Raw genomic sequence first — 121,896 nt, forward strand, 5'->3', positions numbered from 1 at the left:
GTTAACATCGTTTGGCACTGTACGCTGTTCAACAAAAGCCGGTTTTTCCTTTTGAGTATATTTCTAAACACAGTATGTGTATTATAAAATATTATTGTGTGCACTGTTGGGTTTCATCAGTAAACAATGGACATGTCAAATCAAGCTTTATCACATCTTTAAAGCTACAGGCCTTGATATCATCAAACGGAAAAAGACAGATCTTCAGTTTTTTCAATTGATGACAATTCTATTGCTTTTCTACAAGTTTAGGTACACAGGTATGTGTAAATGCACATATGTGGGTGTGTGTTTGTCTACCCTGCGTCTTTCCCTCACTCATATTCCTCAAACGATGGAGTGCAAAGCAAACACACACACACATACACAGCAGCAGACATGGGATGAAGAGTGTGAGGTACCTACTGTGTGTGGAGAAAGCTTGTGTTAATTTCCTGTGGCCACAGAAAGAAGCGTCTGTATGCACTGCATTTAACAATGAGTTAAAGGGTAACTCGGGTCATGTGACTCAGATGAAGGAAGAAATGCCCTCAGTTGTTTTCTTCATTCACTGTAGTTGTGCTATTCATTCGGCATTGCTGATGACATATTTTGCTCAAGGAAATAGTTGATTGATTTGTTGGAGGCTTAACAAAGTATGACTGATTTGATGGTGTGCCAGACGTGATACACGCTACTGGTAAATCTGAGATGAAACAGTGAGCTTCTTGTCCCGATCGCTATTTAGGCGGATCTAATTGCAGCGATTTAATATACAAAAACAAGACCATAATCAAACAAGAAGATAATCCACAAAAGCAAAATCACTCGCAACAGTGTGCTAACACCACCGGACAAAGAACTGAAAGAACTTATTCGCCAATATATACACAAGGTAATGGACTAAAAGGAAACAGGTGTGAGCAACTAATGAAAAACCATGGTAACCAATGATTAGCGGGAAAATGGAACAAAGGAAACAGGAAAAAATGTATTCATGAGTCCATGAAAATGAAACAAGAACAGACCGAGACAATAAGTAAATAATATTTAAATTAGTAATATTAAATTAAAACAACATGTACTTCTATAGGGTTAGGAATAGGGTTAGTTTCTTGTACTTATGTATAATTTACTGTTATTGCTATAGGAAGTAGGCCTACATGTAGTGTCTAACAAGGACAACACAAAAGTCAAAACACAAGGTTTACTAACAAAATGACTAGCAAAAGGTAAACTAAAATAAAAACTAAATAAACTAAAAACTAGCAAAAGGTTTACTAACAAGGTAATCTTTTGTTGTGCTTATTGTACACTTATTGTTGTTATAGTGTACACTTATAGTGTTGACTAACATATTAATCCACATGTAAGTACTTGATTTTCATTTTAAGCAGCATTTGACATTATTTTTTAAAGTTAATACATTTGAAATGTACTAAATTGCAACTTTATAATCATTATAAATGTGTAATTACAAATATATTTAAATATATGACATTAAAGTTTCAATAGAAATTACACTATAAAAGTGTTTTACATTGCTTTAACTTATCAAAATAAGAAGCAATTTTCAACCTTTTTATGTTATACAAGAATAAACAATTTTTTAAAGTCAGTTTAATGTAATTTAAGTTGAAATGACTTAAACATCCAAGTTGATTGTACTTAAAAATTTAAGGCAGCAACTATTTTACAGTGTATATTGTAGTTTACTGTAAATGCTTGTCAGTACATTCGTCAGTACACTGTAAAAATATTTCAACGACAACAGAAGTAATTATGTATAAAGATGTACTAAATTCCTACTTAAGTGGGTTCAGAAAAAGCACTTTAAGCATTTAATATAAATCTAAACTATAATACATTTTAATTTAATAGCAAATGGCATGCAATTCAAAGTTTAGGTATATTAAGTATATTCTTTTTTCCCCAAGTGTTTTATTTCTGCAATAAGAACTCTTTTTAAAAGTACTCTAAAGTGTATTTCTCTTTCACAAGGGTAATCCAGTGACCCACGCAGTCTCGAGATCAAGAATGGAAGATGAACGAAGGAATGAAGTTATCAAACGAAATAAGTAATGTAAAGTTCATTTAACCCCGCCGGCTGCTTCCACTGCTTTTTAAAACACAATGTATAGGTCACTGAAGAGGTGTGCCATAAGAGATGCAATGTGTACGTTCCCATCTTTCATCAAAAGATTTATTTGAAGGAGCTGTTAAGTCTGTACCCTAGCAAGTCCGGGGTAGAAGCTTTTCAGTGTGCTATCAAAACACAAGTCACGTTCTTCCCATTAACAGAGAACCTAGTTTTATGAGTTCAACACAACAGCATATCCTAATGTAGCTGTTTATGACTCTTCTAGCCTTCAACTATAGGCTTTGTGTACATAGAAATTGTCTGAGGGTTCGGTTGGATGGTAAATTTCATATGGCAAATAGCGTTTGTTAATGCAAAAATATGAACGTACAGTTTAATATCAAAACCAGAGTGTGTCTCAGCTGTGGAATAGACCTTGATCAGTTTTTGAAGCGGTTGTATGGGCTGGCAGAGGAGAGATATAACCCAAACAGCTGTCTCAAATCTGCATTATGATATATGCCTCCCAGCATCCCATAAAAACCAAACCATCTGCACAAGGATGACTTTCTGAACATCTCAGGCCAAGGCCTCCAATTCACCATTCGATCAATACTAACAGTATTAGTCAATTAGTGCTCTGCTCCAACACCTAGAGCTGCCTTCCCAGACAGTATTTTAAGGCGTTATAGACTTGCTCCTGAAGCGAAACAGTAGGAAGTGTATAATTATGCTGTCTTCTTGGATACCGCTCTGCACTATATGAGTCCTTCACACATAAAGCAATCCCACAATACATTGCGACAAGCTCTGTGAAAAAAACCCCAGACAATTCATCAATTTTAAATATATTCAGTGAATAATGTGAGGCGCAATCCCACAATGCACTGCAATAATCTCAGTGGGAAAAGATTCTAATGTAACCCGAGTCACATCTTTCATGCACTTTGTGTGTGAAACGAGATTCGTCGGGAGTCTCGACCATAAAAAGAATAAGGTTGTGATAGATAGTCACGACTTGGGATGTAACATATCCAATGAACCGGATGACCTGCAAAGCTTTTCTGTATACCATTACTGTGAACATTTGCCTCAAACATTATCTCTCTGAACTATAGTGAACCACTTCACTAACCACCTTTGAGATCCAGACTGGAGCTGTTCTGACAGGGCCTTCTGATTTATTCACTCTTTTGGCCAGATTCACCACTGCTGTTGTGCTGTTTGTCGGGATGATTTCGGGTTCATGTCTACCTCTTGCTTGTCATCGTTCATGACATGCTGTGTTCCAATGGTTATGATTATTGTATGATTCTGGAACACCGCCCATTTCTGGCTTGCAGACGCCGCTGAGTTACCTGCAGGCAATCCTGAATCGACAAGATCTTGTGGTCCAGCGTTCCAGCCTAACTTCATCTGACACTCTGTCCACTGGGTAGACAGTAACAGGTTGATACACACAATGTATCTTGAGGAAAAGTAAACTTCTAAAGGATTTAAAAAATAAAATAAAAAAACTCTTCAAATGTATTCTCATTATTTGTATTTTAATAATGAGTTGTATTTGGCAAGGGAAGCATCGCTACAGTATTATTGCCCACACTTAGGGTAGGTGTTTTAACAGCCGGTTTATTGGAAATACCAATATTATTGGAGTGGAGCATAAGCTTGATTTGAGAACAGATTAATATTAAATATTTCTGTATTGCCATACTCTTTCAGCAATTGCTATCCTATGCTAATGCTATCAAAGCTTTGTGTTAGCACTTAACAAGTTAGCATTTACTGATTTAGCTAGTTAAATAGCCAAGTTTTGACTTACTAAAAATATTTAAGTTGAGATTACATGAAATTTTACCAGGGTGCTTTTTGACTTGAATAAACTACTAATCAAGGCCTTATAGCAACCAACTGGAACACTGTAGCAATCTTATAGCAATGTGCTAACAACCACTCAGAACTCCTTAGCCATTCATCTACCACCCAATACACACAGACTAGCAGACAGTGAGTTTTGCATGGGAAAGTACCTCACATTTTCTTCAGAATATAGATTTGTATTATTAGAGAACAACATTCATCTCTAAATAGACTATAAAAGGGAAATGTGGTAGCTCATGTTGAACTGAGAACAGTGAAATATGAGCCTAGCAGAAATCTGGAAGTGTCTGTCTTCAAATGAATGTGGAATCACACCCAGTTAAACCTCTCAAACAAAAATCCAGCCAGCCAGTTTTGCCACTACACTGCACTCCCAGTTTACACTCTGTATTACCCAAGCACAGATGGAAAGAATATTGCATAAGAAACAACAAGGCAATGATCCATTAAAACTGTACCAAACCATGCAAGTCATTCGGTTTCACTTCTCTGTTGTTTCACACCAGTTACAAACATTAGCTAGACATTTATTCCACGGTAAATGGTTAAAGCTTATACTTCGTACATGTGGCATAACCACTCATGGCGAAAAACTGCTCAAAAGTGACTTGATTCCATCTTATTTTAGTCTTTTAGAACCTTTTAGGTTGTTCTAATCTTTTCAAATATCTGTTAAGATTAGCAAACTAAATGTGATGCAGTTATTTTCAGGAAGTTCCCTTAAATGTAACAGATAGGCCTCAGGTAGTGGTCTTCTGACACATATCTGAACCTCCTTTTGTTGTTCACATCAAACATAGCACAAAAGCAGGCAATGACTCAGTTGGGGGCAGGTCTCAGAGGCTGGCTTTCTGTCGCTGCCTCGTGGGCTCTGGTAATTGTTTTCCTGTCGCCTGTAACCTTCAGCTGGCTAAAAATCCCAAGAGGGCAGTGGCTTCATGGCATTTGTCATATTAATGACACAAATGTGTGCATCAGATGTCAGGACACACTGTAAGTCGCGCTTTAGGGCCTACTTCACAGTCATGACAAACATGCAGTGGTTAGTGGCTGATGTAGATTAGTGTGTAACAATTATCCTCAGGTTAGGTGGGGCAGAATAATTTAACGGAGCATATCTAGAACACATACAAATGTATATGTCTCATAATATAGCATGTCTTTTTAGTTACACACCGCTTGGAGCCAAGCTTTTTAATGTTTTTGAAAGAAGACATGCTCACCAAGGCTGCATTTATTTGATCGAAAAATACAGTAAAAACAGTAATATTGTGAAATACTGTTACAATTTAAAAGAACTGTTTTCTATTTTAATATATTTAAAAATTGTAATTTATTCCTGCGATCAAAGCTGAATTTTCAGATTCATTACTCCAGTCTTCAGTGTCACATGATCCTTCAGATATCATTCTAATATGATGATTTTCTGCTCAGTAAACTTTTCTTATTATTAATGTTGAAAACAGATTAAAAAAATAAAAAATTCTTACTAACACCCATCTTTTGAACAGTAGTGTACACCGAACACTCAAACTAAAACTTGAGGTTTAAGTTAATATGAAATGACATCCACATTACATTTATATAATGTGGCGTAATTCCAAATTAAACATGATATTCAGTGAGAAAAAAAATGTAGATTTGATTTTATCCATTGAGAATTGATGGATTAAAGGAATAGTTCACCCAAAAATGAAAATTATCCCATAATTCACTCACCCTCAAGCCATCCTACGTGTATATGATTTTCTTCTTTCAGCCGAACACAATCAGAGTTATATTAAAGAAAAATCCTGGCTCTTCCAAGCTTTATAATGGGAGTGAATAGTAACTGAGATTTTGAATCATCCATCCATCATAAAAAAGTAATCCATACAACTCCAGGGGGTTAATAAATGCCCTTTTTAATAAATGTTTTTTGTAAGAAAAATATCCATATTTATAACTTTATAAACTATAATCACTGGCTTCCGGCAAATGGCTTCCGGAATTCTGGCGGAAGGGTGACCTCTGACCCAATGCATGACGTATAACGTAGCTTGTCTTCCCTTATATCGAAATACTCCAACATTTTTCTTTAAAATTCTCGTTTTAGACTTCTGAGTGTCATTGGGCCCCAAGTTATGGCATCTTGACAGAAGATTACGTAGACAAATCTTTTTTTTGTTCTTTTTTTTTTTGATGGGGATAATAAAGAATCATGCACCATAGGCCAAAAACATATATTTAGAAAGTAAGAGTATAGGTAGGATCAATTTTGATTTCCCGTTGGCTTTCTACACTTTTTAGATGAATTCAAAAAGTTTATAAATAATAATTAAAAAAAATCTCAGTTTGCTATCCATATTTAAAGCCATGTTTTGCTAACTACTCTTTGCCTTTAGGGAGTCAGAGCAATAAAGATTTACTCTGCTGTATTGAAAGGCCTAACCAGGCAAAACCCAGATTGAGTAAACCCTTTAAAAGGTTATTGAGCCAAACATATCAATACATTATCTCCTTCTTGCAAACGCATTTATTGCAAGTGCTGTATATAGCAAGACGCCACATTAATGGAAGATAAAAACATAGGATTTACAGTCTGATTAAGAGCAACAAAGATACATTTGCTTTCTCTGTATGTCTAATAATGCCACTCATCATGCCTCATGATGCCACTCACCTTGATCAATATCCATTCAAGCAAGACAATAACTATTCACAAGAGTCTTTACTTAGTTATCTTTGTCTAATCTAAATCAAGAGAGACCATTACTTAATTTCTAAAGTCTTCTCTTACCACCATCATCAGCATCATCCTCATCTCGAGCACCTGTACCACCATAACATCCATGAACTCCACTCACTTTTCTCCTGAAGCTAGAATAACACACGCTGCTCTTTTGCTCCATCCTCCCTAAATCATGTAATAGACTGTCAAATACTCATTTATCAGCCAGTCATCCTGTCTGCTCCTCTGCCACCCCCGACGGGCTCACCTTTATGCTGATGATGGAGATGGCACAGGTTTAGGTTTAGGTTTAGGGTGGGGGTGGGGGTTGTCAAAGGTGGGTGAAGGAGAGAAAGAAAGAGAGAGAGAGATAGAGCATCTCCATCAGGCTGCCAGCCAGAGCCAGTGATTAATTCCAGCAGATGCCTGGTATTTGCCTCTGAACGTGGGGGTGTGAATCTCTCTCTCTCTCTCTCTCTCTCTCTCTCTCTCTCTCTCTCTCTCTCTCTCTCTCTCTCTCTCTGTACCCAGGCTGGCTGGCAGATTTTAATGAAATATTAACCAGCAGGAGATAGACCGAGCGAGCGAGGACAGACACAGGCGTGGGCCTCGGCGTAGGTGCGAGGAGAGCCGGTCTTTCATAACAAGGAAAAGGAGAAACCCCCTCTATTCGAGTATATATATACACACACACAAGGCAATAACACATCAGGTTATACAAGCTACCCAGGCTGTCCTGGATGTCCCATATCTTCCACCCCCATTCCCTGGGAAGGGAACACCCTCCCACTACTCCTGTTAAACTTATAAGTGAGTCACCAACTGCCACCCCGTTTTCTTATCTGAGGTATAAAGATGTTGATCATTAGAAGGATGACATTCGCCTGCATCTCTCTTCGAGACACCGGTGCAATACTAGCCTACATCAACAATTAGTTGTCTATCTGTGATGTTTTCTTTATCTTTCATTATATTCAAGTTGTAATAATGTGTTGTTGTTTTTTTGTGTGGCTTTTTAGAAGATTTCTCATTTGACATAGGTCTGTCTTTGTAATCTTTCATCGCAATGTAAAAACCTGCTTCACCTGTGAAACTACTTTTCTTTTTGGCTGACGTCACAAAACCTTCTTAATAAACTGCTTTTGTGTGGAAACAGCTCCTAAATTAATATCATACACTGACTGCCTGTTCACTATAATCTTATGTCCTTCATGTCATTTTCAGTTGGGCCAACTTTAAAAAGCTGTGTTATTTGCGAAGTCACAAACAGGTAAAACTCTGATTCACTGGCATTATATGATTTATGAAAGTATCCCATTTAATAGGCCTATGCTGTACAGTCTCAAGGTTTATTTCTGTGCAATTTGTGTAATTTTAGACAACAGTAGCCAACTACAACCCACCAAGTTAACTGTTCGTCCGTCCCTAACAGCCTCGTTTACGTTCGCGTTAAATTAAAATGGCGTCTGCTCTGACTAAGTCTATTGAGTCAGCAAAGTTACATCGATCTCCCTGCCAAAGCCACGGCGCACTCCCTGCTCTTCTCCTCAATGTACAGAGCATCGGTACACCACCGGCGTCCGGAGAGCAAACTGCAGCGCTTATTTGCATGGGTGTCGGGAGTTGAGTGACAGAGAGGATCCCTGTGTATCGAGTCCGGGACATCCCCCAATTAAACAGATCTCTCCTCTGTCAGCACCCTCCATCCATCAGTGCCAACGCGCTGGCCGTGCACCGAATAGCCAAGTGTGATTTCCTCATCAAAACAAGCAATCGAGTTTAATTCTAAATAAATAAAACTAGAGATTTGTAGATAATACATAGGGATATACTTAATCGGGTATCACCATAATATACTCCTATATTTTGATATTTAATAGGCTACGTCATGCAAAAAAAAAAAAGAAAAAAAAAAGTTGAGTTTCGGCACTTTAGCTGGTTAGTAGATCAGCAGTGTAACACCAGTCTTTCAGATAGATAGATAGATAGATAGATAGATAGATAGATAGATAGATAGATAGATAGATAGATAGATAGATAGATAGATAGATAGATAGATAGATAGATAAATAGATGTGTATTGAAACATTATATTAATCATATTACAACGACTTATAATAATAGTTTTGCAACAGTGTCTAATTTTCCAAATTAGCATGTTGCACAAATCAAAACACAAAGTAAAGCTTTCGTTTCGTTTTTGCGTCTATGGAAAACTGCACGTAGGAATAGACTAGGCTATATTCAGCTCGCAATGAGATCAGTTCGTCGGAATAAATAAGCCTTTCTTGCGCGAGTATTTGATTAGAACTAGCGCCGCAATAGAAAAGGCGAGTTTCATAACGCATTAAACTGCCTGTGCTAATGTTGAGATATCGTAATATTTCTGTGCATTTGTGCACTGAAAGCGCACTGTTGTTTAAGTATTGAGGAAAAAGTTCTCCCTCATAAATCTTGGAACGGGCGAGGCAGCATAGTGCTGACATTAGTTATTGTGCGGAGCGCTGGACTTCAATTGCACCCAAGCCTCCCTCTCACTGCCGAGCGCCGATCAGCGCTACATCAGGAAACTCCAAATAAGGGCATGGAAGTGGAAACCCACCGGAATCAAACCTTATGTAGTCACGACCTTATATGGCATGGCGGAGCGGGATCTTCCGGCCAGGGCTCTGCTACAGCAGACGGGAAACCCGAACATTTAGCGAGACTTTTGTGGAGAAAAATTTAGACATGTGCTTCTCTTTCTCTCCGAGAGACACTGCACTTACTACACAATGATTTGCTGTGGAGGAGGAACAGGCATCTCCCCTCCATTTAATGCACAGACTTAATGTTTAAGCTCCCCAATCTGCTTTTTTCCTGTAGCAAACGTCATGTGTCCTCCACTGCAGTGCCTAAATATGGGCTTCCTCCAGTCCAAATATGGACATCTACGTCACGGCAAGAGGATATATAAAGGAGTGGGGATTCTCTGAGCTGAGAAAGAGCCTAGAGAGCCCAAGCGATTCAGCACTAGTGCAGACAGCCGATAGGCAACACTTGCGATATATATATATATATATAGGCTATATATATATATCCAAATACATTTTGACACATTAAATAAATGTGACAAGTCAATTCAAAACAACAACAGAAACAACACAGCGACCTAATTTGCTGAAAAAGTGACATTTTGAAGAAGGGAATGATCAGAAGGGACATTCTGAATCTCAGCTGTTTCATCTGAGACATAGTGGATTTGTTCTGCCTCTTTGGACAAACAACACGGAGAAAAGGGAAGACAAACAAGAGGACAAACTGTGAGAGTGAGGAGATCAACCAGAAAGGAGATTCAGACATCGCAGCATCTTCACATTTGTCGTCCCAGAGGGGTCAGCTGCTGATCTCTCCAGCACACTTCTCTCTTCTCCGAGCACACTCCAGAGAGATGGCTGCAGCCAAGACAGAGATGCTCCTGCCCGCTCTGCAGATCTCCGACCCTTTGAGCTTCCCTCACTCCCCCATGGATAACTACCCCAAGCTGGAGGAGATGATCATGCTGAACTCTGCAGGCACCCCCTTCCTCAATGCCTCAGCACCTGAAGGCACAGGATTTGGCTCTGGGGAGCCCGGGGATCATTTTGATCACCTTACTGGAGGTAAGCAGAAAATCCCTCTTGATTAAATTGCATGCTTGTTTCATACAGAGAATTGTTTGCTTGTGCAAGAAAAGAAAAAAGAAGCACTTGTTTGAATAGTTAATAAATGTGTCTTCATGCTTTATTTGGCTTTGTTTAAATGGAAAGTTATTTGTTTAAGAGTTATTGTAATACAATAATATGCACTGATGTAAAGTTTAAAATAAAATTGTAACAAAAGCTGGCAGCAATTACAGAATAGTCACAGTAAAATCATTTGAATGAATGAGGCATTTAAAATTTGCAGAACAGCTTCATTTTAAACCCAGTTTATAAATCACTGAAAGTGCAGAGTGAATAAATATAAGCTGTGTGTGAGGGGAAGGGAGATCGGGATGACAGTAATGAGAAAGAGAGCACTGACTCTGAGAGAAGCGCACATGCAGATGGTTTAGCTTGCGCTGGCTCTTGTCTCCGAGGGAGATCGGCAAATGTGTGTGTGTTTTGTTGGGGGTGGGGGGGTAGTCCTGCACTCCATCAGCACCTGCTGCTCTGTCTGAGATTGTGGGAAAATGCAGCAGCAGGACCCCCCCATCTAAACCTCTGGGATCATTTATGAGCACTCAAATTAGCTCAAGACAGTTTAGAGTTAACTAGCAGTGCTATGGTTTTTAATCCTCTCTCTCTCTGTTTTGTGATTGCTTTTGCAGACACGCTTTCAGAAATTGCCATCGAGAAATCTATGGCAGATCAGACCTACTCCACCCAGCGGCTGCCCCCCATCTCTTACACGGGCCGTTTCACCCTCGAACCCGCCACCAACTGCAGTAACAGTCTGTGGGCTGAGCCACTGTTCAGCCTGGTCAGTGGGCTGGTCGGCATCAACCCACCCCCCACCTCCATTCCATCCTCGAACTCTCAGGCAACTCTCCCATCTTCATCTTCTTCGTCTTCCATCCCCTCTTCCTCTTCGTCATCCACATCCAGTGCCAGCCTGAGCTGCTCCGTCCACCAGAGCGAGCCCAACCCCATCTACTCAGCGGCTCCCACCTACACCAACTCCAGCCCAGACATCTTCCCTGATGCTGGCACAAACTTCTCCACCACAGTGGGCACCTCACTGCAGTACTCCTCATCTACATACCACAACAGCAAGGCCTGTAGCACCAGCTTCCCTGTGCCAATGATCCCAGACTACCTGTTTCCCCAACAGCAGAGTGAAATCAGTTTGGTGGCCCAAGACCAGAAGCCCTTCCAGACACAAGCTGGACAACAGCCTTCCCTGACGCCGCTGTCCACCATCAAAGCCTTTGCGACCCAAACCGGTTCTCAGGACCTGAAAAGCGTCTACCAGTCTCAGCTAATCAAGCCTAGTCGCATGCGCAAGTACCCTAACCGGCCAAGCAAGACACCTCCCCACGAGCGCCCCTACGCTTGTCCAGTCGAGACCTGCGACCGGCGCTTCTCGCGCTCAGACGAGTTGACACGCCACATTCGCATCCACACCGGTCAGAAGCCCTTCCAGTGTCGGATTTGCATGCGCAACTTCAGCCGCAGCGACCACCTGACAACCCACATCCGCACACACACCGGCGAGAAGCCCTTCGCCTGTGAGATCTGCGGCCGCAAGTTCGCCCGCAGCGACGAGCGCAAGCGCCACACTAAGATCCACCTGCGGCAGAAGGACAAGAAGGCGGAGAAAGGCGGTGCAGTGCAGAGCTCAATTGCCAACGTATCCATCTCAGCTGCCTCGCCAGTGTCCAGCTACCCCTCTCCCATCACTTCGTACCCCTCACCGGTCTCCTCCTTCCCATCCCCAGTGAACTCCTGCTACTCCTCACCGGTCCACAACTCCTACCCCTCCCCTTCCATCGCAACCACTTACCCCTCGGCGACCAGCAGCTTCCAGACGCAGGTGGCCACCACCTTCCCTACCTCAGTGGTCAGCAACATTTATAGTTCTCCTGTCACCACCCCACTGCCCGACATGCAGGCCACGCTTTCCCCTCGGACAGGCGACATCTGCTGAGACTTTTTTTGTCACCCACCCCAGACCTCCAAGGCTCTCTCTTGACTCAAAGGAACAGAAAGCATCAGTGAGTTCTAAGTCCCCTCTGCAAAAAGCACTTTTCTGCCCATGCTCCCAACATGGCTCAGTTACAAAGCAGTCAAGGACTCAGCAAAGACTTTTAAACACAAAAGGGATTTTTGTGTCGTTCTCTCCCTTCGAATCCTATCCTTTCAAAACGAGGCATATAAGACTTTCAAACGGCAAACAAAAGCAACAGGCTTCGGCAAGTTTTCCCTCAGACTGTGCGTGTACAGACGTACTTGCGACACAAAGCGGCTAAAGGACGTTGATGGTGTAATCGAAGCCTGTGGGCTTCAGGCTCAGAAGCTTGACTCGACAGGTGTACAGTTACAAAAGACATTTGAATAATATACATAAGCTACAGTATATTGTACATGTGCCATGTTTCCTTTTTGTTTTTACTTTTTAGTACCATTGTTGTGACAATTGATTTGAATATTTGCATTGTATTCTTCTTGAGCAGGGCCATATTTTATAAGATACATTCTGTATTAAGTAGTAAAAATGCTGTGATAAGTTCTTGACTTTGTTTGACTAGAAGCACTTAAGTATTCTGACGCATGTGGAAGAGTGATGTTAGTTTTCTCTTATTTTGTAAATATCATCCACTGGTACTATATTTCTCTTTCTCAAATGTGACAACAAAAACCTGGTAAATGGAGGGGAAAACATCAGAAAAGAATCAACCACAAATCTTCAATTTTTTTGGTGCCTTTTGTGAAGCCTTGCAGATGTTTTGACAGATATCAGCGTGTGGATGCATTGCATCTAGCCTTAAGGTGTAAGGGATTTTGTTTTCTCGTTTCTTTTTTTTTTTTCTATATTCAGAAAGTCATTTCAAGGAAAGAAGGGAAAGGATACGAGGGCACTGCATTTCTTTGGGATGTAAGCAAAAAAGAAAACTATAAACTATATTTTTGTAATGGAAATGTACATATCTACATCTTGAGGAGTTGGAATGCTGTAGTTACCTACTGAGTAGGCATGGGATTTTTTTGTATGTTATTTACATGCGGTCCATTATTTTGTTGTTATTTTTATTTTGTATTTGTGTTTGTTCTAAAAAGTGACTGTTTATGGCTTCTAAACACATTGAATGCGCTTAACTGCCAATGGGATATTTGGTGTACAAGATATCCTTCAAGAACAGAACTATAAATAAAACATAAATATATAAATATATACGTTGAATCCCTGTCGTGCTTTTCATCGCTTAGCAACAGGTCTCGATGAATTTTGCTTTAGAGAGTGAACACACACACACACACGCACACACACACACACATACACACACGCACACACACACACCATATTAAAAAACAATTTACTGTAATACAGTATGTCATTAAAAGCCTTTAGTTCATGGTCTCAAGTTACAAAATGTAAATTCTTTTAAAAAAAATAGACTCTCATAGACTGACAGCATAAATTCATAATAAAAGGATATGTGATATAGCACATACTGAATCATTTCAGTACCTCAGATTAATAATGACAAAGTTTCACCAACAAAAAGTGTAGGCTATTCCAGATTTATATATATATATATATATATATATATATATATATATATATATATATATATATATATATATATATATATCTCATTTGAACAAGTCACGTCTTTCATAACAAAAAAGATCAAAACTGCAATATAACCTAGAGCAAAAAAAGAAAAAAGAAAATTACAACGAATTAAAATGAATAAATAAAAACTTGACATCAAAAATATATGTACTGATGCGTTCTTTTGTTCAGAAGTTCGGCAAACTGAGAAGCCAATCATGGAGTTGATACGGCAGATCAGATTGTCTCTCTTTATTACTTATCAAAAGAGCTTCTGGGCGTCATGAGAATATGTTATCAAAAGATAGCATGTACGAATGTGACTGGATGCGCTTGGGGCTTAATTATACATAGATAGCAATCTTGTAAAATCAGTCGACACTAATAAGACGCCCTTGTAATGGGCTTCCGTGTCTATTGAGTTTGTCAGGGGGGAAAAAAGTCTCAGTATCGAAGTCGCTTTTAAGAGCAAGGCAGCTTTTGCTCGATTGTATGTTCTACCTTCCCACATCAGTGCCTTTGTAAAAGAAAAATAATAATCTGCTCATACTAATTTCTCTGCCACCAAAAAGATCAAAAAAAAAAAAAAACTATTTTCTTTCCATCCTGGCATCCGAACACACTTTGTTTGCTCGTTACAGCACGGTTAAACTGTCATGTCAAGCAAGATACAAGTTTTATGAGATGCGAGATACAAGAACAGATTTAATGTGACAGAAGTTGTGGGTGTATGTAAATGTGTAGCATGTCTATACATTTCTTTCCTTGTTTATCATAGTGAAAAGCCAAAGACCATAAAGGCTGATTATCTTACTACTGTGGATAAACATAACATAACAACATTAGTGAACAGATTTAAAGAACTTAAATGTTATAATGCCACATTGATAGCTGGGCCAATTGAAGCTTGATATGTTTAAATCTCATACTTTTAGGGTGTGTCAGCTGCTCTGGGATGGAAAACTTGGCTTGTGTTTGTATAGGGGGACTTTCCCAAACTATGAGGCAATATCAGCCCAAAAGATGAAGCCACAGAGCAGCACCAGATTCGAACGCATCTAAAAGAGGGATAACAACCGTGAGACAGAGCGAGTCGAAGGGAAAGAACAACACAAAGGAAAGTAATTAGGGTAATTGGTCTCATAATCCCAAATTGACTCTCTACAAATGTCTTCAGTGAGACAGACGTTGCCTGAATTTGATGTCAATGAACCACAAAAAAGGAAAAGCTGTTCGCTTGTTCATACACACCTATTATTTTACAGGGTCACTTTAATGGACATTCATAGTCTCCTGGGGGTCTCAAACAAGAAACCCTCCCCTGCTAAAAAGACCAGTTTAGACCAGCATAAATTTCCATTCTGGTTCACTGTGGCTAAATCCGAAATTGCCCCCTATACCCTCAAATATAGGGACCGAAACCATAGTGGACATTATTGAGTGCACTCATTCAATTCCAATTCCAACAAGTGTACAACCGATGTATCCTCAACAGCTGTCCGAATTCACACTGTCATTCACTCCTTCAAGTGAACAGTATTAGTGGACTAACGTAGGGAATAGTGAATGAGGGTTTAGGGGGCGATTTCGGATTCAACCTGTGTGTTTCCCGAAAGCATCGTTAGGCAACTATGGTTGCAAGTTCCATTGTTACCAACATAGTTCAACGATTTGTTGTTTCCCAAAACCATAGTTCTAATGAACATTTGCCAAAGGCATCGCAAAGTTGTGTGATAAGAGATACAGCTCTCCACTTGTGGTTAGAAGCACAGTTTCTTGTTAGAATGACATGTGGACTTAAATATTTCATGCTCATGAAATATCATGAAAATTCGCAAGCTAGCATGCAGTAAAATCTACACTTTTCATTTAACATCTTTTAGTTTGTCAAGAGAATGCAAGTGGCATTTTTTGTGCATGTGCAAATGTGCTTTAGTAACCCGGATTATGGCGTAGAGGGAAGCAATGACTAAATGAAGCATCTGAAAATAAAGCAAAACAACAGAGAGCAAAATGTCCTTTATTGCCATGTTCGTTATTTACAGAATTTTAATCAGACATTTATTCGATCCTGAATCTATTAATTTGCAGAAGTTACTACTCAACCACCTGCACGATGTCATTAGCAACAGTCCTATATTGTTGAGCCAGCAGGGTTCAAAATTGGATTTTGAGAAACAGTAATGACTTACCAGTTAATTTCTCCAACAATGCATTGCGTTATTATGGTAGTTAGCAGCAAGTTACACCATTGTACGTGAAACACACCCCGGTGGTAATGCTGGTTTGGTACTGGTCTAGTTATAGTATAGACAAAAAAATGCTGTTCAACCATAATCTTTCCAGTTGACAAAATAAATCTTTCTGGTTAAAGGATTATTTCACACAAAAATGCAAACATGTTTGGTATAGATTAAAAAAAGGTGTATCAACGTCACTGAAGCTAAAATATTGGTTCTTATGTGTGTAATAACTGAACTTGGAAATGTTCTTCTGGCAGGTCTGGAATGATGTGAATACATAATTATGTTTACTTTTGCATAAACTATACTTCCAAGCTAGCTAAATATTAAGAAAATAAAGACCTATGTTTTACATAGTTGCATTCTAGTATTATTTTGCTAGGCCTACCTCTTTTCATTTCATCACTACAGACAAAGGGTCGTTTATATGACACCGTTTTCAAATAAAAAGGTAAAACTTTTAATTTTTTTGGTGGTTCATTTACACGAAAACTGTCTTTTGGGGGCCTGAAAACACTAACTTTTGAAAACCGGTTTTAAAGTGCAAGTTTTTAAAAACGACACCGTTATCGTCTCCATGAAAATTACTACAAAAATGCAAATTTGTGAAAACGATGACGTCATGCACATGTGTATTACATTTTCAGTCTATAGGCACGTAGTGTTCTTTACAAAGTGATATCACCAACTAGCCTAGCAGCACAATACAGCATTTTTAGTTGTTTTCACTGATTCATGTAAACGGGGCTCATTTATGCGAAAAACGCAAAGGAAAAACTTTTCAGTTTTTAGTACATTGTGGTAATGTAAACGAACCCTAACTCAAAGCCAGAACACCCACACGTCAATCTGCTCTGAAGCATCTGTGATAACAAACCCCTATCCCCACATCCGTGGTCATTTCACAACGGTGTGAGTTTCATTTCAACAGGCATCACACAGGGCTGCGCTAGTCGAGCGCTAGCAGCATTTGAAGACTCCGTAGGGGAGCGGGAATTCAAAGCGCTGTCCCACTACAAGTTTAAAAGCCGACTTTGGGACAATGTGTCCCCCACACCCAACTTTAGAGCAGAAACAAGCTCTTTCAAGAGCGCTGGATGTGTTGATAATGCTTTCCCTTTGCTGGCTTTCGTAGAGACTTAGTTGCTTTTGCTTATATCAAAGTCGACCGGCTGACATGGAGGCCTCGCTCAGTTTTGGAGAAAGCGAGAATGACAGCCATGGAGACAGAAAAAGCAAGATGATGCATCGCTCTTTTCCCCACTCGTCGACTCACAATAAAGCCACCTCACCAATTCTCCCATGAGCCTCCACTTCAAGGCCTCTGCCTGTTAAAATAAGTGTTTGTTCTCTTATTCTTTTTGGACCTTTTTTTAGGGGGGTGTAGAGAGGGGAAAAAAAGAAAGAAAAAAAAGAAAGAAAAGGATCTAGTGCTCATTCTCATTGTCTATCCCTCTATCCTCGCATCCTTGTTAAATGGCATATGCTAATAAGCTCCATCCATTTCTGATGCAAGATCCGTATTCAACTCTTTCTCTCTCTCTCGTTCTTTTTCACTCTGTCGTTTTCTCCCTTTCATCCAACTACAAATGCTTTCTTATTGCATTTTTGCCCTCGGGCCTTTTAAGATCCCTTTTTGAAATATGCCGTTTGATAAGCACATCATTGGCTAAGTCCCCACAGTGATTAGGGCTTGACTTTAATGTGCTGGCGACAGAGAGGAAGAGAGAGAGAGAAAGAGAGAATTGAGAGAATTGATGATGTTGAGGCACGGGGCTTTGCACTTCAACTCTCAAATCTGCTCACCTCTTCATAGATGAAATGCAGGAGGATACACTTCCACCCCTTAGATCGTCTCTCACGCTTCTGTGTAACAGCAGTGTTATTAAAATCATTAGGTTTTCTGATTATTTGAGGTATTTTATGGAAATTATTTCCAGGGAATACAGCATTTAAGAACTGGTGATTAAACTAAATTTTTGCATTGTCTGAAGAAAACGTAAGTGGCGCTTGCCAGTGGCAAACAATCCAGTGCGTATCTGTGTTTGCTCTCTGGAGAGCATCAAAGGTTTCTATTTACGATGTGTTTTTGCAGCATTGAGCAGTGTAGCCAATCACAAGCATTTAAAGGCACACTATGTCATTTTTCACCACTAGAGGTTGTTTATTCAAAACAAAGGCGTAGGTTGATGACGCATTGATTTGGCGGAATCATGGGAGTCGTTGTCTTCACCTCCACAGCCGATGGAGAATATGACTGGACAAGGGCAGAAATCATATTCATGGATGACCGGTAATGTAATAAATAATTATTAACGTTATGAAAGCCGTTGGACCTGTTTGAATCTTTGCAACAACGTAACTTAATTACAGTCATCAGATATGTCACTGTTTGCACCAAAAGCACTGAAACACAAATTCCAAAACCCAAAAGTACACCTGCTCCGTGCCTCATCAATAATGCACATCATATCTGCCAATGGACCATGTGCTGTTCAGCGAACATTCCCAGCAGTTTCACGACGAGCTGTCCACACTGGTCATGACTCACACAAAGCAAAAAGTCATTTTCCTCCTGCAGGGTTTGTATTAAAAAGTAAAGCTATCCATCTGTTATATAAAGGTGCTCCACACAGGGCAACATTTTGGGCACTAATGTAGTTTTGGGAAACAGGCATCAACTTCAGCAGGAACATTATTACTCAAGTTTATAACTCTGTGCCCCACCCTGACTCCTATTTCTAGATATGCTGCCTGGTGTTAATGGTCAAAAAGTTGTTTGTACATAATTTGTTCATGCAGTTTGAGAAAAAAAAAAACATGATTTTTTTTTCTATTTTGAACAATTCTATTTAAAAACTACAGGGATACTGATCTTGTAAGAGCTTCTGCAATAATTCATTCTGCTTGCATTGTCAGAACAGATCATTCTTCTCACAAGCAAACGTTCATAAAACATGTGCCTCGCCGTGCACTCATGCAATTTATAAGCTGCTTTAGTAGGAAAGCGTATGCTAGGCACTTAAACGTAAATGTTTTAATTGTTTACACATTTCAAGCAAATTGGATGGGACTTGATGCGCTCTAAGGCCAGTATGTGTCAAATTACCAGAGAACTGAGCTGTGCAGATGTGAAATCGCATCTGTGATCGCGATCGCATGCTCTGGGAAACTGCGGTAGCCAGCAGTGACATCATTCAATCTGCTGCACAGGAGGAGCATCAGTCCGAACGCATCACACATCTGCCGAAGATCCGGGAGTGAAAGGCTGTTTGTAGTGTCACGGCCCCTTTTCCTGCAGAATCCCATGAAAGAGTGGGAAGGATAAAAAGACTTCCATAATGACCTAACAGAATTGTCATTACCAAATCTTCTTAAACATGCAGCTGAAGCCATGAATTCCTTGACTATATTTTGTCCTGCTGGTCTGGGCAGAATGTTCCGGCACTTTTCCGCATGTCCTGTGTCATTTACACCTGCTGCGTTCATGCCAGTGATGTCACTTCACTTCAGCCGTAACACACACCACCTGTCAATTACAGTGAGAGCAGCTTCTCGCCATGGTGCTGACACCTGCCCTGACGCGCACAGATACACACCACGGCCAACTGTCCATCTGTGTTTCACTGCAAATAACCCTCACTAGATGACCAACATTCAGGCATTTCATTTAGATACTGATTTCAATGATTTATCATGCCATTCAAAAGCTAAAAGTCATCCTTACAGCTGCAATGGAAGTGAAAAGAAACGCATTCACACACGAATGTTGGAATGTCACACACAAGTTTCTCACGATCACATTTAACCATGACAACAGAGCGAGCCGTGGTATCACAAATCCATCACGCCACTTGTTAGGTAACGCCATCATGTGTGTGAACTTTAGCTGTGATAAATAATGCAATAAGTGATATGAATGAAACATTCAGTTACGCAACAGAACAATGGCTTTCTTCATGCTAAAGCCACTGACTGATGGCACATGCCAGTAAGGATGATGACCACTTCATCAATGGATGCCAAATGAAGAAAGCTGATGTCAAAATGAGAAATACGCTGCCATGTAATGAAACACATCTCTATCAGCTGTGATGTAAAACAGCCATCAAATTCAATCTCATACATTATGCAAGGACTGTATGAGATATGGTTTATATATATATATATACTATATGTTTTGGGGACACAAAGATGGCAATATCCAAAATCCTTGCCATGTGGGGACATGTTTTGGTCCCCATGAGGAAAACAGCTTATAAATCATGTTAAGTGATGTTTTTTGAAAATGTAAAATTGCACAAGGTTTTCTGTGATGGATATGTTTAGGTTTATAGGATATAATATGCAGTTTGTACAGTATAAAAATCATTATGTCTATGGGAAGTCCCCATAAAACATGAAAACCCAACATGAGGGCAGCCATTAAACACAACCTCATACATTAAACAAAGACTGTATGTTATATGGTTTGTGTTACACACACACACACACACACACACACACACACACACACACACACACACACACGCACACACTCATTATACAACTCAAAACAAAACTAAAGAAAGAGCAGAACATACAGTAGGTGTCTGCAGAAATAACTCATGTTCTCTTGATTGTATTTGTAGTCTAACTAACGTTTTTTTATTTGCATGAATATCTAGGGATTATAATTTGTTGCTGTTGTTGTTGTGTCATGGCCTAGTTGTTTTCTTTGCCACTGTTGCCACAGGCATCCTTGCAGGGACGCGAGACTGGGAATTCAAATACTGCTTGCTGACAGTCTTTGTTAGGCACGGCTACAAGAGAACTGGAATACGGAGTGAATACCGCCGCGGTGTTTGCATAGCTGCAAGGCCACGGATCCACTCAATGCAAGGTGTACAAACTAAAGGCAGCATGGTGCTAAAAAGTTTATCTTTTGAAAAGACAGAAAGCACGAGGACCATCGTGTGCGTACGTGTTTGTTCAAGTCAAAATGCCTGGCACCCTTCACTTTCCTGTGCCCCCTCTATGGTTGTCTTTGATACAGTGAAAGAAGCTGCGGTATTTTTAGGATCCTTGTGATGAGGTGGAACCAATCTCTCTTCTCTATGGAGGCTGATGTCACCAGGGTGCGTGGGCATGAGGCAGGGATGCTGGGTAACCTGCTGTGAAAATGTGTAGTCTCTTACCACCCAGAAATTAGAGCAATACAAATTACATACTGATATAGGCTGTGCAGAACATGCGTGTAATAGATTGGTGAGCTGCGCACTGACCAGTGAAGATATTCTTCAGTTCTGTGGATTGAATGTCGGCTACATGCTCTCACATTTCTATGGATTTTCTAATGTCAAACATTTTTAAATCACATTAACATAAAAGATGGTGCAGCTTTTGTACGGAATTGATTTGGCTTATTGCGTGAGAATGAGGACAATGTTAGACTGGCTTTGTTGTCAACATCCACATTTCATCCATTTTATTAATATACTACATCTTTTAACACAAAATGCATGCTACTTTAAAGAACTGATTCTGTTAGAGCTCTCTCAAATCTGTTTCAGGTTTCGTGGAGTAGTTCTCAATGTCTCAACCGAGGGAACTGCCTCAATGTCTATTGTAAGGTGAGGAGATTTATGAAATGGGAACCGGTTTCCTAGTGGTCAAAATACCACTAAAATCTCACTTGTTATTATATGAATTAAAAATGGGGACAATACAATACAAATTGTTATTAATTATTATTATTATTATTATAGGCTACTATTCTTATAATGAATAATTATCATGAAGCCTCTATTAAAACCCTATCTGGTTTCAATACGATTCATTAAAAAACACACTATGAAAGGCAGTAAACATCACAAATAGCAAACATCAAAGCAGTATTATAACAAAATTATGACTTCACAAAAAAATACATACAAAAATAAAACAAAATAAATGAGAACCTAATAACGTAGTTTTAACATTTTGTAATTGTATTTAATATTTACATTTTCACAAGCTGAATATACTGTTTCCAGTTATTTATTTAAGTTTTATAAATTTTTTTGTGCTTTTGGAAATGGACTTGTAGTATCCCTAATTAGGCTTATTATATTGCATTTGTGCTTCCTGCAAATGTCAAGTTCTGTCATGAAACTCTAGATGCAGCAGGCTGAATCGGGTCCTTAACGCAAGATGATGATATTTACAGCGTTAACTACACGGCACAAGCTGATGGTTCATGTTGCATCTGAAGCCAATCTCAAGCTTGCTGCTCACACACGCTACACTCGGAACGGCATACTAGCATATTATTTCTGCCATAGAAAAATATGGTAATCGTAGTAGTCAAGTCAAGTCATCTTCATTTATATAGCGCTTTTAACAATGTAGATTGTTCCAAAGCGGCTTTACAGTGATAATAGGAAATTAAAGTAACAGAGATTGTTTTGGCTTTGTAGCAGCTCTATAATAAAGTTATTGTCCAGCTAAAGTTAGTTTGGATGATTCACTTCCGTCGCAACGATCATTAGTTATTAACTCAGGAGCCGCTAACGCAACACCGTTTTAACAGAAAACTCTTAAGTTCTCTCTGCGCAAACTTTAAAAACACGAACCCGTGAGAACGCTGATGGCGTGCACATGCGTATTACGAGTTCAGTCTATAGGTATGCGCGTTTGAATGTATATATGCGCGCAGGCGTGTAGTCCTTCCCTACAAACCAACCCTCAACAAACTACTTGTCTGGCCTTAAAATTAATAATACAGAATTTTATCGCTTCCACATAGCCACGCGAACCGGAATTATCCCGACAAAGCTTTATCTGTAGAGAGGTAAAGGGAGGGGAGGGAGGCCTTCACAGGGAAGAGCCTAGTTGACACTTCAGGACTGCGTTGTCGTCGTGTCCAGGCACAGGTCCTTCATCAGATCTGGATACGGCCTGGATCCGGCGGACTGCGGTAAACCTTGGAATAAACAGAGAGACTAATATTAGCTTAGACAGCATTCTTCTTATAATGTAACGGGTACATCAGGATTTATGGGAAGTGTTCCCGGTTCCGGCTGACCTAATCTATGCAGCCTAACATTGAATTATAAAAGTCTATAATGTGTTATGTGTATGCTAGGTCAAAGATATGTGTTTTTAGTCTAGATTTGAACTGACAGAGTGTGTCTGCTTCCCGGACAATGTTAGGAAGACTGTTCCAAAGGTTTGGTGCTAAATAGGAAAAGGATCTACCGCCAGCAGTCGATTTTGATATTCTAGGTATTATCAAATAGTATCCTAGTATGTGATCCAAATTCAGCGCGTGTTTTTTCTCGTATCCTCGTCGCTAAGAGTAGGTTCCTCTTACAAGTGAGTGGGCTGTGGAAAATATACAAAAACCTGGAATGGAGTTCAGTGAAATGATTACAGAACACTTGAGCAGGATGGGAAATTGTCTGCGCGTTGCTTGGCAATATGCAAAAAGCAAATAGCTCTTTTGAAACTATTTTTGTTGATGGAGAAAAATATACACACAAACTGGCCAAAATTTATCTGAAACCCAAGATACTCAAAAAGGAAAAGAGCTGTTGTCTCACAGTTTCAACCACTCTCCAGAAGATCTGTCACTCCTAAGTAATTATTTTTGATCATTTTATATGTATTTTGCTATTATAGGCCATAGACTGTATATCGTCTGGTTCTGACGTATACACCGAGGGCAGTCCACATACAAACTGAGCCACGTAAAGTGCTAATGTAATATATCTCATGTGCTTTTAACATGTTATTGTCCATTACAGTGACACTCATGGGTATTCACAACCCTAACCTGTAGCTATTCCAGGTTAAACACAAAATCACTAGAGGGAAAAAAAGGAAAAAGAAAAACACACTCACTTTCCCTAAAAACCCTGCCGCTCCAACACCCATCCTCATTACAGCGTTAAGCCGTGATTGGATTGCAGACCCGGCCTGTCAAGCAGCCGCAGCGCTATAAATACACAATAACCCCCTCTAACCTCCCCTACTTCTAACCTGCACTATTCTCCGGCTCTAATGTACGTGAAGCCTCAGATAATTGCGTCGGATTACAAAAGAGTACCTCGCAGGTATTTTTTCCCCTCTCCCCCCGCTGGAAATGCGGGCTCTGTTAAGTGTTATTCACACCAGCCGGCTGCGGCTCAGCCGTGGACCCTGATGCGCCCTAATAGAACTCCATTGTGAATAATGACCCTCCGATCCGTGCTGTTATTCCATCTGGTTCAACAGGGTAAAAGCTCGCATAAGAATGGAAATGAGCGCTAAGCTTTTACCCGTCGGCTTCACTTCGCCAACCATTCTCCGCTGCTTGATATTGGCCTTTAAAGCAGATGTAACTTATCGCTCGTTCATAACGTCCTCAGGAATTCGTTGAAAGGCCTGATTTGAAAAGAGTCTCAGTGATGTGTCACAGAGTCCATTGCAGTGACAAAATGTATGTAGCTGAGATGCGTTTGGTTTATAGAAGGTTAGATGTTTGCATGGCACTGAGAAAGAATACGCAAGTGTGAAAGATGCTGAATTACAGCGCACACTTTTGAAAAAATATCAGATCTGAAGCTTGAAATGTGGTTTATATTGTCAGAAGGCAGTTTTCTACGATCGGGCATGGCACTCCTGTACATGAAAATCGAAATTCTGTTTACTTTAATGGGGAAGTGGAGAACTTCCCTCTCAAGCTCTCATCAAAAGCTTACTGACATTAATGGATGTCAGAAAGCAATTATCAGCGTATGTTGAGGTTGAAGAGGTAAGTGATAAATGTATTTTTTAGACACACACACACACACACACACACATATTCTCACACAGTTTTTTCAGTGGACTGTGTAATTTCTGTGCCATTAGCTGCACCAAATGTAATTGCAAGAATAATGACAGTTTCCAGAGGTCCAAACTCCACCTGTCTGTCATTGGTTGGACAAGCAGATAGTCCCAGCTCAACTTACACCATCGGTTGAGCCAATGTCACTGTCAAGCTCGAGGGTCATAAGGGCTGTTTACACAACACCGTTTTTCAACTAAAAACGGAAAAAAATGCATATGTGTTTTGGCTGTTCATATACACGACAACCGAGTTTTAAGGGCCTGAACATGCAAACATTTGAAAACAGGTTTCAAAGACCAAGTTTTTGAAAACGATACGGTTATCATCTCCATGTAAACAATAAAAATGCGAATTTGTGAAAACGGTGCCATCATGCACATGCTTATTACATGTTCAGTCTATTGGTGCATAGTGTTTCTTTACAAAGAGATTACAGGCCTGGCATGAATAATACAGCATTTTTAAGCGTTTTCGCTGATCCGTGTGAACGGGGATAATTTTTTACAACTTTGTCGTCTGTTTGCGAAAAATGCAAAGGAAAAACTTTTCCATTTTTAGGACATTGTCGTCGTGTAAACGTACCCTTAGTAAACACAACCATGATAAAATAACATTTTTGAAAATATAGGCCTATATCATATTCAAACCACATTTATACTGTTATCATATTGGCTGCTTTTAGTGTAGCAGATGTTTTACCAGTTTCTGACACTAAAAGCATGAAATTAAGCTGAAATCAACCTAGATGTTGCTGTATATTGAACTGGAACAGGAGGATACATTTTAAAACAACAGCTTTAAAGCCAATATTTTTCAGCTGTACTTTTCTTACTCACTGACATCTGCCAGGTCCAAAAGCACATCCACTAGTGTCTTGTTCTATAGCTGAACTGCCTCTGCACTTCCACCGGGGAAATCTTATGACAAAATGAATGCAGGGAACACACATTCCTCCAGCCAGAGGAACGCTAGCAATGCCACACATGAATCCCACACTGTAAAGGCTCTTGCCATGACCCTGACAATCTCGCTGAGTGAAGTAACCTCCTATGGGATGCCCATTATTTACTGTCTGACACTGAGCCAAGCCATGTTTGTGTGTGCATGTGCTGGAGTTCGTCAAGGCATGAGTCAGGAAGTCACACGTGCATGGTGGATGGATAAAATTATTTAAAAAAAATACCATGAGAAAAAGACATTTCAACTTTAAGGGTCGTTACACGTTTCAAAGTGCAAGTTTTTGACAATTATACCATTATCATCTCTGTGTATTGTATTGTATTGCCAGCAACCACCTAGAAACACCTAGCAATCACCAACACTCTAACAACAAGCAGCGAGAAACACTCTCACAGGGGCGGCCAACTTTGGTCCTGCCGCTGTCCTGCAGAGTTTTGCCAATTTTTAAACAAATTTTTAAAACCACTAAGAGCACCCTACAAACCACATATAGGAGCATAATAAAAATAACTCAGAACATCCTAGAAATGAAATAGCAACACCCTAGCAACAATCAATCATGCTAAAAACCACTTAAAACATCGTATAAACCACATAGTAACACCTTAGTAATCACCTAGCAACAATGTAATAATGTGGCGGTGACTTTTGCTCAGCAAGCATTTCAGCAAATGTCAAAATCTTGTTGTGCTTACTTTAGATTTTCAATACATTTTCATTTTAGGCAGCTAACAGATTTCCAATGAGATCAAACTGCAAAGTGCAAAAATGTCTAATGGGTCAAGACGAACAGTCTCAAAATAATGACAGCACAGGCCACAGCTGAGAGACAGATGGACTCATCACAGATAGCTGTGACAATACAGCCTCAAACATTGCAACAGCATTGAATCAGCACGTCAGAGACCAAAACTGTACATTCTGAACTCTAGAAAGCTGGAATTAATGGGACATGTGCCACTTAGAAACTGCTTGTTTTTTAAAAGAACAACATACAAATATATATAATCAAATGTGTGATAAATACCAGAACCCAGAGAAAGGTAATATGGTCTCATGAAATATCATTCAACTTATTTGATATGGTGAGGTGACCATCATTTTGCCAAGTTGGACATATTCCTTATCCTTATTGGTGTCACATGTATAGCTTAGTTTCTGTGTTCCAGAAGTGTTCCAGAAGTTAGTCTCCTTGGTTCTTAATTAGTGAACACCTGTTCCATTTTTTCCTTGATTACTCTCCCTGTGTATTTAAGCCCTTAGTGTCCTCAGTTCTTCGTTTGGTCTCGCTAATGTTTTGTTGAAAGTGGTTGTGTTTTTCCATGATTCTCCTGCATGGTCATTATTAGATTGTTAAATAAAGACTTTCTGTTTATTCTCCAATGTCGTGCAGTCATTGCAGCCACCTCAACTGTGACAATTGGTTGATAGCAATAGGGTTATATATATATATATATGAAGGTTCTTTACTGGCTTCAATAGTCCTTTAACATCCATGGAATCTTTCCATTGCACAAAAGGTTCTTTTTTAGATTATTAAAGGCCCACTGAAGTGCCTTGGAACACACAGCTTTGAATGATGCGTTGACGTAATTTCCACTGAAACTAAGCTAAGGAAGCTAAGGTGGGACATATTGAATGGCTCCTCCCCCTTTTCATATAGCCAATAGCATTTAGTTTACCTCACAGACTGCAAGTCGTACTTGACAACACCATGGAAGCGAACCCGAGGGCTGATGATATGTTGGATTCAATAGTACTGGTGTGAATAAATTCTAGCCGTATCATTCTTCACCAACGTACAGTTGGAAAAAAGAATAAAACTTGAGCGTTTGAGCAACCGAACACAGATCTCCAGCCCATATTTCTCCATGACGTGTCAACGGTCGCTTTGGCCAGGTGGTATTTATAGCATAGGGGGCGGAGCTTAAGATTCTAGAGAGCATTTGATTGGACAGAAGATGTGATGAGAAGCTGAAGTCCGCGGTGATGTCATTAAAATCCGTGATCCATTTTAGCAGGATTGAGAGACTGTAAGTTTTGAATGCTTAAATCTCATATATGCAAATTTTGTCATTGTTTTGTAAAACACCAGCTTATTCATAACCTTAAAGGGTTAGTTCATCCAAAAATGAAAATTCTGTCAGTAATTACTCACCCTTATGTTGTTCCAACCGCGTAAGACCTTCGTTCATCTTCGGAACACAAATTGAGATATTTTTTATGAAATCTGAGTGCTGGATTCACTTCTCCATAGGCTGCTAGGTGGCCCAAACTTGCTGGCCCAGAAAAGTTATTAAAGAGATCGTTAATATAGTCCAAGTGACTACAGTGGCTCAATCTTAAGTATATCAAGCGACGAGAATACTTTTTGTGCGCAAAAACAAACAAAAATAACGACTTTATTCCACTATTCATTTCCTTCTCTCTGGGCCTCTAGTTGTTTCACGTAGTGTTTTTGCGCTGCGCGTCACACACATGACCAGCGTCGGCCAATAGTGAGCCTACGTGGTGACGTGTAACACAGACGCGCTGCGCAAAAACACTACGAGGCCCAGAGAGAAGGAAATGAATAGTGGAATAAAGTCGTTATTTTTGTTTGTTTTTGCGCACAAAAAGTATTCTCGTCGCTTGATATACTTAAGATTGAGCCACTGTAGTCACTTGGACTATATTAACGATCTCTTTAATAACTTTTCTGGGCCAGCAAGTTTGGGCCACCTAGCAGTCTATGGAGAAGTGAATCCAGCACTCAGATTTCATCAAAAATATCTTAATTTGTGTTCCGAAGATGAACGAAGGTCTTACGCGGTTGGAACAACATGAGGGTGAGTAATTACTGACAGAATTTTCATTTTTGGGTGAACTAACCCTTTAAGGTTAACATATTCATACTAAAAGCTAAAAAACTTAAATTTTGATTTCAGAGGGCCTTTAGCACTAAGACAATTTGTTCTTTTAAGAACTGTTTTCAACTCATTTAAAAAATGAAGCACTTTCAGGTCTGGCAGCATTCCTGGAGGGACTGAAGGTGAAAGGTGGCCCTGCTGCTCTCAGGTGCCACTAATATTGTTCTGTGTATATTGTCCATCACCTGTGTTTTTATGGGTACTGTTCTGTGAATTCACACAATGCGGGTGTGTTAACGAATCTTATGAATTTACATAAGAATTTACATGTCTGCTTCATTACCCTCACGTCTACAGCCCAACCCTACAAACACACACATACATCCATCCATCATCTTCGCTTTCTATACGCAACTAGATCAGGTGCATGGACTTATACGTGTCACATGCAGGAAAGATTTATGAATAATTCTTTCTTTCTCTGTATTAAAAAGCTCCTGAAGTCCCAGTATGCATCTGAGCCTCTGTAAGTGTTAAAAAGCAATATTTTTATTATTATTCAGAAAACATGCACCTGCTACAGTATGTTTACCTACATATTTTATGTAAATTATCCCAGGAATTATAAAGCTTCTAAACTTTCTTTGAAATTAAACAACGGCTGTTTTAATATATCCACACCAGATTTGTATGCTTTCACAAACACTGACGTGAATTTCCCACAAACATTTATTTTCTCAATCAATGACGATTTGATATGCACCAAGATAAGCAAGTTACAATGAATCCTGGTGATAACTGAATGAGTGTGAATCGATTTCCGCTCATCAACATGTCAATCATCTCGTAGGACTTGCCATCGATACATCGACATGGCTTAAATACTCAGATCTCAGTGATTCTGTTTCTTGTCTTCTCTCCCTCTTTTTCAGATTCTCTCTTTCACGTTCACCGCCACAAAGGCTAGAAAATCGACTACTATGTTCTCAGTGCAGTTTAAAAGGTCAGATGCTGCCCTGCACATGAGCTGATAAGGTAAAACAGCCTCATGTAGAAATCCTGAATTGAAAACCAACACAGTCTGAGCTTTCAGAGGGCTTGCTTTACCAAAGCGTTTTATTGCTTAACAAATAAAAAGCCAGATTGTGTTTAAATTGTAAAGTGCTCAATTAACAGTCCACTTGTGTGTTGATTCATTTGATGTCAGAATTCGGTTTGTGTGCTTTTTCTTTTATTTCAACTCTGTTGCGGTCCACAATTTGCATGAAAGCAATCTGTCCTTATTCATAAAAGTAAACTGTTATGTATGGCATATAGTTTTGATCTTGTCATGCTCCTTGTTACAGTATTATAGTAACATGCATTTCTCATAGCTTCTCGTCTCTGAATAAATAAGACATTTAAAGCGGTGGTATAATGGCCTTTTCACAAGATGTAAAATAAGTCTTTGATGTCCCCAGAGTGTGTATGTGAAGTTTTAGCTCAAAATACCCCACAGATATTTTTATATAGCATGTTAAAATTGTCACTTTTTGAGTGTGAGCTAAAACGCACCGTTTTTGTGTCTGTCCCTTTAAATGCAAATGAGCTGCTGCTCCTGGCAATGGGGGAGGAGCTTCAATTACCTCCTCACACAGACATGCACTGAAAATCTCTAAAACTTTTAGCCTTTTAACTGGAGTCAGACAAAGATGGAGAGACTCAAGAAGAAGTGACAACATGTAGAATGCAACAGGACATTTCTGAATGTTCAACTGATGAATTTATGTAGCTTATGTGTAGTTATCTTCTAGTCATTGATTAGCATATTCTGTCTTGATAATCTATAAATCATGTTCACAGGGGCGGGGTTTATGCAAAATTTTAGGGTTAGTGATGTCACTAACTGAGGAATGTACTGTAGTCCCTACCAGCCGTTTGTTGTGGTCCTTAAAAAGCAATTTCTTTAAAGGAAAATATCTCCCTTTGCTTTGAACTTTGAGCGTTGTAACTTTGCAGATGTTGTTTATGCTTAAACAGCAATATTACACACAGACTAAAGTTAGAAAAGTGAAATCATAATCAACCACCCCTTTAAGTAGCCTTTTATAAACTTGCTTTACAATCAAACATTACTGGTGTGCATCTTTAGACAAAACAATGACACTAATATATTTTAAGAAATGTCAGTACAAGTTGCTTTTAGTTAAAACAGCTCAAACATGCATTTTAGTCTGGGACTATACAGGTTTAAACCTTGTCTGTGAAACCAGGGATATGCTTTAGCATGTTAGTCAACATTTAAAAATAAGTGTACTCTAAAGATTATAAAAACACAATGGGCCCTATCTTGCACCCAGCGCAATTGAGTTTGTAGACCGACGCATGTATCATTCCTATTTTGCACCCGCGCACAGCGGAATTTTCCCTCCACAGACGCACGTCGGTAAACTAAGAAATGCATTTGCGCTCCCCGGGGTCGGTTCAGCGCAAAGATGAGGCGTGTTCCGGCGCAAACGTTCCCTGGTGCTATTTTGCAGGTTTAGAAAACAATTCCGCCACTAACCAGGAAAAACCTAGTCAAAAGCCAGTGGCGCGTTGCGCATGTTATTCATATGCTATTTAAGGGCGCATGCTTGGCCATAATCAATGTAGCGTGTGCACTTTGCTTATCTCATCTTCACACAGACGCAGCAGTTCTCATTTTTAGAAAACCATACATTATTACAAGGAAAAATATTACACGAGGGAAATCATTGTTGTGTCCATGAAGATGTGAAAAAATAGACATTAGACACAATAGACACATCTAGCTTACATATTTACCCAAATTTTTATACGTCTGTTTAAACGAAGCTGATATGGGTGGGTTTCTCCCATAGACTGTAAAAAATATGGACAAAGCGTCTGTGACGTCACCCATAGACTTCTGAAGAACGGTTTTGAGGCCGTTTATGGGGGGTATGGGCGGCGCCATATTGCAATACAAATGTTCAGAAAGGATAACTTACAGGTATGATGTGTTGTGTCAGATCATGGCCGAGACGTCAAATTTCAGGAATTCCACTCGGCGCAGCCTATGCTCGTTGTCAGCTGTCAATCAAGCTGTGAATCGCGCCCTTATTTGTCATACATTTTATATCTAAATACGATCTAAACTAACGAGTTAGAAAAAAATTCACCCCCCTCACAGTTGTCAGGCACTCGGAACCTATCGAAAAATACAATAAAAGTCCATGGGACCAACCTGTAAAAACATGAATTTATGCTGTGAAAACGGACATTTTAATATGGGGGTGTATGGACATTTGCTCCCTTTTGGGACCTGCCCCTAGCGGATTTTCGATGTATTGCAGTTTTTCGCACTTCCGGGTAGGCTTCATTTTTCAGATTAGAATGTTGCCGCTTGGTTTCTCCATCCCCATACAATGTCACTTTTCTGTCTTTTACGGCCCTGACGAGAACGTCGGTCTCCTCGGCTGTGAACCGCTCCTGGCGTGCGTCTGGCAAATCTGCCGTTATAATAGCAATCCGCCTTTATAATAGTAATAGTCTGGGTGGTGGTGGCGCAATGGATAAAACACATGCCTTTGGTGTGAGAGACCCGGGTTCGAATCCACTGTGAGACACCAATGTGTCCCTGAGCAAGACACTTAACCCCTAGTTGCTCCAGAGGCGTGCGACCTCTGACATATATAGCAATTGTAAGTCGCTTTGGATAAAAGCGTCAGCTAAATGAATAAATGTAAATGTAAATAATAGCAATCCGCCATGGAACAAGCGCGCCTGCTCTTAAAGGGAATGTGAGATGTCGCTCTGATTGGTTTATTTCACGTTACGCCCAAACCACACCTATGAATAATGAAGCTACTTCAGACCAACCCATTTTAGATTTGCGTCGGGTGCAAGAGTAATTTATCCCGCCGGTTTAATAGCAACAGCCCCACAAAGTTACTTGCGTTTCGCGCTTGATACTTGCGTTTCAGACTGTTAAAATAGGGCCAAATGGTTTAAAATGTACTTTCAAAAAAAAAAAACCTTTTAATTTGACATTACAAAGTACACTTAAAAGTATAATCTCTTAAGTACACTTAAGTGGCCTTTCATTAACTGCAAATGCAGTTTTTAAAACTATACTTGTAAGATTTGAAGAACACTATAAGTGCACATTAAATACAATTAAGCACACTTCTTTTTCGCAATGGTATAAAGATGCATTAAGGCTACTTGAGAATCAAAATTACATTAATAAGATATTAGGTCTTTTTTTTTTTAAATAAAAATAAATGTTTAAAATAAGAAAAAAAAGGTAGTTGGCTTTTAAAAAAAAAACTTAACTGAGAGAAAAGCATGTTTATTTTTCTGAAAGTTTCTTCTTGTTGAACAAGAAGTTTGAAAACTTTAGAAATTAGTTTATTTTCTATGTGTTGTTTCTTTCTTGCATGGACCCATTTACCTTTTGTCAGATTTCTCTGTTTCTGAAGATTGATTGACAGATTGATTAACTGACTGATTGCAAAGGATCAACGGCAGACAAACACAAGTGCCTATCTATCTGTGCGTGCAAAGTTTTGGTAAATCCAATATTTCATGGTAAATAACAGTGAAAAGTGAGGCATTTTGTGGTGACAGTGATGATCAATGTCATCCCACAGTTTAGGACGAATTTAATAGATTTTTATCAATGGAAGAAAATACGCATAATGATAGATTATGCTTAAGTGTCTCAGGTTTCGAATTGAGCAATCAAACCTGAATCTTTTGCTGATCCTCATATCTGGCCAGACTCTCATGGGATGTTTTACATGCATGAAATATTAGTTTAAGATAGGAGTATTTTATCAGAAATGCTGGCCAAAATGCTCCTCAGGCACGTCTAGCTAGCAGTTCTCTATGACTGTGGGCTATGCTCTTTATTTTGTTGAACTTTCCTCATTTAATGAAACAAGTTTGAACAGTTTTGTTTTGTCTTTTGTGACATAAAGAAGACGACAAGGAATGTTTGGGTTACGCTCTAAGCCTGACTGGTTGTTTGAGGGGTTTTTTCTAAGCATACATAACCACAGTCTGAGCTGTGCGGATTAGCTTAGCGCAGTCACCGCGAGCTGCGTAACAGAGCAATAGCTGGAGTGCAGGAGAGCAGGGAGTGGCTTCAGTGTTGAACACACACATAAACACATGCTGTGGCCCAGGCCCTGAAATCTCTCCTCTCCCGCTGCGTGTCATGTGATCCGGGCTCAGGGAACCAACCAGCTAAAGAAATGTGGTCTCTCGCGGCCAGCCAGGAAACCTTTTGTGACCATACAAGGCACTTCCTTCCCCAACTCTCGTCTTCCTGTTGGCTATGTATGGAGTTTCCTGCCCTTTCACTCCCTCCCTTTCACTCTCTTTTTCTCTTTCTCAGTATTGGCTGTCTGCCCTGGTAAACTGGCTGGGTGAAATCTTTTTTTCTCTCTCTCTACGGCAGTTGCCTTTTTTCTGTGTGTGGAAAGCAGGCCAGAGGTTTCTGATTACTGATTGCTGCTGTGTGAAGGAATGGCGGCCGTGTGTGTGTGTGTGTGTGTGTGTGTGTGTGTGTAGTGTGTGTAGTTGTATACATGCATGTTATATTAACGCCTAGTGAGAACAGGGTGTGTGGATTTAGACTATCAGACATATGTTGATGCACTTTATATGTTAAGAACTGAACCCACAACAGTCTTAAAAGTTTAAGAAAATGTAAAAGTTGGAAAAATCCAACATACAAAAAAGACTCCCCACAGATTGTCCTTACCGTAATGCAAAAAAAAAAAAAAAAAAAAAATCTCATTCTCATTACTTTAATAAGACAAATATATATTTTCTATAAAATGTTTAAGTATTTATAAACCATACTAGAATTTGTTGCACTGCTTTTAACTGTAAAGCCTGAAATATGAAATGATAAGCTTTAAATAGTTTTTAAATGTTTACATTTTAAAATGTTTAACAGTTTCTTGAACCTTTTGACACAATATTTAAAAAGTTTTTTTTTGATATATTGATTTTGATACATATTTGGTACATCTGGCTTTTATGGGTCATACAGTATATGATATAGTGAGAATATGGAGCTCATAATCGAGGAGGGAAAAAAGCACTTACACGGAGCAAAAATATGCAATTTGGTGCAGATGCCATTTATATGGCCAAAACGATGAAATTCAATAGCTTGTAATGTAATCAATGACATCTTTATAACAGTATAGCAGACTATTTATATAAATATCGATTCTCACTCTATATCGTTCAAGCAGAAGGCATGTAGTAGAGGTTGTGTGCAACAGGTTTTTCAGCAAAGTTGATAATTAGGAGGCCTTGGAAATGTATCAAATATCATGCATGTTTTATGGGGCTAAGCTGATTACAGTGTTGTATATGTATTGCATTACATTCTTTTTAGATTTTTAGTTAACTCTGCATAAATGCAGTACAATCAATACTAGTATGATTTATAAACACTTTTAAAAAATGCCACATGTCAGAATTTCCCTCCGACCGCAAACCAAATAGGACTATCCTCACGTATGGCCTAGAAGACACACAATTACATCATATGTCCTAACGTGCACTTTCCTGCACCAATGGCTGTACTAATCCATTACTACCACAACCCCCATCTGAGCTACTGACATCATGGCCTGCTGAGCTCTGGACCAATGGCGTTAGGAGATTTAACACTGACATCACAGACGGGATGAAACTGAATCCTTTGGCCTTGTGTGAAAAGCTTAAGTGCAACAAAATACAATTCTTTATATTTATTCATTTCTTATCATTATTTTATAATTATTAGATTAATTTAAGGATAAACTTTGTCTCCTATATATTTCCCCCTGTAAAGTTCCTAAAAATAACAATAAAATGCAAGGTAACACAAGGTGTGCAAGGTGTCCTTGTTACATATGTTACATGTACTTACCATAGTAATAACAGTAAATTATGCATAATTACATGCAATTAACCCTCAATCAAATCCTAATCCTACCCTAACCCTATAGTAAGTACACATAGTTGCTTAATATTACTCAGTACTTAAATATATAATTACACTGTAACAATGACACCTTAAAATAAAGTGTAACCAAATGCAATTGCTCACACAGTAAAAGTGTGGAGCTACTGTTAAATTACAAAACTCTCCATATAATCTCATTGCTGTCTAGGAACAACAGCAGAGATATTAAAGAGATCCCCTTGTGATTTTTTTTCTTTCCTATTGGAATACTTTCAACTGCTATGTGACCAATATAAATGTATTTACTGAAACATAATACACATGATATTTAAACTGCAATGACTCCAGATCATGTGCTGAAAAATAGAAAACTAAAAATGTATTGTTGTATGACACACTATTATCAAAATAAAGACCATTTTTTTGCATTATTGAACTTTTTTAAGGTTACATGCCGTATGCCTTCCCATAAAATTCTCTGCTGCGCTCGAAAATGTGACAGGCGCAGTACGGCTGCATACCTGGCATACTGTAACTGCAAACGTGGAGTTTGCCTCAAGGTTGTTGTTTTTGTTTATTCGACTCATATCAAAGCATTATCTGCAGAGTAGCTAAACACATCGAGGCTCTGAAGGAAATCAGCTACCAACTCTAGTTTCTGTTGTTATCGGCCTGTTTTAAGTCTACCAATGGATCCCTTAAAACTAACGTCATTTTCAGATTTCAAATGATAAAAACAAGTTGAAAATTGCTAATAATCCACATTTAAAATACACTTTCGTAATAAATAATCATTTTAAATACATTAGGCTACATTCACACTGTCAGTCCGAATCCTATTATTTGTGTATCCCACTGGAATTTTTGGTTTGCAATTGGTTTGCAATACAGATGTTGTCTTATTTACAACATGACGTCGTCTCCGTTGGTCTCAAAACATGTCTCCTATATTGTCATTGTCAACCTTGTTTCAGCAGCTTCTTTCAGCATAAAGCATTCAGCATTTCCTATAACAACGTCTGACGTTTACGTTTTACATGGCGTGAGAAAAAAACCACGCGAAATCCGATCAGGGCTGCATTTCCCAAAAGCATCGTAGGCCTGAGTAGTTCGTAGAACCATTGCCACCATTGGTCTCTACGATTAACTTATTTCACAATGCTTTTGAGAAACGCAGCCCAGAGCAGTCAGACTGATACGGATTTCCAGAAATGTGATTTGAATAGGATTTCAAACAACATATGAATCTAGCTCAAAATGGATTTGTAAAATAACATGAATTTCACGTGATAAAAAAAAAAAAAAAAGTTTGTTGTTGCTGTTCACACATGCTAAATCTGATCGGATTTCAAGTGGTATAGGCACAAAATTGATTCTCACTGACATGTAGCCTTAGAGTGATCACAAACCAACTTGTTGAATAACTGTTAACAAGCTCCCACTAGAGGTTAGGAAGTAAAACAGCAACTGAGGACAGAGGTCAAAGTTAAAGGGATAGTTCACCCAAAAATGAAAATGTTGTCATTTATTCAACCTCATGTTGTTCCAAACCCGTATGAGTTTCTTTCTTCTGTTGAACACAAAAGATGACATTTTAAAGAATGTGGTAAGCAGAGAGTTGCTAGTAGCCATTGACTTCCATAGTATTTGTTTCCTACTATGGAAGTCAATGGGTGCTGTCTGTCTGCTTACCAATATATATTACTGTAAACTATAGATTATACTCATCTCACACATCATTGATCTGCATTCAGAGGTGTTTTTCTTTTTGTGTGTGTGTTTTTTTTTTTGTGTGTGTGTTTTTTTTATTGTTTTAAGAAATTGAAACAATAAAAAACGTATTCAGCCATGTTTTCTTTGCAAGCACATACTGTTATTTAGTTTAATCAGTCTTAACAATTCAGTTCTTATTTACAGTGATTAAAGTTTATCAAACGATTATTGAAACATGATGGCACAAACACCAAATAGGTGGCGATATGCACTAAGTATGTAAATCGCCATTGAACAAAAGAAGAAGAAAGTAGTATAGAGTGCTTTTCTTATGTGCGTTTCCATGGTGACTCGTCGACTGTTGAGAATGTCTTGTGTGTTAACCGTTAACATACTGTATCTGAGTTGGATGAACTTACTCCCGGACCCGGTTTTGGAACCAGCACACCTCGAGTAAACAAGGTTTGGTTTAATCAACCGGGAGTTCAGGGTATGTTTGAAGGTTAGATAACCTTGCTTTCTGGAATACAGCTGAACTCTGCAGGAAGGTAATATGTCTCCAAGAACAGGACTGGGCACCACTATATACTAAAAAATAAAGAGAAGCATTAACACTCACCTTTATTTATCTTGTTTAAAATATGTTTATATTTTAAACTAGGTTAACTCTGACTGAGTGCAGTCTTGACTCTATATGAGATTTTTCAGTGTCTGTTTGTGATGGGATGTGCTCGCGGCTCCTGCTGATATGCAGTGTGACCTTCAGGTAAACACCGCGGCTGTCCATGCCAGCACTTCCATAGGAATCTGGCACTCATCCACACCGCTCCTCTGCCTTTCCTTCCCTCTCTCTCTCTCTCTCTCTCTCTCTCTAAAACACACATGTAGATCCACATTCAAGCAAAGAGCAGATGTAGCCATATAAATTATATATTCAGTGTGCAATTTGTTGTGTGAACCTTTCCAGATCTGCTTAAATACATCCAGAACATAGTTGTCACACCCAGACCAAAGAGAAGATCCGGATTCTTTTTTTAATGCACAACATCCGTTAACCTAACATTATAAATAATGTAAGATACAAAATCAGATTACTTTTTTCAAGTAACTATAAAGTAGTGCATTACTTTTAGATTGACAACCAAATATCGGAGTTACTTTTTCAAATAAGTAACGCAAGTTGTTTTCCCATTTATTGACTGACAGCTCTCTTGTCCCCATGTTGAGGGAAATCGTACAAAGTACAGAGGTGTTGTGTGTAAACATGATGATTAGTTCTGGACTTAATGTGAACGTGCATTTACTCATTTACAGATTCAGTACTCCTCAAGATGAATAAAAACAGAGGAATGTAAACTGAGATTATTACGCAAACCTCCAATAATTAAATATGTTAAATCCCCGGTTTCACAGACAAAGCTTAAGTCTAGAGTCTGTTTTAACTGAAACAAACTTGCACTGACATATCTTAAAATATGTCACTGCCAATGTTTTGTTGAACTTTAATCGACCTAAAGCCTAATCCTGGCTTAATCTAAGCCCTGTCTGTGAAACCAGGCCTTTATGAATTTAATCTCACTTTATTACCCAATGTCTTTGCTGCTGACTTTCGATTATCCAGTTCAGCCATATTGATAAGCAAAAATTGTTTTAGATAAATTTCACATTTGTGTTTCAGTTTTTGTTTTTATTGCTGAAATAAGTGTTGAACTTTCTTCTTCTGTATCCTATTCTTCTGTGATCCAGAACTGCAGCACAGCTGAAAGGTTTGTTTGAGCGGCGCCCTCTACTGTACAGATGTCATTTTGCATTTCCTTCAGCCTGAGGCTTATTCATTTCACTTTTGGTGTGAAAAAGCCTTTACATTTGCCAAAAAAAAAAATATATATATTGTAAAAAAACAAACAAGCAAGCTCCACCCAGGTATGAAAAAAAGTAACTCAAAAGTAACTTAACATTACTTTCCATAAAAAGGAACTAAGTAACACAATTACTTTTTTAGGGAGTAATTCAATATTGTAACAAGTTACTTTTAAAAGTAACTTTCCCCAACACTGGTTTTAAATAACAATATAATATAATATAGTGCAGTGGTTTGATAGATAGATCTTTTTTTTAGTAAATTATATCATATTTTTCATTTATTGATAAATTATTTCTTTAAAGACATTTAATTCCTTTATTATTCCTTTTCTTTTGTCATTATTGTCCCGACCAATTGCTCCAGTGCACACGTCATCAGAGAAGAGATGTTATTGTGTAGAGGAGCTCATTTATAACAGATAATTCATTTATAATTAACACTGCAATAATCCATTAAAAAATATGAATAGTCCATTTTGATTTCATAGTGACTTTAATCCTGATCACTATCGTCAATTAAGTTGATGAAACTTAAAAACTTAAAACACACATTGAATGTAAACGAGATTAATTTGATGTAACCAAAATTAAGCTTTAGTTCAGCCATTTATATGAAACTATTTACAAATTGCGCATCAAACAAAAGCTCAAACAGCTCTGGTGCTCGGCTTCCAATCCCTTTGATTTGATGTTTTCTTACACTGATATTGTGAAGTATTACTCCATTAATTCAAGAAAGTGTACACACACACACATACGCTCGCTCTCTCAGAGAAAGCAGTGAGTTCTCTCATACGGCTGCCTGTCTCACAGCAATTACATGATGTGTGGTAATTGCCGGTCTTTCATGCATCCTCTTCAGACATACTTCAAAGAGATCTGAACACATCCATAGCCGCAATTAGCGAGCGCAGCGCAAGCCCCAGAGAAGCAGCTCGGTCGCCGCAACCATCCCATTGTTCTCCATCTCCCCTCTCAATACACACTCACGGTCTGCAGGGGGACACCTGCACTCCCGCAGTGCTGGGGACAAACATCCTGGTCAGGCACAGCTAAAATCATCTCAACTTAATCTTCTCTCAACTAGCATGGGGACGTTACGTGTAACATGGTAGCCTACAAATTGTAACATATTTTAGAACATGTGTGATTGAAATTCCCCATGCCTGACTTAAGCTAAACGTCGTGGCATCTCCACTTCGACACCCTAGTGACAACTACAAATTTATACTCTATGGCGTCTCCACTTCGACACAGTCGGACGACGTCTCGCCCCTAATGAACGATATCACTTGGAAATAAGGTCTCTAGTGCTCGACTAACCTGCTGCGCAGCCTACAGACAGACTCCTGACTATGCCTTTCAATATGTTTTAATCACGGCTGGGAGGATCTCGGACTAATTATATAGAGAGAATCCCCCCGACAGTTTTTATAGAATAGGAGCATGGCAAAGGTGACACGATTCATTACATGATTTTTCTCCAATATGATGGTTCTCATATGTATAATTCTCTGTTACTAGGTAATAGCACATTTTGATTCCTTGACACTTCAGCTTGTTGCTAGGGTCATGAGGTTATATCTACAGTATATCACAACTAGACAGCTGCCGGCATGCAGAACTTCCAAGTTGTTCAATTTCCATTTCGCATAAAGGCTCATCCTGATAAGCGAACAAAATTCACTGAACGAGCGCCAGCGTGCGCATGTGCGTCAAACAGACGGAGTGCAAAAGAAGCGCAATAATTCGGACTCAAAATGTTTTGCATCCAAAAGTGGGCAGCACTTCAAATTTCTTCCCCCATTTACAACAGCACCATAAAGAGTGTTACAGCCAGTGTCAGCAGTGTTGACAGACATTTTTATTCAAAGACAGAGCCCTTGTTTGTTAATTAAGCTACTTTTTAATTAAAAAAGAAACTTGGTTTAGTTTTTCCCTCTGCTGTACACGAAAACACACCATTACTTCAAAACCAAGTTACGTACCAATTCCGAACCGTCATTTTGTGTACCATTACACCCCTAGTAACAAGTAAAGTCACGTTACATGTTAAATTCACCGAATTTTATTTTGTTACTTCAAATATGCGATGCATGTTACTTTTCTATTTAGTTGATTTATTTACTTACAAAACCAACTGAAAGCCCAACGCTATCTCACGACCAATTCGTACGAATTCGTACAAGTGATTAACATGTGGCTAATTCGTACGATTTGTCTAAACCCACGTGGTGGGTAGGTTTAGGGGCGGGGTGAGGGGTAGGTCATTCGTACGAATTCATCTGAATTAGCCACCTCGTAAAATTTGTACGAATTGCCGTGAGATCGGGTTGGAAAGCCTCTCCCTTTACCCTGATGGCAGAAATAGTGTCCGTTGACAGTAAGAAAAAGTACGTAACATTTTTTATGTATCATATTCCCTAAACATAAAAAAGCAACATAATTAAAATAAATTTATAATGCATATGGCACTTTCCTAGTCATGTTGTGGAGCATTCCTGGAGTGGAGTTTGCGTGCTAGAGGTTTTGTATACTTTCATGTCTAGGTTGTCCAATTCACAGTTTAGCTTTATTCAAGGAGAGCAATAGTCAACACTATGAGAAGAACGCTTTTAAATAACTTCAAGGTTCTTTATACAAGCTGAAACATTCAAGAAAACCTTCCTGCCTTTATCCCATTTGTACAGGTTCAAAATGGCACAGCTGAAGGTTAAACAAAGATGGTGTTTGTTGAGCGGTGTTTGTGTATTGCTACAAACACAATGAATCATCACAGACGGAAAGCACAAAAGTCTCCACAGCAACTAATATGAAGCTTTCAGCGGGTATGACTGATAGTTCTGCGTAATAGTTGCACAACATATCATCTCTGCCCTGATATTCTACACCAAACAAACATACACAGTACATCCACAGATGTCCAAATGACTGACAGCTGATGATGGCCCCAGAAAACGACCCGGCTGTCATGACCACATCTGGCTCAAAGCAATCGCCGGCACCATCCAGACAGACCACATGGTAACACACGGCTCTGCTGACACCTACAGTAAATGTTAGGGTGAACCTTCAATTCTTCATTCACTGAGATGCCGCAGTCCTGCTTGAAAAATAATGTGTAAGTCTGGACTGGGATATAACTGAGCTGGATAATGAGATTCATTTGGTCTGAAAATTAGTGATTTGAACAAACCAATGAGCATTAAACTTTGACGCATAACAAAATCAGGTCCGGCTCCACCTGAGTTCGTACCAAACCGTCCTTTTCGTGTACCGTTACACCCCTAGTAACAAGCAAAGTCAGGTGTTGCATGTTAAATTTACATTCTCTTTTTTCATTAAACTTTGATGCATGACTAAATCAGGTCCAGCTCCTCTTGACTTTGGCACAACCCAAGGAAAGGGAAAATGCAAATCCACTTCATGGGAATAATTAAATTAATACATTTGAAATTGGTAGAAATAATAACATTAAGATGATATTCAGTATTATTATTTAAAATATTTTAACAACCACATATCAACACCCTATGATGAGGAAAGAAGCACTTACATACAAAATTAGACTTCTATAATAACATAGATTTGCATAGAAAAAAGTGAAATGTTGCCTGAAATTATGTTTGACTAACAGAAAAATGAGAACTGAACAGACAGTGAACAGGACATAAAAGAAATGTGAGCAATTTCAAATGTTTTCACTCTTCATACCCACTAAAAACTCCTGCACTCTAATAATAACACATCCAAAGTGTCAAACGTCTCACTGCAATTTAAAAGAACAACTCTGAACAGAACGTCTATCCTTATTGAGACAGAATCTTGATTTTGTCAGAAAACATCATGAACTATGTGAATCATTTGTCAGGAAAGAAAGGAATGACATTGAGGAGAGCAGCAGCGACACAGCAGAGCAGTCAGGGGGTTTGCACTTTAATCCCAAAATCCCTATACAGATGAACAGTTGGAGAAATGGACTTTGAGAAGCGCTGCTGTACTCACACCCGATGCAGCCTCTTAACACACACTCAGTACAAAGTACATGCTCAAACGACCACAATCATGATAGCAAATGTTATGAGCGCTGTGGACGGCTTTAAAACACAAGCTGATAGTACAGCAGGTAACAGCGCTTAAAAAGCAGCACCGGGCGAGTGTGTTGTGTGCTATTATAAACCTTTCAATGAGAGGGTGTTATATAAGCCGTGAAGCAGCCATGAACAGTAGCCTTCAGAGAACATCAGAAATGGAGTGTGTAGAGAAACAGACAGAAACGCCTGGCCCCTGTCTATCTGACCACAGTCTAAGCCCAGCCTAAACCAGCGGGCTCCAGGGAGAAGTGAGACAGGAAGTGTAAAATAACAAGAGGCTCTTGTAAAGACCCCGGTCCAAAGGGCTGCACCACAGTTTTGGAATATATATAGATGTATTATTTAAATGAAGCCGGTTAGTAGTAAAGTGGTATCATTCTCTTGTAGAAGAGGCAGCTTGGAAACACTTCACTTTAAACTTGCCAGAACAGTATGAGTTGGTTACATATTTTAGATGTACAAATTGAATGTGCACTTGTAGTGTAATACAAATCTTACAAGATCTGGTAACAGTTTATTTTGCACTGTCCTTGTTACACGTTACATGTAGTTACTGTAGTAAGAACTATACATTTGTATAATTACATGCAACTAACTCTAAATCAAACACCAATCCTAATCTTAATCCTATAGTAAGTACATGTAGTTCATTAGCATTGCATAATTACATTGTACAAAGGATACCTTAGAAAGTGTAACCAATTTTTTTAAACAATACTAACAGATAATATCATATTAATGAAATAAAAGTCCACTTAAGTGTACTGTACTTAAAGAGACACTTTGTCTTTGTTACAGTGTGATTTTATAAATGTAAGTACTAAGTAATATTAATTAACGACATGTACTTGTAGGGGGTTAGATGCATGTAATTAATCATAATTTATAGTTATTACAACAGTAATAGTACAATAGGTCTTTAAAGTACATTTTAAATAATTGTTTTAATAATCTTTTGTTGTGCTTAGAAGTACACTTATTTTGATGTGTTGACTAACGTACTTGATTATAATTTTTGTGTGTTATTCAATATTACATTTAGTTAATATAGTATTTTAAATGTACTAAACTGCAACTTCATCATTACAAATGTGTAATTACAAATATTTAAAACTACATGACATGCAAGTTTCAATAGAAATGACATTAAAGTATATTTTAGTTAATCATAAATGCTTGTCAGTACATTCGGCAGTACACTTTAACCAGAAAATATAAGGAATTATGGAAATTACATGTACCTACTTAAGTGGGTCAAAAAAGGACTCTTAAGTTCAACTATAATTGCATTTAACATAAATTTAAACTATAAACATTCAATTAAGTGTCCGAAAACATGGCGTTCGGTTCGCACTTAAGTGTATTCTTTAAAAGTATACTATTTCATAATAAGTACTCTTTTTAAAAGTTTGCTGAAGTGGGGCAAGTTGTCACACAGAAAGTTGCGAGTTTTAGCTAACTTACACAAAGTTTATGGCATTGATTTTGAATTTGAAAGGTTTCCGACATGTTCAAAACGGAATTAAGTTAGAATTTTTGTGAATTCTGTCCTTCAAAGGTCTACAATATTGTCATGTTTTTGTAGAAGCTGTTAGGCAAACAAGTAAACAATAAAATCACTCAAATATTTTGAATAATGGGTCAATTATATTATATTTTTAAATAGAATTTTTGGGCTTACTCTCACAAAAGGTCAACATGTATTCAATAATCTGTTGCAGTAATGATAGAAATGTTTTTGGGTTTTTTTACTGTCAAGAATTTAAGTAACATTCCTATACAGAAATAGATTTTTTATTTAACTATTGGCCTACTCTCAAATTATAAAAAAAAATGGAGATAGAGTTTGTCGAAACTGTGACTAATGGCTAATTATATATTTTGTTTATGAGATAATGATACAGACATTTCTAAGAAACCAAATTCCAAATGATTATAATATAACCAGGCATGTTGTACAAATTTTTTTCCCAACAATTCCATGAATTCCCTTCCAAAAATAAGGCCTATGTTTCCAGACGGAACCTGCAATGCCAGTATTATGTATTATGTACCATGTGTTTATTTGTCTTCTTCTGTCTCTCTCTCGCTCTCTCTCTCTTTACAATCACACACAATTCATCGCCAAAGTAGGGCAGAAGTTTATATGTAACATTTAAATTGATAGATGTACTGTAAAACACACACTGTCTGCTGTCCAAAAGCAATAAATGAGCGCTAGAGTCAAAGAAGTTACTCAGAGCACCATAAATATACTGAGATAATCAACTTGCAGAAAACCAAAATCAATGGTTCCAATTCTGGAAATCTTGGCTCTGCGAATCTGACGTTATTAAGTCTGTCTGTCTGAAGAAAAAAAACATGATTTGCAAAAAAGGTTATAGTCTGTAAACTTGTGCAACCGAAAAACAAGTTGTTTTCAAAAGAGACTGCGTTATGTAACACGTTTTAACGCGTCTTTTTATTGTTCTAGACAAGTGTTGTGAAAATGGAGTGTTTACATCCTCGATGGAGTGTGTTCATGTGTGTGCGGGGCAGCAGGCAGATAGTTTAGCTGAGCCAGAGTTTAAGAGGCTGGTAATTATGGTTAACCACACACACCCCTCACACTCATATTTATAGAGCGCCATCAGCACGGCCCTGTTTTTTACCGCAAGGGGAATTTTCACCAGATTCCTTCAGTTTTTCTCCTCAAAGTGAAACCAAAGTTATTTCAAAAGCTATGTTTGGTGGATTCCATCTGTATGTAGGGCAGCGCAGTCAAAGAAAAGTGCGTTGGTATGGCTTTGTGTGTGATCCATGATAGCACACATTCAAGAGTTGATGCGCTTGTTTACATATGCAAGATGTCATTTTCAAACGTTAGATGTTAGAACTACAGATCATTCCATGATATTCTATTATTTAGAATGTATGTGAACTGCCTTGTTGGGCTCCGACATATTTCGCAGACATTCTTCAATTGACTTTAGTTTGAGTCCTGATTTAAGGTTCTCACTTTTTTTTTTTTTTTGAGTCAAGATTTTTTTGAAAGAAATTAATACTTAATGCCAGTCAAGATATTAACAATGTTACAAAAGATTAGTTTGTTTTTAAATGAATCCTGTCCTAATGAACTTTCTATTCATCAAAGAATCCTGAAAAAAAAATGCATCACAGTTTCCATAAAAATATGGACCAGCACAAATGTGATAATAATTAGAAATGCTTCATGAGCAGCAAATCATCATATTAGAATGATTTCTGAAGGATCATGTGACACTGAAGACTGGAGTAATGAGGATGAAATTTCTGCTTTGCCATCACGGGAATAAATAATATTTTAGAATGTAAATTGTAATAATATTTAACTTTCATTTAAAAAACACAGCCTTGGTAAGCACTTCTTTTATAATATATGTAGAAAACAAATCTTACCGACCCCAAACTTCTGAACAGTAGTGTTTTTTCTTTTAAAACTTTTGATTTTAAACTTTAAAAGTTTTAAATACTTTTCCTGTGATAACTCTTTGAATACGTGAATAATCCTTTGCTGTTGTTTGGAACTCATCGGGACACACCAGTATTTGAACAAATGCGATTCTCACTACTTCTGAAAGTGGTTTGAGTGAACAAATCACAAAACGTTTTGCACGCTGTTTCCCCCTTTTTTTAGCACTGACCACTTGAATTCATCCGTGCAAGTGGGACCTTTAAGATGTTTATCAGATGTTTGTAGACGAATATGAAAAATAGAACATGATGCTTTCCAGATGATGCATTCTTTCACAGATGCCTTGGCAACGAATGTCTGCTTACTGGGAAAGACAAATTAAAGTCAAAGAACAGCAATAAGTGGGTCCAAGTCAAAACTTCACCAAGTGACTCAGGTCATCTTCTGCTCCTTCCCTCACGGCCCCGTTAAAGATTGCGGTTCACATCCTCATTCCTGCCCCCAGTCCGAGAAACCAAGTCAGTTCACGGCGTAAACAGCTGGGTGACTGAAAGCACGTTGAGGACCAGGGACGTGCCCTGAGGACAGGATCAATTGTCAAGAAGAGTTGGCTTGAGCTAAACCGTACCGACAGGCCTCATCAAAGAAACATGGCCGTCAGAGTGGCTCTAAATCAAAGTGTGGGCCAAACTGAAAAGTGCCAAGACTGTCCACCCGATCCCCAACCTGCCCTCAACACATTCAGTGGAGTGAAAAACCCTCAAAGACCCTTTTTTACTTCTTTCTCATTCGCCATTTCCAGAAAACAGGTGGAACTGTACAGGAGGAGGACCAACATTTGCTTTTTAATGAGGCACTAGAGCTTGTAAAGGCTTCTTAATGGAAGAAAGCTGAATATCAGAAACTGCAACATGTGCGGCACAAATGAGGGAAGTGTAAAACATAACGGCAGGATATCCGGATTTGATTGTCATGAGGGGGTGTGGTGGAAGGGGTCCACCTTTAGATGTGGTCCTTCACTGAGCCATTCAAGTGACATATGCTGCAACTATTGGCAGCAGATATTATTATCACATATGGCATTAGATATAGTACGGGTCTTTTGTTGGCGAAGTGCCCATACCACCCCAGTAAATCTGGTGGTCTTGGTACTGAGACCACTAAAAACCACATAAACGAGGCCTTGGCTTTGGTTTGCAAACTTAAAGGGTCAGATCCACTAAAAATTTCATACAAATGTTTCTTACTTGTGTGCGCAGAAAATAATTCACATTAGCAGTGTATGCACATACATTTGTTATTAATCTCCTTCTAATGTTGATAAATCCAGATTCTAAATGACAGTGTTCACACAGTTTGTAATTACCATAACACACACCCAAGCATGTCCATATAAGGGTTTTCCTTTTCCTCTCTTGAACAGTCATCAGTCTTGAACTCTGTTCAAATGTATGCATTATACCAGGGGTTTTCAATTATAGCTCCAAGAGTTCCGGCCTCTATTTTTCCTTCCCAGCGGAGGTCCGACCAAAACTTTTTTTGGAACAGTTATACATTTCCATTGGGGCAGTATGGAAGCTTTTTTTCTGCGAGATGAAAACAATTGAAAACAATCGCAATTGTGAGAAAAAAAGTCACAATTACATTTTTATAGTCTAATGGTGTGTACCGCTCCATTGTTTTGACGCGCTGCTCACTTAAAACTGTAGAAACAGTAAAATGGCGCAGTTATATGTACCGCGGTCCGGATGGAACCAAGCCGGGGTCCGGAAACGGAACGAGGTTGTGAACGCAAGTATCTACTGACCTCCATGCGTATCCATTTTTGTATTTTCCACCTTGGTCTTCTGTTGTCTACACTGAAATTTTACATATTTTTCTTAGTTCTTAAAATCAGTAACCCAACTGTGCCATCAATTTCAGGCACGTGTAATGTAGGCCAGGTAACCCTCAATCCCCCTGCTACAACACTGTAAAAGAAAATGCATGATCAATAAGTTATGACATTGACAACATATATTTTTACATTGCATTCTCATCAAAATGAGTTAAGCAACTTTGTACAAGATTCAACTGATTTAAGTCAGTTTAATGTAATTGAAGTTTAAATGACTTAAACATCCAAGTTGATTGTACTTAAAGGAATAGTTCACTTAAAGATGAAACAATGTGTTCAAACAACAGGTTTGAAACAACTTGAGGGTGAATAAATGATGACAGAATTCAACTTTTTAAGTTTACTATTCCTTTAAAAATGTAAGGCAGTGACTTTTTTTTTTTACAGTGAAGAGACACTAGAGACTGACACCAGAGCCTGTGTGCTCCCATGCTGATTGACGCTGGTTTAAATCAAAAGCAGTGACCCAACTGTGAGTGTTTCCACTTAGTGGACCCAACAATTAGTGCAGTCAGTTTCAGGCATGCACGTGTAACGGACGCCAGGTATATTCCCCCTGCCCCTGCAAGTACAGCCAGTTACATTGGTGCCGTGACCCGGATAAAATCCGGAGGATGTTACACTTTAGAGGGTGAGTGTAATAGAGGCCAGCTTGTGACTTCACAAGTAGCACATTAGAGCAGTGTTTCTCAACTCAAGTCTTCGGGACCCACCTCCCAGAATGTTTTAGATGTCTCCCTATTCTAGGAAACTGATGAGTTTAACCAGATGTTTTAATTATTGAAACACATAAAATGTTATGGAAGGTGGGTCCTCAAGACTGGAGTTAAGAAACACTGACAAGAGCATGTCCACCTCCCATGCCAGTTGATGCTGGTTTGAATCCCATTCATATACTTTTGGCTTGGTATTTATCGGGATACTGGAAGTCCGGACAACTAGTACTAGTGGCTTTCTTATGTAATAATGCAGAGAACCTACTTTTGAAAAGTGACACAGTTTGATATACACTAGTACCATGACCTTTTCCTCACCTGCAACTGCCATTAAGTATACCATATATATGTAAGATGGACTTTACCCTCTCTAACCATCAGCACAAACACAAAACCAATTTACAAAAAACTATTTGCCACTGATGGAAAATTTCCAGCGACAAGCTTGAAAATGTCAACCAGATGTAGTTTCTCTGTCCTGATACACCTCTGGAACTCCCAGAAGATTGATTTCGGGGACTGACCGCCACATAACCACACGACCACCCGTCTCTCATCGACTACACCAGTGCCCACAGAAAGAGAAAAGTCTCTCGCTCTTCCTGATACGACTGCAGCTGAGAGAGGTTTATAGCACTGTCCAATGAAATACTTGAGGTTAGAAGAGTAAGCACAGATACCACTAACAACAAACAGACAAGAGGCAGTCTGTCTGTGTCAATACAGTGGACACCACACTTCTGAAAGTAAAGGAGAGAGAGTTCAAACCACGAAAACTATGGTTAGATGGGACGAAAGGAAAAACAGAGGGAAAATAGTCCTGAGAAGCACTGATGGAGCGAATTATAAGAATCTGCTGAATCTGCGTGTATTTTTGTTGTTGTTGTATTATATTCGTTTTTATAATTGGCAAAAAGATAGAAAAGACTCAAATATACAATGATTTATAATACTGTATATAAAAAATTCTGTTTAATTTAATTTAATTTACACTAATTGAATGACCTTTTCGGGATATTCATTCACAGAGATTGAAAAAACAGGAAAGAAAGTAAAGGACTTGATTGATCAATGATGATGTGAGCAAAACTTGAACGTTACTTAAATGAGCAGCATGTTGCAAGCAACAACCAGTACGCCACAGGTCCAACAGTGGCGACAGTCATTTAAGGTGTTATATTTACATTTTATATTTAGTTATTTGTTTAAGTGGTAAAATATTTCATGGTATCATCTCTAGGGTGACAAAAATGTCTGGCTTTTCATCAGATCAAACCATCCTAAGTTTGTCCTTCTTGTGTCCATTTCACAACTGAGGCAAATATTGACTGAGCTGTCCTCTTGGCTTGCCATAAGCGATGGTGGGTTTTCAATTCTCCTCTTGTTGTTTATTGCAGAAAGCGTGAGGTGAAATGGAGCCTGCGGCCGGGCCATGGCTCACGTCCATACGGAGGTCCATACGTGTGATGACGGGCCCCGTGGATACAGTCTGTGTGGGGGCCAGAGAAGGAGGTTCAGCCTGGGTCCCTTGTGTTTGTTGTTCAGGTCTTGGCTCCACGAAGGCTGGCGGTCAGACAGAACTCTGGGTCATACCTGGGCTGTTCTCTGCCAATGACCGGAGCTGTCTGCCCCGGCACAGAAGCCCCCGAGGGGCTCTTCTTAAGACAGACCTGAAACCACACACATGACTAATAGCTTTGAGCTTTAGGAGGCTCTGTGGAACCTTGGTGTGAAGAGCAGTTGACCTCAGGGAGACGGTGAGAGCTGTAGACGCTTTCTCAATCATTTATTTTCCAAAAAATCAGACTGTCCCCAAGCAAGGCTCCAAAATGGGCCTCATACACTCTCATTATCTGACAAACCTGACGCTGAAATCCTTATAGAACGCAATGGATACCACAAGGACACCGCGAGACTATGGCTTCTTTTTTGTTCAACTCTGTTGGTTTAAAGGGTCTCTGTGTTTAAAAAAAAAAAAAAAAAAAAAGAAGCAAAACATGGAAACAAGACAGTTGAAAAGGTCTGTGTTCCTCTTTTGATCCTCCTGCTCTGCGAGAAGAAAAAGAAAGCGATCACCAGTCAGCCTCGTTTCCAATCCTCACAGATTAGAGTTCCCTGTTTTAAACGTCTTATTATTCCAGTCTCTTTGTCCCAGTCCCCCTTCCCTAATTAGCGCCTGTTCTCTTTCATTCCCAGTCATGTCTTGTTTCCACCTGTGACATAAAGAGAAAGTGTAAAAAAAAAAGAGGAAAGAATGGTGGAATGAAGATGAGAAAGGCAAAGCGCTTGGCCCCACAACGCTAGAGCGGAGGGGAGGATGAAGGAGCTTGTCATGTCTCATCTGCGCTTGGATCCAGAGACACGCAGCATGGAAACACACACAGACTTGCGCTTCTGTGCAACGCGGATGCCTTTGAAAGAAGAAAGCGATGCGGAGAAATGAAACGGGGAGGGAGAGAGAAGCACAGGTTTCAGTGCAGTGCTGGGTATTTCACTGTGACCCATATTTGTCCCTGCGTATAATTCAAACACAGAGGTGTCCTAATGAGTCTCAACTTTCTGGTAGGGCATCTGAAATATTTAAAGCACTGCAGCTTTAAAGTCAACATAAAATCTAAATAATTTACTGTTTACTTCCTTAATATATGTTTCTTTTGTTACTGTGCACAATTCATGATAGCATTTTATTATCTATTATTAAATCTACTGTGTATAGCAATTATGCGGTGGGTATTTTCATTGGCTGAGCAAAACTGTAGAAAGTATCTGTCAATATTGTGTTGTGTTTTCAATGTGAATTTTTAGTTGATTGAACTGTTGTATAAAAGCAATACAGTTATGTTTACAGTTTTGTACTGATAAGGTATCCTATTAAATTGTGCAATATAAATTTAGATTTGACTGCCAAGAACTGCTATGACACGGTTGAGGATTCAAATGCAGCTTTATTGGGGCAATCCAGAATCATAATTCATAAAACAGGCAATAGATCAAAATCCAGGGCAGATAAACCAAAGAGACCACAGGGCTGAAAAATACATGGAAATGTGGGAAACTGGGCAGAAAGTCAAAACCAAAACACAGGCAACCAGAGGGAAGAGCACTCAGAAATGCAGTGCGACACTTACAAGACTTCACAACGAATGAGTGAAAACACAGGGCTTAAATAGGCAGGCATTAACAAGTAATCAAACATAATAAGTCCAGGCAATGGGTTATGGGAAATGCAGTTCATGATAAGATACCCCAGGAGTCGGGAGGATGTGACATTGACATAATGTATGACCTCCAAGTGGCTGTCCGTAGCTTTTTGAACTTTATAAAAAAAAGCAGACGGGACAGCCACATTAAATAATAATCTCACCGTCTGTACCAAGTAACAGGTCTGGAAGCTGCATAATGCATTCACTGCGGTTTCATAAACTGTTATTCCAACTCAAATGTTGCTGACTCACAGCATTTATAAATGTTTGTACTATTCATAAGCATGTTGTATAAGCAGATCACAACCTCCTTGTCTCATGCCTTTAAATAAAGTGATTCTGTTTAACACTGACTGGTTTGTGGGGCCTTGTGGCAGTGGGCCAGTGTAACTGGGTGTAAAAATCCAGAATAAGGGAGTTGGGCCGTGGCACTGACATTCCTGGCTGTTTTTGCCAGCTGCTGGCCTGGGGCCAGTGCGTGCGGTCAGGCCATGTTTACATCTGTCTGGGCTTCAAGCAGCCACAGGTCTCAGAACAGCGAAGTGGATCGAGACAGGGCAGGGAACGACAGCCAGACAGTAAACATCAACCATACGCTGATGAACGTGTTGAAATCCAGCGGCCATGGACGTTGCTCCTCAACCCTTCTGGTTTATTTTTCCTCTGGTTTATTGATTATTTTTTCTGGTTTGAGCTTGCAAACGGATGCAGAACGAATGTGTAAGATTTGTGTTGATGCATGTCATGCGTTAATACCTGGAATTCAGTTCTCTGTGTGTTCGTTAAACAATGGAAGGGGTGTGACCGGGGGGGGGAGGAAAGAGAGAGACAGAATGAAGGATAATGTGTTATTTGAGTGTTAAAGCAACAGTTCACCCAAAAAAAAGACAATTCTAAAATTACTTACTCACCCTCACGTTGTTCCAAATCCATATGGAACACAAAAAGAGGAATTTGAAGAATCTTCCCACAGCTCTTTTATATGTTTTTATGTCTGTCAACATTTTAAAAAGCACCATAAAATAGTCCATGTGACTATAATTCACATAAAAAATGGTGCCTTTGACGTCAATGACACCAATAATCACCACTGATTCTTGCATGTTTTGTAACCTTACATAGTACTTGATTTTGGGGAAAGACTTTCAGATTTTCATTTTGTTTCTTCACAGATTTCAGAAGACTTGGATGTAACACATGAGTCATATGTCATGATTCTTTTTGGAGCTTGACGGATCTGGAAAAAAGCTGCATGAAGATTCTTCAAAAATTCTCTTTTTTGTTTTACAACAGCATATAGTTTGCTATGAGACTCTTGGGGTTTAGGATAAAAGGGAAAGGCAGATATAAAACAAAATTAGAATTATTGGAGGTTGAAAATGATTAAAAAAAAGAGTTTGTTCATCTTATTTCCATAGAGACCTGAGGGAAAGCGCAAGAGGAAGCGGAGGGAGGGGGGGCAGATGACTAAGATGAGGCGAGGCATCATTTCTTTAGCTTTCTGTGATTCATCTGGGGAAATGATACCACAGCGGATCAGAAGCCAGAGAATGATAGAAGAGCGGCATGAAGGAAAAAAATAAACGATTAGAACAAAGCCGCAAAAACAAAAGCGAGACTGTCCAAGATTGTGATTCTCTCTCACACCTTTTAACTTTTATTTCTCACTCCATGTTTTTCATTTCTCACTTCTGTATCACTTGGACTTATTTCTTGCACTTTGTTCACTCAGTGTTTTTTGAAACAAGAAAAAAAACTATATTTTAACACTTTGTGAAGAAAATTTGAGTGGTACTTATCCATACAAGAGTTGCCAACATGGTGTGTGTCACAGTATTTTATATATGTTGCTAAGGTGTTCTGGGTGGCTCCGTGTCTATTCTGCTCTTAACAGTAGCAAGTGTGATAGATCTAAAGAACCTTTTCCCGCTGTAGACCGGCAGAGTATCAAGCGAGCGACCATCTTTAGAATTCTGTCTTTGAACTTTCCGTTTTTGCAGTAGCTCTGGCATCGTTGTCGAAGAGTAATTAGCTGGTGAAGTGGATTTACTTATTGTAGAGTTAACAAAAGTAATCACAAGCATTGGAATGTTTGAAGAGGATGTCATAAATGTTAGTAGACCGGGGAAGATTTTAAAATGAGTGGTTCATTCATAAATCCGTAACATCTTACCTTCATGCCGTGGAAATAAAAACCGGAACACAACGAGTGCATCGCTGAAAAGGGGCGGAGCTAAGTTCTGTAAACAATGGAAAGGTTCCAGAGATGTTAAAGGTTCTTCATGGAACCATAGGTGCAAATAAGTTAAGTTGCACAACGTAATTTCGGGAGGAGTGAACCCATCTAATCTTTCAATTAACTGCCGGAGCACATAAGCAGCCGTTCACCTTGCTCTGGCATCAGCTGTTCTGGCATCCCTCCACCTCCCCAACTCCACCAACATAATTTAGGAATCTTGCTACCACACTCATCATCTAATCCTCAGTAGTCCCACTGGGGGGTGTATCTAAGCTCGAGTTAAAGCTGCTTCCTCGAGCCCCTCCACTGCGGACAGCAAGCCAAATGCGCTTAACTTTATTAGCTTAAAGATTATATGGGCAAAGGAACTCGTTTTTTAAAGTGTATTTAGAAAAGAAGGAAAACACTTTTTTACTTCAAGAATTTGCACAATTTGACGTACAGTATAATTTAAACAAGTTTATGTTTAATGAACACTTGTTTAATACTTAGTATTAAGGGTTTGCTGAACTTGTAGGGAAGTATGAAGTACTTGAAGGATAGGATGAAGGAAGTATCCTCAGGCGTTTCCTTCGAGGAGGCAAGGGAGGCAGTGCCTCCTCAAAAAAAATAAAAAAATAAATAGGATGAGAAAATAATCCATATTACAAAAATAACTAATTTAAATTGTGCCATTAAAAAGTGTGTAAATCACTTGTTTTTCTAAAGTAACACTGTCCAACAGCGACACCTGCAGGTGAAGTTACAGCGCGTCTCTCTTGCCTCCCCTGAGCCCATTGACTTTTAACTGACACCCTAATTGAGATTGGGTAATTGAGAATGAATGTGGGAAAGTCAAATGAGAGGAGGCAATGCCTCCATCACGCTATGATTGGAAGTGATTGGTAATGAATGATGATTGGATATATGATACAATAAATCCTGCCTTTTGTTTTCGTGCGCGTTCTGCATTCGCGAATCAGTCTGAATGAACAAAAATAAATGGGTTAAGGGGAAGACTAGACTAAAAACAGCTCAGCCATTAAGATATCACCGCTTTATATCACGTCAAAATCAAACTTGAAATGGCCTGAGAACATGACTGTGGGTTTTTTTAGTGAGTAATCAGCTTGGGGAAATTAAAGATACATCTTGATGACTGATGATCCGAAAATAAGTTGACTATTCAAAAGAACAGATGAACATCAGTTCACAAATAAATATTGTTTAAATTGTTACTGGCTTTAGTTATTATTTTGGAATAAATGTAAAAATGCTTAAAACACTAACTTGAAGAGTTTTATACTTGTTTTTAATAAATAGAACATTAATAACATTGTTAATGTAAAAATACAAAATAGAATTGTATTTGGTTTCTTTTTTGATGTAATGTTTATTTAGGCAGGATATTTTTATTTTATTAATTTTTTTTATAAATAAATAAGGAAGAGAGGACTTCTCAGTTACATTTGTTTAACGTTAAAATCTTTATTTTTGGCAGATTATTCTTTATACAGCCTGGCAGATCAGCCCAAAACAACTGACATGCATGTAAACTAGCACTAGAGGGCAATATAATACAGTACTGGAGAAAAAGGTACCCTAGCATGCACAACAAAATCAGTGTACAGTATTTTCAACAGCTTTAACTGGTCAACATTAAATAGCATTTTGTAACAATGATTTTGAGGTGAGTTAAAATGTTGATCTTAATGTTTGGGTGTGGATCACAAACAGTGATCAACATTACGGCACAGAGATGATGTTTGTCAAACATGTGAAACGTTGAGATATTAGCCTATATATAAGCAATTTCACTTCCAACACCAGAGGGCAGTCCACCAATGCCCCTGTAAGAAAATCACCACTGTCACTTCTTCTGAATGTTTGAGAGGTAATGAAGAAAAAGAAAGGCTCTTCAAATCAAAAATAACATTCAACATTCCCCTTCTCTCTGTGACCCGTTCTGCATTTCTGCACCATCTGCGGGTGAAGAGCGCCTCCTCTGGTGACTTCACTCCATTGACAGCTGCACACTGTCCGACTGCGACTGCTGCTGCTGATCATATTTACGAGCTGGGCAAACAACATACAACAGGGGTTTGAACATATACCGATTATAACCTTGCAAAACTACGATGATAACCTATTCTCTTCAAGACTGAGTTCATCCTCACATAAGGATGCTGAAGACTAATCTATTAAAAATCTGGATTTTTCAACAGTTTGTTTTGCAGATCGACTTTCTGGCATAGTTCTCATAATATGCACAATTATGACCCACAAAAAACAAACAAAAACAAACGTATGCAGCATGTAGATAATTTTAGCACGATCACATTTGTACATCAGAACAATCAACACTTCACTTATCAAAATGTTTAGCTTTCCATTAAAACACATGTACATTGACTGATAGAAATTATACAAATATGTCAAAATGGTAAAGATAGCTTTTTAGGAATAAATATACGATTTTTGATGGAGATTGAGGAACTTTTAAATTGTTCTTAGAACATGGTGGAGTTGGAGATGTGCTCACAGAAGACTAAGAAAAGAGATGATTCTGAATATTAACTTAATGAGAAGTGTTTGTGTTGTTACATGGAAATTTAAATGCACATGTGTGCAGTTAAAGGCACAATATGTAAGATATTTGGATCCAAATATCCAAAAAGACACTAAAACAATATTTTGTTGACTTCTGTAGACTACTTACATTAACAATGTTTAAATCCAGAGAAATCAGCTATTCTAACCAGTGTAACGGCCTGTGTCATTGTGTCGCCTGTCAATGACGTCATATCCGCGTTACCAAAGACGCTTTAGTATATTATGCATTTTATTAGACAAGTGAGCAACTGTTAGGATACTTTTATCGACTGAAAACTAATATTATTATTATTATATAGTTCAACACGGAAGTCTTATTGTTTGAATCTCTTGTTTTATTGATTTGCTACTCTGTCAAGTGGCTAACATAACATAATCAGAAAGAGCTTTATTTGTAGTAAAAATAATATAGCATTTTCTCCATCATACAATATATTTTAAAATGAATTGCATTCCATTTAGAAATTGAAGTCATCCAGCTTTTATTAATATGATATTTTAATATCAATCTATTGTTTATTGCAGTTTGCAACAAGTGTCTCTTACCAGCCACCGAGCGAATGCACAGAGTAACATTATAACATAACTTTCACACACTCAAATGTATTTTAGGAGGAGGTGGATATTAAACTTTAACTTTTATGGTCATTTTAATCATAAAATATGCGTAAACAACAAAGCGAAAGGAGCGGCAGCGGCCCAGCATATAAGCATAATAAAACAGCAATGTTAATGTCCAAGGCTCTCGACTCCGCCTTGCTTCATTAGCACAGTAATGTTAATAAGACTTTAATACATTAGCTCACCAATGAACACGATTTCTGCCTGAGTCCCATCGGACTGCTTTCCATCGGCTGTGGAGGTGACGACATCCATCAAACTACACCTTTCTTATTGTTTTGAAAAAGCAACCTCTAGCAGCAAAACTTACATACTGTGCCTTTAAAATGTAATACAAATAATGATAATGAAAAAACAAAAAACATGTAGCCTACTACAAGATGATAAACTAATGAAAAATTTAGTGAGAACACAGTTGGGTAGGGAAGCAATTTAATGCAGCATTAGCTGAACTGTGAGAGTGCTAGACTTTTTTTATTAGTCACTATTAAAGTGATGAATAATGCATAATATCTGTATTTTAAGAAAAATAACTAGAGTAACTGCATGTTGCCAGAAACTATAGCTATTACCTACCATGGCAACTTTTCGAAAGGACAAGAAACATAATTAGGCCTATACAGAGAAAATGAGCCAAACCCACCCAGTGAATACATTTCCAGTTGTTGTCTCAGCCTGACTTTCTGCAGACTGTCGTAGAAGTTTGGCTCTGGTGAACTGCCGACGACTGCTGGTGGAAGCGAAAATATACGCATGATCTTCCTCTTGTTTCTTAAATAAAATAAAATAAAATAAATAAAAAAGAAAGAGAAAGAAAGAAAGAAAATGAGAGATAGATTCTTATTTAAGAGACGTATCATAAGCGCTTTGTGTAAAATATTTCATCGAGACAGCTTTTACTTCAATGTCAATATATTTACATGATCGTGCGATAATGAATATGAAATTAAATGGAGACTTACTTTCTGGCGTACATTAGCAGGGCGAAACTGACCAAAATAACCAGCAGGTAAACATTAGTGGCCTCATTCCAGGCTTCATGTACTGAATAATCCAGAGATTCCTCATCTGCCATCACCCCGTACCCAGCCATAATCACGCGTTTATTAAAATGCAAAATAATATATATATATATTTATGATGTAAAATGGATTGTAGCTTATCAGAAAACCGCGACTCCAACAATAACATTTATTTCCGGATAAGCAGAGAGTAGTGCAGAGTAAAGTTCAAAATAAAAGTCCCTGTGCAACTGTTTGATAGGATTTCGACTTTTATCTGCTTTTATCACTAGCTAATCAACCACTGGAGATCATCTTTATAAATGATCACAGAACATGTTAGGACTTCAGTGGTAGTTTGAGAATTAGTTGCTACAGGCGGAAAATTCAGTCACATAAATGCCTGGATCATACTATCATTCTAATTTAATAATAATAACTGTTGCTCTTCACGCGCACACAAATACACTTTTACTTTGAAACTGTTTTATGGACTCGGTCATTATTATGCTTTGCTTCATTTCCTTACGTGAAGCAGGAAGTAAAATGTAAGTCCATAGAATGTTTTCATTGGTCGATCGGCAATGAGGCGTGTCAGAACAAGACTCGCTGATTGGCTTCCCATTAGAACACGTGACTGTCTTTCCCCAAAATAAACACGGAGAGCACCATTGCATGATAAAGTTTAACAATGTCGTTACGAGGCGCTTTTAAGCTTATTCAACGGTCTAATTTTGGGATAATGGTAAGGTTTTTATAAATTGATGAGTTTTCTGAACTGTGACATAACCATATTGTTTTATAGCTTCAATAATTGTAAGCAAAACATACCTGCACCTGTATGTCTTTCTGTAATTGCTTGTAATCATAAACACATTTATCACTCTGTAATTGCTGAGCTTGAAAAAATGACTTCTTCAAGTTGTTTATTAGTATGAATTAATGGATGCAAGTTGCAACTATATTAACCAAGCCATGTCCTTTGCAGTGCTCAGTTTCCCCAGCAAGCAGAGTTTGTGTGAAAATAGCAGCTCCACACACACGACACAGCAGTTCAGAGGACATCAGTCGCTATCCAGTGCCAAACAAGAAGAACCTGCCATTTGATATTGTGGAACTGATGGAGGAGGTTGAACAGAAGGTTTGGCATCACATTCACATTTAAAGGGAGAGTTCATCATTTACTCGCCCATATTGCTCCCCATGAAGCACAAAATATGATGAATTTTGTGTTTCTTGTGTTCATCTACAGGGAGGATTTTTGCCCAATGTCTTCAAGGTTCTTGCCCATCGTCCTGATGAATTTCGGGCTTTCTTCTCCTATTATAATGCCCTCATGAACAAGGAAAGTGGTACGACCTATTATTATTAATGCTTCATAGTAGCAAGTAGCTCATTTTTTATTTAATTAATCCACATCTATACAGCATATCATTTTTTTTGTAAATTAGGTTTTAACCTGCGCAAGATTGGGATTTACTTGAGTAATTAGTGTTACATATAGGAAATTAATTCTGGAAAGTTGTCATGTATCATCCATCTAAAAAAAGTTTTTAAAAGATTTTGGTAGTTCTTTCATCAATAACTGGAAACCACATGGAATAATTGTATGATTTGTCACAGGCACAGTAAAAAATCAGGATGTGTTTTTGTGTACTTTTGTAACAGGTGGTCTGTCGAAAGCGGATCGGGAACTGATCGTTGTTGCGACCAGTGCTCACAATCACTGCTTGTATTGTGTGATATCCCACAGTGCATTGCACCGCATCTATTCCAAAAAACCCATGCTGGCTGATCAGGTACCTAAAATTTGAACAAAACCATGTAAAACTGTCCAACACCTCTTAGTGTCCGTTTTCCAAGAATCCTATAAGTAATATGAAATGATGATGAAAAGTGAAAAAGAGAATTGATTTTACTGGTACTGTCTTGACCCACAGGTTGCAGTTAATTACAGGGTTGCCGATCTGACCGCCCGTGAGAAAGCCATGCTGGACTTTGCTCTGACCGTCTGCAGGAGTGAAACAATAACTGAAGAACATTTCAGCACCCTGGAGGCTCACGGTTTTGACCGAGAGGATATTTGGGACATTTCTGCCATTGCTGCCTTCTTCGCCCTGTCCAACCGCATGGCCCATCTGACTGACATGAGACCTAACACAGAGTTCTACAACATGGGTAGAGTGCCGAGAGACAAAGCAAAAGCCTCTGATGGGCAGGTCAAGGGCGAATAGACTCATATCAGACTTTGAATCAAAGGTATAATATTGTACAACACTCAAAAAAACTGTCAAATAATCATTAAGCTGATTGTTAAAATCAGGAAAGAAAACATGTTCTGCAAAATTTCACCCTAAGTGGCTTCTCTTACACTTTCACTGATGTATGCACATGTAAATTTTGAGTTTTATTAGTTAGCCTACATTTGTTTCAGTGTTAGTCCTCACAATGATATGGAAACTCGTTTCCGACACGTAAATAAAAAAGGTAAATGCTCGCAATTCTTGCAATTGCATGTTTATATCTCACAATTCAGACTTTATTTCTCACAATTGATATAAATTTGCAGTTTTGAGGAACAAAAATCTGAAATCTCGCAATTGCAAGGGGAAAAAAGTCACACGATGGCAGAAACAAGCTTCTATACTGTACAATAAAGAAGTCCTTGTTTATTTAAATTGGTTAGGCTTTGGTTGATAATTTATTAAAAGGAGAGAGAAGATCTGAATATCCAGTTCCACAAATGCATTCATAAAACATTTACATTTACATTTATTCATTTAGCTGACGCTTTTATACAAAGCGACTTACAATTGCTATATATGTCAGAGGTCGCACGCCTCTGGAGCAACTAGGGGTTAAGTGTCTTGCTCAGGGACACATTGGTGTCTCACAGTGGATTCGAACCCGGGTCTCTCACACCAAAGGCATGTGTCTTATCCATTGCGCCACCACCCCCACAAAACATACAGTTGTGAGGACAACGTTTGGAATGAATTAGCGTGAATGGCTGTCTTACACAGCCAGATAATCATCTAATCTATAATGTGGTTCTGTGACCATTTTTACTGCCTTTATTATCTGGGTTACTCTTTATTTCGATAATCCACTTTAAACATTCTACTAACTAAACTAAAGTTGTATAAGTAACTTTGCAACTGCGTGTCAACTAGCTCTCATTAGAGTATTAGTTGACTGTTAGGTTTGGGTTAGTAGAATTAGTTGACGTGTAGTTGCAAAGTTACTTCTAGTTAGTAGAATGTTTACAGTGGACTATCGAAATAATGTGAATATCCAGTGCTGTTTTTTCTCTGAACATTACACTTTTCTCCTGTAGGTGTCAACAGGAGGAAGCAAATTTAAAAATGCAGGACACGGGAAACAAATTAAAATATAAAATGTGAATCCTGTTAGTCTATTCTTAAGATAATTCTAGAAGTTAATAAATAATCCATTTATACCTTGATTGTTCCAATCATTTGCTTGAGTGATACAGACTTGAATATTTGTCTTTTCTCTAAAGTACACACTGAACACTGTTTGATAGGCTTTTAACTCACAGTCTGTTCTCACACACGACTGAGGGTTTGTTGACATTTTAAAAAAGAAAACTGCACATAAACACATTTTTTAATTTGTCTATGTAAATATGTTAAAATAAAATAAAAATATCTAAACATAATGAAAGCACAAGACTCATGCATATTTCTCATCCATGTGTCATTTATGAGGAATGTGTGTGTGTGTGTGTGTGTGTGTGTGTGACATATTTTTTATCAATGACTTTTGGTTTCATTACTGATCATTTTTGTATGACAAAATGCAGTTAAAGCATGCATTCACAGTTTTGTTTTTCATAAATAATTTATATACATTGTAATATTACAATTATTTACAAATGATTTACAAACTTCGGTTTTCCATTCACCAAATTTCAATGCCATAAATAGTGTAAACATCAGATTTCCCCATTTGTGTCTGAGTTCATCTTCTGGCCTGTAAATCTTCATACTGTAATTGTAAAACGCACTGTATCAAAACCGTGCAGTACAGCAATTACAATAGAGTTGCAAGCAAATATGATTAAAGGTGAAGTTTATTCATATGATTTGAATGTGTATAAACCATTATAAATTAATTTTCTGATTATCTACAGTAAAGGCCCATTCAGACCAAGGACGATAATTATAACAATAAAGTTATCGTTCTAAGTATAAAAGAATGTGCTATGACGGCACAGAGAAAAGACATTGTTGGAATCACTTTCAGAACTTTTTTTCCAGCTGATGAACGATAAAAACATTGACAGCCAATCAGAATCCATCCTGCTTTAAAGAGCTTGGGCATTTGAAGCGGCAGGCGACAAACCCGCAGCGTGCTTATTGTGTGTTGGTGTGGATACTTATATAGTTATCATTCTTGGTGTGAACGGGCCTTTACTCAAAAATGCTCATAATTACCTCGTATGCTGGTGGAGGTGCCCTTGGGACTGGACTGTTGTTAAGTAGAAGTGCAGCTGAGACTTGGTCGTAGGTTGGTGGAGGTGTAGTTGGTTCTTGGCTGTAGTTTGGTGGAGGTGCATTGGAAAACGGACCCCACATTGGCAGAAGTGCAGGTGAGACTTGGCCATCTGATGTTGGCATCATGTACAGGACTGAACTAACAGACTGTGCCATTGCAGAAGAGTCCGGCTGGCCCATTAGCACAATATGGTTGACAGGCAAATCTGTATTCATATAACTGACCGTGACAGGTCTTGACTGAGAGAGAACCAACATCACATTTATTATACATCTATTTCATCTTATTCGTTTTTTCTCAAGATTAATGTTTTAAGCTCTTGATGATGTTTACCTTTGGTTTGCAACAACAGGGACAGAAGGTTGCGGCAACAGCAAGAGAGAAGATAGATATCAGAATATCACATGACATTAGGAGAAAGCAGGACACACCCTGAATGAATAAGAAAGATACAGTGATTGTAAACTAAAATATGAATACAGTATGAATCAAAAACCGGTTGTCATATCCAAACAGTACAAAGGGTGGATTAGTTTACTCCTGTGTTACACTGTTGTAGACTATATCAGAGTCACAATATATAAGCACTTTCATCTAAGTTTGGAAAAACAAGAATTTACAGTGAATCATTTTAATTTAGACACACATACAGACACTGAATGAAACCACTTACCCAAGTGATATAAAAGTGAGAGCGTAGGGAGAAAGCAGCAACTGCAAAATTCACATAGCTGAGTATCTGGGAGTATTTTACCTACAAGACAACAATAAATAAATAAAATTCCCCATATGGCAACTTATTAAAAAGTTTTGCTTCTTCTCAAGGCAGTAAAGTTGACACTTACCAGACGTGGTTTACGTGTGTGTGCAGCCGAGACTGTTAGAGCTCCGATTATAATGAACTGCAGAATAGAAATGGAACAAAATTCAGTATTTGTTCGTTGCATAATGTCGTACTGATATTGAAATGATTGACTTACAACAACTGGTGGCCAGAGAAGAAAAAGTCTATTAATCCAGATTGTCAAAGCAAGTCCTAATAAGGCTAGCAAGATTTCCAATATCTGTGATAGAAAAACATTAGATATAATACCTGTTAATTCATACACACTAAACACAGGCGAGGCAAGGACTTTATTTAACTTTACTTTTACTTTATTTAACCAAAATAACAAAGATTGACACAGGAGAAGGTAAAACGCAACAGCTTCACTAACAAACATAAATACAATACTTGACAGAGAACTGAGGGCATTAAATACAAAGCTAAAGGAGGACTTAAACAAGATGATGATGACAAGTATGGAAACAAACTAGCAACAGGAACCAGGGCAACAAAGAAAACTCAAACTAAACACAGGAAAATAAGAACATACGAACTAAGAGTAACAGAAGCAAAGCAGAATGTGAAAAGTGTGTTTTACCCCCAAAGCCATTGGCTTGATCTTCAGGAACTGGGAGACGTCATACTGCTGCTGGTAGACTTCAGTGCTCATCATCACATCAGTGGGTTTTGGCATCTTTCAACACACAGAGAGTATCTTTACACGTCTTCTCTTTCTAATCAGCCAAAGCCTAGTGCCTAGAAACCAAGCGATACGGATCACGCTTTCATTCCTGAAGCTGGGAATCAAGATTTACCTGAAGAGTTGCTTCCCAACAATGTGAAAGAGTCACTATGGAGTTAAAGAATGTTGAGGCGAGCAACATTACTCTGTCAATCACACTGACAGCCTTTACTTAACCAGTTTCACATGTTAAAAGAGTGAAACTGGTAAAAGTGATTTAGCCACAATGTTTTTTCTCTTATACAACAGCTTAACAAGTTGATTAAGTTGAATATAGAGCAACTGCATGTTTAACTTTGGATGCTTCTATGTCCCAGCCAGGGGTTACCAGATTTGAACTTATTTTACATTAAAACTTCAAAACTTCAAAAGTGTGTTTTGAGTTTTTTTACAATCCAGAGGGCCAAAAGTGCCCAGTTAAACCAGGGTCAATGCCACAAGTCTAGGTTGGTGCTGGCCCACCCCAAACAACACTACCAGAATATACCAATGGTCTGGCAAAATAAGCCCTGGCAAAAGAGCCCTAGCATATAGTTTATAAAGTTATTCATTATTTCGAACCTGTAACGAATCTGCTTGGCTCTCGAAAGATACGATGACATTCAATGAAGTGTATGGCACCTCCGCTGATCAGCGCACATAATTCATTCACATTGTGCGGATTTGACTCACTTTTTGAGTGATTATTTCTTTCTGAAAAATAAATGGATGACAGTTCTGGTAAATCGGTCAGTTCAGACGTGTTGTTCTTGTAAATGAACAGATTACTAAAAGATTCACTGATTTGAGTCTCTACATGGCATTTAAGGTTTGTTTATAGCCAACTATCAAACAGTTATAATAATCAGGAAAGAAAAATTCAGTAGCAGACTACTTTGCCTATATTTTGCTTTGAAAACAGTTCAAAGCTGAATCAAATCGAGAACACCGCCTAAGAAACACACAGTGGTGTTTCGTTCCTGAATAAATCAGTATTGTTAAAGTAATCCCTTAAGTGAATGATTCAATAAAATATATAGGCTAAACAGTGTTGTACCTCACATCTCTAGTTCCTCTGCCAACCCAACACAGTCTTTACAACTATTGAGAATAGTGCTCAAATATCATTCTAAAGCCCCTTAAGCAGTGTGTAAAATAAACATTTCTGAGCAAAATAATACATAAAATTGAGAGATTGCATGCTTTACCTAATGTTGGTGCTGCTCTTGTCTTTGCTTTTCCAATGTTCATTTTCATTTCCATTCAGAAGGCTTATATCTGTGTGAAAACAGACTCCTCCCTCTCTCCCTCCAGGCAGTGAGTGTAAGTGAAACTCGTGCAGAGAACATGTCAGAAACTCAAAAATATAGCACAGCACAACAAAACACAAAATGTTTTTCTGCATGCTTTTATTCTCACATCAATTGTAATGTTTGCCATCGGTACACCACACCATTTCATCTAGTCATTATGAAGCATCACAGGATGTTGCAAAAGATCAAAATCTGTAAAAGCAGCATGTTAACAAAATATATCTGCTATCTTTGCAGGTCAAGAAGTGAATTAAGCTCGGTCTACTTTTATCTTCTCACACGCTGAACATCACACTCTCACCAACACCTGATCCTCTCTGGCCGTTGCAGCCCAAAAGACAGAACTCTCATTATTATTCATGGATAGGATATGAAATGCTTAATACACTGAGAAAACAAAATGTAAAAATAAATAAAAAATAAAAATAAAAAAACTTTTAGGGGAAAACAGCTTGTCACTTTCGTCCATTAGATCAAAAGATCTGAAAAGGCCCATTCATTTATCCGCCCATAGACCCTCCCTTCGAAGAAATCAGGACAAAAATGGTCGAAAGTGAACAAAAGAGACACCAGGAGTAAATGTGAATGTTTCTCCCTCGTCTACTTGTGATCCAATCGACCAAAACGCTTCTTAATACCTCAGTGTAAACAGGGCCTTACATGCTCACAGCAGCATGTCTGTGTATTAGCAGCAAGTCCATTGCTCTGCAGCATCAGTGTAGTCCAGTCCAACATTGACACATGCGAAAATTTCGAGAGTCATCATGATTGAAATATTATTATTAAAATGCACCTTTTGGGGGTAGATAAGATACAAAGTTTCCCTTTGGTCCCACTTTATATTAAGTGGCTTTAAATACTATGTACTTGCATTGAAATTAATAATTTGATACAATGGACTTATTGTGTAAATTCATGTTTTTACATTGTACTAATACCAGTATGTAATTACAGCTGTAATTAATTTATGTAATTACATTTGTAATTACACAGTTGACCCTTCCCTTACACCTTAACCCACCTTTATACCCACCCATACCACCACACCTGTCCCTAACCTTACCTGTATCCCACCCCAATAGCAGCAAAAGTGTTTTACAATACAACATGAACACAATAAGTACTTATTTTTCGATGTACTGTAAGTACATAGTACTTAAAGCCACTTAATATAAAGTGGGACCTTTCCGGTCAAGAGTACAGCGCCAGTGACAAGCTGTTGTACCCCTAAAGGCACAATTTGCACTTTTTTTCTGACCGTGCATCATTTAAGGTTTCTCACATCTTTATGTAACCATTGCAATGCCTCATGTTTCCTGCCAGACTCGCGCTGTGCTCACAGACAGATGCGGTTACCAGGCAACCGCTCTTGTAGCTGTATCAGTGTGATGCTGTAGTGGGGGGATGCTGCCCTCTGTGATGCTGATCTGCTCTCCCATTGGCTACAACTCCCTGTCCAGTGGCCTGATTGGACGAGTGCGTGTCACTCAGCATCTTTGTGTCTCCCTCTCTGTGGTATGCTTCGTCGGAGGAGTCTATGCAGCAGAATAGGCAGAATGTGTACCCCTCCCTCATTCTTCTGCACAAACATCAGTATGCCTACGCACAAATCCAGCTGTCATATGTTTACTTCTGATTTCAGGAAAACCCAACAGGAATGAATTGACCAGAAGGGTCCTCTGGGTGTAGATGCATCCCAACTGAGCCAAGAGATTCTTGTTGTGGTTTTTCTTCAGCATTTTTTTGTGGAGTTCAAATCCTGTAGAGAGTCATCAGTCTCTTCGCTCGGACTTACCCCATGACGCTTTGCAGCAGACCTCGATGCTGATGGATGAAAAATGGATGGTGTGTTGCTCATTCCTCAAACACACACACACCTTCACAGACATCTTTTGTACACACCAACTCAGCAATGGAACTGAATGAATATATCAGTATCTGAACGCGACTGCTAGCACAGCGATGTGACAGAAGGTAAGAGTGTTTTTCTATGAACGTCTTGTTTTTCCATTGAAATTGTCATGCTTGCTTTGACGTCCGAATGTTTACAAGCAAAAGTGAGCCATGTGATCCTCTTTAAACACCCTAAACTACATCTCAGAGGCCATTTAAAGCTTTTAGACCAGATGGAGATGTTTATGTGTGGCAGATCTGGGATTCCCTCCGCCACCCCCCCTCCCCTCTGATAATCTGTTGTTTATGTTGATGCAAAACAAGATTACATCAACTAATCTCAAATCTAGGCCCGTTTCAGCACATCAAAACCATCGTGTAGATCTGCATTGAATATCAGCCTCTGGAACATCTCTCTCTGGCAGACATTAAAACACCGGTAGCTTGTTCTAACCCTTCCACTATCGCTTTTCTAACGCTAATCATGAAACTCCTCCTCTTTGCAGGATTGGTAGAGCTGCAGCCCCGCCCTTGGTTCCGTCCCAGAATGCTGAGCCCGGTTCTCTGTTCAGACCTCGCAGCCTTGGAGCCAGAGTACACTGAGGGTACACACACACACACACACACCATCATACCCCACAAACTCTCGTGGATCTACAATACCAGTCAAAAGTTTGGAAACACTGATGTTTCTCGTAAAGGCTTTGCTGAAATATGAATTAGTTTTGTAGATAAAGATAAATGTCTTTATATGACGCAGTCAACACGTAGGAACAACTTCAATACTGTTTAAAAGCATCCCAGGATGCACCTTGTGAAGTTTTTGAGAGAGCGAGTATGCATCAGTGTTATTTTAGTATCATTGAGATACTATTGTAGTTTTTATTAATAGTTTAAATTATTTTCATATTTTAGTTAAAGTTTGAGTAATTTTGTTATTTTTCCTTTTTATTAGGTTTATGTAGGCCTATATATAGTCTTATATTCAAACCTTTGTATTGGCAAAGATTTATATGTATATAATTATATATAAATCTAGATTTTATTCATTTTTATTTCATTTTTATTTTTTTATGTTTCTTTGGCAACTAGTTGAAATAAAATAATTGTAAGTTTTTTTTTAACATTGTATTGTTGTATCATTTATTTCACGTAACACATACATTTTTTATAATAACCCTGCTGTGCAGAGCTGGGATCTCGACAAAGAAGCTCAAATATAAGATCATTTTGGTTACTACATAAGTTCCATATTTCCATTTGTGTTATTTCATAGTTTTGATGACTTCCCCATTATTTTAAAATGTGGAAATTAGTCATAACGAAAAGTGTCCAAACTTTTGATGATTACTTTAACTAGACAGAGACACTTTTCGACCTTTGTATTGGTGTTTACATAGTGAATGTGCACACCTTGGCATTAAAACTGTTTTTGGATCTGTATTCAAATACAAATATTTCATTAGTTTACTTTGGCAAAGAAATGTTTGACTCAGGCACATCTAATATTGACTGAGCAGATCTGCAGTTTTATTGACAGCACATTACAATAAATAGAGGCCTGTGGATTTTACAAATATATATATATATATGTGTGATTCTTTCTCAGATCAACCAAAAAAGTATTTTGATTCACATGCAACTTTTTTATTTTTCAATCGTGTCTGTGTTTCAGCGGATGTCATCTCTACGGTGGAGTTCAACCAGACTGGAGAGTTCTTGGCCACGGGTGATAAGGGTGGGAGGGTTGTCATCTTTCAGAGAGAACCACAGGTGAGAGATATCTCTGACAAACACACTTTTCCATTTTTGACAAACTTCCTATTGAAACTGGAAGTTGGGATGGGAGATTTTGAAGCACAAGTTGCATTTTTAAAGTCAATAGGTTTTAGTTTACATCACAGTAACACAATGATTTCCTCGCAATTGTGAGTTGAAGGCAGGTGGTATTTATAATGTAATGGGAAGAGACATTCTTGGCCAACTTATGGCACATATGACTCAGTTCTGGCAGTGGTAAAGGTCATACTGGCCCACACACATCAAGCCGGTTTTAGTGTGAGTTGTGGCTTGCTGTGTGTGGCCCATTTTTACTTGGTGCTGCCAGAACTAAGCCATATGTGCCACGGTTGGCCCAGATGAGGCCAGGATATGTATGCTATTGCCAGCCACACACAGGTTGAGTATGTGGGCCAGAAGAATGTGGGCCACAACTGGGCCAGATGTAATTTGCTATCTGGGGTATATTAGCAGATTTGACAGTTTACGTAAGAATGCTTTTATGGATTATTTAAGCCAAAATTCATTCCCCTCATGTTGTAAGAATGAGGCCCAATACATTTTAAATATGCATATCTTGTTTACTTTTTTTTTGGTTGACTTTTCACATACAGATGCCCTAAAAGCTAACAGACGAAACCACAAAGCTTTAAATTAGATTTCATGGGGACTTTTATTATAATTAAATTACATTTTTGTATGGAAATTATAATTATTATAATAAATGATATTTTGAATATTATAATATTTACCTAGTTTAACCCTTTATTATAACGTTTACACAGATATCTTAATACAGGAAGTAAGCAGCAAAATTGACAGCAAAACAATTCATTGATAATTCCTGTTTATGCTAATAACGGCTTGTTATCTTGTCCCGCTACCTCTCTCTTTTAGGGCGAATATAATGTTTATAGTACATTTCAGAGTCATGAGCCTGAGTTTGATTACCTGAAAAGCTTGGAGATTGAGGAGAAAATCAATAAGATTCGATGGCTGCCTCCACATAACCCCGCCCACTTCCTCCTCTCCACCAATGGTAGCCGCTAAAACGCTTGATAACATTATATCATACAATGCCAAAACACAATGATGAATCATTAAGAATAACATACCTTTTGTGATTCTTGTCAGATAAGACCGTAAAGCTGTGGAAGGTGAGTGAGAGAGACAAGCGAGCAGAAGGCTATAATCTCAGAGACGAGGAAGGCAGACTGAAGGACCTCTCAACAGTCACCACTCTACAGGTGTGTGGTATTTCTCCTTTCTTCTGTTCTGTTTCTTCTCAATGCCTGATGTGAGTTTCTGCTGGTGTAGGTCCCTGTCCTGCGGCCGATGGATCTGCTGGTGGAGGCCACCCCACGCCGTGTTTTTGCTAACGCACATGCATATCACATCAACTCCATCAGTGTTAACAGCGACTGTGAGACGTACCTGTCTGCTGATGACCTGAGAATTAACCTGTGGCATCTCAGCATCACGGACCGCAGCTTCAGTATCCTCATCATTTTACTGTGAGAGAGAGCTGCACAGATATGGATAAACCTAGAGCTGAAAGGTGCTAAGGTGCTTTGAGTGGCTTTTAGCATGTTGCTGAGCACCAAACAACATGGTGATCAATCTTTTTAGCAGGAGCCAGTTGCATCAGCTGTGTGTGAGTTGCAATTTAAAGGGGTCCTATTATGCCCTTTTACGAAGTCTTGATTTAGTTTTTGGGGTGTACTAAAATATGCTTTCATGCATGATTGTAAAAAAAAAATAAAAAATAAAAATTATTTATACATTCACATATTTTACATTATTACAGGTCCTCTCTTCCCAATCTGGCCCGAATGCGTCGTTTAGTTTCTGTTTAGATGAAACCCCTCCTTTTGAAATGTGCTGTGATTGGTTAGCTGGCCCAGTGTGTTGTGATTGGCACCGCTTAGCAGAGAAGTGAGTGTTAGGGAAATGTCACGTCCCTTACCATAACCGCGAGTTTCATCTGTTCAGGTGTAAATATAAAGGATGGCGGCAATTTCAAACCTGATTCAGACCCTGACAATGTTAACAAACAAGAGGAGCATCCAGAATGGATTTCATGCACGGACTTTGCAACCACGGATTCCACAGGACGTTTCAGAGTGGTATGCAAGCTTTTGTGCTTTTAGCCTGCGCTGTGGCTCTGGAAGCTGTAGCACACAGATAAACGTTGGGATTAATTAAACTATAACGAAAATAAATTTAAACCACTCTAAGTTCGTCAGCCTTGGGAAGTTCGAACAAATGAGTTTTGGAAAAGGGGTGAAAATTTTATATTTAGTGTAAATGTATCTGTTCAGTCCCTTAACTAGATATTTGCTGATTACTTTGCCTATAGTTTTGCCTATAGTTTTGCTTCACTTAAATCAAAAAGATTCCCAACAAATCTGAATCAAAGACTGACCTATCACAGAATCGACCTTTGCATCTCTAAACAGCACACAGCAGTGATATTACGTTCCTGAATAAATCAATATTGTTAAACTAATCACTTGAGTGAATGATTCAATAACTCATGTAGAGAGACAGAGTCACTCGACACTCTAGGCTAAACAGTTTGTACCTCACATCTCTAGTTCCTCTGCCAACCGTCCACCAACCCATTACAGAACAAATGGTGCAAGTGAATAAATGACAGAGTTAGTTACAAACCTGCAAATGGCTGGTGCAACCCTACAGAAATCCAGAAGAAAGCTTTTTGTTTTGGACTTTTTGTTAATAGTTACTGTTAGAAATGTTGTTATGAATTAGTGATGATATAAAACCCCAGTTTGTCAGGGTTCCTCAATGAGTTTGTCAGATATTGTAGATTTAAAGCCGGAAAACATGGAGGACCTCAGTGAGGTGATCACAGTGGCAGAGTTTCACCCTCACCACTGCCACCTGTTGGCCTTCAGCAGCAGCACAGGAACCACACGCCTCTGTGACATGAGAGCTCGCGCGCTCTGCGACCAGCATGCCAAATGTAAGCCACGCTCATGCATATAATGCAAAATCATACTGCAAAGTACAACATTTTCCTGAATGTACTGATTTTGTTGGTCTTGAAACAAAATTCCTTTCAACCATAACCTGTAACTACCCCTGAAATCATCAATTCCTTCAGTCCTAAGCCTAAACCTAAAATCTTAGTGGTTGGCAGTAATGTTGTTCCAAGACTTATACACTAATGCGGAACATATCCACTAATAGTAGCCCATTAAAAAGTGTTGCTGTTTTTTTTAAGATGAAATTAAATTGAACTTAAGATATCCTGAAGCACTTAAACTTTCAGATTTGAAACTCAATTTGCCAACGTTAATGTAAGGTCAGGTGATGCTTGTTTACATTCAAATGGTTGTTCATGTCATAATGCTGTGTATTAAATGAAGTGTTTTTATATCTGTTTGCTCAATCCATTACAGTGTATGAAGAGGCAGTGGATCCAGCCCGCCGCTCGTTCTTCTCAGAGATTGTTTCCTCTGTGTCAGATGTGAAGTTCAGTCACAGCGGCCGCTACCTGCTGACTAGAGATTACCTCACTGCTAAAGTCTGGGACCTCAACATGGAAAATAAACCTGTGGAAACATACCAGGTCTCTCACCTACTCACTCACTCAAACATATAGCCTACACAAACTCACACAGTGTTTTAGCTAGAAGGGATCCAAGCCTCTCAGTGCAAGTGGCCTCACTAACACAAAAATAGCATAGAAATATTGTTTTGGACATGTGCAATGATAATACCATACCAGTGGTTTTCAATTTTGAAACTTCTTCATGTAAAAGGAATAGTAAATGTGATATTATAAAGAGAAAATGTTGTTTGCTACATTAAACAGTTATTGCACTAAAGCCAAAATAAATTAAAATATCTGGAAAAATTACTTTGTGTTAAATTGACAGTTTATCTGTTGTCTACCCTATATTAAGAGTATATTATTATTAAGAAAATATATAATTAAGAGTAATTATTAAAATGAATCAACTGTTTTTAGCTGAAACTGAAACAAACTATAAACATTGTTTTCTTTAAATTAAATAAATCTGAAATAAAAGAAAATATACAAATGAGATGAAAAGCTTAAATTTAAAACCCTTTTTAATCAATGAAAAGTAAAAATGTTGCCTTGGCAACTGATTAAAATAAAATTTCAGTTGAAGTTGAAGTACTAAAATGACTAAAACTGAAATAAGATTAAATATCTTACTAAGATTAACTGAATAAAAAAAACAAATAAGGCACCTAAAATTACTCAAACTTATTCAAAAGAACACTGAAAATATATAATAAAATCAAATTCAAAGTATGATATTATTATTAAAATATTAATATTAATATATGGTTATTATATAACTATATGCACATTTGTCTTTAGAAAAGCAGAATGAAAAAGTAATATGGTAAAATTAAGTAAATTTACCATGGAGGACTAATAATATAAATACCAAGGCTGTGTCCGAAATCGCCCCCTATTCCCTCATTCACTATTCCCTACATTACTCCACTAATATAGTTCACTTGCAGGAGTGAATGAAAACGAGTGAGTGAATTCGGACACTGAGTGCGCCTAGAGGGCTGCCGCCTTTGCATAGTTTGTGTTTGCTGTTTATAATCATTTGAAACTTAGCAAACTGCCAGCTCCAGTAGTAATGAAAAGATTTATGTCATGGAAACTACGTAAAACCTTAATGAAACAATTTATTCAATTAAAAATGAATTTATACCTGTTTGATATTAAGCTGTAGCCACCTTGGACCAGCGGTTTGGAAAATGGATGAATCAGCCGCCATCTTCTGGTCTCACAGTGCATTATAGGTATTCTCTAGCCGTTGAGCGTACAACGGTTGTACAATCGTTATTGCGGTGCATTGTGGGATTGAATGAGTGCACTTGATAATGTCCACTATGGTTTTGGACACCACTACAAATGGCTGTACCCTCAAACAGCGCCCTATTTGAGGGTATAGGGTGTGATTTCGGACACAGCTCAGGTTCTATCATGAAACTAGATGCCGCAGGCTGATGGGTCCTTATTGCAACCTGCTGACAATTGTATCGTTAACTACACGGCACAAGCTGATTGGTTCCTGTCGCATCTGCAGCCGATGAGCTTGCTGATCAACATTGAAATGGTTGGTCAGTGTTTGCTGTGGCAGTTTGCAGCGCACTTTCAGAGTACTTCTGAAACCCTCCACCTTCCCCAGCTCCACCTGTATAGATCTGCAACAGTATGTCTTACATGCTACTGCTTATAGATACACAGACACGCTGCTGTGAGCAAGTCTCTGTACTAGACCAAATACATTAACATTGTCATATCCATTACCGTGCTAAAGAGTTGTCATGATAGAAATAGATCTAAATAAATCTTCAGGAAAGGGAGAGGGCAGCTCCATCAAACATCTTGATGTAGTTGGACAAAAAGCACCTCAAAGGTGAGACCTATAAAAATCCTTTTAATTCTCTATTGAAGAAAAGCCCAAACCAGAATGGTTTTATTTAATTACAGATTATGTTTTTTAACCTACAGTATAAACCAACATTCCAGTTATATATCACTTCACTGCATTTATCATGAACTTGTTTTTTGCTTGTCTTTTTAGGTCCACGACTACTTGCGAACCAAACTGTGCTCTTTGTATGAAAGCGATTGTATTTTTGACAAGTTTGAATGTGCTTGGAATGGAACGGACAGGTGAGGCCCTAACCATAACCTTTACAACATTCACCTTTGACCTCTGAAACATAACTCGAGCGGATCCACCTGCTGTGCACCTGTTCCCTCTCAATCCCTCTCTTCCTCCGCAGCGTGATAATGACGGGGGCTTACAACAACTACTTCCGAATGTTTGACCGGGCGAGCCGGCGTGACGTGACTCTGGAGGCCAGTCGTGAGATGTGTAAGCGGCGTGCCGTCCTGCAGCCGAGGCGCGTGTGTGTGGGGAAGAAACGGAAAGAGACGGACGTCAGCGTGGACAGTCTGGACTTCAGGAAGAAAATCCTCCATACCGCCTGGCATCCCAAAGAAAACATCATCGCCATCGCTGCCAGCAACAACCTCTACATTTTTCAGGACAGACTGACGGCCAACGGACATCACAACACACCGGAAATACAAAGTGCGCCTCTCAAATGACAGACGCACCCAAATCTGACTTTGTAATGTAACACAGTCTTGTGGCACAAAACACGTGCAAGATCCAGTCCATTTGATTGCCCTTTATTATCACATTTCCCATTTGCATTCAGTGTCACCAGTATCAGAACAATCTCAAAAACTATTGCGATGTATAACCCCAACAATTGAATAATAGAAACTATAACTGTGGTTTTGAATGAAAATGTATCGCTCAGATTCAGTGCTATAGCATGGCATGCAGTATGAACACTCGGGTTAGATAATGTTCAGCTACCCTGAAACGTACAGATCGCACATGCATGTTTACAAAGCTGTTTCATCATGAACAGGGCTTATTTAACAATGATGATTGTAAGCGAATCAGAGCCTTTACAATGCTTTACAACGCTCTGCACTGCTTGTATAGAATTACGTGTCTGTTCTTTCTTCTCAGGCTTGAGGTTTCTTCAGTTTTCTTTGGTTTGACTAAACTGCTCAGGGACTCTCTAAGGCCTCTTCCTAGTTTCAATGGCAAAACTCACCAAAACGAAATCCAGAACAAGCAGAGGACAGGATGCAGGAATTATGGAGGTCTGCTGAGAGACATTGCTGGAAGGAAAACAGCATGTGCAGGGATCAGTTTCAATGCTGAGTCATCACCACCCCCACCTCAATGTGTAAAGAGCATTCCCAATTCAACGCTTTTGAACACATACTAACAGGCATTTGCTAGCTAGTGCACTGGTTGGATGATTTTATTTAATGTGTTGAAAAAACAGCTCAGCCAAAAATGAAAAAGAAATTCTCACCCTCATGTCATTCCAAATCTGTTTGATTTTCTTCCAGAAGAGAAATTCAGCGGGATGTTCATGCTGCTCTTTTCCACACAATATGGAAAAAACCAATTCGATCTCGCGGCAGTTCGTATGAATTTTACGAGGTGGCTAATTCGTATGAATTTGAACGAATGAACGAATGTTCATTACGAATGTTACGAATTAGCCACCTTTTACTCACTCGTACGAATTCGTACGAATTGGTTATGAGATAGCGTTGGAAAAAACACACAGTAGTTCTTCAGTATCTTGCAAGGTCATTGTGATTCTGCGTTTTCAAAATTGGCACAGTTAAGAGACATGCAAGGACCATTGTAGTTTGCCTTAGTTGACGTCAAACATAGCAAGCTTGAATATGCGTCCATGTTTTTTAATGGTGCAGTGGAGGGGAGCATTTTCAGCGAACTTAAGCCCTATTCGGATGGGATTAGTTTAACATGGAGAGGTTGGGTAAAGTAATTATCACCAGAGCTTCTCAGTGATTTTAGTCCCGTCCGAATGTGGATCTCAGTAATCATTACGGACAATGTCAGTAAAGATTAGACTGACTTTTACCTTCTGGAAAAAGGTCTGGAAAAATTACCTCAGGTAATACTAATCCCGTGCGAATAGACCCGCTGTAAATATGTACGTAAATATTCCGTCATTTCCTGTTTAAAAATAGTTTTCCACGGTTTTTCGAGTATGGAGGCGCTTGGAAATCCATTCAGTTGTGTTCTAGACGCTGGGACAAGTCTGTGGCAAAACTCAAGTGTTTTCCACACACCATTCAGATCAAAAGAAGGTTGAAAGCACTTGTTAGAGGCACAAAACATCTTTTAGCGTTAGGTAAGTGCCTATTACCAACATTATCCAATCTGAATTTAATTAATACATCATTCGACCGGATTTAACTGTTATATATATATATATATAGGTTACATGTGTTTGCGCACATGATATCAGGAAGCAAAGTAATACGCACATGATGACAGAAAGGTGACGGCGGTGTGTAAAGAGAGTTACACCTCCCCCTTCTGCTATCTCTTATCCCATGTGAATTGGCCATTAATGTAACAGACATCATGTGGTAAAATTATATTACTCCATCTACTCTTGTAAACCTAATCCCGTCGGAATAGGGCTATAAACAACTTAAAGGGGTAAATAACCACTGACAAAAAGTCTGTTCTTATTGAATAGGCTTGACCAAAGTCAAATTCTGCTTTGCTTGAGTAGGAAATACTTCTTAGCAAACTTGTCGACTTGTATTGTTCCTGGGTGCAAGAATTCAAAGAGTAAACGTTTATCGGGAGTGAGTTATTTTCTGTTTCAAGTGAAGGATCCAAAGCGTTGTAGTTAATTTGACTTGTCTTTGGGCTGGAATACAAAAATGCAGAAGTTACAATCTGTAGTTTTCACGAAAGCCCTGAAGCTGTGAGTCAGACTTTTGCTGACAAATAAACGTGAATTTCTCTGTCCAGCTAACACAGAGAAACAGTAAGCATTGTTCATTTACATATACTACGACATTGTAACAATACAAAGCGAGTTGAAAATCGGCAAACTTACACTTTGGTATAGAGGCAGATCTGAATGCGAGTTTATGGTCGATTGTTAGAAAGGGGTGGGGTTTAAGCGACTAAATGATTGAAAAAATCCTGCGTTTGTCATCAGATAGAAGTCTGTCGTTTCACAGGAAGATGGAATTAATTACAAATTGTGGAAAATTAAACATGCGCATTGATGAATTGTTCACAGTAAGATAAATAACATGCATTTAGAAAATGTATTCTAAAAGATTTTCAATTTTCAACCTTCATTCTGACTCTCTGTCTGAAATAATCCTTTTTTTTAAGGGCGGCTCCTTTAAGGCTTGTGAGTAAATGGCAGCTGTGTGTTAAAAACATTATCAAAATAAAACCGTCATTTACAGACAAAGCATTATGAAATAATGCTAAAGTTTCTCTGCGAACTCTCCATTACACTGCCTCGTTTACAAAACAATATGCAGTCAAAATCTCTGAACAAACATATAATCCTGCGACGAGATTCAAGATTCCATTAAAAATAAACCATCCACTTGTTTCAGTCGCTGGGATCCTTCTGAATCTATAAAGAAATGAGCAAATGACGCATTAAAGCGAACGATCCTTTACGCTTCTATTTACTCTTCCTTTAGTCCTCTTGTCAGTAGACTAAAGAGTGTGGAGTGAAGTCAGCGAGCATATGTACTGTAGACAGCATCAGTGATTATAATGGGTTCTAGACACAATGCTAGCATTCAGTCGGCGAAAGCAAGTGGGCGGGCCCTATGGTGCAATGATGTATAACTATTCGTCGATGTCTTTCACTCATACGCATATGCAAATGCATTTGCCTGTGTGACGTCACAAGTCCTCCAAATATCAAAAAGCGCCGTTTTTGGAGCTTGACTAAATAAATGCTTTGTTTATAATGAGGACATTTTAAGCTCTGAAACTTGCCAGAGGTTTTAATGGTACACTGACCTCTTATATGTCAAAAGATCAAGGCAAATTTAATTTCTCATGTTATGACCCCTTTAAATTTTGGTCTGTTCCTTACACTACTCTAAAACAATTGGTAACATAAAATGTTTTTATTTTTAATTATTATTCAATGAAGCCTTTCTGGAGCTTGGTGTCCCCAGGTGAACATCAAAACTGGTTTGGAAAGATACGAGAGTGAATAAAGAATAACAGAACATTTGGGTGAAGGAATCCTTTAATACCAATTGTTCAGAGTGAGCTTCACAGCTTTGAGGTAAGATCCCTATTCCCCTGTATACAAACTATTTGCAGCATGATGCCTGGTTGGTACCTTTTGATCTGCATTATTTATATGATATGATGACCAATGTCCACAAGAGGGCGTTCACAGTGATTGTGTTGTTTATATTCGGAAATGGGTTCAAATACAAAGGAAACCTGAACTGAACCTCCACTATTTCTGTTGTCCTGGCATATCTTTATTCATGGAAGTGCGATAAACCCACAGAAATGTTGTCGTGTCGCTTAACTCTGACTTTTATTTCATTTAAAATAATTCATACAAATGCATACAGTCACAAACATTTCTTTTTGGACTCTGTTTAACAAAAAATATTAATATCTCATAGTATATATAGTATGTATATTGCTAGCCTACCACTTTACCAGGAAGGAAACTATGTAGGCGATGGAGAGCTGCAACTATCCCGGCATCCTCAAAAAAACAAACAAAAAAACACACGGTACAATCAAGTCACACACAAACAGGCAAGCATTACGCCAGCTTTGCACAAGACAAATTTGTTTTTGTTTTGTTTTTTTACTTTTTGTTCAAAATCTGAACATTTTTCTCTTTTCTTTTTTAACCTTTAACACATAAGGTAATACATGCTCCAAAAATAAAAACATACTGAGTGTAGTTCTTTAATGTACTGTACTTAATTTTGACTACAAAAAGACAAATGGGTACAAAAACAATGCACTATGTGGTTTAATTTAAAAGGAAGGAAGGAAGGAAGGAAGGAAGGGGGGAAATAAATTTTCCTGAGAGGGTGTGCAAATCCCGCCTCTTTCGGGGCTTTTAAAATCAAACGAGTGAAACTAATATGCTTTGTATCGCATCTATGATCAGGTGGTGAGATGCCTCCTGTAAAACGGTCTGTTTTTTTAACGTTTTTTTTTTTTTATCGTCTACAAACCATTAATCATGTCCTAAAAACTGTACACAAACAGGTTACATTCATGTAATAGCTACTGTTGTTTTAACAATGAAACCCATTAGACAGACAAAAAAAAAAAAAAAAACAGATAAAAGATCGCCCACTGCACTTGGACAGACTACAATCTAAAACAGCAGGATTTTGCATCAGGGAGAAGTTAACTTTGTTTGAAATCCACACGGTTTTCTCTTTTTTTTGTTGTTGTTTTATCCCCCCACTAGTACTTCAAAGAGCGCAGTCCACCAGCTTCAGTCAAAGAGTTGGCTACTTTGGAGTGGTGGTTGTTTTTAGTGGCTGGTTCTGAGCCCGGGAGCTTGTTTCCGCTGCTCTTCTTTGGGGTAAAGAAGGACCAGGAGAGTTCTATAGTGGTACGGAGAGCCTTTGAAGAGGGGGGCTACAACTGTTCGTTGGGGTGCTGCTCTCTATCGGGTTCGGGTTTGCCGGTTTGGCCGGGTGAGGGGGCGTGTGGAGGGTGGGCTACGGTGGGCAGGCTGTGGGTAATGGGCACGGCACTTGGCATGATGCCCTCCACTGGCGGTGGTAGACCCCCTGAAGCGAGGCTCACTATGCCTGGGGGGTACCTGCGGAAGGGGAATAATGTTAAAACCTATTAAACACCTGCAATAGAGCAACTGTCCCTGCAGTGAAGCCCTCCATGAAACTACTATGTGTGCATAATGGTTCGTAAAAATGTACTTCCAGCTTTACAATCTGATTGAATGGCCCAAGTTTAAATGTACATACATCACATGCTACACTCCCATTAAAATGTTTAGAGTCAGTGAGATCTCTTTCTTTTAAATAATTTTTTTAAAGAAATTAATAGTTTTATTTAGCAGGGATGCATTAACCTGATCAAAAGTCACAGTAAAGACAGTAATAATGTTACAAAAGATTTCAAAAAAAAAAAAAAAGAAGGAATTCATCAAAGAATCCCGGAAATATTCCGCTTTAACGTCACAGTAATAAATAATATTTGAAAATATATTAAAATAGAAAACAGTTATTTTAAATTGTAATAATATTTCACAATATTAATGTTTTTACTGAATTTACAAAAATATACAGACTTTTGCATGCACACGAGAAACTTTTCACATGAGAATGGTCATAATTTCCGGTTTATGTATACTATAACTTATTTCCTTTGTGCGTCACTGCCATCTTACTCTGAAGTAAACGAGAGCATGGATCCGGCTAATATGTGCATAGTCCTATATGCAAAGTTTAATGGTTCACAAAAAAAGATTGGTACGGTAAAAAATGGCTCAAAATTTTTATTTCATTAGGGCAATATATTTATATTGTCCCATAAAAAGCAATAGTTACCCATGCACACGCGAAAGTCTGTATATTTTTTATTTTTGCAAAGGTCCCTTTAGGGGCTCTGTGCATTGCTATATTACAATAAGATTGGATTATTATTTGTAATAATGTATTTTTTTTATTGGAAATTTGTCATATAATTTTGCTGTTCTATAAAAGCATTAAGCAGCTCGAGGCTGTGTGTTATAGTGGTAATGGCACGGAAAAACTAAAACTGTGTTTTTCAAGGATTGTTTTTCTTAAAAGCCACGTAAAATATAACTAGTGAATATATATTCTAGTTATACTTTAGTAATCAGGGCTTGACATTAACTTTTTTGCACACCAGTCACTGTGGCTAGTGGTTTTACAAAATTACTAGCTATTCAGCATTTTTCAGAATCAGATTTTTTTTTATATTATCTCATAATTTGGCAGCAGGGATATTAGGCTGCTGTCACTTTAAGACCTGACGCACTGATCCATTATACTGTTACACATGCGTTTTCTTTTTCAACTGTTTGCGTCCACTTAAAACAACTGACTGTGTTTACATGAATACTCGCCAAGACCGGCATTTTGACATTATTTTGTGTGTACTTTAGCGAAAAATAACTCAATTTAGTACCGAGAGGCGGCTTTATGTGCGCACACTTTTGGGTGTGAGAACACAATATGCGGGAATGAGTACAATGCACCAACAATATTGATCCGGAGCAAATGAAATGAGTGAATGATGGGAGGCGGGTTTGTGTGTAACTCACTGTTGGAAAGATGAGAGAGAGAGAAAGCTCAGCTGATAGGGTGTATCTATTCTGCGGAAAATGAGTATTGGAAGTGTTATTCATATTCATTTTTCATATATCGATATGTATCGAAAAAAATTTGACATCACTACATTGCACTTATTTTATTATTTCAGATGCCTTTTTGAAAGGCTACAATTGAAAAATGTACATATTAAATATAAAATTCCACCTGCCAAAGTAACTAGTAGGAGTGACTGCATTACACGCCACCGCTGAAATCGACCCGCATTTGGCGGGTTAGCGGGTGTTAATGTCAAGCCCTGCTAGTAATGTTTGATTCATGAGCAAATCATTCGTTTGAATCGGTTCTTTTCAATGAATAAGTCATACAGATTCACATATTGGTCTGAATGATTCATTGGCAAATCAGTCTTAATCAAAATGATTTCAACAATCCTTATCAAGTACTCACAAATGACTGGAAAGGTCAGAAATTCACCGCTAAAAAAATGTGGGAGCCCTTTACGTACCCTGTCCGTCAGTTTCAAAATGTAATAACTTTGCCAGTAGATATTAAACAATCCTGTTTTTTTTATTTCTTTATCATTATCATACTGAGTTTTTTTCTGTGAAATATGTGCATTTTATATAAGCAATTCCATATCTCATTTGCTGCCATTAAATAGTTTTATGTATATATCATAATTAAAACTGGCTCTCTAGATCCTAATGGAAAATAAACCCACTTCAGTCAACCACTAATTATATTCCCCACACACTTGGCTTAGATGTTATGACATCTTGATGAAAGATTGTGAAGACTTTTCTAATACCATGCACTTATGTGCAATAAGACCAGGAACACATATTAAGAAGTCCAAAATGGTCTATTTTGACATCATGTTGATTTTAACCACAGTAAAAGCAATCTTGCATTGCCAGTTGTGGATTATTGTTTTACAGCACCATCTATATTCTACATTCAGTTCAGAGGAAAGTTGTACCTATAGGTGCCATTGAGTTCTGGATGAACAACAGCCGGGTCCATGCCGGCCCAGTGCGTGGTCTGTGTGAGGAACTCTTTGTTCACGCAGTTCTTCAGGCTGTCTGGAATGCGACCTGGAGGAGGAAAACAGCTTCATTACAGGGAAACCCCGAGACATTGATCACAGTACATCAAGCCTGCAGAGCTGCAATTAAAGAACGGTTTTCACCGGACTGATGAAAGAGATCAGACACCCAGGGCTCTCAAATCATTTGACAAATGTCTGAGGCATTAAAAAGTGGTATTGATGGCTTCATGTGCCGATGTACCGGTAATAGCTCGCCGGATCTCCCGCGCCGCCTCCTCCCGCATCTCAATGGAGGCCTGCTCGCTGTACCAGGCCGCGTGAGGGGTGCAGATCAGGTTGGGGGCGTCTTTAAGAGGACCTTGGCTGAAACTGTCACACACACACACACATGCAGCTGTATTAGAGTCTGAGTGTAAAATGACTTCAGCATAATAAGGACTTTTCACAATGAGACCAAGGAATTTTCCAGCTCTTTGTGATTACTGGATAAGGGAAAAATCGACAAAGAGCAAAATTTAGCCAATGAAATATTCCAGAGCTGAAAACTTCATTTTCATGCCTTTTTGGATTTTATATTACAGTGAATTTTCTAGAGCTGGAAATCCTGGAAACAGCCTGAGGTTTGATTCAGGGTTATTATCATTCCCTGAAACACTTCTGTCAATTGACATAAATCTAAAATATTTAAACACACAACACACCAACACACACACACACACACACACACACACACACACACACACACACACACACACACGCACGCACCAAAATTACTAACTTTAATAACTAAATGCTATAACTATAAATGCTATAACTAAAACTGAAATAAAAATAAATGAAACCTAAATAGTAATATATGAATGAATAAAAATAACAAAAAGCACATAAAACTGAAAATATAAAAGTAAAAGCTAATATAAAATATTAATAATATTTATAGCATTTATATATATATATATATATATATATATATATATATATCAAATACTAAAATAACATTAGACTTCACAATTGCTATGAAAGCAATTTGACCTCATTCACAAAAGTGTTCCATATCTGGTTGTCTAATAAACATGGGTTAGGGTTAGTACACGTATACTACGAATATTGTTGGCTCTTTGACAAATTGTTTTTGTTTTTTAGATTTGCTCTTTTGTAAGCGACTTTGGATAAAAGTGTTTCCTAAATGTAAATGTAAGTGTAAATTTAAAAGTGAATCACTAGAGATGACGTATAAATCCCAGCATTTCGCATTGCTACTAGTCTCCTTAGAAACTGCCTTCAGGAAGCAGCTCACATTCTTTATATCCCTTGTTTTGCCTTTGACGCATGATGCATGTTTTATCAGTGCGCTTTGGAGCCAAATAATACAATGCAAAAAAAAAAAAGCCCTGCAGAGTTTGGGGGTGGAATAGGAATGGGGTTTGGAGCAAGCAATCGAACCGAATGTCAAAACAACACAATACTTCAACATCAAATGTTATTGTTCACCTGAAGGGCTCTGTCTCGTGGACGTCCAGCGCTGCTCCCCGTATTCTGCCCTCTTTCAGAGCCTGGGCCAATGCTTTCTCATCCACCAGACCACCACGCGCAGTGTTCACTAGAAAGGCGCCTTGACGCATCTACAGTCAACACAAAATAGTGATCGTACACAAACGTGACAGCTGTGCATGTGTGCTCTGGTGTTTGTGAGTAGCACCTGTTTGATGGTGAAGTCGTTGATGAGATGGTGGTTGTGCTCGTTGAGACTGCAGTGTAAGGTGACGCAGTCGCTGTGGAAGAGCAGGTCCTGTAGGGTGTTGACTCTCTGCAGCCCCAGGGCTCGCTCCATCCCGTCAGACAGGTACGGGTCGTAGAACATCACGTTGAAACCGAATGCTTTGGCCCTCAGTGCCACCGCCTGTCCAACACGACCTGAGAGCAAACATATCACTTCAGCCATGAATGAAGAGCCATATAATAATTTATTTTATAATACCAGGCTCTATTAAAATGGTGTGTTTGCTTCCTACAGGCCACAGTATGCCAAAAGAAAGTGTTTAAAAGGTACCAGGCTGATATTATGAGCCAAAGTAATGTTTTAAATGCCATCTTAATTTCCAGCAAAAGAGCGTTTAATTCATTTCGTTATATTATAGCTCAATTATTTCCAGCTTCTTTGAAAAGATAAAATAAAATACATAAATAAATACACAGCAATACACTGAAGTAATATACAGTAAAATATTATATATGTGAAATATTATTACGATTTAAAATATGTTTTCTATTTGAATATATTTTAAAATGTATTTATTCCTGTGATGCAAAGCTGAATTTTCAGCATTATTACTCCGGTCTTCAGTGTCACATGATCCTTCAGAAATCATTCTAATATGATGATTTGCTGCTCAAAAAACATTTCTTATTATTATCAATGTTGAAAACAGATGTGCTGCTTAATATTTTGTGGAAACTGTGAAAAAAAGTTCAAAAGAACAGCATTTATTTGAAATAGAAATCTTTTGTAACATTATAAATACTGTCATCTTTAATCAATTTAATGAGTAAATAACAGTATTATTTAATAAATAAATAAAAAATCGTACTGATCCTAAACTTTTGAACAGTAGCGTGTGTGTGTGTGTGTGTGTGTGTGTGTGTGTGTGTCGGTTTGTTAAGTAGTTTGCCAGTTCTTCTAAGCTAAATGGAAAACCTACTTAAAGAGGTTGTTCCACATTATTAAGCAAGTCACATTTCTCATGCAATATGAGGAGGAAGAAAGATCTTCCTGGAGATGAAAAGCATGAAATGGTGCGATGTCTTGCAAAAGGCATAAAAACAACTAATATTTAGCAAAAACTGAGATTTTCGAAGATTTGTGAGTGATTTAGGGCACAGAAGATGATAAAGGGCACAGAAGATAAAGGCTTATCAAGGGAAGTTTCTGTCAAACAAATTAGTTGTATTAAATGAGGTTCCAAACATCGGTTCGGGAGGAGCCTAAACATTCAGTCCTGTGACTCCTGTCAATCATCATTACGTGTGTATATAAGCATCAGTCACTGCACCATCCCAGCGACAATTCTTCCGGCATCCCTCCTCCTCCCCCTGTCCTCCTCTATTTCTCTTATTCTTCCTCTGCGCAGTACTAATATAGGGGGTCTAGCCTCGGGTTTGAGCCTCCTTTAAGGTCAGCAAGCCAAATATTAAGACTGAATGAGCAGGTGAACTCGTGAAGGTGATCAGCTGTAAAAAAAAGCCACTGTTGAACAGCAAACATGTATTTGAAGTCTCAAAAAAGCTCACTGAGATGATGCAGATGGAAAAATAAATAATAAAGTTATCGCGCAATTCTTCTGGCAGGATAATTTTATTCAGCTAAATATCTCACCATTCACTGATGCGTCCAGGTCACACTCAATCACCGTTATATGTTTGGTCTAAAACGCACCTGCTCTCATGTTTTACTGCAGGATAGATATTGTGATTTCATTTTCTGTCATCTCTGCAGGACTGCGATATGAAGAGTGTGCAAAGTAACATTTTAGCAACAGTGTGAAAGTGAATAGCACATAACAGGCACAATACCGGTATAAACATGAATATCTATCGGTACAATATGCGTCACATGACTAAACTTACATCACTTACTTTTTTATATACCTCAGTTTTGACAGGCTACAACGCGAAAACGGCGTTTTCAAATTTATCCACTTTGGAGAGCATTTTCAAAAAGCTTTGTTTTCATTAATAAAAATGCGTGTGGACGGAAGGCCAAAAAGATGCGTTTTCAAATGAAAACGTATTAGTGTGGACATGCAGAGTCCTGCAGAGTTCAGCTCCAACCCTAATCAAACAGGGTTGCTAGAAAGCTACAGACAGGTGAACTTTTATCAGGGTTGGAGCTGAACTCTGAAGGACAGTTCTCCACCTCTGGTCTAGATGGATGGAGTTCTGGATGGTTGGTGAATGGCCACCCCGTTCCAGCCAGATTGCGACGTCAGCAATGAGCTGGCGGGTGATGATTTGTGCTGGAATATTGGGAAGTGAGATGGAATGTCCCTTTAGGGTCCCTGAGGGTGTCAAAATGACTTCTGCAAGATATGTGGAGTTCATAACTGACCATTTTCTGCTATGGTATAAAAAGAAGGATAGTGCCTTCTGAAATAAAAGGATTTTCATGCAGGGAAATGCTGCAAAAAAACAAACAAAAAAAAACCCACCATAGCAATAAAACATTTTTAAAATGTCTTTCTACACCCACTGTAAATGTTTCTTAACAAACCTGTCTGAGATTGATATCAGTTATAAAAAACAACAACAACAACAAAAAAACACTTTCTTTAAAAAACTAAAATCTGAATGTCTATTGTGCTAAAATGACTGATATGTCAATTGCACAATAATTTGGAACACAGTGTGTGTGTGTGTGTGTGTGTGTGTGTGTGTGTGTGTGTGTGTGTGTGTGTGTGTGTGTGTGTGTGTGTGTGCGTGCGTGCAATTTTCAAAAATAAAAATGTATGAAGAATTCTAATGAAACTTCTTTAAAAAAATCCTTATTGTTGAGCCCTGAAATGAGCACAACTGTATCTTTAACTCTCTTTTTGGTCTGTGAAATAATCAATGCTTATTACTTCTGGATGATCGCATAGTCTCCACACATTACCGTTCGCTTCCTGTTATCTTTATAGCCACTGATAGCGCCTTCATCAGAATTTTTAACGTTTACTTAGCCTGCACCAGTCTATTAATATTTACCCACCCCTACACTGCACATAAAACCAAAACAAACCACCGCTGTTACTTCATATCTCCTTCAGAAGATCTCTTTCGGTCTCAGTGGGCTTATCCTGGCCAGAATACATAGCAAAGTGGATCAGACTTCATGTCTAGAGTCAAAAGTCTGGCTATGTGAGACAACACACCTAGACCAATGATCCCCAGCGTCTCTCCTCTGATGCGGGCCGCCCCAGACGCGACCTCTCGGATCTGTTCCACGCTCTGGACCCGCGTGCCCTCCCGGAGAGCCTGGTGCAGCCAGGTGGTGCGTCGGTACAGGTTCAGGATGTGACACATGGTGGAGTCTGACGTCTCCTCTACTGAAGCCGCTGGCATGTTGCAGACTGCTATACCTGCAGATGTGGAAGGGTTACGGTCAGGCTCTTCATACAGCAAACACACACACATACATTGTTGTTTAATGGAAAACCTTCTTAACCATTACCTAAGTCTCCAGCAGACTTTATGTCGATGTTATCAAAGCCGCTCCCAATGCGGACAATTATACGAAGTGCTTTGAACTTTTCCAGGTCCTCCCTCATCAGCGTGATTGTGTGGTACATGAGGGCACCCACTGCTTCATTTAACACCTGAGACAATATACAGAAACTACAGTCAGTCTGTGCAAAGAAGATACACACAAGTACAACAGATCCAAAACTGAGAGGCAAAAAGTCTAAATGATTTTTCCTAACTAAGAGAAAGTGATTGATTGACACATTTTTGCGATTTGATTGACACATTTTCACAGTTGACGATTTGAAGAGACACAAACGTACTTATTTGATTAGTAACATAGACATAGTGCAGAACCTTGAGGCCTGGTTTCACAGACAAGGCTTAGATTAAGCCAGGATTATGCCTTAGTTCAATTAGCACATTTAACTTTTTTCCCCGCCATTGACGGAAATTTCCAGCTTTCCGTGTTTTCACTTTTATACAGTAGGGGGCGCTATTACACATCTTCTGAAAGAGTACTGAATCTCCTGATCAAAACACAGAAGAAGAAGCAGAAACAAGCGATAGCATATGTAAAATAACGTGATCATCAACATTAAACAGAATAAATCAAAACAGCCTAATGTTATTGAATGAAATGTCGACCCAGGACAAATTTTGATCATCATTCCGAATGTGATTCAGACGTAGTCTTTGACAAAAATGTGATTTTCTCAGCTTTTTGCTCAAAATGTTGCTTTTTTTATATAACATACCCATATTCAATTGTTGATCAAAAATAATGCATTAAGCTAGAATCAAACTTTTTTTTGTTTAAAAGCAGAGAGTCTGTTCTTTCTTTTGATATATTGCATGTTCACATATTCATACAACAAAGTATTCTGAGGGCCATGAAACTTTTGTGAAAATGAGCAAAAATGCTGGCGGGGAAAGAGTTAAGTAGCTTTTATAAACGTGCCTTGGAAAAAAACATAAATTGAGACTAGATTGCCGACCCCTGCACTATTTTGTATTTCTCATATTTTTTGTATTTTTTTATAATTTCAAATGCAAAGTTGAATGAAACTGGCTCAAGCCTGCAATGCTGTACATATTAATACTCATTATTAACATGGACAGCGTTGCAGACTTGAGCCGATTTCATCCTGGCCAAGAAGATTAAGCAATGAAATGAAATTAATTTCAATCTCCAGGTTCTACACCTTCATATGGGTAAACATTAAACCAGATGAATTGAAGTCATTACAAAATATTTCAAAAGAAAAAAATTATTCAAAGAAAAATGCGTCAAACATAATGTAATGTAATGTATGTAATTACACAATGTGTGATCAGATCTTTAAATGGCTGCATTGATATGACAGATTATTACACTGCCATTTAAAGATCTGATCACACATTGTGTAATTACATACATTACATTACATTATGTTTGACGCATTTTTCTTTGAATAATTCAGAAACAACAACATATTATTTGAATTGTAGAATACATCATGGTGGTATTAAATGTACTGAATTTAACTCATACTGATTTTAATCAATAAATTCGGGTGTGTACCATTGCAAAAAATACTACCAAGATGTAAAAATACTTTACAATGAATAAATAAAATGGAAGATGAATAAAACGTGGTTATGAGGTTCAAGTAATGATAGTAATGTTTTTCATATATAGGCTATGGTAATGAGAATGTGGGGATGTGTTTCATTGTCATGAGATAATATGCGCTTCAGTGATCATGTTTTTATGTGAATCTGATAAGGAAAACCTGATGTAGACTCTTTGAGGACAGTAAACGCACACACTCTACGCCTGCAACAAGCTTCACTGTTAATATTACTCATGAGTTTAGTTTCTGCTGATGACCAAAAACAAGAACTACACTGTACAACTTCACTAACGAAGGGTTCTCTTATGTTCATGTCATGATGATTAATCAGTTTACTTGAAAACACTTGACTATGAAGGTAATATGATGTCATAAAGAATAGCATGTGCAGGGTAAGATTTATGAAAGGCAATTTACACCTTTACACATTTCTGTTGCACATGCAAATTTAATTTACACTTGCAATCTTATGTGCACTTTTACAAAATCTTACCCTGCGCATGCGATTCCTTATGACATCATATTACCTTCATACTTGACAATCTAATAAACCATCAAGTTCTGGAGTAACACACCATAAGCAGATTTAACACAACATGGGCCCTATTTTAACAATCTAAGCACATGCGCGACTAAAGCGCACTTAGTCCAAATCCTGCGCGTCCCTGTGTGTGTAAGAAGCAGAGTGTACGCGTGTGTTGTGGACCCGTCTATAGGCTCACATAACAAAAAAATATTGCGCCATTGATTTTAGACCAGGTTTCAGTTGGTCAATAGCGCAGTCTATTTCAGTTGCCTCAAAACAGGAACGCGCCAACAGCGCCTGAACACACCTCGTTTTCAGACCAGCACGCCCATGGGTGACAGATGGGCGCAAATGCATTTGCTATTTAAACAACGTGGCGCAGGACGTGAAAATGATAACGGCATCAAGCAATCAGTGTTGTTTACGAGCAACAACAGAATGAGATTTTTACAGCCATTTTAGGGCACATTTTCCATGTCACTTTATCACCTGCTAATTGATTTAGCATCTAATCAGAAGTTCTTTCTCCATATGAAGAGACTGTACAGTTTCTGTCCATTCAGCAGTGGGCGATTAAATAAGTCAAATAAGGAGGCTGTTTGCAGGTTTGTGGGAAGGGGCAGAAAGCGAGTGCCATCTGTCTGTGCAGGCCTGGGGAGTGTTCTTAGAGAATCAACCTGGCAGCCGCCCAGAACCACACAAAACATGCCAGAATCAGCACTTCAGCAGAAAACAAATGCGGGCTCTGGCTACATTAAATGTCTGAATGAGCATTAAGGCATTCGGAGGGAGCAAATATTTATATGAGATGGAATTAAGGGAATTGTGTTGGATGGATGGTCATTCGCGTGTAGCCAGTTGAATGAACGGAGCAAATGAATATCATTTAGGTTCACGGGTAGTGTGAAAGAGAAAACCATCACTGACAGCAGCACATCAGGTTTCCTCTGTGTACAAACACATTATCAAACGGTGCGCTTGCTCTTGTTCCAGCCAGTTGTATTTGATATTTTTCAGCATTTATTAATCTAGGTTAATGTTGATTTCTACATGATCTAATACATATTCAAGTTGTATTATTTTAATGCTAAATAATGTCTTATGAACAAACATGAATTAACAATGAATAATAGTCTATTTAAATGTACAATATATTCTAAATATAAACAAAAATGTACTAGTATACATTACCATTCAAAAGCTTGAGGTGGGTAAGGGTTTTACATTTTTTGGGGGAAAAAGTCTGTGAGTAATTTTATTAAAAATACAGTAAAATCAGTAATATTGTGAAATATTTTACCATTTAAAATAACTGTTTTCTGTTTAAATATATTTTAAAATGTATTTATTCCTTTGATGCAAAGCTGAATTTTCAGCATCATTACTCTAGTCTTCAGTGTCACACGATCCTTCAGAAATATATGATGATTTGCTGTTCAGAAAGTTGTGCTGCTTCATATTTCTGTCCAAACTGTGATACTTGTTTTTCAAGATTCTTTGATGAATAGAAAGCAAAAAAAAAACTGAATTTACTTCAAATAGAAATCTTTTCTTACATTAAAAATGTATTCACTGTCCATTTTGATCAGTTTGATGCATCCTTTAATGCAGAATATAAGTATTAACTTAAAAACAAAGAAACAAAAACTTTTAAACGGTAGTACATTCCCTAGATAAATAAATGCTGCAAAAATTGTTGTTCATTGTTAGTTCATGATATATAATTGAACCTTATTTTAATGTATTACCGAATTTAATTTACAGGTGCACATTTCTTTCCGAGACATGACACTGGAGTCATTGACACTGGAGTTCATTGCTGAGAAACATGTCAAATACCATTCGTAATGATTGACAAAGAGCAACGTGTTCTTGTTCTTTCACAAGGAAACAACACAACATGACAGATCTAGCTTTAACAAATGCTAAAGAAAATGAATGATCAATGGCTGCCAAGCAAGAGACTGAGAATGAAATAAATAAATCACACGAAGTACAGCTGGTAGGATGGCTGTGCGATTTCATCACGCTACCCAGTGAATTCATCTACAGTAATGAATCATTCGACTCAATTCTGGCAGAAAAGCTCACATAAATATTACCCCATTGTGCAATATACTTCTTTAGCCTGTGAGATGAAGTGCTTTTTCCATGTAACAAAGCCAAAGAGCCTCCATCATATCGAGCCAGTGGGATCTATGATAAATTGCAAAACCATTCTCAAACATATTTTACATTATATATTAATCTGTATGAACCAGTGACGAAAAAATACCACTCCATATAGTAATAAATACACATGAACAGCATTCACAATGCATTTTACTTCTGTGACGCGACATATTCCTTTGTGAAATAGTGGGAATTAATGGCAAGCGTTTTCCATCTTCCGAATTCTTAATTTGTGGCCAGGATTTATCTAAGCCCTTGCATAGTGAGTGACGATGAAGGACAGAGATAAACACAAGTTTAGTCTGGTTGTACTTTAGAGCTGTGTGAATGTAATTTTAAAAACATTTATTTCGATTTTGGCTTCCAATGATTGCAAAAAAATAGATATCGGAGTTAAAACTATTTTAAAACTATACCTTCCTTTCATTTCCTTCACAGTGCTGGTATGCCTTCATTCCTCCCTAAAAGCCCAAACTTAACGTCGGAATCAGCTAAATTGGTGATTTTTGTAAAATGCAGTCTAATGTTGCCATATTGCGGGACTATTTTGATAATAAAAGAGTTATTAAAAGCACAATAATCAGCGCAAGAGACGCTTTCCCAAGGAGGCTTTCTGTGTGTGTGCTCCTTGCGCACACACAGAAAAAAACGGGCTGCAATTTACAAGCAAATATACTTATACTTTGGGCTTCAGGTTCACAACGATCAAATACACATAAAAATGTGTCGACATGACCGGCTTTGGTGTATTCACTTAAACACAGTCGTTTATGTCTTAAGGGGAGTTAAACAGTAGAGAGAAAATATGATGTATATCAAATATATCTGTGCATTTGGTCTTAAAGTTACAGCAGTTTAATACATAGTCTAATAAACCTGGTTGGCCATTAATGTTAATTAAACAAAAAAAGAAAGAGAAAATCACTCACTGCTCTTGAATGAATAACTTTAGCCTTAAGCGCACTGCTTATTTTTATTAGTATATTTGTTATACTGTGTTTATTTGTCCGTTTGAATGTACTTTGTTTCTTTGTTCTTGCTCTTATTGCATGTTATCGGCATATAAAACACAAAAATGCCTGCAGACTGGTGCATTTACCAACTGATGTTTTATATTCATTTGTTTTGTTCAATCATTGCTGTTTCTTTTGCTAGAGATATTTATGATAACACTTTACAATAAGGTTTCATTAGTTATTATTTAAATGAACTAAGAATGAACTGCACTTCTACTACAGCATTGATTAATTTTAGTTAATGTTAATTTCAACATTTACTCACACATTATTGAAATCAAAAGTTGTATTTGTTAACATTAGTTAATGCACTGGGAACTAAAATTTTTATTGACTAACATTATCCAAGATGAATAAATACTGTAACAAATGTATTGCTCATTGGTAGTTCATGTTAGTTAATACATTAACTAATGTTAACAAATGAGACCTTATTGTAAAGTGTTACCATATTTATTTTACACTTCAGTTCATAAAACAATGTTAATTCTTTAAAAAAATATAACAAAAAGAACCGATAGTACCGTTAAAGTTCCAGATCGATAAGCAATATCGGTATGAGTAGTAATACCGGTGATAAAACCTTAACAATACCCATCCCTACTACTAATACAGCAGGAACCAATCAGCTGTGCCCTATGGAGAATGACGTGATTACAAGCAGCCATCTAGAGTTTCATGACAGAACTTTGTATTAATTTATCCAAGAGCAAAAATGAACATAGTGCTACTGTACCAAAGTAAGTGCCATTAAGTGCTACTTGTACAGTTACCTTCTCGTGGATCTCCTGTGTGGACTGGGCATCACAGAAGGCCACGGTGGCCACGTCCTTCAGGATGGGCATCTCCACAGTACAGTCCCGCCCATCCAGCAGTGCCACCAGAGGACGAGGGTGCATGGGCCCATTCATTATGGGAGGCCTGATGCCTGTAGAGAGTAATAAATCACATATGTTACATGTCCTGAGCTTGTGTTCAGGTGTGTTCACTTGGTCTGCATAAGCAAAGTGAATTCACTGTTCTAATATCAATCTTTGGCTCAAAGATAAACACAAATATTGAATGCCAAGTTTCAGATCCTAAAAATAAAGGGACTCACAAACACAGAAAAAGACAACACTGTGTATTAGCAGCTGATTCCTGTTTTTATTGCTCAATATTAAGAATGTTTTTCACGGTTTGCAGCTGCTGTTCAGTAACACAGAGAGCTGTTGTGGGTTTTATATCCACTCGTAAAAGACACATCAAAAGGACTAATGCTGCTATTTTACTGAGAACAAGACCTTTCTTACATTTAAATGTGCATTGCTTATTCATTCAGTTAAATATATGCATCTTTCCGTTCCACTGCGCAGATGACCAGTTGCACTGAAGAGGAACATTTGTCCAAAAAAATGGCTATATGATAACAGAATTAACTAGGCTGTGATACATATATACTCAACCAGACACTTGATATCAAACACTTAATAAGATAACTGACTGATGATGAAATACACAAGTGCTCATGTGAAATCAGCTTTAAAGGAAAAACAATGAATGAATGATCTTAATGTAACTGCAGCTGATGTAACAGATGATGATGAATAATAAAGACATGAACACCTGCGTGTCTGATTTTCTGTCTTATCCCAGTACCTCAAACTGTTCTGTTTTTAAGCTCCGCAACATTTTCAGTCCTACGTTATCATTTTACTGCGATGAACCAATATATGCTGGCCATACCTGATAGATTTTTGAGCCAAATTCCCATTACAGACCCACATGCGTTGCTTCTACCAAATAAAAACCACTCCAAACATGCTTATCAGCGGTCAGTCGCCCACTCGCCATTCATGTAATCGAGTCAGATTTAAACCCTTTGGAATAAACTTCAAATATCTTGAACTGTACATTATCAATGACAATTAAATCTATTGTTTTATACTAAACCACTGTTTTTTTCTTTCTATTACAGCATTCTCAATGCTTTATGGGAATGCAGTTCATTCACACATAAAAAAGTACACAATCTTGTCTTTGTATCTGATTTTCACATATTTTTGCTTTCAGTAAATATCTGTAATGTTGATTCATCTCAGAGCTGGTTGGTTGGGTCAAATCCCTCGAAATATTATAAATGGGAAAAACACTTCCAGGACCAAGGCTGCTGTAAAAGTGGGCCGTCACTGCTGCGCTGTATTGACATTGGCGACAAGTCTGCTGCTTGGCTTCATTCTGCCTAGTGTCAGTGAAAAAACATCTACCGACAGACAGATAATCAATTTATATATGCATACTACCGTTCAAAAGTTCGGGGTCGGTAAGATTTTTTGAAAGAAGTCTCTCTTATGCTCACCAAGGCTGTATTTTTCATAAAAAATACGGTAATATTGTGAAATAACTGTTTTCTATTGTAATATATTTAAAAACAATAATAATAATTTATTCCTGTGATGCAAAGCTGAATTTTCAGCATCATTACTCCAGTCTTCAGTGTCCCATGATCCTTCAGAAATCATTCTATGATGATTTGCTGCTCAGGAAACATTTATTATTATGTTGAAAACCGTTGTGCTGCTTCATATTTTTGTGGAAACAGTGATTATTTTTTCAGGATTCTTTGATGAATAGCAAGTTCAAAAGAACACAATTATTATTATTATTTGAAATAAAAATTATAGGTAACATTAATGTCCTTTCTGTCAATTTCGATCGATCCTTGCTGAATAAAAGGCCTAATTTCTTTCAAAAATCTCAATGAGCCCAATCTTTTTTTAATGATACAGTGACAAAAGTATAATATGTACACCTGTGACCTCTCCCAGTCTAGCAAGTGCAGACATGGTGTAATCATGTCCAAAAGACACAGACACACCCACACACACACACAATACACACGTTTATGCACAAACAAGACCTAGTTTACCTCTGTGAAAAGATCCCTTGCGTTCACGCATCCGTTTCCACACAGAACCAGCTGTTTTCTCCATTTGTAATGAAGGTGAACTTTTACAACCGTAAATTATGTGTTAGTGACATCTAAACTATCCCAGCAGGATCCGGTTATCTTGTAACACAGCCACTGTTATCTCCCTTTTCTGATTAGGACAAACAACTGCCAACAACATGCAATAGATGCTTCCAAGCACACATAAAAAGCCCACAGCTCTGGGATCAAATGCTACAATGAAGAAAAGCATGACAGATTTTGCTCATAAGAACAATCTTTGACGTTCTCCGTCTTTGAATGGAGCTAGGTAAATCAAGAATCCTGCGTTGGAAAAAAAACAAAACACATGGTAGTTTCTCGCACCGTTTTATCTGTCAAAATCCCTAGGCGCTCTGTTCATATTGCCCTGCCCCGAGGGCGAGCTGGATCCGTTTGAATTAGCTAGTTCATAGCAACAAGAACCAACAGGGTCAGTCACACATAGCGTCTAAAGACCTCAACTGCCCACGGGCGATAATTCAAGCTGACATCCCCCCCTTTGTTGTCTTCTGGTGAAAATGAAAGCCAATTTCAAATCCCAACCTCACGTTCACGGTGTGAAAAGAACAAAACCTTTTTAATGAAACAGTTTTGCTCGTCACATGAGTGAGCTGGGGTGAATCTTGTTTTTTTGTCATTTGTGGAAATGCATTGTTCTCATCCAAGATTTCCTGGAAATGTGCACTTGGGAATTTTTACAAAAAGATAGAAAGGGAGTCACTTGAAATGTATTTAACTTTCATTACCCAACCTTCCTATTCAATCAACCTATGACCAAAAAAAAGTATTTTCTTGTACCGTCAGATCAGGAATATCGCCCAAACAAATATGTTTGAATTGTTTATTTTAAACAACGGCATAACTATTTCAATGAAATCCTGAAAAACCCTATTCTTCCTAAGGCTAAGTACTGCCGTTTTTGGACTTCTAAAATGAGAATTTCTTTCGAAGAGAGCAAAATTAGGAAGTAAGTCAAGGCCGGAACTGGAAGCCACATTTCCACTGCACAATGTGCGGGAGGGCCATAGGAGAGAGAGAGAGTCATGTCCTTGCCAACCCCTCAAATTTTCCAAAGGGGACAGTGTGTGTGTGGGGTTTTTTTTAAATCTTTCGAGCTCGGGAAGATTTATGCAGTTAATAAAGCGAGCCATCAGAGGTCCGTAGCCCCGGCTCTCGGATGAATATTGTCTTTTGCAACAGAAAGCAGAAAGCAAGCAATTGTACTCGGATGAATGGCTGAGATGAAAGATAATAGGAAAGAGGGAAAAGCGGAGCAGAGAGGAGGGGAGGAGGAAAGGAAGAGGGGGAGGGGAAGCCAGAATACTGTACGACAGCCGAACGAACGCTCAAATATTGGCACAGATATCCGTACAACACTTTCACGTGTGGCCCCATGCAGAAAGGAAAGGTAAACGTTTACCTAAAGGCAAGCCTTTGTTCAGCAAATGTGAGCTTCCCATCTCTTAGGATCCGCCGGAAAAACGAGCGTGTCTCCTCAGCAAGGCATTCACCAAAATCCTCAGCATATGGCGGCTACTTCAATTTTCTTATTCCTTCTTTTCTGTGAGTAGCTAGCTTAAACACACACACACGAACACGCTCCCACCCCTCCTTGTCTTTCTCTTTCTCTCCAACTCCCTCTCTCCCCCCCCTGCTCCCTCACTTTCTATTTCGACTCTCTCTCTCGGACAAACACGCATGCACACACAGAATACAAGTGTCACTGCATTTATGGGAGTGGGAGAGTGAGAGAGAGAGAGGAATGAGTGTGAGGTGGCTACAAGAAAGACTGAAGAGGAATGGGGTGGAGCCTGGGCTCTCACAAAATTGATCTTTTGTTTCCTGAGAGGGGGCAAAAAAAAAAAAAAAAAATTGGAAAATTGTGCAAGACACAACATGAAGGAATGGAAATTTGGGTGTGTATTTCCTATTGTTAAATTTTTTTATTGTTTATGATTGTCTTAGAAGGAAAAAAAAAAAGTACTAAAATTCGCATTTTGTGTCACATCCAACTGTAGATGACTACTCGTACTGTCACATTTTGCCTTTGTTTCACTTTCATTTTCATTATGGACATTTAGGGGCTGTTTACACGACACCGTTTTCAACTAAAAACGTAACACTTTTTATGTGTTTTGGCCGTTAATTTACACGACAACAGCATTTTGGGTGCCTGAAAATGCAACGTTTTGAAAACAGGTTTCCGTGTAAACAACAAAAACGTGACTCTCTGAAGAAAATGACGCCATACACACGTGCATTACGTGTTCAGTCTATAGTGTTTCATCGCCATCTACTGGTCTGGCAGCAGAATACAGCGTTTTAGTAGTTTTCGCAGATCCGTGTGGATGGGGATTGTTTTGACAATGGTGTCGTCTGTACGCGGAGAACTCAAAGGAAAAACGTATCAGTTTTAAGCATATCGTTATCGTGTAAACGTCCCCTGCCCACGCGCAATGTCGCTCATTATCAATCACACCACCGGCCTTGCGCCATTCTCTCAAGACCCTCGGCCTCGTCCTGCTCGCCACAGCAACACGCTACAAATACTCACAACGCAACCAAATACAGAAACACGCAGCAAATACTCACAATGCAACCAAATACAGAAACACGATGTAAATACTCACAACACGACCAAATACAGAAACGCGCTGCAAATACTCACAACTCAAGCAATTACAGAAACATGCAAATACAGAAACACACTGCAAATACTCACAACACAACCAAATACAGAAACATCCTGTAAATACTCACAACACAACCAAATACAGAAACGCACTGCAAATACTCACAACTCAACCAAATACAGAAACATGCAAATACAGAAACACACTGCAAATACTCACAACTCAACCAAATACAGAGGCACACTGCAGTGCAAATACTCACAACTCAAGCAATTACAGAAACACACTGCAAATACTCACAACTCAACCAAATACAGAAACATGCTGCAAATACTCACAACGCAACCAAATACAGAAACACACTGCAAATACTCACAACGCAACCAAACACAGAAACGCGCTGCAAATACTCACAACTCAACCAAATACAGAAACATGCTGCAAATACTCACAACGCAACCAAATACAGAAACACACTGCAAATACTCACAACGCAACCAAACACAGAAACGCGCTGCAAATACTCACAACTCAACCAAATACAGAGGCACACTGCAGTGCATATACTCACAACTCAAGCAATTACAGAAACATGCAAATACAGAAACACACTGCAAATACTCACAACGCAACCAAACACAGAAACGCGCTGCAAATACTCACAACGCAACCAAATACAGAAACATGCTGCAAATTACTTCACAACTCAACCAAATACAGAGGCACACTGCAAATACTCACAACTCAAGCAATTACAGAAACATACAAACAGAAACACACAGCAAATACTCACAACTCAACCAAATACAGAAACATGCTGCAAATATTCACAACTCAAGCTATTACAGAAACATGCAAATTTACAGAAACACACAGCAAATACTCACAACGCAACCAAATACAGAAACACACTGCAAATACTCACAACTCAACCAAATACAGAAAAGTGCTGCAAATACTCACAACTCAACCAAATACAGAAAAGCGCTGAAAATACTCACAACTCAACCAAATATAGAAAAGCACTGCAAATACTAGGGCTGTAATCTCGTAGTCGATTAGTCGATTAATTGGTCGATTTTTTGCCGCGTTCATTTCATCAGTTTTGCCGCGTTCATTTCATCAGTTTTGCCGCGTTCATTTCATCAGGTGGAAAGTACTAATTGCTAATGGGGGTGTTTTCAGAGCACCCCTGTTTCACAGGTAACAGTCTGTCTTCAGAACACCCCCCTTGCTTTCACTTCTTTTGGATTAGCCCAACCCACTGGAGAAGAGAGACAGATTGAAGAAAGTAGGCTACTAGGTTTGCTGAATATTATTTATTTAATTGTGAGGGCGTTTAATTCATAGTCAGTCCTCTTCTACCATGTCAACAAAGACATCGGCAGTGTGGCAGCATTTTTTTTTAAATAGAAAACGGGAAAAAAGTCGAACGCAAATGTGCTGTGTTTGTATTCGTTTTGAGCCTATGCTTTATTTTTCAGTTATGCACTTTATTTCGTTTCTGCTCTTGATCTGGTTTGTTTAATAAATATTCTTTTTTTATTAAAGTGGACGTGCCTTTTGTGTTTAAGAGTAAAAGCTTTAAGTTAATAGTCTATTCGTGTCTCAGCCGCGAAGCTGAGCTCCTATGTTCATGCGAGCTGCACAGAGCGGCTGAAATGATAGTGTCTGCCAGTTATTAATAATACATATGACAAAAACAATTGTCTAAATGATGTTGTATATTCCTCAAAAGTTCTTGTGATGATATCACTAGTTGATATTACTCTGATATTGCGCAGGTGCACGTGATGCAACGCTGCCATAGCCGACAGACTCGTGTGACTCATTTCAGTGCAAAATAATTAGGTCAAAAACTATTTAATAGACTGCAAATAGCCTACTTGTTTTTTATGTTTATTTATAATTCATTTAGGCGGACAACAAGGCTACCAAGTACTGCGCAGCTAATTAAATTTAACGTTTTTTTTTTCCTAACGTCATTTTTTGTCGATTTTTTGTCGAAAATTTCAGGATTTCAGTCGACCAAGATTTTCATGGTTGATTACAGCCCTAGCAAATATTCACAACTCAACCAAATACAGAAACACACTGCAAATACTCACAACTCAACCAAATACAGAAAAGCGCAGCAAATACTCACAACTCAACCAAATACAAACACACAGCAAATACTCACAACTCAACCAAATACAGAAACACACTGCAAATACTCACAGCTCAACCAAATACAGAAACACACTGCAAATACTCACAACTCAACCAAATACAGAAACACACTGCAAATACTCACAACTCAACCAAATACAGAAACACACTGCAAATACTCACAACTCAACCAAATACAGAAACACACTGCAAATACTCACAACTCAACCAAATACAGAAACACACTGCAAATACTCACAACTCAACCAAATACAGAAACGCGCTGCAAATACCCACAAGGCACATACGACCAGGATGTTAACATAAACCAAAAACTCACCTATCAGGTCATCGACAACACCACTGATGAATAGACATTGAACAACAAGCATGTCCCAGCCAGGTTTGTCACTTGTTGGGGACCCCTGGAAACATTTCTGTTGTGGTTTGTGCTATTTGCAGCATGTTTCTGTATATGGTTGAGTTGTGAGTACTTGCAGTCGTTTCTGTATTTGGTTGTGTTATGAGTATTTGCAGCACGTGTTGTCAAACTGATGAAGATGTTTTCTTAATTTGCTGGTGTTTTTTCTATTTGCATGTGTTTTCTTCAGTGGCAGCGTGAGGAGCTCTCTCGGCCACCGTACTTTTTTCTACTTTACCAAGTCATTCTAACTTTTACTTAATGAGTAATTTGCTCAATGGTAGAACAGAAACTGTTAAGTGTCTCCTTCAGCTGCAACAAGCATAATTTGTCAGCTGATTCATTTAGATAAACTCACAATCCTCATCAAAGCTATGATCAAGTCATCTTCATTTAAGTTGACACAGGCCACATAACCCATTATTCAGTACAAAAAATATAAAGCAGCACAACTGTTTTCAACATTGATAATAATAAGAAATGTTTCTTGAGCAGCAGATCCTCATATTAAAACAATTTCTGAAGGATCATGCAACACTGACTGGAGTAATGATGCTGAAAACACAATACTGCTGTTTTTCCTGTATTTTTTAGCAAATAAATGCAGTCTTGGTGAGCATAAGAGACTTCTTTTGGTAGTTCCATTATACACAATTTTTTTTTTTTATGTTAATAAAGACGCTTGTGCTTTAAGTGTATCTTTAAGTGCACTTTCTTTCTAGTATCCTTCTGTTATCATGCAAAAGATAGAGTTCATTTAGTGACTCATGACATGAGATAAAGGATTTGATATAGCAAACAATGTTAGTAAGCAATTTTACCACAATAGTCTAATTTTTAAGCGTAATACATATAATGCTAAAGAATCTCAAAAGTTATTTGCTGAAATCCGATCCCAAAACATTTTACATAATAAATAACTATGTAGTTAAAACTATGTTAAGAATATTCAGTTCATAAAGTTCATACTTTAGATACTATGTAGGTTATAATGTTAATGTTGACTTAGGATACTATTCATAACTAATGAATGATAATCCTGGCATCAGCGCAAAAACAGCTTTACATTATGAAACATTTTAGTCATTACATCATTATTACTCTGGAAATGTGTGGTTAAACTCCTCAAAACTACACCGCTCCCATTAAAATCAACAAAGCTGCCTACACTGGAAGCAGTCGCTTGCTTTTGCAGAGTAGATTACAGTTTTCTGCTCAGTTTGGGAATTTATTAATTACACCAGGCATAAACCAGTTGTATAAACGGTATAGCTGAATCTCTCCAAAAAAGAACAAAAGAAAAAAAAGAAAAAGAAAAAACACACCACATGATCCAGCCCTATAGTGGCTAATTTCAAACAATGTTTATTTGAACGTTATCTCAGATCAATATCTTGCCTCAAAGACTTCCACTGCAAGTGCATTACTGCACTCTTCTCATGTAGCCTATTTAATGAATCGCTGAGTTTTCGCAAACATTTATCAGTTAACTCACACTCACACCTTAAGGCTATGTATGTACTGTAGGCTATGTTGTGTGGCGTACTGTACTGTATTTCTGCTAGGCCTCTGCTACAGTATGTTAATAAAAAGGCAGTCTGGGAACACAGACATACTGTATCTTGCGTGTGTGCGCTCCAGTGGAGAAGTCAGACAGATTGGCACTCATGCAGAAGAGCCCCATTCTTTGTGAATTCATTAGCTCTGGTCAGGACCTCAGGGGACCGTTGGTTTTGGCAAGTGAAGCACAAAGTATGCGTCACGTATGCGATCCGAGCACTTTGGCCACATTGAATAAGCTGGCTAATCATGCCTGTTCCATAAAACACATTGATCCAGTAGGAAAATTTATGGAAAATCCATGATTTGTTCAGGAAAAGTCAGGTTTAACTCGCTTCAATTAACCATTAAAGGGGTGGTTGATTATGATTTTACTTTTTTAACTTTAGTTAGTGTGTAATGTTGCTGTTTGAGCATAAACATCATCTGCAAAGTTACAACGCTCAAAGTTCAAAGCAAAGGGAGATATTTTCTTTTAAAGAAATTGCTTTTTAAGGACTACAACAAACGGCTGGTAGGAACTACACGACATTCCTCCCGAGTTAGTGACATCACGAACACCACAATTTACATAAACCCCGCCCCCTGAACACGATTTATAGATTATCAAGACAGAATATGCTAATGACTAGAAGATGACTACACATTTGCTACATAAATTCATCAACTAACCATTCAGAAATGTCCTGTTACATTCTACATGTTGTCACTTCTTGAGTCTCTCCATCATTGACTCCGGTTTGAACATAAAAGGCTAAATGTTTTTGAAATTTTCAGTGCATGCCTGTGTGAGGTAAAAGGACACAAGCTCTTGAAGCTCCGCCCCTGTGCAGGAGCAGCAGCTCATTTGCATTTAAAGGAACAGACACAAAACGGTGCGTCTTGCTCACCCTTAAAAAGTGACAACTTAATATGCTATATAAAAATATCTGTGGGGTATTTTGAGCTAAAATTTCACATACACACTCTGGGGACATCAAAGATATATTTTACATCTTGTGAAAAGGGCATTATACCACCCCTTTAAACTAAAGTAACTAGTTTTATTACTTCAAAATATAACATTCCAGACACCAGGCGACAGATAAATGCTATCTAACGAGTTATGACACAACCTAAAATCTGTAATAACAATTATTGTCACACCTTACAAATTCATGGTACAACTTGTTCTCTAAACAACCCTTGGTAACACTTTACAATAAGGTTTCATTTGATAACATTAGTTAATGTATTATTTAACATAGACTTACCATGAGCAATACATTTAACTGTATTTGTTCTTTGTACACATTAGTTAATAAAAATACAGCTGTTCATTATTTGTTCATTTTACTTCATAGTGTATTAACTAATGTTAACAAATACAACTTTTGATTTTAAAAATGTATTAGTAGGCCTACATTTTTGAGATTATCATTAACAAAGATTAATAAATGCTGTAGAAGTGAGGCTCAATATTAGGTCATGTTAACTAATGTAACCTTATTGTAAAGTGCTACCCTATACTTTAAAGTCACCATGAAATCTAAATTGACTATACTTATTTCTGTATGGAATATCGCAGTACCGTAAATGATTTATCTGTGCACATCATTATGTTTTATTTATTAATGTGCCTAGTAATCTTTAATCAGAATAATTTCCCCTCCCTCTTGCAACATCTTCTCTGATGACGTGTTTACTGGTGTGAGGACGGGACAACCTGTCACCAGATCCACCAATAGCAAACCACAACCATCCAATCAATTCTCAATGGACAAAATCAAGCCCCGCCCTACATTTGTTCTTGTTTGAGAAGACATTTCACTCAGATATACATCACAATATGGAAGAAAAGACTAGCGCGACTTCTGTTTCATGCCGACTTTAATGTGATTTAGGAAAGTCAAAATCTTCTTAATAAATAGCTGGTCAATTTTGCCACTACAATATATTTTCTCTAAAACCAACTGGGCATATTTTCTCCTTGTAAAAGAGCGCAAGGACAGAACAAGGTGAAAACCATCTCAACACCAAACCGCACAGTCAAATCAACAGTCAAATCAATCAATTCTGAGCCACGGTAAGAGGACAGCTGGGAAAAGAACCTGTCAGAGGACACAATCAATGATGAATGAGGAATATTGCAACTGGCACCGGTGAAAACCTCAAAAACGTATTGAAAAAGACAGTAAAGGAGGGAAAAATAGAGGTGGGGAGAGGCAAAGAGCATAAGAAAGATGCCCCTGAGAAAGATTACGCTGCTTTAGACACACACTGCTGATGCCGCCTCCCTGCCAGCAGCACACACACACACACACACACACACACACACACTGCAGCGTGGCGAATGGGTAAACTCCCTCACATAGCCTATCTTGAAGGGAAGAGTGTGCACGGATAACATTTCCCTAAATAAATTCAGTGTGACTGAACGCATCCTATTAAACTTGGCTGCAATCGGGGAGTGCAGAAGCAAGAGAATTTTATTAAAACACCCGCTGAGACCTAACAGTCCATTATTAGATCAAAGACCATTAACAGATTGTATCTATGCAATATCTACATGGTGAATGCCAGAAAACAGGCACTGATTCGATCAAAATTACTCTCTCTTGGAGTCTTGGCGCAGCTGGTGCTGTGATTCAGTCAAACAACAACAGACAAAATTCGACAGGATCCTATGAAAGCACTCGATGTTCCGCTCTGCTCTGCAACTACAGACAAAACAGACACTAAACATATGACCAAAGTAGACTGCACACATCATAACCACTTAGTAAATAAAAATTATACATTAAAATATGACATATGACATCAATACAAATTAAACACACCTAAAACTGACTACTGGCACTGACTGAAGGGTAAGTGACATTAAAGCAACACTAAAGATAATTTTTTACCTTAAAATAATGTTTCCAAAATCGTTTCAGGGGTTCATCAAGTCGTAACAGGGTGAAAGGCACTTCTGCATTCGCTTTGCGGCCCTATATCTGCTATAACCACACTATGCAAGTTTGCCAGATCGGGTAGCGCTTCTGTAGTTCGAATGAGACACAAGAAACTACAAATTTGACTTGCTTTACGGCAAGCGTTACAATAGTCATTATTTAGTTTTTCTCGAAATACATCATACTTCCATAAAATAATGCAACATACTCTACCTTGTCTGTGGACATCGTTCATTCCAAAGCCGGTGCTGGATAAACAGCGAGCGAGCGTGCGACAGTAGGCTGTGGTAGGCTAAATTATTTACGACAGCGGTAATGGACAATTCCACTTCCAACCTGTAGGGCGACCGAAGAGGAAAAGTTCTTTAGTGTTGCTTTAAGGGCCGGATTTACTAAACAGGGCAAATTAGCATGTGAGTGCAATTCCAAAAAAGCGCCAATAGGAGTGGAAAGTTCTGTGCGTGATCTACTAACAGCGTGCAAATTAATGAACACAGCCGCAGCCGGATCATTTCCATAATGACCAACACAATCTACCAAGAGCAGCAAAAAATTAGCGTCTGGTTTAAGACGTGCTTATTTGGGGCTTTAAATAATGGCGCAAATGCCAGTAAATTGATGAACGCAAACCTTAGTAAATCACCTTACGTGATTAATTTAAATATTCTCCTCCCATAACTTTTGCGTCTGAAAGGGAAACTCCTTCAAATGCATATGCAATAAGGTCAGCCTGCAAAAAACAGCCTGCCCATGTCTTTTCAGTGCTAATTTTTCACTGTGTGTCTTTAGTAAATCCGGACAGCAAACAAAGTAAATACTTTGAGGAAGTTGATATGTGGTGTAACAAGCTTAATTCCCTCTAAATCTATTGTAAAAAGATTTTTGCAATTCTTGTATAATTATTATTCATGCCATTTTTATGACCTCATATTAATTGAGACTATATGAAGCATTTGTAATTTTAAAAACTCATTTGTCACACCACAGGGTGGTAAAAAATAGAATGATTAAAAGTTGTGAACAACATTACAGCTTCAAAATTACTGGCTTTCTCTTAGGCATGGTATTATGGAGCCCCTAAGGGGACATGGTGGTGGAAAAAAATATGAGATGGGAGGAAAAATAATAAGTCAATGCTTTTTTATATATAAATAAATAAGGTGGAACTAACTATTACTAATAGGTAATGAAAATGAATGAGCTGCAGTTTAGACATTCAGGGATGTAAATGTCAAGCACATTCACAGCCCAATTCGATTTTAATATAGGCTATTAACTTAAGTTTAGCATGTGCAGGATGATGATTCATCAGCCAATGTATTATTATAGAACAATTTGCTAATTTAGTTGTAATAGAACAACATTTAAAAAATATTAAAAGAAGCCATCTTACCCCACTACTGGCCCCCTATCTGGGGTCCTAAACTTTTACAGAATAGCCTATATAAATTACTTTTGATATAATTCTGATCAATGCTTATATATATATATATATATATATATATATATATATATATATATATATATTTTAAGTCTCATTAATGCAAAGTACTAAATCAACTATTCTATTTAATAATGAATTTTAACAATTTATTTGAATAACTGAGTAACCAATGGCAGACCAAGCAGAATCCCAGTAAAAGAGATTAATCTGAAAGGTAAAATTATTCTGTGACTTGTGTACAGGCATATGAATTCTTACATATTTAATTGCCCATATTTGAATTAAAGATAAGTCATAATAGCAATACTATGAATGCAAATTTAGTGATTTCACTCTGCTAACCTATACGTTTTAATGAAGGCGAAGATGTCTGAAATGTACAACTAATTCATGGAAATACTGAATAATAACCCTAGTAACAACATGCCGCTTGAGGCCTTCTGTGGCATCTTATTTTACTTCAGAATAAAAAACTATAATTTTTGCTCCACAAATCCTAAAACCTTGATGTGTTCACAAATCCCTCATTAACAAATAGACACAAAAATGTTATATTCAACATAATACAATGTCATAGATCACTATTTTCCAGAGACACAAAATTAGGTAAATTAAACTCAAATGTGTTTTCACTGACTAAATCTCACAAATGTTGATATTAAGATGAAATGACAATAATAAATTAGATTTTGTGCCAATTCACGTATGCATGACTGGATTCCTGTATTTTTTACATCTCCAACACTAAATCGCTTATAAAAACCTTTAAAGTTGTATAGATATTGTTGGGTTTTTATTTACCACGTCCTAATTCCAGCTTCATATCTCACTTGTTGCCGCTGTTTAAAGGGAATAATGATTAATTTAAAATAGCAAGTGAACACACTTACTCTCAAAGTAACCCGAACTCTGCCACAGTGTTGACAACTAAGTGCCCTTAAATGCAAGTCAAGTGTGTTAGCTAAGAAAGACACTCCAACGCCAGTCCACAGCCGTGTTCATCTGCCTGACAGAAATAAAAAGCGCAAATGAAAACAGGGCTCTATCAGCGCGGTTTGACAAGCACACGCACCCAGGCCAGCTCAAAGAGAAAAGCAAAACAATCACAAACCTTGCATCACCTGCTTTGAAGGCTAAAGTCCCTGAATGTGCCCGGGATTCGGGTAAAACATGCTACGAAAATGTGACCAATCAGGGCCGTCTGACCGGTGAGGCAGCCAATCAGGGCAGGATGCGCTTGGACGAGAACCAATCATATCGAGACTCATTGCTCCAGCGGACACCGATGGGTGGGGGAGGGTTCAGTCGCATGCTCGTGCAGGAAAGAGAAATGTGAGCGCGATGTGGGGTGAAAGTGAGAGTGGAGGAGGTGGGTGAGGAAAGGGAAAAACTTTTTTTTTTTCTAAAATAGCGGATCGAACTGAAATACATGATTAATGAGACAATAAGCAAAACACGACCCACAACTTTTCCTACCATTAGTTTATAAAATAGCAACATTTCCATTTTGAAATAATGAAGTATGAAGGGGTACACACTTAATGTAATAAAGCTTACAGATGTACCCCTTAAACCCAGCTGTCCTCAGACCATAACTCAATACATACTGGTATATATATATATAAAATATTACAGGCCTACTGACGTTTTACATTTTTTATAAGATTTTACAGTGTGCGTACATTTTGTCAACACTGTCAGCTATTTAAAAAATAAAATGAAACTGTATATAAAAAATATTCGCATAATCAAAGCTATGTTTTATCTTGAAGGTCTTGCCAACTCATTTACAATGAGGTCAGTATTGGTGCTTGTGAGTTTTATAGTTTTTCATGCTTATATTTTCTCTGTCAGAAAACTTTTTCATTTCGTGACACGTTTTGTCCTCGGTTTTGTACATAAGGTCAACATGAAATGGAAGTTTCAATAGTCTTTTCTTCCTTATTGTGATGTATATCCGAGTGAAACAGCCTTTGAAACAAGAACAAATGTAGGACGGGGCTTGATTTTGTCCATGGGGAATTGATTGGATGATTGTGGTTTGCTGCTGTGATGTCATGTGAGTGACAGGTTGTCCCGCCCTCACGGCTGTAAACACAGTTTCAAGAGAGAGGGAAAGTTATTTTTATTAAAGGGTACACAAATAAAAAAAAATGTGCACGGATAAATCATTTATAATAAATAATAAATATTAGTCAATTTTGATTTTATGGTGACTCTATCAGTAAGGTGTTTCAGCTTGATATTTGTTCCCACACCAATATTTAAAACAATAAAATGTATTTTTATTTGAATATTAAAAAGATTTAAACGTTATTCTGTTCTGTTCATCTTCGAAACATGAACGAAGATATTTTTGACCACGTTTGAGCTTCCGTTTAATTAATATATTATACACTATTATGCGATTAATTCTCTAAATATATCATACACTTCAGTTGAGGGGCGATCTGCTGTGACGTCAATCAAGTTGAATTATGGGATATAGAGCTGCTTGAATTGTCGCAGTCGACTCGATTCCTCTGTCAAAATCGAGGGGACGAGGGTCTGTCCATATAAACTTCATAGTATATAAACTGGACACAGCCACCCCATAGGTTTCAATGGAGAAAAGTGAAGTCAATTAGAAGCACTCACTTCCTTATGGCTGAGCGTACTGCGCAGACTCAAACTGAGCTTGACGACGTAGATGTCACGTGAGCAAACTGTCTGTCTTCTAGTAGCTGTGCCAAGAGAAATCTGAATCATTCCCTTCCGAAACGTGCAGAGACGGAGAGCGTGAGTAAGAGGTGTCCATGAGCTAGGAGCAGGAGCAACTTTTGCTAAGTATTCTGATTAATTACTTTGTCATTTTGCCTCCACGTCCCCCGTTTGCGCACAAGCTTTTCCTCCTGTCCATACGGTAATCTCTCTACTGTGCGCCAGAGAGTCGCGTGGTTATAACGCAATCGTTAGCCTGTTTTTACAAAAACTGTTTCTACTGGGCCATAACGTAAGATACAAGGTAATGGAGCCTTTTATACATTTTTGTGTTTCTTTAGAAATAAATAATGGACAAATGGAGTCTTTAAACGCCTCAGATGTAAAGTTATTTGCTGTCAAAGTGACACCAAAATGAATGGGAGTCAATGGAATGCTAACAGCAGGTGATGGTCTGCTAATCAATGGCGGCGCCCGGGGAAGCTTCAATGTTTTCCCAAACACTGCCCCCCTCATAAACTTCCCTTGTCCACTTCACAAAGTGGCATGTACTTCAAAATGGCGGCAGGTATTCCCCCGAGGGGAAGTGCTTAGGGAAGTTTGCGAGAGCATGTCTAAAATTCGGCCTGTTTTGAAGGATGCATCGGATGGGCCTTAAATCACCCACAATCCTTAGCACACATTCCAATTCGCGAAAATAAACTGACGGAATTCACGGAAAACGAGTCGGCACTGAGCTTGTCTGAGTTTAATATGAAATGTAAGACAAGACGATGTAAGACACCTGTAAAAAAAGAGGCTCTTCTCTTACTAGACCTTCTCATTCTAGCGTTTAATCGCTGAGGAGGACACTAGCTTACAAGCATTAGAAGAACTGGACTAGGAAGGGCGCAGTCTCGGTAAGATGCAGCCTTCCGTTTGAGAAACACCCATGATGTCACCACTGATCTATATATATTATAATTTCATTAATAGATCAGTGGATGTCACTGACGCGAGCGCAACCATCAAACACGTCCGTCTAGCTCGTGTTTACATAGAACAAATAATGGAAAAGTAGCGCAGTGGAATGGGAAAACCGCGTTCTGTGTGAACGGCCCCTTATAACGACACGATGGTGAGGAAATAATGACAGAATTAAAAAAAATTGGGTGAACTTACTAACCCTTTCAGGACACATCTATGCACCGCCACACTAGGAGGCAGTAATGTCCAGACTAGCTTCGTTGCCGCAGTGAAGACCAACGCCGAGAAGAAGACGAACAAACGCTCCACAGTTTCCCCAAAGCAAGATGGCGGTGCAGGAGACAGCAGCTCAACTCTCTATGGCCCTAAAGGTGCAAGAATATCCAACTTTAAAGGTCTGTCATGCCTTTCCTCTCAATACTCTAATCGTGCAACTGAACAGATTCTCTATAGCGCTATATGACATTCATAACCTATCATCAAAACGGGAATGATCGAACAGATGAAAGTATGTGGCTGCATTTATACAGTTAACTGGTTAGCTCTAGGGCTAGGCAACTTAGCAAAACAAGTCTCACACAAACACATCTCACCGGAGTGATCGCAAACAGTCGGGCTGTGACATCGGCTGTGTACAGTTATAAACCGATGGATCTATAAAGGAGAGCAATAATAAGTCGAATAATGTCATCGCTGATCCGCGACACTCTTGCGTTCCGACAGTCTTGTTTTGTTAGGCAGGCGCAGTAATATCCCATCACAGGTTTGTCCACTAGTGCAACCAATGCAGATTGACGAGAACCATTAGCGAGGTGGATAGTGACACGAATCGTAATCGGTTGTTTAGCTATTTTATAATCGAGTACTGATGAGATCATTTCGTATTGAACGCTGTCGTCTGAAAATATGATCTATACACATCATGATATTCGTGTCTCTAGATAGATAAATGCTGGAGGAGTAGACACATGCCAATGGTGACCAGAGCTCGGTATGCAAGCGATTTATGCACTATATTAGGATCATATCGCATCGTGTTGCGTTGATCAGTGGCAGATCTTAGCGGGTTCTAGCTCAGGTGTTGATTCTCGATGAGGGGCTTATTATTTAATGGTTGGCACACAGCACCTTTGTTCTCTGCGTCACAGGGTTTTCCCGATTGATAGCGTCGATTTGGCTGAATCGTTGCGTTAATCGATTCCTTTCATTGTTTAATGATGAGTTGAATGCTTTGTAACGTGATTTAGTTCATTGATCTCCTGTAAAATGACGCCTGTTTATGTACACGCACACTGAATGTCAATAATATATGGTCTTCACTGCTGTGTCAAGGGCATGTTGCATCTGAGCTTGTCTTGCAGCATTGGGAATGATTTCCAGTACCTTCTTAATCATTGCATCATGATCTTACCATGTAAACTAGTCACCATTTTTTTTTCGTGTGCAAAATCTTAAGACACATTGGTTGAAGAATGAACAAACTAGCTCTTTTTGTAAGGCACTGATTCTTGTAATATTTTAGAGGGTCAAAGATCATTAAAATGAACACCTATTCAGACAAGCAAATTGTGTAACAGAATAGAGCTCTAAATGGATACATGTATCTTTTTTGACAGTTGTAATGTAAGGGTTCAATTATGAGTTTATGTTATAGGCATAATGGAACAGTAGTTTATCTTCTATTGTTTGATAAAGAAATCAATATCTTAAAATTGTTGATTGAAATGTAAGATGATTTATGAATCAATCATTCAAGCGAAACTGAAATTAAACCCAGCCTCCCTCTCTCATTCGGCACGAATCCAACTGTTTCCACACTCGCGAAGTTTTTGAATGCTAAACTATTATTTATTATGTAAACTAGGCTTTTTTTTCTTTACTTGTGTTTGTGACAGTTGTAATGTAAGGTTTTAAAGTCCCCATGAAATCAAAATGGAAGTTTTTTGGCTTTTAATTTGTAAAACATTCTGCACTTCAACTTCTCATCAGATTTTCTGTCCAATCAAATGCTCTTTAGAAACTGAAGCTCCGCCCCCTACATTATAAATAGATGCTGAAGCTGCGGCTAAAATCGGTCACTTGTTCACACATTTACTATTTTGTACATGATGAGTGACACATAGTGCACTATATAGGGGATAGGGAACGATTCAGAAAGTGTAAATTCTTTCTATTGGTGTGAATGAAGACTGGTTTCACGTTAGTGTCACTGAACCGCCATAGCTCGCACACAGTCTGCTCCGGTCCAGAGATACGAGAGCACTGAGCGGATCATATACGCCAGTCGGCGCAGACCACAAAACATATCAAACCCATTTGAATTCTGCACTGAATGCTGTATTTTAAAGCGATATGGATGAGGTTAGGAGGAGAAACAGTTCGAGATTAGGAGGAAACTGTGGCTTTACCGAACTTAACTCAACGTCCCCATGACGTTGGCCTATAGTTGTGATATAGGTTTGAACGAAACGCTATTGGCTATTTAAAAAGAGAAGGAGCTGCTCTATGTCCCGCCCTGTCTTCCTGTTTCAGTGGAAATATGAACGCATTGAATAATGCTGCACGATTCAAGGCACTTCAGTGGGCCTTTAATTAGGGGTTTAAGTTATAGGCATGCATGATATGTTGATTGTTTGATAATGAAATAAATCCGTATCTTAAAATTGTTTATTGAAATGAAAGATTTGATTCTGTATAATTTTGTTTTTGGCTTAGTTGTGAGCTGATTTATGCATCAGTGCTTTTTTTCCAGTAGTTTGCATGAATTCTGGCCTGCATTGAGGACCTTTCACTTCTCACTGCCAAAAATTAGGTTGCACCTTGTAATCCAACAAAGGTTTATAGCTTCAATAATAGCATTGACTGATGTAGGGAGTTTTTCTACTCTAAAACATCTTGATGCTTATCTGCCCTGCTTTTAAGGTGACAGATGGCCTGATCAAAATAAACTGGCGGATCCTGAGAGATAAGGTTGAAGTTTTATGCATCTCTGCCTCTTCCAGAGCTGTTCATTCTGGCCTAGTGATCATGTCCATCTTTATGGACTACTTATTTAGCTAATTCTGAATCTTACGAGTCAAGAATATTTGCTTACTATGGATCCACTGGACATTTCAATGCTTAAATCACAGGATTTTAATGATGACTAGAATACTAGAATGTAATTTATCGGGTGAACTAAACCTTTAGTGATTCGAGAGAGAGAGAAATGGAATGATGTATGAGGTGCTTTTTGAATTATTGTCGTGAAGATTAATATTACCAAGCAACATACAAAGACGTTGTTGTATTCGCTAGCCGAAATTGTGCCTACTAATGAAATTCTGTTGTTTATTTACCTCAATAGGTTCCTTATGAAACCTTGAACAAGCGCTTCCGTGCAGCACAAAAGAATATAGACCGGGAGACCAGTCACGTGACGATGGTGGTGGCAGAGCTGGAGAAAACGCTCAGTAACTTTCCAGTGGTGGATACCGTAGTCTCTCTCCTGGATGGGGTGGTTGAGAAGCTCAGCGCCCTCAAGAGAAAGGTATGCTGAGGCATCATGTTGAATTAGTTCAGTTTTACTGATTCACACTAAAGAGTGAAAGGGTTTCTTATCTGATAGGCAGCTGAGTCTATCCAAGCAGAAGATGAGAGCGCCAAGTTATGCAAGCGACGCATAGAGCACCTGAAGGAACATAGCAGCGACCAGCCGGCCAGCGCCAACGTCTGGAAGAAGAAGCGCATGGACCGCATGATGGTGGAACACTTACTACGATGTGGCTATTACAACACCGCAGTCAAGCTAGCCAGACAAAGTGGGATTGAGGTACGTCTCCACTTCTCCTGTGCATCGTGTAAGAGTTTCGAGCTGGTTCTCATATTGGCTGTGTTTTGTCTTTGTAGGATTTGGTGAACATAGAAATGTTTCTTACTGCAAAAGAGGTTGAAGAATCTCTTGAACGTCAGGAAACGGCTACCTGTCTGGCTTGGTGCCACGATAACAAGTCTCGCTTACGGAAAATGAAAGTAAGATGCTGGGTTTGTTTTTCTCCCAGTTTTAACCGTCATTACAGAGCCAAAGTATGTTTTGTGGATATATTCGTTGCAGTCTGGGTTTTCATTTCAGAGATGTTTTGTCACGTAGCCTCAAGGCGATGCAATTTGAAAGGTTAAGTTTATTCAGTTTTATTGAAATATGTTCTTGTTCCCAGAGCTGTTTGGAGTTCAGTTTAAGGATCCAGGAATTTATTGAACTCATTCGACAAAACAAACGAATGGACGCAGTAAGGTATGAGACAGATACTGGGACTTCATGGCTAGAGTGCCATTTTAACTGAATTACTGTAATTTATTGTTAAACATGAATATAGTTCATACGAATTTGTTGATGTTATTAAATAAAAATGAACCTCATTTTAGACATGCACGCAAACACTTCAGCCAAGCAGAAGGAGGGCAGTTGGATGAGGTACGGCAAGTGATGGGCATGCTGGCGTTTCCCTCAGATACGCACATCTCACCATATAAGGTAAATTACATTCCTGCACCTATATTATCTGAAACTGTTCTGATATTGATCGTTTAATGTTTCTGAATATGCAGTTCAGTGGTCTGCAACTTTTTTTTTTATGTCTTTCCTCCCAGGATCTTTTGGATCCAGCTCGCTGGAAAATGCTGATCCAGCAATTCAGATATGACAACTACAGATTACACCAGCTGGGGAACAACTCTGTGTTTACCATTACCCTGCAGGCAGGGCTGTCCGCCATCAAAACCCCGTATCCTCTCTGCAGTAATGTTCATCATCCTTAGGGTTTTCAGGTTGCATGTCCAGCGATTTTAACAGTATTTTTGGCTAGATGACAATAGAAAGGTCATTGTTTTTAAGTGACTGTAAATGGTACTCTGTTGGTTTATTAGGCTACGTTCACACTGCAGGGCTTAATGCTCAATTCCGTTTTTTTGAAAAAATTAGATTTTTTTGCAAGGCCGTTCACATTTCCAATTAAATGCGACCTTTTGTGATCTCCTGTGTGAACGTGAAATGACCCAGAAGTGACCCGCATGCGCAGAAGAGTACTCAACGGTCAACGACGTCACTTGTTGTTTGCGGAAGTAGCTAAACTTTAACTGTGATTCTCTCTCACACACACACACACACACGAGCGCGCGCAGCGACCGTTACACAAGAGCCAGACAGCAGCCGCTGACCTATCTAATATCAGATTCAGCACAAATAAGTTAACATAACGTATATATAATGGCCGTGGGTTTTTTTATTTTTTTATTTTTATTAACGGGCTCGTCGAGGTCGACCCGTTCGGCAGATTTACCTCAGCTCGACGAATATGCAGTCCGTTTTCAAAACGACGACTACTTCAATGCAGGATTATGACGTTTTTCGCGTATCAGTGACGTGCGGGTCGGATAAATGCGACCTGGCCGTTCAGACTGAAGTCGCATTTGAAAAGATCGGATATGTATCGGATTTGGGACCACATACCCAAGTGGCCTGGGTCGCATTTGAAAAGATCGGATCTGTGTCGTTCAGACTGTCATGAAAAGATCAGATACAGGTCGCATAGGGGCAAAAAAATCGGAATTGGGTCGTTTCAGCCTGCAGTGTGAACGTAGCCTTAGTCTAACTGAATAGTCGTTGACCTTAATTCCAAGTTTCCAGGCAGTGTTATAAAGAGGATGGCACTTCCAAAAACCCAGACTGCCCTGTCTGCAGTAAGTCGCTGAACAAATTGGCTCAACCTCTTCCCATGGCCCACTGTGCAAACTCGAGGCTGGTGTGCAAAATCTCAGGCGAGGTCATGAATGAGAACAACCCACCCATGATGCTGCCTAATGGCTATGTTTATGGATACAATGTGAGTTTTGAAGCTAGTTTTGTGTCATTTTCCTATTCAGTGTATATGCTAGAATTGTTCTATGCCAGGGCTGCACAATGAATCCAAATAAAACCGATATTCAAAACGCGATTATCAAATTTCAAAGTCTGCGATTTATTTAAATATCTGCGCTGCGTGTTTCAGAGTAAAGCGTGGCACTGCGCTCATACACTGAGCTGCTCCTTTTCCGCCGGTGATTGCAGCATCTCGGGGCGGATTGAACGCTGCTCCACATGAAATTCATCTGTGCATCTGCTCTGAGTTTGGCTTACTTAAAACATTTAAGCATTGACATCTATGCATTTTGGGAATACAACATGTGCCAGTCATCTTCCTATACTTGAAATGAGAAACGCTTATCAGCAGAAGAGAAGCTTTAAAGGAGAACTCCAGTGAATTTTTAAGTTAATCTTGATCGTTTTACCTTTGTGAGTACTGTCTATATAAAAAAAAAAAAAAAAAACGGATTGGTGCTTGCAACGCGGAGCTGTTACAGTTAATGCCCAGAGCTCCCATTCAGCTGAAACGGCATTTCTGGGGGCATAAACCTAAAGAGTGTCTTTGTGCCTCTTAACAGACACAAAATGCAATTAAAATGTCTGTCCAACATGAACAGGGCCCTTACATGACAACAAGATGCGTTTAGCAACTTAGCCATTGTTTAAACTCACCTAAATAGTGTTTTAGACGGCTAGCTGTAGTCTCGCGCTGAAGTCCCGTGGGAACTCAGTTGTAGCCGGAACACGACGGCGCTCCTCCCACCTGCACTATGTGCGTGATTTTTATTTATTTTTTTCAAACCACTTCAGCGGAAATCCCGCCCTGCAGCTGATTTCATTGGTTTAGGTTACAGTGACGATTGACATGACCAATGAAAACCTTAGAATCAGCTGCAGGGCGGGATTTCCGCTGAAGTGTTTTGGGGAAAAAAAATCACACGCACTATTTACCTTTTTCCGGCTACAACTGAGTTCCCACGGGACTTCAGCGCGAGACTACAGCTAGCCGTCTAAAACACTATTTAGGTGAGTTTAAACAATGGCTAAGTTGCTAAACGCATCTTGTTGTCATGTAAGGGCCCTGTTCATGTTGGACAGACATTTTAATTGCATTGTGTGTCTGTTAAGAGGCACAAAGACACTCTTTAGGTTAATGCCCCCATAACTGCCGTTTTAGCTGAATGGGAGCTCTGGGCATTAACTGTAACAGCTCCGCGTTGCAAGCACCGATCCGGTTCGTTTTTTTTTCTATAGACAGTACTCACAAAGGTAAAACGATCAAGATTAACTTAAAAATTCACCGGAGTTCTCCTTTAAGGCCTTCCTGCGGTTTTCCGTCAAATTTCCGGCAAAGTTTGGTGGTTTAACATTTCATAATTAAGAAATTAAGGCAACCTTAAATTAGTTTTACAATTGTAATGTAAAATTATTATATAATTTTTTTTGTTTATATTTTATTTATATTATTTTTTTATTTTACAGTGAAATATTACTATTAATAATTTTTAGTTTTTTTGTAGAAGTAATAATATATGAATGTAATCACATCAAGTACATTTTGGCCCTACAAACAATTGTGTACACCTACAAACAAGCACCTGAATTATTATATTTTAAAAGAAAAATCACAAATTGTGCAGCCCAATATTTTGCTGTTAGCAATGCTGTATATATAGTGATTTACATTTCCTTGCCTCTGGTTTTCAGTCTCTCTTGTCCATTCGTCAAGATGACAAGGTGGTATGCCCCAGGACCAAAGAGGTTTTCAACTTTTCCCAGGCCGAGAAGGTTTATATTATGTGATGCGAGCTCCACTAAACCTCTGGAACGTTACTTCCCGGAGCCATCATAGGCTGGGTGAATCTCATGTTGACATCATTTGTCCAAGGGTGTCAATCCTGCGGCCCTTGTTCCATGCAAGTGAAACTCATTGACAATATGCCCTTGTCCTCAACCGGCCTACAAGACCTTTTCTGAACCGATTGTTCAGAATCACAATGGAGTTGTTCTGCGCGAAACAGACTAATGTGACGAGGGAGTTTTTTTTTTGTGTGTGGTGTTTTTAAAATGGTTGATAGTCTGGCATTTATTTAACTTTTCAATAGTGTAAAACAAACCAACTCCATATCAATTTATCTCAAAGGAGCTTCTGCCTTGTAGTGTGTTAACAAAATGAATAATTCATTTTTGTTTTTTGAACAAGGGCACCCATTTAGGTCATTATTTTTAGATAGATTGTGAGTAGGTAGTTGTAGAGAACACTCTGATGCCTTGCTTTTGCACCTGTGAAATCTGTGACATGCATTTATGTTAATATGATATTTTGACTGACATCCTCAGTTAATGAGGTAACGTTAAAAAAGCTGTAGCATTTATAGCAATACTGCTCTGCTCTGATGTACAGACTAGAAAGACACGACAGTGTTCTTCGGTGTCAGGCTTTTGTTAAAGAATCACATTAGTTCACACAGTACATACTATATGGACTTCTTATATCATCATCATTCATCAAATAAAACTTTCTGTGTATGACCAAAGTCCTTTGAGGACAAGTATGCAAGATTGAATTCTGATGGATATGCTTACATTTGGAGGAGTGTTTTTTTATTTATTATTATTAACTAATGGTATGTTGTGTTATACAAAACAATATCATATGTTGTTTTTAACTTCATGCTGCATTTAGTGCCGTTTTTTGACCTAAAGGATCAATTGTAAAATAGTAAAGCAGTTTTTTGGGATTTCAGGGTAGATTCAAATCTTGCACAGTTTATTACATAGACTGAAGTTTATTGGGTTTTTTCCCCCCATTATCAAAATTTGCAGTCTATCCATCCTTGATACCCTCATTTTGTGATGTCTTATGTGAGGTTTCTTCTGCTGCAAAACTAATTAATATGGATCTTTTCAAATATACAGGCTAGTTTTACATTTGTCTTACATTAGAATTTCCAAATTCATTGTAAGTAACGTATGTATATACAGTCGTTTTGAGCACAATTTGCAAAGCAGGATATTGGTAAATGAAGGTTTTGATAATGTTCCCCATGCACACAACCCCAGAAAGTCTCAGGTTTCACAGGATCAACAGCAGGTAACCAATGGAGGGGGGGCTGTCAATGAAAGGCCCTCTGATGTTTTAGTTTCACTTTAATGTGCACCAACATCCCTTCCTGTTGGAAATAATTCTCCAAGTATGTGTTTAACTGTAATTGTGAAAAGACTTGCTTAGAAACTGCGCATGCATGTGTACTTTGGTAGGGTAGATGGGTTGTTCGTGTCGAATTGCCAATAAAGATTGATTTGATTATATATTGCCATTGTCTGCCTGAAAACGAGGTTGAACTCAAAATGGGGAAAATGAAGATACCTTACAAGTTCGCAATAAGGTCAAAGAGTAGCACAGCTATTATTTGTCACAAATGAGGCAATTGTAGCCTACTATAAATGCAGTAAAAAAAAAAGTATAGTCTGATCTTTTTTTCACTGTCACTTGTTTCGTGACGACACACCAGATGGCTGTACATAAATACCCTTAATTACATAAATTACATACATAAATACAGAGAGTGATTAAAATCATCATCATAGATGACAAAAGTAGTCATGATTAACAGTAGCAGACAACCAATCAATTGGATAACCAATCCAAATAAAGTTTGTTCAATGTTCTGTATCCTCTTTATGTCAGATTCACTCC

The 121,896-nt window shown here is 38.4% G+C and overlaps 7 protein-coding genes and 1 long non-coding RNA gene across 18 annotated transcripts in view; 4 read left to right on the top strand and 4 right to left on the bottom strand.

Annotated features, from left to right (window-relative positions):
• Positions 1–8,555, bottom strand: part of LOC309504359 — an 18,943-nt gene extending 10,388 nt beyond the window's left edge. The window contains exon 1 of the long non-coding RNA XR_014208061.1: positions 6,919–8,555. This is a non-coding gene — a long non-coding RNA (uncharacterized lncRNA). The remainder of the gene's footprint in view (positions 1–6,918) is intronic.
• A 1,065-nt stretch (positions 8,556–9,620) lies between these two features.
• egr1 (early growth response 1) lies at positions 9,621–13,544 on the top strand. Its single transcript, XM_082177458.1, has 2 exons — positions 9,621–10,291; positions 10,981–13,544. The coding sequence occupies exons 1-2, from the start codon at positions 10,081–10,083 to the stop codon at positions 12,297–12,299; spliced, it is 1,530 nt and encodes a 509-aa protein (XP_082033584.1). The 5' UTR covers positions 9,621–10,080; the 3' UTR covers positions 12,300–13,544.
• A 42,824-nt stretch (positions 13,545–56,368) lies between these two features.
• Positions 56,369–59,357, bottom strand: smim19 (small integral membrane protein 19). 2 transcript variants are annotated; one of them, XM_082177959.1, is made up of 4 exons: positions 59,102–59,357; positions 58,783–58,910; positions 58,325–58,372; positions 56,369–56,981 (listed from the first exon to the last, which is right to left on the bottom strand). In XM_082177959.1, exons 1-4 carry the CDS (start codon positions 59,230–59,232, stop codon positions 56,920–56,922), a joined length of 369 nt encoding a protein of 122 aa, XP_082034085.1. In that variant the 5' UTR covers positions 59,233–59,357; the 3' UTR covers positions 56,369–56,919. The 2 variants fall into 2 exon arrangements, with proteins under 2 accessions (XP_082034085.1, XP_082034086.1); XM_082177960.1 differs by lacking the exon at positions 58,325–58,372 and having other exon boundaries at positions 59,102–59,354.
• A 141-nt stretch (positions 59,358–59,498) lies between these two features.
• On the top strand, positions 59,499–62,606 carry LOC309504717 (uncharacterized protein). Its single transcript, XM_082177958.1, has 5 exons — positions 59,499–59,885; positions 60,129–60,281; positions 60,393–60,492; positions 60,809–60,939; positions 61,081–62,606. Exons 1-5 carry the CDS (start codon positions 59,832–59,834, stop codon positions 61,372–61,374), a joined length of 732 nt encoding a protein of 243 aa, XP_082034084.1. The 5' UTR covers positions 59,499–59,831; the 3' UTR covers positions 61,375–62,606.
• A 69-nt stretch (positions 62,607–62,675) lies between these two features.
• On the bottom strand, positions 62,676–66,541 carry LOC309504716 (uncharacterized protein). 4 transcript variants are annotated; one of them, XM_082177955.1, is made up of 9 exons: positions 66,417–66,541; positions 65,791–65,922; positions 65,086–65,181; positions 64,642–64,725; positions 64,507–64,563; positions 64,335–64,415; positions 63,995–64,093; positions 63,601–63,900; positions 62,676–63,151 (listed from the first exon to the last, which is right to left on the bottom strand). In XM_082177955.1, exons 3-9 carry the CDS (start codon positions 65,179–65,181, stop codon positions 63,125–63,127), a joined length of 744 nt encoding a protein of 247 aa, XP_082034081.1. In that variant the 5' UTR covers positions 65,791–65,922; positions 66,417–66,541; the 3' UTR covers positions 62,676–63,124. The 4 variants fall into 4 exon arrangements, with proteins under 4 accessions (XP_082034081.1, XP_082034083.1, XP_082034082.1 ...); XM_082177957.1 differs by lacking the exon at positions 65,791–65,922 and having other exon boundaries at positions 66,417–66,444; XM_082177956.1 differs by lacking the exon at positions 66,417–66,541 and having other exon boundaries at positions 65,791–66,122.
• Positions 66,542–68,100: 1,559 nt separating this feature from the next.
• Positions 68,101–80,379, top strand: ppp2r2cb (protein phosphatase 2, regulatory subunit B, gamma b). Its single transcript, XM_082177420.1, has 11 exons — positions 68,101–68,495; positions 68,921–69,019; positions 70,090–70,187; positions 71,091–71,232; positions 71,328–71,440; positions 71,511–71,688; positions 73,015–73,179; positions 73,619–73,788; positions 75,800–75,891; positions 76,005–76,315; positions 76,769–80,379. The coding sequence occupies exons 2-11, from the start codon at positions 68,962–68,964 to the stop codon at positions 76,798–76,800; spliced, it is 1,359 nt and encodes a 452-aa protein (XP_082033546.1). The 5' UTR covers positions 68,101–68,495; positions 68,921–68,961; the 3' UTR covers positions 76,801–80,379.
• ctbp1 (C-terminal binding protein 1) lies at positions 80,159–109,717 on the bottom strand. Of its 6 annotated transcripts, XM_082177416.1 has the most exons (11): positions 109,540–109,717; positions 107,419–107,541; positions 95,307–95,461; positions 89,193–89,337; positions 88,894–89,100; positions 85,686–85,900; positions 85,478–85,608; positions 84,228–84,355; positions 83,918–84,032; positions 82,929–82,979; positions 80,159–81,440 (listed from the first exon to the last, which is right to left on the bottom strand). In XM_082177416.1, the coding sequence occupies exons 2-11, from the start codon at positions 107,438–107,440 to the stop codon at positions 81,254–81,256; spliced, it is 1,356 nt and encodes a 451-aa protein (XP_082033542.1). In that variant the 5' UTR covers positions 107,441–107,541; positions 109,540–109,717; the 3' UTR covers positions 80,159–81,253. The 6 variants fall into 6 exon arrangements, with proteins under 6 accessions (XP_082033542.1, XP_082033545.1, XP_082033541.1 ...); XM_082177419.1 differs by lacking the exon at positions 107,419–107,541; XM_082177415.1 differs by lacking the exons at positions 107,419–107,541; positions 109,540–109,717 and adding an exon at positions 98,925–99,065.
• Positions 98,931–121,508, top strand: maea (macrophage erythroblast attacher, E3 ubiquitin ligase). Of its 2 annotated transcripts, none has more exons than XM_082177422.1 (9): positions 98,931–99,067; positions 115,662–115,844; positions 115,923–116,126; positions 116,204–116,326; positions 116,512–116,588; positions 116,720–116,828; positions 116,945–117,078; positions 117,981–118,176; positions 119,904–121,508. In XM_082177422.1, the coding sequence occupies exons 2-9, from the start codon at positions 115,737–115,739 to the stop codon at positions 119,997–119,999; spliced, it is 1,047 nt and encodes a 348-aa protein (XP_082033548.1). In that variant the 5' UTR covers positions 98,931–99,067; positions 115,662–115,736; the 3' UTR covers positions 120,000–121,508. The 2 variants fall into 2 exon arrangements, with proteins under 2 accessions (XP_082033548.1, XP_082033547.1); XM_082177421.1 differs by lacking the exon at positions 98,931–99,067 and adding an exon at positions 112,582–112,710.
• The last annotated feature ends 388 nt before the right edge of the window (positions 121,509–121,896 follow it).

The sequence above is a fragment of the Leuciscus leuciscus genome, assembly GCF_965113295.1.
Source record: "Leuciscus leuciscus genome assembly, chromosome: 8".
Lineage (NCBI taxonomy): Eukaryota > Metazoa > Chordata > Actinopteri > Cypriniformes > Leuciscidae > Leuciscus > Leuciscus leuciscus.

What these genes read in the sequence shown, in the direction of transcription:
- LOC309504716 (XM_082177955.1), bottom strand. Translation starts at nt 65,181, where the DNA reads ATGCCAAAACCCACTGATGTGATGATGAGCACTGAAGTCTACCAGCAG. An exon ending in TCAAGCCAATGGCTTTGGGG is followed by an intron (nt 64,726 to 65,085) that starts GTAAAACACACT and finishes TTTCTATCACAG; the next exon opens with ATATTGGAAATCTTGCTAGC. An exon ending in CTCACTTTTATATCACTTGG is followed by an intron (nt 64,094 to 64,334) that starts GTAAGTGGTTTC and finishes TTATTCATTCAG; the next exon opens with GGTGTGTCCTGCTTTCTCCT.
- ctbp1 (XM_082177414.1), bottom strand. Translation starts at nt 97,505, where the DNA reads ATGGAGAAAACAGCTGGTTCTGTGTGGAAACGGATGCGTGAACGCAAG. An exon ending in GCTGGGGATCATTGGTCTAG is followed by an intron (nt 85,901 to 88,893) that starts GTGTGTTGTCTC and finishes GTTTGCTCTCAG; the next exon opens with GTCGTGTTGGACAGGCGGTG. An exon ending in ACGACTTCACCATCAAACAG is followed by an intron (nt 85,609 to 85,685) that starts GTGCTACTCACA and finishes TGTTGACTGTAG; the next exon opens with ATGCGTCAAGGCGCCTTTCT.
- LOC309504717 (XM_082177958.1), top strand. Translation starts at nt 59,832, where the DNA reads ATGTCGTTACGAGGCGCTTTTAAGCTTATTCAACGGTCTAATTTTGGG. An exon ending in TGGAGGAGGTTGAACAGAAG is followed by an intron (nt 60,282 to 60,392) that starts GTTTGGCATCAC and finishes GTTCATCTACAG; the next exon opens with GGAGGATTTTTGCCCAATGT. An exon ending in AACCCATGCTGGCTGATCAG is followed by an intron (nt 60,940 to 61,080) that starts GTACCTAAAATT and finishes CTTGACCCACAG; the next exon opens with GTTGCAGTTAATTACAGGGT.
- smim19 (XM_082177959.1), bottom strand. Translation starts at nt 59,232, where the DNA reads ATGGCTGGGTACGGGGTGATGGCAGATGAGGAATCTCTGGATTATTCA. An exon ending in ACTGGAAATGTATTCACTGG is followed by an intron (nt 58,373 to 58,782) that starts GTGGGTTTGGCT and finishes TCACCTCCACAG; the next exon opens with CCGATGGAAAGCAGTCCGAT. An exon ending in GGCAGAAATCGTGTTCATTG is followed by an intron (nt 56,982 to 58,324) that starts GTGAGCTAATGT and finishes TTGTTTGCCCAG; the next exon opens with CTCGTAAATATGATCAGCAG.
- maea (XM_082177421.1), top strand. Translation starts at nt 112,642, where the DNA reads ATGGCGGTGCAGGAGACAGCAGCTCAACTCTCTATGGCCCTAAAGGTG. An exon ending in TCAGCGCCCTCAAGAGAAAG is followed by an intron (nt 115,845 to 115,922) that starts GTATGCTGAGGC and finishes CTTATCTGATAG; the next exon opens with GCAGCTGAGTCTATCCAAGC. An exon ending in CTGTCCGCCATCAAAACCCC is followed by an intron (nt 117,079 to 117,980) that starts GTATCCTCTCTG and finishes CCAAGTTTCCAG; the next exon opens with GCAGTGTTATAAAGAGGATG.
- ppp2r2cb (XM_082177420.1), top strand. Translation starts at nt 68,962, where the DNA reads ATGCTGAGCCCGGTTCTCTGTTCAGACCTCGCAGCCTTGGAGCCAGAG. An exon ending in GGAGCCAGAGTACACTGAGG is followed by an intron (nt 69,020 to 70,089) that starts GTACACACACAC and finishes TCTGTGTTTCAG; the next exon opens with CGGATGTCATCTCTACGGTG. An exon ending in CATCACGGACCGCAGCTTCA is followed by an intron (nt 71,689 to 73,014) that starts GTATCCTCATCA and finishes TGAGTTTGTCAG; the next exon opens with ATATTGTAGATTTAAAGCCG.
- egr1 (XM_082177458.1), top strand. Translation starts at nt 10,081, where the DNA reads ATGGCTGCAGCCAAGACAGAGATGCTCCTGCCCGCTCTGCAGATCTCC. An exon ending in TTTTGATCACCTTACTGGAG is followed by an intron (nt 10,292 to 10,980) that starts GTAAGCAGAAAA and finishes TTGCTTTTGCAG; the next exon opens with ACACGCTTTCAGAAATTGCC.